At 45.6% G+C, this 144,179-nt stretch overlaps 1 protein-coding gene across 1 annotated transcript; it reads left to right on the top strand.

Annotated features, from left to right (window-relative positions):
- Window positions 1–36,478: 36,478 nt before the first annotated feature.
- LOC311229160 (pyridoxal kinase-like) lies at window positions 36,479–97,553 on the top strand. The gene is made up of 11 exons (XM_084315214.1): window positions 36,479–36,737; window positions 37,483–37,537; window positions 43,526–43,630; window positions 51,171–51,254; window positions 51,869–51,903; window positions 52,128–52,213; window positions 52,684–52,729; window positions 54,987–55,098; window positions 85,730–85,866; window positions 96,016–96,082; window positions 96,166–97,553. The coding sequence occupies exons 1-11, from the start codon at window positions 36,657–36,659 to the stop codon at window positions 96,276–96,278; spliced, it is 921 nt and encodes a 306-aa protein (XP_084171340.1). The 5' UTR covers window positions 36,479–36,656; the 3' UTR covers window positions 96,279–97,553.
- The last annotated feature ends 46,626 nt before the right edge of the window (window positions 97,554–144,179 follow it).

Below are 144,179 nucleotides of genomic sequence, written 5' to 3'. Positions count from 1 at the left end.
TCACACATGTCTGATAGAGGCTTGTGGCTCGAAGCCCATCATACTCTCAAGTTGGACCATTGTCTCTATCAGCCGAAAGACTGGCTTGATGACCCTACCGAACCTGGACGTGTAGTGTTCAGTGGTCTGTGGACCCTGGCTCTGACCAGGCACACTGACACTCATTAGCTCAGGAGTACGCCCTGGTTGTGTGGACACAACACTGTCATCATGCTGGACTACAGCAGGGGGGGAACTCGGTGGAGCAAGCAACAGTGGGGGACTGGCGGCACTTGCCACTGGAAGCTCACTCAGAGCAGGGGACATCCCCTGGGGGGAATACGGACGTAGCCCGTCATCCTCACTCTCCACTGAAGACTGCTCTTGCACCCATGATGCGGTGCGATCCCCATCAGGTCCATCTCCCATGGAAGGCTCTGCTGCCACACTGTCCATGTCTGAGGCGCTAGCTTCAGGCATGACTGAGAGGGAGGCTTCACCAGGCGCACAGGTGTCGCTGTCCGCGGCTAGACCCTCATCATCAAATGACCCGTCCAAGGGGAGGAAGTTGACCTGAAGCAGGAGGTTTCTGTGGACTGTCTTCTCCCGCCCAGTCCGGTCTCTGATCCGATATATGTGGCACTGTGGTCTGGAAGCGATGACGGTGTAGACGTCCGGCTCCCATTTGTCCGCCAGCTTCCGCTTCCCTCTGGCGCCCTTGTTCGCCACCAGGACCCGATCACCCACCGAGAGGGGCAAGCCCTTCATCTTTTTGTTGTACTGGTCAGCCTGATGCCCCTGTTCCACTGAGGTGTGCCTCTGGGCCAACAGCATAGCAGACTGGAGATCGGCCGCCAGGGACTTCACATAGGCATCATAGTCACAGACCACCTCGTCCTGGAGCACATTCTTAAACAGCAGATCAACTGGCAGACGCGGGACCCTCCCGAACATCAGGTAAAAGGGGGCAAAGCCAGTCGTCTCATGCTGTGTACAATTGTAGGCGAAGGTCAGGCTCTGGACCATCTGGGGCCATCTGTGCTTAGACTCCGATGGCAGGGAGCGCAGCATTCCACCCAGGGTCCGATTGAATCTCTCAGTGCCACCATTCCCCATAGGGTGATACGGAGTGGTCCGGGACTGCGTGACCCCTGCTAACTCCAGCAGCTCCGCCATCAACTCACTCTGGAAGTTCGCTCCTTGGTCCGAATGCAGGCGCTGTGGGAAGCCATACACACAGAAATAGTTGTCCCACAGCTTTTTAGCAACCTTCTTCGCGGTTTGGTCTTTGCAGGGGAAGGCGTGGGCCAGCTTTGTAAAGTGGTCAGTTATGACCAGAACATCCACAGACTTGTTGTTCTTATCTTCAGCTGACCAGAAGTCGATGCACACCAGCTCCAGTGGTGCAGAGGTTATTATGCTCTCCAGAGGGGCTCTGGCCGCCGGCTCTGGAGTCTTGCTGAGTACGCATCTGGGACAGTTCCTCACATGGCCCCGCACATCCTTCTCCATGTCATACCAGTAGAAACGCTGACGTACGAGAGACAGCGTTCTAGGTTGACCTTGGTGACCAGCCAAGTCATGCACTCCAGACAGCGCCTCCGACTTCAAGGACTCAGGCAGAACATACTGGAACCTCTTGTGCCTGGTCATGTGGTCCTTCGTAACCCTGTACAATATGCCGTTCTGCATAGCGAGCCTCTCCCACTGCTTCAGCATCCTCAAGGCGGGCTGATCTTCATAGCAGCGCTCGCGTCTGGAGGGTCTGCGGCCCCTTTCAACGTAAAAGATGACTCTGGAGACGGTGGCGTCTTTTCGCTGGCGGGCCTGCAGATCGGCCAACGACAAGGAGGAGGCTGCGTCGTGGTCGGCAGTGACAACAGTGGACAGGTGACCCGCCATAGATACTGCCCTGTGTCTTGGCGCAGAGTCCCAGTCTTCCTGGGAGGAAAGCACCGTGGAGGTCTCATCCGCCGACATGGACACATCAGCAACCGCACATCCAGAAGGGGTCACTAGAGCTTGGGGCTGGCATGTCAGACGGAAGATATCCTGCACCCCCCTGTTCTCCACATCACACACCTGCTCCAGAAGAGCGGAGTAAGGCTCGGTCAAGAGACGCCGGCTGAGCGGCCTCACGAAGGGATCTCTGCTCAGCGCATCGGCCACTGTATTCAGCCTCCCAGGCACATGCTTGATGTCGAAGCAGTAAGGGGCCAGCTTGGACACCCAGCGCTGCTCGCATGCGTCAAGTTTAGGCTTGGTCATGATGTACGTGAGTGGATTATTATCAGTCCACACAGTGAACTTGTGACCCTTGAGCCAGTGACTGAATTTGTCACACACTGACCATTTGAGGGCCAGGAACTCCAGTCTGTGGGCAGGATAGTTCGCTTGACTGCGGCTGAGCGACTTGCTCGCAAAGGCGATTGGTCTGGCCTTCTCCTCCCCGACAGGGACTTGAGAGAGCACTGCTCCAATACCGTCCAACGACGCGTCAGTGGAGAGGATGAACGGCCTCTCAAAGTCCGGGTGAGCCAGCACTACACATTCGACGAGCGCCCTCTTGAGCTCCTCAAACGCCGTCTCACAGGCGGGAGTCCAGTCCTCAGGAGTCAGCTTCCGGAACGTACCGGCTCTCGTACGACCAGCACTGGTCTTCCCTTTTCTCTTCTGGCCAGCTGTCAAGGCAAAGAGGGGCTTGGCTATACTGGAGCAGCCATGTATGAAATTTTGGTAATACAACACCATGCCGAGGAAGGATCTCACTCTCTTCGGAGCGGGAGTGCGGCCATCCGACTCCATCAGATCCTCTCTCTGGAAGCCAGAGATGACGGAGACCTTCTCTTGGTCGACAGAGACTCCACTGGCATCGACCACATGACCCAGGAACCTGACCGACCTCTGTAAGAAGTTACATTTCTTCTGTGCGAGCTTGAGGTTGTTCACTCTGAGTCTGCAGAAGACCACCTCCAATCGCTTCAACGCCTCCTCCTCAGACGGCGCAAACACCAGCAGGTCGTCCAAGTAGCACAAGAGGCTGGAGTAGTTGAGGTCGCCAAAGATGCCGAGCATCATTCGCATGAAAGATGCCGGACTGTTGCACAGGCCTTGCGGGAGTCTGTTGTACTCGTACAAGCCCAGTGGTGTTGTGAAGGCAGTGTACCGCCGGTCAGACACATGGAGAGGGACGTTGTAGAACCCTGAGGTCAGATCCATGGTGCTAAAGAAAGCGTTCCCACCAAGGGCAGCAAGGCAGTCGGACTGATGGGGCAACGGGTGAGCATCTTTGACGGTCTTTGCGTTGAGCCAGCGGAAATCCGTACAGATCCTGAGGTCTCCATTCTTCTTCCACACCATGACCAGAGGTGAGGCATACTCGCTCATCGACTTGGAGATTATCCCCTTCACCTCCATCTCAGTCAACACCTCTCTCAGTTTGTGATAGTCAGCTGGGGGGACACGCCTAAAGGGCAGGCGGAACGGACGGTCGTCCGAGAGGTGGATACGGTGCACAAAGTCTTTGACCTTTCCACAGTCCAGCTTGTCCTTGGAGAAGACATCTTGATACGTCACCAGTAGGTCAGCTAGCCTCTTCTTCCCATCAGGAGACACATCACATGACTTGATGTTCACGTCCTCCAGTCCACAGTCGGCCAACATCTGCTCAGCATCTAACGAAGAGCCAGGAGAGGCGGAGGAGCTGGAGACACCAGACTGCTGCTGACACAGGCCCTGAGTGATGGACAGATCTTCAACAGCAAGACAAGGTGAGACATCAGCCAGTTTGGCATTACGACGGAGTGTGATGGGGCTCTGTGTCGGGTTCAAGACCTTCATGGGGACCCAGCGGTCGCCCCACATGGGAGTCACCACTCTCCCCACTATGATGTTGCGAGGGGCCGACCTCGCTGAGGTGGGCTCCACAATGACTGTACTCCCAGGAGACACATGTGCACTGGCTGGTAGCTTCCCCCACACTAGATACTCCTGCTGAGGGAGGAGGGTAACCGCCTGGCATAGCTTCACTGTGCCTATCACCCCGGGCGGGTCTGGGCCCGACCAGAGGGAGGTGCAGCTTAAGAGCTCAAGGAACTTCTCACACTCAGGGTCTCTGTTTCTGCAGGACACAAGCTCCCAGTACTTTTCAGTCGACTTCAGCCTTTGGAGAACGGACTTGATTACATTAGTGCCAATTATAAACTCGTCTCTCTGACCTGGCACAACCAACGTAGGAACCACAAATTTTGACCCACAAACTTCAATCTCCAAATCATAGACACACTTTGGTCGAGTAGTCAAGCCACCACAACCAACCAGCACCACATTCACAGGTGCCGGCTGGACACGAGGGAGAACACCAGCGGTTTGTAACTTTTGTTCACCTTCCTCACTGAGCGTGCATGACATACTACCAGAATCCAACATCCCCCTCAATGTGTACTTGTCACTGACTAACACTGGAGCATAAAACAGTTCACTAGCTCCGTTCACTCTCTGTGACCCAACAAAGATGGCTGTTTCGTTTTCTGGAAGTAATCTGCAGCTGTTTACATAGATGGCTTCTAAGTCTGGTTCTCTCTCGAGGGTTTCATTCACTTTGCCCATACTATCCCTCTCATTGCATGGGCTGGCTAGTTTAAAGGGGCAGCATTGACAGGATGGGTCTGAGCGGGTCTGTTGGAGGGAGATGCTGATCCAGCTGATGGCTGGGAGATGCCAGGGCATGAGTCCTCATAGTGACCAGGGCGGAAACAGCGGTGGCACAGCCGATAGAGCATACAGTGTTGATAAGTGTTATGCCTGCTGTCTTGACACACTTCGCATGGGTCGTGCTGGTTGTGCGGGTAACTCTGCTGATTCGGTCTGGCCTGGTTGCGCGAATAACCCTGCTGACTTGGTCTGGCCTGGTTGCGCGAGTAACTCTGCTGACTCGGTCTGGCCTGGTTGCGTGAGTGGTACGTCTGCCCATTACTTGGCTGGATGTGGGAGCGAGACGGCTGACCAGGCTGAGCCTGTACTGCTGGGGCCAGCGAGGCCGAACACAGTGAGAGCACACGGTCCAACAAGTCAACCACCTGATGAAGGCCAGGGTCTACAGAGGGGGGACACGCCGGGGCAGGAGTCATTAAGATGGGTGTAGGAGGGCTGAGGGCCTGCGCTGCGACTAAGACCCTGTGGGGCTCACCAAGCTGTTCATGAAAAGAGCCAAAGGAGGGAGGCTGCTGTGACTGCACAACAACAGAAGACTGCTGGGCCCCACCATACAGGACAGGAGGGGATGGGCCACCAGCCATGGGGCTCTGACTGCATGCCGAGATGTTAATCTGCTGTGCCCGTGAACTGGATCTCCTTTGGTCTCTCTGGTAACCATCTAGACGCTCCTGGACCTCAGCTGCAGTCCACTGCTCCACAGGCTTCAGCTGGAAGGACATAGCTAGACTGGGATCTGGGCAGTGCGTGATCAACATCATCACGACCTCGGCGCTCGCATCATCAACACACCGACCCCGGCGACGTAGACACTCATCTGCAACATCGATTGCTTTATTCAGCCGGACCCAGTAATCCATCACTCCCTCACTAGGCCTGGGAACCATGGCATAGAAGTCGGCCATGGGCATACTGGAGTATGTCAGCTCGCTGAAGTTACGCTTTAAAATGTCAAACACAGCTGCAGGGGTCATATTGGCAGACAACTCAGGCCGGCTACGCAGTGACACCTTCACTATGTCTCTAGCTTTACCAGTCAACCTGCCCATCACTAGATCACACAATTCTCTGTCGGTTTTACAACTCACTCTAGACAGATACACTAGCATCATGTCTTCCCACTCATGTATGGAGACTGGCTCAGTGCGATCACCTCTGAAGAACGGAGGTGGTTTAGTCTCCGCCTGCACTATTACTTTCATCCTTGACATGTCTGCACACCCAGAAAAACATTGTGGTTGGGGTGCGGGGACCTTGGGCTCAGGGACGGGGACCTGGGGCTGATAACTGGTCTGGTGCATGGCATGCAGAGTAGATGCAATTTGTTCTCCTATCTGTATGGCAAGGTCTGTGACGAGGCTGCCTAAATCCTCTGACCTAGCGAGTTGCGGGGCTGCATCATTGCCATGCGTGATTGGAGTAGATGTGGCCACTGGCCCCACTGCTTCAAACACTGACTGGCGAACTGTAGACTGACTCAGTTCCACAGGTCTTCCCCTCCCACACATAAGAGCTGACTGACCCCTGCCATATACAGGCATCATACCCACCATCTCCAGATCTGGTGGTCCTGCTTCAGACATGTTCAAGAATAAAAAAATAAAAATGCTTTAGAGGGCTATAAACAAAAGAAAAGTATGTGTGAATGTGTTAAATGGCCGCTTGTTACTGCTCAGACTTTAAACACTAGACTACACACGAATACATGTAGGCTACTGTATGGCTATCCATTCACAATTTAACAGAACAGATGGGGGGGAAATAATATATATATATATATCTCATTACCAGCCAACCATATAAACAAATTAGTTCCCAATTATATTTACAGTGTGCATGTGTTAGATAGCAACACTTGTTACTGCTCAAACTTTGAACATTAGACCATAGGCTATCTATTCACAATACATAACAGATGAAAGAAAAAAAATACAATGGTCTTGTACAACTAGTGTCGTCTCCAATTACTGTGTCATTACAATAATATTTACAATTACAATCAATAGCATATTATTATCAAACAAAAACAACCAATATCACATATGCGCTTATCCTATGCGCACACGTTAACGTTCGACGTTGTACTCAGCACAGCCAGTTGAATGAAGAAGCGGCGTGCAGACAGCGTCCCCGGTGGACAGGCGAGCGTTGTCCGTTGTCCGAGGTCAAACGGCACCACGTGTGACCGGTGTAGTTAGGTGTACTCTCTGACGGCGTTGTGTTAAGGACGACAGACATGGATGACTGTTGACGGACTTTATTTCCCTCCTGTTAGGTTACAAAGGCAACACAATGCACCAGCATTAGGAATAGTCATCTGCACAGCAGCACGTGAGCTCACGGAGTTCCAGGTGGGACTAACACACCACCGGAAAGCAGGCAAGATGCGTGTCCCGGAGGACCAGAAAAGTAAGTGTGTCGATGTCAAAATAAAAGCCTTAACTCCCAAAAGTGCAATAAAACCAAACGAAAGGAATGAAATCAACTTAAATCAATAAAATAAAACGTTTAGGAGTATTAGTGGAATGTATTAAAGTGTATTTTGTGATGGGGTGTAATTATCTATACAAGGCAACAAGGCACTTGTTACAAGCGCACCTTAAGTAAAGTATATTATGTACTATCATTGCTGCTAATAAATACTTAAACCCAGTTTTGTGTGGAACCGAGTCATTGTGGGAAGTGTTCATCATAAGATACCTGTGTACTGTATGGCCAGTAGTAATGTACATAAGACAGTAGTGGTTTAATGATACCATACTTATTAATACAGTCAGGGAATTGTACCCCTCAGTTACAATTGGTCCTTCGAGCCGGATGGTAACTAGCGTAATATTAATATAGTGGTATTAATATTGACATGGCCAATGATGAACACTCCACAAACGGTTCTCCTAAAATAGATCGCCCGCAGCGTAGACGGCAGACGCCTCAGTACTTAGAGGATTACGTTGCCAGTATACTACCTAGCTTTCTACAGACGTCAAACGCGGAAAAAGTAGATAGTAAAATGATGTCCAACCCTACCGACCAGGCTACCCCGCCAGTAGAGACCCTAGTGGGTTCTAACTAGAGGTGGGCATAGATAATTTTTTTTAATCTAGATTAATCTATCTGCAATCCTGGATTTAATCTAGATTAATCTAGATTAAAATGGCTAAAAAAAAATAAAAAAAACCTGCCGAAGGCATTCAAAATATGTGTGTTCTACCCAAATAATGACCAGAAGTAAGTCCTTACTTTTTCTTTCCTCCTTATGTTTCTCAGGCCAGGTGGCCCATTACACCATGAGTCCATCTACCGTTTCCAAAATGCATTACAGACTGTTTGAAAAAGCTGTTTTGCTATGATAATTGGTAATGAAATATCAAAATAATGTTCAATAAGATGTACTTGTGTTTAATAAGTTGTTTTATTCAGAAGTTAACACAAATAAATAATATTACCAGTACAGTACAGTATCTAGCACTCTCAGGAGCAAAACAGAAAGAATAATTTCAAACTTGAACTATGTGACATGGCTTGAATCAACTGCTCCAGTGGAGTTGCTCAGTGGCCAATGGTGTCAACTGTGGTTGTACTAGCAGCTCCCAGGTGTGAATGGAACTGTGTGAATGTGAAGCAGGGCGTTCCTGAAAAAGAGCATCTGTGCTCAGCGAACCTACCCTGGGTAAATAAAGGTAAAAAAAAAAAAAAAAAAAAAAATTTTTTTTTTTTTTTATTAATGCGTTAATTATATTATCGCGCGATACTAGTATAGCGTTAACGCAGCACGTTAACGCCGTTAACGGCCCAGCTCTAGTTCTAACGTAACTGACCAAGCTCACGGTGGGGACCAGGAGGGACCCGACATGACTTTACCCCCCGCCAAGACCGAAGAAGTAGTCCCCGGAGAGCTCCAGGATAAAGAAAGCCCTCCAGGGATGGAACCTGACCCACCACAGAAAGAGACGCGCACCCCGGAGATGGATCTCCTCGATACGCGACAGGAGAACGGATCTCCAAGAGTACTACCAGGAGCAGATCACCTCAACCAGCGTCTTCCCCCAGCGAGGCGGACAAGATGCTGGCGCAGGCCTTTATCGCCAGCCTGGCAGCCTCAACCGAGCGCGATCGACTCCAAGCACAGACGCTTAGCGAGCGCGAACATTCTTCAATGGAAAGAGAACGCCTTCAAGCGCAGCAACGGAGTGACGAAGACCGCATACGCCTAGAGATTAGACGCCTCCAGACGGAAGAGAATATGGGAAGAGACCGCGCCGAAGCCCAGCGCGCCGCCGCCGAAGCCCAGCGCGCCGCTGCCGGTGCCCAAAGAGAAGCAGAGCGCGACCTCGCTCTCACCAAGCGCGAAGCCGAGCGCGACCGATTACAAGCGCAGATAATGGAGCAGCTGATTACCAGGGTGAGAAGCTTCCGCCCGCCCGACAAGAGCGCTTCAGGCGGCAAAGAGACCACTGTGATCCTAACGGTCCTGAGCCATCCCTCCTAGACCTAGCCGACTTCCTGGCGAGAGAAGTCAACAGCCTACGGTTGGATACGTTCGTGCGGAGCACACCAAGCTCCAGAGAGGGACCTAGGAGAGCAAACGATGGCCGCAGACTGGTGACCGTCATGCACCAAGCAGAATCAGTACCGAGCAACAAGAACCACAGTACCCCCTCGATGAAAGAGGAGTGGAAGATGGTGTGCCCGTACTGCGAAAAGGAACATTGGCTGTCACACTGTGACACGTTCAAGAAGATGACCGCCGACGAGGTGAGTCAATGTGAGTCAAGTCCAACCGACGCTGTTACCGATGTCACATGGCAGCCGATTGCCGCTTAAAGAAGAGGTGTAGTCGGTGTGACGGAGCCCACTTGGAAGTCCTACATGACAGTAACAGAAGAAAGCCTGCACCCTCAAGCAGCACAAAGGCAAGTGTTATGTACATTGACCCCGCCAGCAGCGGGGGCGCCCGGGTGCTCTTGAAGGTGGTCCGCGTAACATTGAGTTACGAAGACAAGGTCATGGACACCTACGCCGTCCTTGACGACGGGTCAGAGAAGACCCTTCTCCTCGCGTCCGCTGCGGCCCAGCTGGGGCTGCGGGGGAGCGAAGAAACGATGACGATTCGGACAATAAGAAGAGACCTAAAGACGATAAAGGGCGAGAATGTCTCCTTCACTATCGCAGCAAGCGGGCAGCCAGAGAGACGGTATAGGATCACTAACGCTTTCACCAGCCAAGACATAGGCCTGTCGCAGTACACCTACCCCATCGCCAAGCTGATGGATAAATATGTGCACCTGCGTCAACTACCTATACCGCTCATAGACTAGCTGCCTCCACTCCAGAGTGACAGAAGAAGACACCACCCTCCTACAGCATGTCGAGAGGCTATGGACACTAGAGACAATGCCCTTTAAGAACGAAAAGAAAGACATTCGTTCCAAGGAAGACATTTACGCTATAGCCCTCCTCGAGCGGGGGACAAAGAGAGTCAAAGTCAACGGAGTGATGAGATACGCAACTCCACTCCTGAGGCGAGAGGGTATGCCTACCTTCCACGCCCCAAAAGAAGCGACGGAGCGGTATCTATCGAACACAGAGCGGCTCCTAGCCAGAGACCCCGCTCAAGCTACTGTGTACCGCGCTGAGATTGACAAGCTAATCACAGCGGGACACATAAAGAAAATTGACATTAAAGAGGCCGATCAGACGACCGAATCATGGTACGTGCCGCACCACAAAGTCCACCACAACGGCAAGGATCGTATTGTGTTCAACTGCAGCTACCAGATCGGATCACAAAATCTGAATAAAGAGCTCTTGCCCGGCCCAACACTCTGCCCCTCTCTACTGGGCGTGTTACTACGTTTCCGCCAAGACAAGGTGGCCATCAGCGGCGACATCAAAGGGATGTTCCTGCAGGTGCGACTAGTGGAGGAGGACAAGCCCCTGCTGCGGTTCCTATGGAGAGAGAGGATCGGGGATGAGCAACCAGCCATCTATCAATGGGAAGTCCTCCCTTTCGGAACCACATGCAGCCCATGCTGTGCTACGTTTGCACTGCAAAAACACGTCGCAGAGGACCCAGCAGCTGATGAAGAGGTCCGACAAAGTGTAGGAAATCGTTTCTACGTGGACAACTGTCTGCAAAGCGTCTCGACGCCAGAAGAAGCCGAGGCCCTCCTACTCAAGCTCCGCGCCTCCCTGATCAAAGGCGGCTTTGATCTCCGGCAGTGGGCCAGCAGCGACCCTCAAGTATTGCGCAGCCTCTCCCCCGAGGACAAGGCAGCAAGCAGCGAGACCTGGATGGCGACCATCCCAGGAGAAGCCCAAGAAATGACATTAGGACTAGTCTGGCGCTTCAAAACAGACTCGCTCCATTATAAACACACACCCCTGACCAAGGAGCAGGGAAGGTCGACTGCACTACCGACCACAAGACGGAGTGTATACAGAACACTCGCCAGACAATATGACCCGTTGGGATGTATTCTACCTTACACCACCAGGGCAAAGATGATTGTAAGAGCGTTATGGGACAAGGACCAGGGCTGGGACGACCCCATACCCGAACACCTTGCCTCCACATGGAGAGAGTGGGAGACAGAACTCAGCTCACTCCCAGGTGTCAACATACGCCGCAGCTACTTCCCACCCACAGTGAGGCCGGAGACGTGCCAGATGGACCTGCACGTCTTCAGCGACGCCTCCGAAGTAGCCTACGGTTCGGTGGCCTACTTGCGTGCCCGAGAGGAGGGAGGAGAAATACATACTGCCTTCATCCTGGCTCGCTCAAGAATAGCCCCCCGCAAGCAGCAATCTATCCCGCGTCTAGAGCTCTGCGCAGCCCTAGCAGGAGCGCAACTCGCCACGTTAATCCAACGTGAACTCACCATCCCGGTGCAAAGAACAATCCTGTGGTCAGACTCCATGACCGTACTCACATGGATCCAGTCTGATTCGTGCAGATACAAGGTCTTCGTGGGAGTCAGAATCACAGAGATCCAAGATTTAACAGAAGCAGCAAGCTGGAGGTATGTGGACACAAAACACAACCCAGCTGACGTCATCACCCGGGGAATGTCCCTGGATGACCTCACCCGTCACAATCTATATAGTGACGGGCCCGAGTTCCTCAAGCTCCCGGAAGAAGAGTGGCCTACACCCACCCCACGGGAGGCGAGTGAAGAGGAGGCAGAGAATAAGAAATCTATGTTCTGTGGGTTGACACACACACTCGTCCCCACAGACCCCAACATAGACGACTGCCTCACCCTTGATAGTGCGCAGCTAAAGACATTCCTGTGGCACCACCCAGAGGTTCAGCCCACTACTGACATTACAGCAGCTAACTACGAAGAAGCAGAACTCCTTCTGCTACAACGAGCCCAGAGAGACTCGTTCCCCGACGAGCTAGACTGTCTACAGGGATCAAAGCCAGTCCCGTCAGACAGCAGATTGCTCCACTTAGCCCCTGAGAGCGACGCCCATAATCTCATCAGAGTGGGTGGTCGTCTGAGGAGAGCCCCAGACTTACCGGATGACATCAAGTACCCGACACAAGGTCACAGAGCTTATCATAAAGAAATACGACGAGGACGTGCACCACGCCGGGGCAGAGAGAGTCTTCGCGGAGATCAGACGTCGTTATTGGATACTGCAAGGGAGAGAAGCAGTACGACGTTTCCAGCGGACTTGTCTAGACTGTCGTAAATGGCGAGCACAGCCCAGTATACCCCGGATGGCTGACCTACCCCCCTGTCGCCTCCGACTCAGCGACAAGCCCTTTCACTCCACCGGTATGGACTGTTTCGGCCCGCTGTATGTAAAGAAAGGAAGAGGGACTGAGAAGCTGTGGGGTATTGTATTCAAATGCATGACCACCCGAGCGATACACATAGAACTCCTTCCAACCATGAGCACAGACTCATTCCTTATGGCCTTCCGAAGATTCACATCGCGGAAAGGGAAACCGTCTATATTATTGTCTGATCACGGGACAAACTTCAAAGGCGGAGAAAGAGAGCTGAGAGAGAGCTTCCAAGCTATGGGCCCAGAACTTAAGACCCACCTCGCTCCATACCAGATTGATTTCCAGTTTAATCCCCCGAATGCACCTCACTTCGGTGGAACTTGGGAACGAGAAGTACGTTCAATAAAGACAGCCCTGTACGCCATGCTTGGGGACCAGACCGTGGCGGAGGAAGTCCTAACGACAGTCCTCACGGAGATCGAGGGAGTATTGAACTCAAAGCCCCTCGGTTACGTCTCAAGTGATGTAGCAGATGTCGACCCAGTCACCCCCAACACTCTCTTGATGGGGTGGCTGGACCCCGCGCTACCACAGACAGTGTACAGGCCTGAAGAAGCGAACGGCCGAAGAATGTGGAGGTACAGTCAAGTATTGGCTGACAAGTTTTGGAACAGTTTCCTACTCCACTATCTACCGTCTCTACAGACCCGCCAGAAATGGGTGAAAGAAAGAGACAATTTGACAGAAGGAACAGTCGTCATGATTATCGACCAGTCACTACCCCGAGCTATGTGGCCGGCCGGCCGCGTAAGCAAAGTGATCACTGGTGCCGACGGAAAGGTCAGAGCGGCAGAAGTGCTCGTCCAAGGGCGGATATACACCCGGCCCGTGGCGAGGCTAATAGAGTTGCCAAGGCTCCCCGACACTATTGATGACGACCATGACCCCCTGACTTTGTGAACTGCCCTACCCTCACAATAGACATTGAGTAGTGGACAGTGCGGTTAATCTGTCTCTGCTTATCTAATTAGGTGGGACTAATTAGGAGGCGGCTGTTACGAAGGATCAGATTAAACCGAATATATATATTTATTGATTGATATATATTGCATAATATTTGTATATCGTTTGATATCCCTTGTGTATTCCTTGTACATATACACGGAATATCCCTTTAACCTAGTACAGACCATAATATTTCGTTCTCCTATTGGACAGCGGTCCCTTAGGCGCCATTGCCATACCTCCAAGGTCTGGTTCAAAGTCACCGCCAAAGACATGCCTGGGCATGAACGGCTCTGCGCAAGGATATGAGACAGGAATAAAGCTGGTACTAGTTTGTTCACCTAACGTATAAATACGGCGCAGGTGAATACAGAAGTAGAGTTACCCATTAAGTTGAAGCCTCACCCACGATACAACGTGCGGTGAAGTATGGCCTGTTTGGCCCCAAATAGAGCATTGAGACCGCGTGCGAATTAATAACTGAAGTATCAGAGTTTAACGCTGTACCGTCAAGTTCGACCTATTCTATTAAGTCAGTAATAGTCTATTTATGTATAGTGTATTGTGCGGCTACCGTTCTACAGTGACCAGCATCACCAACGTTTCCTCGTACCAGCTAGTGTGCTTATCCAGGCTGGGCTGCTTACCCTGGCGCTTTCACCCGAGGAGCCCTAGACGAGGACCGTGTGGATCATGTACACTGGATAACCTACCGACGACTGCATAGCCCTTTTCGGCTGGATTATATTTTGCTTTGGTCCTGTAAGTGATGGAGCGGAGAATCGCCTACACCCACAATTGTGTGGGATTTACCCTGTGAGGAGCAACGTCGAGCCCGCCTCTCAGAAGCCTGAGGCCGGCTAGCTTTTCTTCCATGCGGAGCTGCATGCCACGGAGAACAGCTGTATTCGTCTGCGGATCAAGAGATTATTGCACCGTCTCCTGTACTTGGAGTCTCTTTATCATCGTTGACCCAGACTCTACTACCGACAAATCCTCTACCCTTGCTGGCTTACAACCGGATGGGACCCTACCAGTATCTCCCGCTATCTTACTAGAGTACCATAGATATAATTCCTAAGATTCAGGTTGTATTATTATCTCCTGCGTAATATGAGAATGGACATACGTTATTGATTTGCCTACGCCCATTCCTTTGCCTTATAAGCGCACCTTAAGTAAAGTATATTATGTACTATCATTGCTGCTAATAAATACTTAAACCCAGTTTTGTGTGGAACCGAGTCATTGTGGGAAGTGTTCATCATAAGATACCTGTGTACTGTATGGCCAGTAGTAATGTACATAAGACAGTAGTGGTTTAATGATACCATACTATTAATACAGTCAGGGAATTGTACCCCTCAGTTACAACAAGGAATTCATTACACAAATCAAAGAAGCTCTTACGGTATTCCTACGGATGAATGCGAATTCGGTGCAGGACCCCAGAATATTATGGATGTCGGCAAAGGGAATGATCAAGGATTTCACTGATAGCTTTTCCTCCCAAATACGCAAGAATCGATGCTCAAAACTGGCTGAACTGGAAACGCTTTACTTCAATGTTATTTAATTCTTTACAATACAACAACTCGGTTCGACTGGAAAATCAAGTCAATATACTAAAAAAAGAGATTAACGCCATATACAGACAACAATCTGAAATGCAAATACGTAGCACAAGACAAGAGCAGTACTCCCAAGGTTCCAAACCAAGTCACCTATTAGCTATGCGATTAAGAGTCAACGCAAAATTTGCAGATATAACTACCATTAGAGCACAATGGTATTTTTTTTTTTTTTTTTTTTAATCATCTCGCGGCTCTCCCGTGGCTGCTCGCGGCCCACCTTTGGGTCGCGACCCCGACTTTGGGAACCACTGCTCTAAGGTATTAGCCACCAGACTACAAAAGCATATGACGTCTTTAATTCATCCGGACCAAACTGGCTTCATAAGAGGCTGCTTGATCACTGATAACAGAAGACGATTACTACACGTACTAGATGCTAACAAGGAAGACAACACACCTAAGGCGATGCTGTCCCTGGATGCAATGAAAGCTTTTGACAGGTTGGAATGGTCGTATCTATGGGCAGTATTAGAAAGGATGGGGTTAGGAAAAGGATTCATTGATATGATTAAAGTATTATACAAAGACCCATCGGCCATGATTACAACAGGCACAATCACCTCCGAAATCTTTCCGGTATCACGTTCTTCCAGACAGGGTTGCCCTCTTAGTCCCGGACTATTCGATCTTATCATTAGAGCCTTTAGCACAATCCCAATCCATAGAACCAATCGTAATCAAGGGCACACAACACAAAATTTGTTTATATGCGGACGACGTAATACTGTTCATGCAAAACCCCAACACCGCATTGCCAAGTTGATTGAGGACTTTGGAGATTTATCGGGATTTAGGATAAATTGGCCGAAGTCGGCCTTCCTCCCACTTAACGCCCCTGCAAAAAAGAAATATAACCCTCCCAGAAGAGATACCGATGGTAAAACACTTTAGATGTTTGGGAGTTGAAATATTTCCTACCATAAGCCAAACGGTGAAGCACAATTACATAAAAATCCAAAACAAAATCAAATACGACCTTGTCAGGTGGTCAAAACTTAAAAACTCAGTACAGGCACGGATATCAATAGTTAAGATGGACGTCCTACCTAGAATCAACTTCTTCAGCTCAATGCTACCGTTACCCCCTCCAAAGGGTTACTGGAAAGAATTACACTCCTCCACATACAAATTTATTTGGAATAACAAACCACCACGTATAAAAAGATCCACCGCACAGAGAAACAAAGCAGACGGTGGTATGGCATTTCCAGATTTCTACCACTATTTTAAGGCGTACACTTTTTGACCACTGACAACATGGTTTGATCCCCAAGCATCAGTATCCTGGAGAAATTTAGAAGAAAATATAGTAGCTCCATATAGGCTGAAGGACATAGTATACACCAAATTATCAATTAAGCAATGCGAATGGAAATTTGGCCCCATAATCACTCATGCAATCCGGATATGGCGTGAAACACAAAAGAAATATTCTATCCCACATAAATGGCATAATCATACTCCCTTATTCAATAATGCACTCTTGATTGGAAAACAACCCATAAGATTCCCTAGATGGGAAAAGCAAGGCATACACTCAATAGGAGACGTTTTAAACAAACAGGGTTTTTGTAGTTTCGATGAAATACGCAAAATTTTTTATCTCACCAAGTCCACATATTATTTTTACGCACAGTTATTGGCATGTTTGAAGGCTCACGGTGTTCCATTAACGATACCAATTGCACACCACAGATACCACAAATTGTTCTATGAAAGAGAGACATCGAGAGGTTTTGTATCAGATTTTTATCATCAATTACTAACGGCCTCGTATGAAACCCTCCACCTAGACTGGAGGAGGGATATACCAGACCTGGAAATAGATTTTGAGTGGCAAGAAGCCTGGGCAAATGTTCGACTTGCATCAAGGAACCCGGACCATCAACAAATCAATCTTAACTATATCCATAAGACATACTTGACTCCTATAAGACTGAACAGAATGGGTCTTAAACAAGACTCCAAATGCTCCTTATGTACAAATGGGGACGAGGGGACATTTATGCACATGTACTGGGACTGCCCACCAGTTAAAATATTCTGGAAAGAGGTGACCCAGCAATTATCAAATCTCTTAACTCTGAATATACCTGTACACCCCTCTGTATTACTGCTGAATTATATTTTTGAGAATGCAGTACATCCACAGCTAAAGAGATTGGTTTTATCGGGTATCACAGTGGCTAAAAAGCTGATAGCATCACGATGGTTCCAACTGGAAAAAAATTGCCGAAAGGTCTGGATTATTACATATCTCGATGTGATTTATCAAGAAATATCTACAGCAAGAATTTTGGGTCTCAATGAATCAAAAATGAAAATGTGGTTAGAAGTGGTGGAGATAATAAAAGCTAGCATATAATGGTAGTGTCTGGTTAGGAGCGTGGGATAATGGATGGATTATCCAATGGGGGTCCGGGAGGGGGGGGTACGAGCTAGAGCATATGTGTGTAGGGTATTAGCAGGGGTGCAGTCGTGCACACACGCGGTTACACGGCGTGTTATTAGTAGGTCACTCAGGGCAGAAGTGCGCGCAATGATAAGTACCCAGCCGTTGTAGAAAGCTACCCGGCCGGCGGCCGGCACTTCTCACATAGACTTTGCATAATAATAGGAACCTACGAGAAGGTGGGGGGCTGCTTGATCTCCATTGTTATGCATAATAATCATCTGTTCTGTGCGCAACTGAGGGAACATGTATGCGCGTGCGCGTGCGTGGGAGCGAGCGTGCACGTGGTGTGTAACCAGTTCCCGTATTACGACTGCACCACTGGGTATTAGATAGCAGGTATTGGAGTATATCCTGTATTAGACATTTAACTATATGGTGATTTCATTGGATGTGCACTGTTAATAATGCTTGTATATCTTATTGTGTGTTGTCATGTTTGTTTATAAATTTGCATATCAATAGCGCCGGTCGTCAGGTGTGTTAAATACGCTCTCAGATACATTCACACCCAACCTGTTGTGAAGACATGTGTTACATTCCATTCGTAGAGGCAATCAGGCACTGTCTCCAGTCTGCGCTCAAGCGAGGGGACATTAAATGCGCATTCGCGGGAGAGCGCGCACGCGCCGGGAGCGCGCGTGCACGTGGTGCGTGCAACCCCCGATGATTTCAATAACGCACCACTGCCATTTAGTGGGATAATTTTTTCATTATCCTGTTCGGCTGAAAGGACACTGGCCACCGAAGCTCCCCCCTCTGATAGAACAGTCCACATTCATTCGCGCGTCATCTCGCCTCTTCCAGACTCCATGGGCAATCTGCGCATGTGCATGCAGAATAGGTGCTTTAAACTGGGCTTTTTCTCTGCCGATTTAGTTCTGATCGATTAGGAATGGGTCACGCCGTGTTCAGGAGATTGAGGCGCATAAACTTCTATTCGATCATGTCTCTAGCACCCCCACAGCCGTATCGGCAACCACTTACATCACGGCTCTCATCCACATTCATTCATATGCTACGCCCGCAGAAAGTAGAGACGCGAATGAATGTACGTTGAACGTTTTTCACGAGCTCCATGTAACGCGGAAGTAGTCAGGGAAAACGCGGAAGCACTCGGTGTTAAATATATTATTATTATGTGCGCCCTTGCTCATTTGTGTTCTACAGAGGGCGATGTAGTAAATCCAGTATGTGACGTCACTGACGTTTCCTTTCCATTCCTGTTCCGGTCTATTATTTGTCAATGATTGGTGTTGATATATATAGCGGCACTACGACCGCATCTCGCCCCGCCTGAGAAATAAATATGCCAGAGGCTAAAGATGATCAATGAGTCCATTGAGTTCTATTCAATCGCCACCGCAACGCACTCCGTTTAACAGGTTATGGGCCCAGGAATGCCAGTCTAGAGCGACAAGGTGAATAGAATAATATACTAACTAAACCGGAAATGAAGACGGTACCGGGAGATTTCCGTTAACAGTGAAGACACGTCACAGAGTTTCTACAAGCCGCAACCGAACGTTTGGATATAGTAAACTCTGAAGAAACGTGAAAATGGCTGTAGCAGGAACAATACACCAGCAGATTATATTCGATGGAAAAGAAGATAGATATGATCTGTGGGAGACGAGATTCTGAAGTAGTAAAGGCTTCTGTTCTGATAAGATCAGAACCTGTTGGATCGTCCTCTGCGTTGTGAATGGTTCCCCTAAAAACCTTGTACTACCAATAAGACCTGATGGTCTTGTTTCACGACCAGCGGCACAGCAGGAGAAATGGAGGAGAAGGTGTATAACAGCAGCTTGTTTAATCAAAGTTAAGAGTGTATACAAATTACAATTAAAGAAAAGATTCAAGGTACCGGAGCCCTATGCCGCTCGTCCTTACTACGAATACAGATTAAATAATGATAGTTTGATAAGTGGTTGATGGGCTTTGTTCTCTGGCTGATGAACAAAGCAGTCTATTCTCCCTCCAAAATGTTCTTTGTCTCGAGTCTCCTCTGCCGCGTCATCTTGCTGTGTGAAACAGGTGAGATGTTGTCCTTGTGGTTCCGTGTCAGAGTCTCCTTTCACCGTCACAACACCCACCTCTTATATCAAAAGCCTGGAGCCTTCTGCGTGATGTCATCAAAGTGACATCAGCAGCTGTGTTCCTCCAATCACGGCCTCTCTACGTTTGAATTTGAAATAGGGGGTTGTCCGTAGCAAGCCAACCCTCTATTTACTTTGTTTTCCAGTCAAAGAACAACCATCGTCTAACTAACATAATAATTTGGTTATTGATCTCACAATATATATATTCGAATTGCAATTGATTACATAAACACAGAGATATCATAATTGAACACATTCTGTTACCATTAAGCCTAATTTCAACCTAAGTGAAACTAGTCTTGATATGCAGGGGATTAAGTCTGTAACACAGTCTGATGACTTTCATTGAATAGCTACAAACAGTTTATACTTAGCGTTCATTAATAATATGTTCCTCCATGATTTACCAAGATCCAGCCTAACAGTCTCACATTGATGGTAAACATCCTACCTCAGTAAACACCCATTTAAGTTATTTAACTATAATTACTTTTCATACTAATCAGACCAGTTGACTGTACCTGTGTCCCTAGGCCGCGAGGCAGCCGATAACAACTTCATGTGATCTGATCATCTCATTGTGTTAGCTAGGGCTTATCTGAAATCCTTCCTGTCCCCCACCCTGCAGGAACCAGATGGCTCTTTTGTCCTAGCACCCCCGAAGGGCTTATTCAAACAGCTCTTTATCGTTTACAGCCGGCTGTTGAGTGGCCCGACCCTCAACCTTTTGTGAGGGGTCTTGCGTTAGTAAATAACCCTATCTATTTTAGTGAGACAGGGCAAAAGGGCAGAGTAATTTAATCACCAGAAGAATGTATTTGGTTTACTGACTAGTGCAGCTGTTTTCTGATCAAAGCTTAATCTTATGACCTTTTCTATTAGGAATAAAAGATTCAATACAGTTTAGGATTTATGTTCTATCAAATAATACTACAGTCCACACTCGGATAGAGATTAACTATCCTTAATTAGCTAGTATAATATGTCAAACATAGATCCTAACTTCTGCTTACTACTACCTGGATAAGAATTAAAACATTTTTAAATCATACTTGGATAAAATACATACGGTTTCCCACACTCGGATCCTAAAAATCAAAACAACATTCTTTGTCCACATCCCTTTCCTATGTATAATTATAAACTCAAACATCTTTATTTGCAGTCCATTTATTATTGTGTACAGTGTGCAGTCTTTGACACTCTCTTTCGTACCAGGATAAATGTTTTCATTATTTTGCCCCGTGTACAGTCTTTGACACTTTCTTTCGTACCAGGATCAATTTCCACTGGTTTCAAGTGGAGGTTTGTCAAATTCTGACTTGGAGCAGTGAGAAGGGGGGGGGTCAATGTTTTCTGGATTGACCTGGCCCCCCTCCTTATTTCTCAAGAGCTGGTGCAGTTCAAGACTGCTGAATGCTACAACCAACTCTGGGGGGTAGAATCAGAAAGCCAGTTGCCTTTAGATCCCACCCTGTCTTCTGTCGAGACCTCGTGCCTCATGCTGTTACTCGAATAGGGGTATGACCCCCTGCTGTATTGCCAGTTCAGTTGAACCAGGTGCTCTTCCCTCGGGTGTCAGTTGCTAAGGCCTTGCAGCCTGTCTGTTGACAGCCGGAGTTGATGATGAGGCCTAGCAGCCTGTCTCCTCGTAGATTGCCTGTCGTTTGGCCTCTCTCGTTCCCCTCCGAAGCCTCAAGACCCGGTCACTGCGTTGGCCGGAACTCTCAACGCTTGAGAGTTAGGCTTCTCCTGGATCTCTTGGTACCCGCAGTGTTGTGATTCCCCATGGATCTCTGGGTAGACACTAGCCAGTGTCCTGGATCACCAGTACCAATGGAGTCGTTGGTCTTCCTCGTACCACACTCGGATGACTGCTGGTTCCCCAATCTCCCATTCGTATCCTGCAGTGAATATATATCGCTTCGGTGGACAGTGCAGGTTACTTCTACCACAACAATTGATTGAGAATCCATATTTTTCCTCCCTCAGACACTCTTTACTGGTCTGAGTTTTGACAACTTTCTTTTCCAAATCATTTATCTATATATTTCATGGCTTCTAGATCGTTAATTTTCAAAATTCAGAAAAATGCACATGGCTCTCATTATATTATGCTGTCAAAACAGTATAACCCACCACCCTTTGATGTGAAATAAAATTCTGAACATCATACCTTCGTCCTTGGACAGCTGCCTCCGGGCCCGGACAGCCAGTACTGACACGACCTCTCACCCAGTAGTCCTACATGTACGGCAACAAATCACAGTCCGCCTTAACCACACATCTTCCACATGCTCCGCCAGCCTCTACTAAGCCGTCAGAGTCCCCCACAAGCCAATTATCAATTGCACATGTCCACACCCTACACCAAGACTATTTGGCCAATTGCGACCAAAATCTACTGAGCTTATCAATGTACAGAGAATCATGTTTCCCAACACTCTCACCAATCACGACACAACCCCAGATCCTAGATCCGGATTTCTAATGGGCGGAGAATAAAAATCCATGAACCAGCTCATGTCCATTCACTTTGTTCTCAGTCCATCATATAGACATATACTACCCAGTCCTGCTGTGTCGAGATCACTCCCAGCCTGTCTGGTTTCCTAAGAAAAAAGATAGAAAAGAAACAAAAAAAACAAAGAAATACATGCCCAAAACAATAATTGAAAACAATAAACAAACCTTGTGAGCATTTCTCTTTTAACTCACTCTCAGAAACTATTATCTAGGGGCGTATCCACCCCGTATAAACTAAGAAACAAACAAACAGGAATTGCTCGTCTGCCGGCGGCCTCTGCAGACATGACCTTTGTGTTCAATTCGGTCAATGAAATGTCTGCAGAAGTTATCGGCATTACCCCACTACCGGCATTATTTCTTTTCATCGCCTTTCGTAATCTCTTTTTCTGTTTTTTGATTTGGGTACGCAGTCTATACCGGCCTCCTTTCTTATATTTAAATACAAGGTTTTGTAACGGCCTGAATATCTTTGGCCATTGTTTCGTCACTTTTATTGTGACATTCCCAGTCGTTGAAATAGACAGATTGTCTACCCTTTCTATGGTTATTGCATCTAACCCTCCAGTCGCTCCTATCTGTGTATTTGCCATTCTCACCTCTTTCAAACACTCGTAATATCACCGTTGGAAAGCAAGTTTCTCTGTATTTAAACTATTTTAACAAACTTGAGTTAATATCACTCACACTGTCAGAGTTATTGGTGCAGACAGGAATTGAGCTTTGTGTGATACTATACCCCGACTTCCAACAGTCAATTTGATCCCCTGTTTGGAGTTTGGAATTGTCAGCACTGCCTCTGTCCGCCCTGGAGCAGCTGTGAAGAGAGAAAGAAAAAGCACACACTTAATTATCAGTGGCATTTCCCTTTCACAATCCATCATTTATCTTTAAGCATGGAATGTCGGGCATCTTCTATACTAATATCACTTTAGAGAGCGTTTGTGCAATTTTCTTTTGAATTTTTAACGACACGGCCTTAATTGTTTTCTGTTGTCTCCATCGGAAAACTGGATCTCCCAATCCCGTTGTCATGCTCCTCCTTCACACGACTCTGGGGAACCCTATTTCGCATCAGCCCTTTCCTTCTGTTGATCAATCAGAAATTTGTTATTCACAGCCTATCATTTCTAAACATTTGTGCTGGACATGGTAATTTAGGTGAATAAAATCACTTTAACTCTTATTGCTCTGCAAATGACTATGTTTATCTTTAATTCTAACCTTTCCTTCTATGTGTAGCTTTATTTATTTATATTACTAAGAAAGCCTAAAAATGTATTCCGCTCACATCACATTTTACATATCAGTAATACCCATATTTCACACATAATTTTGCACACAATTTCTACACATTCCCCCGCAACACCTAATCTCTAGGTGTTAGACCCACTTCTCACGAGAAAAGAAATTAATTTTCAGTGACTCATGTCACCGAATTCTCGTGACTTGGAACAGTGTCGCACAACCTGTTTATTAAACCCCAGGCGCAGACACCACCCCCATTTTGAAATCCCTGCAGACCAATGACATCTCACTGGTCTGCCGACTTGTAGCCCACGGCGTCCCCCCCCAGTTTGCAACCTGGAACGCGAAACCCCGGGCTTCCTACTCAAGGATATCCAAAGTCCATACAACTCTCAACCACTGCTGCACACACACAGCACCTCTGACTCAAATTAACCACCGCAACCACCTTCACCTAAATATCCACACATAATATAACTCAATGCGCGCAGCGTGGCAGCGAGCTTTGACGAGTGCACGCATAGCGCATCCCCGTTGACTCAATGCGCGCAGCGTGGCAGCGAGCTTTGACGAGTGCACGCATAGCGCATCCCCGTTGACTCAATGCGCGCAGCGTGGCAGCGAGCTCCGACGAGTGCACGCATAGCGCATCCCCGTCAATGCGCGGAGGCAGACAGCGAGCCACGACGATCTGTCTACCACCCACGCCACGACGTCCACAGTCCCCGCACCCCTGTTAAAATGAAAAAAAAAATTACACGTCACGTCCATCTACCAACACCGCCATCGCAGGTGCAGCCGAGCAGAGTGACCCCCCACACGCAGCTCCATCTGCGCGGAGAGTCCCTAACCTGTCCTCAAAGCATGCTCCGACTTACGGCCCACCATCATGAACGCAACATCCAACTCACTGGCACGGAGACCTGGTGAGAGCCAGAGAGTATGGCCCACCGCTGGTTGCTACAACATCATCACCCTGACACCGGCCAATACCACTACCAGCACTAGAAACCCCCAAAAACTAACAATAAACTGCATTTGAAACCTACAGAGAATAACAATAAACAATAAACAAGTCCAAATAGGAGAGAAAGAGAGAGCGAGTTGGGGGGCCATGGGGGGGAAGAGAAAATGGAAGAGAGGTGGAGGAGGGATAACTTTAAGAGAGATTCCTCGTCCATATAACACCTCATTGGCCGAAACTACACCAAATACAATATAGCCTGTGCCACATAAACGGCCACCCCACTCGTCAAATGACCCCACTCTTAAGGCGAGACACCCCAGGTGAATAGTCAAATATACCTTTTTTGTTGATTTTGAGATTTTGTTATATTTTGCTTCCTAAACATGTCTTCTATGAAACTAGTGACAATAAAACGTCAATAACACACATTTAGTTGTTTATTTTACTTCATTTTGCCTTATTGCATCCATAAATGTGCACATATTTAATGGGGAAGTGCCTCATTTGCATATATAAACATACATTTCAGAAAACTTGCAATATATTTTTTCTTAGTTTATATGTACATAACAAATTGGGAAAGTTTCATAGTGATATCTATTCAAATATTTTTTGCATATTAGGGGGTACTACACTGTACTACACTGTTTGTAGCCTGTGTGTAGTTCTGTTCAGTTCAATAACATCATTATTATTATTATTCAGTTATCAGGCATGTGTTTAGGTTGTCTATTACTAATGGTTTGATTAGGTATTGTGTTTGTAAATATCTGTTTAAAAAAAAAAAGTATGGCATTTTACAATACAGAACTTTGAAGGCGTTTTCCCAAAAATGTGTTTTAAGAGTTTTTCCTCATACTCTGAGCCAGAAATCTCCACTTCAGTAGCACTCACATACACCAAACCTTCCAGTTCTATTCATATCTATGTTTTGAAGGTATTTACAGAAGGGTTTGTTGATATCGCATTCATACCCTGATTTATATCACATTTTATTCCTAAAAACATGGCGAAATATGGAATTTTACCATAAAAATTTACTGAATGGAGTATTTTCTGATTTATGGAGTGATAAAAATAGATATCCAAAATCCCCTCTGTAATAACCCTTGGCTCTAATATGTCAACAAAATGAAACTATAATTTTGAAAATGGCTTTATCCAATGTTCAGATTTCTGTCCTGGAATTATATGCAAATTAGTGCATATTTAAGTAGATCATGCCTCATTTGCATATTTAAACATACAATTTCAGAAAACTTGTAATACAAAAAAGTCTTGTCTTAATATAAGTAATCAACTGGGGAAGTTTCATTGTGATATCTATTAGTTCATTTTTTTACCCTATTCACCTGCAGTGTCTCCCCTTAAAAGAATGACCTCCCAACCAGGACGGGAGCATCAAACTGTCCCACAGAGAGAAAAAGAGAGTGGGAGAGAGATTGAGGGGGGGGGGGAGAGAGAAATAGGGAGAGATGTGGGGAGTGAGGGGGAGGGAGAGAGAGAGGAAGAGAGAGTGACAGGTGGGGAGCGAGGGGAAGGGAGGGCGGAGGGGAGAGAGGGAGAGGGTGAGGGAGGGAAAGACAGGTGGGGTGCGAGGGGAAGGGAGGGCGGAGGGGAGAGAGGGAGAGGGGGAGGGAGGGAGAGAGAGACAGAGGAGGGGGGGAAGAGAGAGGGGGGGGTTGAGGGGGGGAGAGGGAGAGGAGGAGGGGGGTAGGGAGAGAGAGAGAGACGTGGGGAGTGAGGGGGAGGGAGAGAGAGAGGAAGGGAGAGAAAGAGAGAGTGAGCTCATACCATCTTAAACTCGCACACCTGACCCAGCCTACCCCAGCTTCACACACACCCCGTATGGGTCACCAGGCCCACCTAACCATAAAGGTGGTACCCTCACACGCTCTAACCCACAAGCCCCAGCAAATACACACTCATATAGCGAGAGAGAGTGGTGGGGGGGCGAGGGGGGGAAGAGAGAATGGAAGAGCGGTGGAGGAGGGCAGGGAGAGAGAGAGAAAAGAGAGAGAGAGAGGGGGGGTGTGGAGAGGGAGAGAGAGGGAGGGAGAGAGGGAGAGAGAGAAAGGGAGAGAGAGGGGGGGTGTGGAGAGGGAGAGAGAGGGAGGGAGAGAGGGAGAGAGAGGGGGGGTGTGGAGAGGGAGAGAGAGGGAGGGAGTGGGAGAGCGAGAGAGAGAGGGGGGGGGGGTTTAAAAGAGGGACATATTTTCAACCATTCTTTCAATGTAACACAGCCACGCACGACATAAACTGCAGCTGCTAAACGCTTCCTGTATCTGCTTAGGACGGGAGTCTAAATATGCCTCTACCGCCCCCTAGCGCAGTCCCAACCACATCGCTTTGAAAATAATAATCCCTTATAATCATCACCCCTCGCCCCGTCTAAAATGGCTACCACGGCGCTCCACCTAAACTGGCCGCGCATCGCGAGACTTCCCAAGAGTCTCGTCATGCTATGTTGTTAGCACAGGTAGCTTAGCATATTAGCTTCGTTAGCTTTAGCACAGCGCAGGTAGCCAGCCCGTCCTCTGCTCCACGCACCCTTATGACGTCACAACCGGCGACCGCTTAGCCGTTAGCGCGGCTAGTTAGCATTAGCTTAGCTTCACCCACGACACCATAATAACGTTCCCCAACGGCCCATTGTCCCGTTTCGCCGCGCGGGCCGACACCTCGCAATGTTAACGCAACACCACTTTCCCTACAACAGAACTCTAATCCTTTCATAACGCCAGTGTACAGATTTAATCAAACAATAAAAACATTATATCACACAGGCCCTCTCAAAACACTAGCTTGACCCCACCGCCTTCGTTTCCGCATTGCCCAGGACGACTTCCGGGTCAAACTTTCACTCCATTCCGATCCCTTAATACATTAAACAACTACTTTATCCGCGTCGAATTTGAAAATTTTAAAGTGCCTTACACATCCCTGTAGTCCCATGATACTACCGATCGACTTTATACACTCGAAACTACGCCGCTTCGTCACTAGTATTCCCCGGTCGCCCCCTAGGCTAATGTAGCAGCTAACTGCTGCTGTGTTCCAACGGCCCTCGAAAAAACCAGCATTCAATATTACATTTCCCCACGGCTGTTGGTCATTACAATTTCATAATAATACAACAATAAGCTCTTACGTTTCATCAATCATTCCTAACCATAGCAGCCATTCAAACATACTTATTATTGCCACACCTAACCACAAATAAAAACACAAACATCCATTCAGATTTACATACTATTGCCATTAGAACGTCCGCGCGGCCATTTTAAAAAAATCACATTTCGTCTTACTTTATTCAATAACTTCCGCGCGACTATTAAAAACGAGATCAAGTGCAAACGTTCACTTTAACTATACTGAATGTTTAAGATTACAACCAGTCTTTCAACCGAATTGCTACCAAGTACTATATCAGTCTTTCAACTGAATTGCTACCAAGTACCATTGTTCACCGATTATCACGGCAGACGTGCCTCGTAATATGTACCGGAATATCACGCACTGAAAAAGTATCTCCCTAGACTTTGGGATTTGTGTAATCTACAAACTCAATTTGCAGACAACCCCTTCGTCGTCTTGATCTATTTGAAATACACCCTAAAGCGGGCATAATCTTCATTCAGTTCGGTCGATATTAAATGCAGAGAGCACGATTCGTCGAATTGAAACAGAAACGGCGGTCTCAGCTTTAACACGTTACAACCTACGTACATCTCCAGCCAGGACCTAACCTATCATATTACGCCATGGCCGTTTACTCCCCGTGATCCATAACCAGCCCCCTGTATCCACATCGATCGCCTCCGCACTCACATCTTCTGATTTACATGATCCAAACAATGTTGAATTAGTGTATTTAACGACCCTATGTCCCGCCGATGGATCAGTCCCCCGCCGTTTGCCGTTTGAGTTACGGTTCTAGGCCGGACTCCGTTCCATCTCGCCAGCATAGACACACAACTCACCCATTGTCCCGACCCGTAAAAAAATTACCAACTTCGCTGCGTCCGGTTCTGAGTTAAATGATTTAGGTCTCATTCCCCAGAATACGCCCTGTCAAATCTTGCCAACAACAGTCTACCGGGTCTACGATTCAATAGACCTTCCAACTCGATGTAATCTGACGCCTCGACCCGCACTATGAATACAGTAGTTATGCCTCCCCAACGCCTCACATATCTAATACTATATGAGGCAATATTCTCTGCCAACCCCTGGTTTGAACTGAGCGACCCCCTGTTCCTCCATTACACTCACCTATTTTTCCAGTGTTGTTGTCGGATTGAAGATCGCCGCTGGTTCCCGGATGGTCGACGGCACCAAATTGAAGTAGTAAAGGCTTCTGTTCTGATAAGATCAGAACCTGTTGGATCGTCCTCTGCGTTGTGAATGGTTCCCCTAAAAACCTTGTACTACCAATAAGACCTGATGGTCTTGTTTCACGACCAGCGGCACAGCAGGAGAAATGGAGGAGAAGGTGTATAACAGCAGCTTGTTTAATCAAAGTTAAGAGTGTATACAAATTACAATTAAAGAAAAGATTCAAGGTACCGGAGCCCTATGCCGCTCGTCCTTACTAAGAATACAGATTAAATAATGATAGTTTGATAAGTGGTTGATGGGCTTTGTTCTCTGGCTGATGAACAAAGCAGTCTATTCTCCCTCCAAAATGTTCTTTGTCTCGAGTCTCCTCTGCCGCGTCGTCTTGCTGTGTGAAACAGGTGAGATGTTGTCCTTGTGGTTCCGTGTCAGAGTCTCCTTTCACCGTCACAACACCCACCTCTTATATCAAAAGCCTGGAGCCTTCTGCGTGATGTCATCAAAGTGACATCAGCAGCTGTGTTCCTCCAATCACGGCCTCTCTACGTTTGAATTTGAAATAGGGGGTTGTCCGTAGCAAGCCAACCCTCTATTTACTTTGTTTTCCAGTCAAAGAACAACCATCGTCTAACTAACATAATAATTTGGTTATTGATCTCACAATATATATATTCGAATTGCAATTGATTACATAAACACAGAGATAGCATAATTGAACACATTCTGTTACCATTAAGCCTAATTTCAACCTAAGTGAAACTAGTCTTGATATGCAGGGGATTAAGTCTGTAACACAGTCTGATGACTTTCATTGAATAGCTACAAACAGTTTATACTTAGCGTTCATTAATAATATGTTCCTCCATGATTTACCAAGATCCAGCCTAACAGTCTCACATTGATGGTAAACATCCTACCTCAGTAAACACCCATTTAAGTTATTTAACTATAATTACTTTTCATACTAATCAGACCAGTTGACTGTACCTGTTTCCCTAGGCCGCGAGGCAGCCGATAACAACTTCATGTGATCTGATCATCTCATTGTGTTAGCTAGGGCTTATCTGAAATCCTTCCTGTCCCCCACCCTGCAGGAACCAGATGGCTCTTTTGTCCTAGCACCCCCGAAGGGCTTATTCAAACAGCTCTTTATCGTTTACAGCCAGCTGTTGAGTGGCCCGACCCTCAACCTTTTGTGAGGGGTCTTGCGTTAGTAAATAACCCTATCTATTTTAGTGAGAGGGCAGAGTAATTTAATCACCAGAAGAATGTATTTGGTTTACTGACTAGTGCAGCTGTTTTCTGATCAAAGCTTAATCTTATGACCTTTTCTATTAGGAATAAAAGATTCAATACAGTTTAGGATTTATGTTCTATCAAATAATACTACAATTCCTTAGCCGTTTACACATTCTGAAGCTAAAAGACACGATTTTGCGAGCGCCCATTGGTGAAGATGCATTAGCTGCAGACGCAGCGAGGAATGCAGACTGTTACGCCCAATTAGTGAATGCGCTAGACGATAAGAGCCTTTCATTGATAAGACATGATGCGGCCGATGATGGGAGGAAAGCCCTGCAATTATTGAGGGAGCATTATTCGGGAAAAAGCAAGCCCAGGATTCTAAACCTGTACACATCATTGACCACCATACAAATGGAAGACAATGAGACTGTGACTGATTACATGATAAGGGCTGAGAATATAATTTCAGCTCTTCGTGATGCAGGAGAGAACATGAGTGATGGGCTGCTTGTAGCCACTATTCTGAATGGATTACCAGACTCATTTAGGCCACTAGCTGTCCATGTAACACAGAATGAGGACAATGTTACATTCAAAGACTTCAAGAGAAGACTGAGAGTCTATGAAGAGTCTGAGAAAATGAGGACAACTGGCACTGCATATACGGACAGTGTGATGAAGACTAGCACAAGGCAAAGCAAACAAGGCACCAAGACATATAGGAAGGATGGGGAAGCCACTCTGACATGTTACAGGTGTGGAGAAAGAGGACACCCCCGAAACAGGTGCACCCGAAAAGTGTGGTGCAGTCACTGCAAGAGCAACACACACACAGAGTCCCTGTGCAGGAAAAAGGGAAAAGAAGGAGCAAGAAAAGTCGCAGAGGTGGACACCGACGACGACGATCAATGCTTCATGGCCAAGCATGCAAACAACGAGAGGCCATCAGCCAACGTGAAGAAAAAGGGGATCATGGTGGACGCCAGAGCGACATCCCACATCGTGAATGATATTGCCAAGTTCAAGAGCTTTGACAACACATTCCAGCCTGACACCCACTCAATGGAGCTGGCAGATGGGACCAAGTGCAGCGGGTTGGCACAACGCAGAGGAACGGCGCTGATCTACCTACTAGACAACGAGGGACGGCAACAAAGAGCACAGCTACAGGATGCACTGTATATGCCGACGTATCCAAATGACATCTTCTCAGTGGCAAGAGCAACCAATGCAGGAGCAACGGTGACTTTCAAAAAGGGGGACAGCCACATGATCGCCAAGAAGGGCAACAGGTTTGACCTCCATGAAAGTGGTAATCTGTTTTATTTGCCAACTGTTCAGAAAAAATTTGATACATGCAATATATGTCATGACATGCAAACTTGGCATGAAATATTGGGTCATTGCAATTATGAGGATGTACAAAAGTTACTGGGTGTGGTAAAAGGTATGGAGATAAGAGGCAGTGCAGTCAGGCCAGCACAGCTGTGTGAAATATGTACAAAAGGTAAATTCACCCAGACACGGAATAGGGAGCCGGACAGAAAGGCTACAGAACCTTTACAGATGGTCCACACTGATTTAGCCGGTCCCATGAGAACCCCAAGCTTAGAAGGTCATAAGTATGCACAGTCTTTTACAGACGACTACTCAGGTGCCATGACTGTGTATTTTCTCAAATCCAAAAGTGATGCAGTACACGCCACAGAGAGGTACTTGGCAGACTCAGCCCCTTATGGAAAAGTTAAATGTTTACGATCTGATAATGGAGGTGAATTTACAAGCAAGGAATTCAAAGCACTGTTAACCAAAAATAGGATTAAGCATGAGACATCTGCGCCCTATTCACCTCACCAAAATGGCACAGCAGAGAGAGGTTGGCGAACCCTCTATGAAATGGGCAGGTGTATGCTGTTAGACAGTAAGTTGCCAGACAAGCTGTGGAGTTATGCTGTACAGACGGCAGCCTATGTGAGAAACAGGTGCTACGGTAGACGCACAAAGAAGACACCATATGAGATGCTCACAGGCAAGAAACCAAACATGTCCAAACTTCAGAAATTCGGATCTGTATGTTTTGCCTACACACAAGAGAAAGGGAAGTTAGATCCCAGATGTGAGCAGGGTCTTTTTATTGGCTATGACAAAAACAGCCCAGCTTATCTTGTGTACTATCCAGACACAGAGAAGGTCAGAAAACACAGGTTAGTGAAGTTCACAAATGAGACAGCCAAAGAAAAAGAAACACAGACACATGGATCACACATTGAATATCAGGACAGAGATGCACAGTTACACCCCAGGATCCTTGAAAATGAGGGAAATGATGCTGAAGAAATGGAAAATGCATCAGGTCAAAGTGTTCAAAGTGATGTTTCTGTGGCTAAATGTGAACAGCCTAGCACTGAGTGTCAGGGTAGAAGGTACCCACCTAGAGTTAGGAGCAAGCCAGTGTACCTTCAGGATTATGTGACTGAGGATACAGCAGACAGACTGGTAACATGTGTAGACTCTTGTTATAGAGCAGTTTGTGACATACCACAAAATTACCAGGATGCCATAAGCTCAACCAAGTCACATCTGTGGGTATGAATGAATGAATGAAAACTTTATTAACAGATTGCAGAATGTGTACAGTACAGTACAGCTCAATACATACAATTGTTAAGGGGATGCAGACCAGAGAAAGACTTTCGTCTTGTTTACATCAGGGTCCCCCATTTTCAATTCATCGTAAAAGAGGTAGACGCAATGAATGATGAAATACAGTCACTGAAAGAGAATGACACATTCAAGATCACCCAGTTGCCACCAGGCAAAAAGGCAGTGGGGACGAGGTGGGTCTATGCTCTCAAGAGTGATACTGATGGATCAGACAAATGTAAAGCAAGATTTGTGGCAAAAGGTTACAGCCAAAAGCAATGTATTGACTACGAGGAAACATTCTCACCTACAGTTGACATGACAACGGTTAGAGTGGTCATGCAAAAGGCAGTGCAGGAAGATTTATTTTTACATCAATTGGATGTCAAAACTGCATACCTGCATGCACCAATTGATCGTGAGGTCTATGTGGAACAACCTGAAGGTTATGAGATAGAGTCAGAAACAGGAGAAAAGCTAGTATGCAAATTACAGAAATCCCTATACGGTCTAAAGCAGTCAGGCAGAAACTGGAATGCTCTGTTACATGCATATCTCACTGAGAATGGTTTTGAACAAAATCCTGCTGATAACTGCCAATACACAAGGGAAAAACAAAATGAAAAAGTGATTCTAATTGTATTTGTTGATGATTTAATCATTGCTGGTAACAATGAGGAGGTTGTGAAAGGTGTCAAAATGATGCTTGCTGAGAGGTTTAAAATGAAGGATCTGGGAAAATTAAAACATTTTCTAGGGATAGATTTTAACCAGTCAGAGGGTCAAGTCACAATGTCACAACAGAGGTATGTGAACAAAATCCTCTCCAGATTTGGAATGCAAGAGTGTAGGTCCAGAGAGACCCCATGTGAATCAAAACTTGAATACACAGAAAATGCAGAAAATTTTGGAGACCCGAGGATGTATAGAGAGGCAGTGGGAAGTTTGATCTATTTGGCTACATGCACTAGACCAGATTTAAGTTTTGTAGTCGGTACACTTTCCCAGCATCTTTCTGAACCAAGTGAAGAGCATTGGAACACTGTAAAACATGTGTTCAGGTATCTTAAGGGTACAACAGACCGTGGCTTATGTTTTAAAAAGAATGATACAGGTGAACTAGGCCTAATAGTCCACAGTGATGCTGACTGGGCATCAGATGTTGTAGACAGACGTAGTACCACAGGGTACTGTGCCAGTCTAAGTGAGAGAAGCTCTCTCATTTCATGGAAGAGTAGAAGACAACCAACAGTTGCACTTTCTACCTGCGAGGCAGAATACATGGCCTTAGCATCAGCCATACAGGAGTGTATGTATTTGCAACAGCTACTCAAGGGTATTGATGGATGTCAGTATGCACAAACCAAGGTCTATGATGATAACCAAGGAGCTATTGCACTAGCCAGGAATCCTGTAAACAGGCAAAGATGTAAACATATTGATATAAAATATCACTTCATAAGAGAAACTGTGAATAGTGGGAGGATATGTTTGGAATATTGTCCTACTGACAACATGATTGCTGATGTGATGACAAAACCAGCCACTAAGCTACAACTGAAGAAGTTTGCTCAGTATTTGTTTGGCACTTAGTTAGACTTAGAGTGAAAGAAAAGCATGGATGTGCCAATATGTTTTTTTTTGTTGTTGTTTATTTTGTATTGAAGGGTAGGGCGTAGGGCGTTCCACATTGATGTGGCATAATTGTGAAACGTGTTTAGTCCCTAGTTTGAGCCGAATCTGGGTTTAACATGATTTGTGGAGCTCCCTCTGGTGTTGTGGTCGTGGTATTCACTGACCTTTGGGAAGTATTTTGACATGTACATGGGTTCAAGTTCAAGTTCAAGTTCTTTAATAGTTGTCATACAGAAGTACAGAATACTTTCATACAAAATGCTTTTTACTGTTACGCTCCAGAGACTGTGCTAGACAAGATAGTATCAAAGAGCAGAAATCCCTATACGGTCTAAAGCAGTCAGGCAGAAACTGGAATGCTCTGTTACATGCATATCTCACTGAGAATGGTTTTGAACAAAATCCTGCTGATAACTGCCAATACACAAGGGAAAAACAAAATGAAAAAGTGATTCTAATTGTATTTGTTGATGATTTAATCATTGCAAAGAGGGAGAATATATATATATATTTTTTTGTTTTGTACCACAATAAGCTAAGTTCGAGTGGGGGTGTTAAATATATTATTATTATGTGCGCCCTTGCTCATTTGTGTTCTACAGAGGGCGATGTAGTAAATCCAGTATGTGACGTCACTGACGTTTCCTGGCTCGCTGATAACAAACTATCATTACACATGGGCAAAACAGAGTCCATTCTCTTCGGTTCAAATAACAAACTCAGCAAGACCGACGGCTTCTCAGTTACAGTGGGTGACAATATTGTCACAAGGAAAGATGAAATTACCTACCTGGGTTCCATCCTAGAGGCTAATCTCTCCTGTGACAAAATGGCATCCAATGTAATAAAAAAAGTCAACCAACGAACTCGATTCTTGTACCGGATCTCCTCTCTGGTAAACAAGAATACCCTGAAGACTCTGGCAGGAGCACTCATTCAGGGGTACTACGACTATGCTTGCACCTCATGGTACCAAAGCACCTCAAAGGCGCTAAAAACAAAATTACAAACATCTCAAAACAAACTGGTCAGACTACTGCTTGACCTTACTCCTAGAACCCACCTCACCCCTGCCCACTTTGACAACCTAGGATGGCTTAGAGTAGATGACAGAGTACAGCAACTTGCAATGGGCCTGGTCTACAAGATACACTACACGACCAAGGTACCCATGTACATGGCAAAATACTTCCCAAAGGTCAGTGAATACCACGATCACAACACCAGAGGGAGCTCCACAAATCATGTTAAACCCAGATTCGGCTCAAATAAGGGACTAAACACGTTTCGCAATTATGCCACATCAATGTGGAACGCCCTACCCAAAGCTGTAAAGGAATGTGGATCACTACCCACTTTCAAAACCTCTCTCAAGAGACACCTACGGGAGACTGCAATGCAACACTGGCCCCTGTAAATATCCTAACCCAACCCCCTCCAATGTACAGTCATTTACCTAGTATGGTCTTGTCAATAGTCCAATGTACAATTTTGTTTGTTTGTACAGAGTCCCCCCCCCCCCCCCCCCTCAATGTACAGTTTTGCTTGTTTATACAATGTGCCCCCCCCCCCCCCCCCCCCCCACCCACCTCCAATGTAAATTACCCAGTATGGTTGTCAATATCCCAGTGTACCCAACCCCCCCCACCCAACCTCCTCCAATGTACAGTTTCTACGTCAAATGTATATACTCCCTTTTCTTGACTCCTTCTGTATCACAAACAGTACTGTATTTGCAAATCTGGTATGTCATAAATGTATAGATGTAGCAGTACTGACTATCTGTATGTCATGTATGTCATATATGTCCTGATGAATTGAAAATGGGGGACCCTGGTGTAAACAAGACGAAAGTCTTTCTCTGGTCTGCATCCCCTTAACAATTGTGTGTATTGAGCTGTACTGTATTGTACCCATTCTGCAATCTGTTAATAAAGTTTTCAATCAATCAATCAATCCTTTCCATTCCTGTTCCGGTCTATTATTTGTCAATGATTGGTGTTACTGTTGATATATATAGCGGCACTACGACCGCATCTCGCCCCGCCTGAGAAATAAATATGCCAGAGGCTAAAGATGATCAATGAGTCCATTGAGTTCTATTCAATCGCCACCGCAACGCACTCCGTTTAACACTCGGCAGCACTCTTCGGCTGGGATTAAAGAATAGGCTGCCCGCGTAGCTGCCTGTCGTTTTTCCACTCTGAGGTGTCCGTGTAGCTGCCTGATATTTTTAAGAGCCAGCTAGTCTTCTGCAAGTGACAGCGCCGCTCGCTTCTGTCCTTCAATGCTCGAGTTCTTCTTAACCTCACGCGAAGTTTCCGCGTGCGAGAGAGCTCGTGCATTGCGACTCTTTGCACGGCGTTAAGCGTCATCAATATTGGTCATATTTGTACTGTACTGTTATTTTTTAGTTTAATTTCTCGACATGGAGTGTCGTGTGTTGTCCATCCAGAGTCATGTTGTCAGGGGATACGTCGGGAACAAGTCGGCAACATTCCCATTGCAGGTAAGAAGAATCGTATGATCTATGCATATTATCACGGACTACATTATTACTTGGTTACACGATGAAATGGTTTATGATGAGAGGATTATTATGTGAGATTTGGGAACAGTGTATTTCCGGAATTGTCATAACATGTGCGGCTTCTTCTTGACTATAACAAGACCGAATTACATGCATGCGTTTGTGTCCTCGAGAAACCTCGTGTCTTCAATTATGCAATGATGACATTGCCCCTCCTACTGACCTTCCTGACGGCGACCCAGTAAACACACATTGTGAACTAGTGAACATGGATGGGCGTCCGTGTTTATTTCTTTTGGGGACTTTTCGGAAGGTCGACACTGCAAACATGCTTTTCTCAAAAGTAGAGCCACAACTAAGTAACAAGTCAACCAAAACACTATACTATGTACTATATACCTGTATGTCATGTATGTCCCTATGCCATAAATGTCATGATGGCATATGTTGTGTATGTCATAAATGTCACTATGAATTGAAAATGGGCAACCCTGATGTAAACAAGACAAACGTCTTTCTCTGGTCTGCACTCCTTAACATTTGTGATTGTGTGTATTGAGCTGTACTGTATTGTACCCATTCTGCAATCTGTTAAATAAAATGTTCATGCATTCATTCATTCATTCAACAAAACCTCTGCTACAGTAGACCGTATTGGTCTGTTTCAGCTGTTTTAGACATAGGTCAGTGGTTTGAACAGTTTCATAATTGCTTCTTTTCCCAGGTGCTGGGGTTTGAAGTGGACTCAATCAACTCGGTACAATTCTCCAATCACACAGGTTTGTAGAACAAATGTATGCAAGTCCCTTGTTATACAGTTGCTTATTACTATAGGCTATGAGAGCTGACTACTGCTGTCCAGTAGTATCTCACTTTATAAACCACTCAACCCTAGGTTTATTATTATTACTATCATTGCATTATACAGATATAACAAAATAACTTGAACTCGCTGACCCCTACGAAAGAATCTGCTGCGTATAATATGTAGCTAGCAGTGAGTTATGGAGTTAGAAGCTTGTGTTGTGTGACTTCACTCTCCCTCCTCTTGCTTATACCTTTCTCAAACTGGGGGAAACTCTTTGACCTAAGGGGGTAGTTAGTTGCCCATCCATCGTGAAACTAGCCACTGTCCCACTGTCCCAGAAGAATCGCTCCTTTGTACCTACTCTATTGAATCAGAACTATATGCAGACATTTGTTCAGAGCTGTTTCTTCAACTCTCAAACCATGTTGTACATTTTAATGGTCTTGATTATGTAAATAAATTATGTGTAATTTGAACCGGTAAAAACCACCTCATTCTTAACAGAAGATGCTCTTTCATGCAACACTGTATTAACAAACAAACTGTTTGTATCTGTAACAGTTTTGATAGTTTTAACAATACAACCTTTTGTAGTACTTTGATGTACATTTGTTTTTAGATTATCTTTAACCTCTGTCTCACAACTCCAAGTGAGCGGCCCTCAAGCCCCTGTTTCCCGTCATTAGTGTGGTGATGTGTGTGTGTGTACTGTATTATTTGTAATGCCATGCCATCTAATGCACTTTGATGTGTGTGTTGAGGAGTGACACATACATTATAATGTATCTTATCTATTTGCATACTTGCTCTAATGACAGCCCCTCTCTCTCTCACACACACACACACACACACACACACACACACACACACACACACACACACACACACACACACACATCCATGTTTCGGATGACCTCTAGAAACATGGATAACTTTCAAATTGAAGTAGCCAAAGCAAAGTATGGAGTTGAATTTGAATGTTACATGACATTGTGCTTAAACTTTTTGACATAATGCAAAGTAGAGCCAGGCTAGCCAAAATGCAGTGCTCTTTGGACTTTGCCTAGCTACCATTGATGATTGCAGATGGGGGTGTATGCATGCTATGCCAATGGAATGTCAAAGCTAATGTTCTTTGTAAAGAATATCTTTAGTAAGGATCCCTCATATTTGGTTACGGATGGAGGGAAAGAATCTGCAGAATCAGGAGTAAAGTATTACCGGTATCTCTTTTCTCTCTTTGCACACAACCGACCCTCTCTCTACATGCAGAGGCTCACAGCACTGTTAATTGATTTTTAAACAGAGCCATTCATTCTGCAGATTAGAATAAGCAACGGTTGCCATTTCAATCTTTAGCTTAACTAGATTAATGAACTCCCAACAGTTCAATCAGACAGCAACACGCTGGGTACCGTATTTCAATTTGAGGTGGATTAGGCCTGAAGCGTTTATTTAAATTTTTTATACTTAAACTTAAAATCAAACAATTTAAAGGAATACAAAGTGCTCTTCGTGTCGAGCAACACTAGTATTTCATTCTTCTTCATTAGACAACCCTTCATAGTGACATCAAAGCAAAAGTGTTTTGAATATGTATACACCCCTTCCAAATCCCCAATTCCCCCTCTGCTCTTGGGCTTAGGGCCTTCGGCCAAGAAAGGCTCCCATAAACTATGTGGGATGCCTGTGACCGGTTGTAAATTCCCCCCCTTCTCCACTACTCATTATTCAAACTAGAATGAGCTATTCAGGCTCTGTTAGCCACAGAGAACTGAATACAGAATGGAATGGTCACACACAACCAGTGATGGGAATAACGGCACTATAAGTAACTTCGTTACTAACGGCGTTCGTTTTTTCAGTAACAAGTAATCTAACGGATTACTCTTCCAATCTTAATAACGTCGTTACCGTTACTACAAAAAAATGCGGCGCGTTACTATGAATGAACCTGTTTCTTTCATCAGACATATCTCTGCGCCGAGAGGCAATAATAATGTTCTTCCTTGTTTAGTGGACAGTGCGCGAGCCAAGCATACATGCTGACGATTGGCTGAGGTTGAATACAATGTCATGGTAAGCCAATCAGAGGTGGAGGTGGGCGGGTGTCTAAAGCATCCAGAGTCTGACACACAGCGCGACAAGACAAGCGATCAGTCAGAGTGAGTCTGACACACAGCGCGACAAGACAAGCGATCAGTGATCAGTCAGCATGAGACCGCGGTCCGTGTAGTGTACGTTTTGAGCTCAAAAACGAATCCAACGAACAACACAATGTCAACATGAGACCGCGGGTCCATGAGCGTTTTGTGTTCACTCTTTGCAGCGCAGCCCAGGGCACTGAGTGGCTCTACTGCAGTGCTGACAGCCTTATCAACAGTGCTGCACTTCCTGGTTTAATAGCACAGGCTTCAGCTGCTCAGAGATATATCTCTGTATGTCATGCATGTCTTAAATGTCATGATTAGATTAGTTTAGATGATTCGATTCGATTCTTATATCTGTATGTTGTGTATGTCATTGATTGATTGATTGAAAAGTTTATTAACAGATTGCAGAATGGGTACAGTACAGTACAGCTCAATACATACAATTGTTAAGGGGATGCAGACCAGAGAAAGACTTTCGTCATAAATGTCATGAATTGAAAATGGGGGACCCTGATGTAAACAAGACGAAACTCTTTCTCTGGTCTGCATCCCCTTAACAATTGTGTGTATTGAGCCGTACTGTATTGTACCCATTCTGAAATCTGTTAATTAAAATGTTCAATCAATCAGTATATATTTGTTATTTATTTTTGGTATAGTGCTTAACAAGCATAATTTAATGTTGCCCAGTTGTGGCCTGTTGAGGGGCAATACATATCAAAAGTTCCAAAACATCTATTCTGTTTGTATTTGTATGATCCACTATATAAACATAGTAATTATAATATCTACATAGCCTACATGGCATTTGATTGGAGGCTAGTCTCACTTTGTCCCACAGCAACATTAAAATAGTTTAGATTTGTGTATGTTGTTTATGTAAAAAAAAATCTTGAAAGTAACGCAATAGTTACTTTCTGAAGTAACTAGTTACTTTTATAATTTGTAACTGAGTAAGTAATTTAGTTACTTTTTGGAAGAAGTAACTAGTAACTGTAACTAGTTACTTTTTTAAAGTAACTTGCCCAACACTGCACACAACACACACGCACACACATATTCCTCATATTCATACTCTGGGCTCCTGCTGAACCTAAACCTGAGCCGGTACTAGTGAGCTAACCTCCTGCAGTGAACCCTTAACTCATTCCCAGCCAACAACGTTTATATACGTGATTGGCCGACAACCGTTGAACGCCAACCACGTATATATATGTTATTTGGTCCGTTTTCCTTTTTTTCGATTTTAATCTATTCAATGTCACGGACCTGTATGTTGCCGTTAAAACTGGCATACTGGGATCCTGAGGGTGCAGTACCGGCCAGATCCTGCCAGGTGGCAGTATCGAGAGTGCAGTAAACCCTGTTCCAGACCCTGTGTTACACTCAAATGTCTCCGGGCGCTATATTTAGACGGAGCCGAGTGAATCGCTTCATCCGACCACTTCGAAACGCATCTGGCACACTCGATCCATAAATTGTGCCAAATTATGTCCGGGACCAGATGTACACCAATACTGGAAATCGCGATCAGACAATTAAAATATTCTTTTTGGAATACCCCCGACCAGAGGTAAGGACTATCTGACGTAAATTTCAACTTGATCCAACATTGTTTTCATATTGATCCAGCTGATCGGCTTCTGTAGTGTTCTCAACACGAATGCCGTTACTGGCCATCAAAGCATAAAAAAATTACCCCCCCCCCTTTCATGCATTCATGATGAAACATAATACCTATTATATACATTTGATTTGAAAATAGTAGCGTGTCCAGGCAAGAAACGCCAATGCTTATAGTAGAATACATGTAGCGCCCTATAACTCAGAGTTTCATGAATTATCCCGGATTATAGTCACCACAGGATAACGCGCGAACGTATGCATGAAAAAATTTATCTCTTTTTTGCATGTTCAACGGAAGAAAGTCGGTGTCAAATTACTATAGTATTGTCTCCATAGCTATAATATAGAATATAGATAGCTCTACAAACAAGGTGACGCACTCCTATCTTTAAAGCGTGGCATAGCTACAACGGGACCCGGCTAATCCCTGGCTCTGAATGAGTTAACAGAGGACACTGGTGGGAAAGTGAAGGGAGGAGTTGTGATTGGAGCTGAAAGCATATATTTTCTTATGTCTTCTCTCAAGGCCGAATAACACCAGCACATTTCTGACAGTAGATGAGTAGATTATTAGAGTATTGTTTAACACAAGTTGACTAACCTTCTTACTGTCTTCTACTATCATGCTCTCTTCCGAATGTACTATAATACTACTATGCACTCAACACTGCAGCACTCAAGTTTCAACACTCACAATTCTTTCAGCATTGTTACTCAGCTGAAAGAATTGTACCCTTCCCTGCTGTAGTCACTTTGGATAAAAGCATCAGAGTCCCACTGTTCAGCCTTCCCACAATATAGGCTAGGCTATATTATGGTAAATGGACTGCATTTATATAGCACTTTTATCCAAAGCGCTTTACAGCTTATGCCTCACATTCACCCATTCACTCACACATTCACACACCGACGGCGAAGGCGACCATGCAAGATGCCGACCTGCTCCTCGGGAGCAGTTAGGAGTTGAGTGTCTTGCTCAAGGACACTTTGACACGCTGCTGGGAGGAGCCGGAATCTAACCGGGGACCTTCTGATTACCAGATGACCCCCTGAGCCACTGTCGCCGCACATTATACTGTATATCAGGCCAGCTGTACCATTAGGAAGTCGATGCGTTAGCAGTCATGTTACATATGCTCTTGATTTAGATTTTTTTCTCAACCACAAATGTGCTCAACCCATGTGGCGAAAAACACATTCTTCAAATATTTTGGCACTTGAACCAAAGATTATATTCCTTTCCACTCTGCAGGTGGTTGGTCAAATACATCTAGAAAATAAGTCCCACTGTTATTCAAGCGTGTAGTAAGTTTTGTTATGTTTTCTTTTTCTTTTTTCAGTTCTAGGCGTATTTAGGTCACAGATCATACAGCGTTTTAACACAGAGTCCCACATGCATATCTCTTTGCTTGAATTCACAAACTCATCAAATCCTTACTCTAAATCAGGCTACTTTTAAAAAAACCGAGAATAAACACTGAACTAGGAAGAACAGCTTTTTCAAGCTTCGCACCTTGGGCATGGAATGGGCTACAGGACCACATCCACTTAGATACCCTGGTCTCTCTCTGCGAATTTAAATCTGTATTACATAACTTCCTACAAGAAGAATGTCGCTGCTTTCTGTAGTCGGGTCCCAACTGCAAAATTACTGTATTACCCTGTATTTGACTGTCGTACACTTTTACTATTATGTAGACTATTCTGTTTTGTGTTTTTGTGTTTACATGTGATGTATTGTATATTGTATACATGCACTTTTATTATGTTCTTGTGTGATGTATCGCACATTTGATTGCTGTCTGATATATTGCAAATGTTATTGCTGTCATCTTGGCCAGGTCTCCCTTGCAAAAGAGATCTTGTATCTCAATGGGACTTCCTGGTTATATAAAGGTTAAAAAAAAATAAAAAATAAAAAAAAAAGGTAAGTTTAGTTATGTTTTATTTTCTTTTTCTTTTTTCAGTTCTAGGCGTATTTAGGTCACAGATCATACAGCGTTTTAACACTGAGTCCCACATGCATATCTCTTTGCTTGAATTCACAAACTCATCAAATCCTTACTCTAAATCATGCTTAGGACCATTCGTGTCACTTTACATCATCCAACATTAATGTACTGTATTGTCCTTGTCTCAATCTGTTTCGACCTCTTACCTCTGACCTCTTGTATCTCCAGGTTATGCCCACTGGAAGGGGCAGGTGCTCACCGCAGAGGAGCTGAATGATCTCTACGAGGGCATCAAACTCAATAATGTCAACCACTATGACTACGTTCTCACAGGTGAGAGTGACACAGGTGTGCTCACGTAACCGGCCTACAATAGTGGATGTCAGGCATTGTTCACATACTTGCCTGCGTATTTTGCGTTTACCTGGAGGGTTGAAAACCGACCGACGCATAGAATTATATAGAAGAAGATTACGTAATTGAATCACAAACCAAAACTGAATGCTATAAGCAACTAAACGTACTTACTTACTTAGGCCCATCGCTCCCAATGGAGCATAGGCAGGCATTAAAGCGTTCAGTCTTGGGACGGATATCCGTCCATTTGATTTGGAGATTCCGTCATTTGATTCGGAGTCGTGACGGATTTTAACCTGAGCCAATCAGAGGCGTCAAATATAATTTTTTCCCCTACCGCGGCCGCACCAAACAGTCATTTGGCTCTGCGGCTCTGCAGATACCCCCTACTCCTTTCACCCGCCTCCGCTGTGCTCAGCACCAATGGGAAGCGGCCATTTTTCGTTTTGAGTTTCTGAAACTCCGCCATTGCTCTCTAGCTCTACTCGAGAGTAAACTTGACTCATCAACATGCGGCAACTTTTCCGAGACAGTAAGTTCATTTGACTTATTCTAGTCTAAAGAAACATATATATTACTATTGCTATTGATAAATCTAGGTAACGTGAATGCCACAAAACGAATGCCTTTTGTTAATCGGAACGTTATTTACGCGACAAGTTCAACCAGTGTGTTGTTGGTGTTGCGTGTGTGAGCTTGCGCCTCCGTGTATGATAAATGTGAATGTTGATAAATCTAGGTAACGTTAATGCCACAAAACGAATGCCTTTGTTAATCAGAACGTTATTTGCGTTATCAATTGTTTTTAAGCTCAATAAACGTCTTTCTACCATTTGTCCGGGAGATCTCTGGGTAACAGTACTGTATATTTGCATATCATATATGTCACAAATGTAACATTACTATCTATATACCTGTAGTATGTCATGTATGTCACTATGAATTGAAAATGGGGGACCCTGATGTAAACAAGACGAACGTCTTTCTCTGGTTTGCATCCCCTTAATAATTGTGTGTATTGAGCCGTACTGTACTGTACCCATTCTGCTATCTGTTAAATATTGATTGATTGTTATTAACAGATTGCAGAATGGGTACAATACAGTACAGCTCAATACACACAATTGTTAAGGGGATGCAGACCAGAGAGAGACTTTCGTCTTGTTTACATCAGGGTCCCCCATTTTCAATTCATCATAACATATGACACACATGACATACAGATAGACAATACTGCTACATCTATACATTTATGACATACCAGATTTACAAATACAGTAGCCTATTGTTTGTGATACAAAAATAGTCTAAAAAGAGTATATACATTTGACTAAGAAACTGTACATTGGAGGTGGGATGGGGGGGTTGTAACTGTACATTGGATTATTGACAACCTTACTTGGTCCCAAGAAGAGGGTCTCGTGTATTAAATAAAGTTTTCATTCATTCATTCACTCTGGATCTTGTAAATCCAGTAGCAATACACACAATTGTTAAGGGGATGCAGGCCAGAGAAAGGCGTTTGTCTTGTTTACATCATCAGGGTCCCCCATTTTCAATTCATAGTGACACTTATGACATACACAACATACATGACATCATGACATTTATGACATGCATGCCTTACAGGTATATAGTAATAGTACTGTTACATTTGTCACATATACGATATGCAAATATACAGTACTGTTACCCAGAGATCCTAACAGTAAATATATACATATGATGAGGAGGAGACTGTACATTAGGAGGGGGTGGGGGGTGGGTGGTAAAAAAGATATACAAACGGTGGGGAGGAGACTGTCCATTGTTGTTGTACCATAATTGCGAAACGTGTTTAGTCCCTTGTTTGTATGATAACAAGCCGTTTAGTTCATGGTTCAAAGTAATGGGAAAAGGGTGCTAGCTCGCCATCAATCAGAAGCTAGCCACAAGACTTGCATTCACGCTCTCCAGCACACAGCCTCCCTGCCTGGCACAACAACCACAACAGTAGGGTCTATAGTCACAGTCAGGACAGTAGGCTCTACAAGTAGGCTCCCTTAAAACGCTAACGCTATTTAAAAAAAAAAAAAAAAAAAAAAAAAAAAAAAAAAAAAAACAGTGGAGGTTAAAATAAGAATATGACTTGGCCAGAAAAAAAGTTCAGTCAGGAGAATTTTTTTTGCTTTAATCCCTGAGCATAGGCCATCTACGGCTTTTCTCCATCCAAGACGGCTTTGGGCTGTCCTTTCTGCCTCCCCCCAGCTAGTTCCTTGTCTCTTGAGCTCCGCCTCAGTGTCCCGCCTCCAGGTGTTCTTAGGCCGCCCTCTCTTCCGCTTCCCCTGGGGATTACAAGTCAGGGCCTGGCGTGTAGTACTGATAGCCAGTTTCCTCAAAGTGTGGCCTATCCATCCCCACTTTCGTCTCAGGATCTGCTTCTCCACTGGTTCCTGTCTTCCTTTCAGCCATAGTTCCTCATTCTTGATTTTGTTTGGCTACCGGATCCCAAAGATGTGTTTCAGACAGCTGTTTATAAATGTCTGTATCTTCTGCAATGTTCTTTTCGTCATTCTCCAAGTCTCTGAACCGTAGAGAAGGACGGATTTTACATTTGAATTGAAGAGCTGCACTTTGGTTGTCATGGCGATGTCCTTGGAGGACCAGATGTTCTTCAGAATGATGAAAGCTGCTCTGGCTTTGCCTACTCTGGCTGTGACGTTGCCGTCTGCAACTAAACAGAGACATCAAATTGGCAAATTACCTTGAACTTTAAAATAAATAAAAACACTTGTATATAAATATAGAGTTTGTGATCGTAGATTAGAAATAGAGAAAGGGAGACACTCTAAATCCTGGAAGCCAAGAGAACAAAGATTGTAATCATTGTGATCTGCAGGAGGTAGAGACAGAGGCACATTTCCTGCTATCCTCCAAAATATCACACAATTAGAACAGAATATTTGCCCAAATGTTATGAAATAATCACTACATTTAGCTTGATCGCTCAAGAACAAAAGCTATGAACAATCCTTAACCAAAGTTTGTGCTAGAATGCCACAATCTCGGAGAGAATAACTAATAATTAATTCATATTTCTGCCTTAATTATATTGTATGGATTAATTTATTTTATTCTTTGATTGTTGTTTTATTGTGTTCATTATATTTCTTATATTGTAGGTATTTTTTTCCTGTCATGCCAATAAAGCAACTTTGACTTTTATTATGTTGAGATCACGGCAGAAAAAGGTCTCTGATATACTTTAGCAGCTTTTATTATTATTATTATTATTATTATTTTTTTTTAAACATTGATCTTAACTGATCACTATGACTTTATTGCTTTTATCGTTATATATGCCTATAATTGTGTACAGCACTTTGAGCTACATGACATGTATGAAAGGTGCTTTATAAATACTTACTTACTTACTTACTTACTTTCCATGTGGAGTTTTGCGTTTATCCTGTCACATCCACACTGTTGACGCGCTTCATTGCATCTTGTATTTTATTTTTTGTAAATAAAACACACGATAAGATATACAAGCATTAATTGTCAGGGCACATCCAATGAGATCACCTTTTAGTTAGTTGTCTTATATAAGATATACCCATAATACCTGTTATCTAAAAAAAAAAACTACACACATATGCTCAGCTCGAACCCCCCCCTCCCGGACCCCACCTTGAGAAGTACCTCCACTATCCCTCGCACCTAACCAGACACTACCATTATAAGCTAGCTTTTATTCTCTCCACCACTTCTAACCACATTGACATTTTGGATTCATTGAGACCCAGAATTCTTGCTGTAGATATTTCATGGTAAATTACATCGAGATATGTAAGAAACCAAACTTTACGGCACATTTTTTCCGGTTGAAACCAGCGTGATGCGATCAGCTTTTTGGCTACTGTGATACCCGATAAAACCAATCTCTTTAGCTGTGGATTCACTGCAAACTCAAAAACATCATTCAACAGCAATACCGAGGGGTGTACAGGTATATTCCAAGATACGAGTTTTGATATTTGTTGGGTCACATCTTTCCAGAATGCCTTAACTGGTGAGCAGTCCCAATACATGTGCATAAATGTCCCTTCGTCCCCATTTGTACATTGGGTGCATTTGGAATCTTGTTTGAGCCCCATTCGGCACAGTCTTATAGGAGTCAAGTATGTCCTGTGAATATAGTTAAGATTGATTTGTTGATGATCCGGGTTCCTTGATGTAAGTCGGACATTTGCCCAGGCTCCTTGCCAATCAAAGTCATTTTCCAGGTCTGGTATATCCCTCCTCCAGACAGAGTCAAGTTGGAGGGTTTCATACGAGGACGTTAGTAATTGATGATAAAATTCTGAAACAAAACCTCTCGATGTCTCTCTTGAGTAGAAGAATTTGTGGTATCTGTGGTGTTCAATTGGTCTGTCTAATGGAACACCGTGAGACTTCAAACATAGCTCTAACTGTTTGTGAAAAAGCCATGTGGACTTGGTGAGATTAAATTCTTTGCGTATTTCTTTATCACTACAAAAACCCTGTTTGTTAAAAACATCCCCTAATGAGTGTATGCCTTGCTCTTCCCATATAGGGAATCTTATAGGTCGTTTTCCAATTAAGAGAGCATTGTTATTGAATAAGGGAGTATGATTGTGCCATTCTTGTGGGTTAGGATTTTTTTTTTGTGATTCACGCCATATCCGGATCGCATGAGTAATTATGGGGCCAAATTTTCGTTCACAGTGCTTGATTGGTAGTTTAGTGTATGCTATGTCCTTCAGTCTATGTGGGGCTACTATGTTTTCTTCTATTTTTCTCCAAGATGCTAATGCTTGGGAGTCAAACCATGTTGTCAATGGACTTAATGAGTATGCCTTAAAATATAGGAAAAAATCTGGAAATGCCATGCCACCATCTGCTTTATTTCTCTGTGCGGTGGATCTTTTTATACGTGGTGGTCTGTTATTCCAAATAAATTTGTATGTGGAGGAGTGTAATCTTTTCCAGTAACCCTCTGGAGGGGGTAACGGTAGCATTGAACAGAAGAAGTTGATTTTAGGTAGTACATCCATCTTAACTATTGATATCCGTGCTTGTACTGTGTTTTTAAGTTTTGCCCATCTATCAAGGTCGTCTTTGATTTTGTTTTGGATTTTTGTGTAGTTGTGCTTCACCGTTTGTCTTATGGTAGGGAATATTTCCACTCCCAAGCATCTGAAATGTTTTACCATCGGTATCTGTCCTGGGAGGGTTGTATCTTTTTTTGCAGGGGTGTTAAGTGGAAGGAAAGCCGACTTCGGCCAATTTATCTTAAATCCCGATAAATCACCAAAGTCCTCAATCAACTTGAGCAGATGAGGCAATGTGGTGTTGGGGTTGCTTCATTGCATCTTGTGGATGCGTAACGTTAATTTCTGAGGATGTGCACAAAGTATGCTCGAAAGGAACGCAGGATACTGTGCCCTCTTGCGAGCGTGTATTTTAAAAGCAAGTACAGGTATACATACAGGGTTCGCACAAGGTCCTTGAAGTGCTTAAAGTGCAAAAAAAGTCAAAGCCTGAAATTCCTTGAAAACAGAATTTTTTTTTATTCAAATCAACCATTTGCATTGAATGTTTTGTTCATCCATGATCAAATTGTTCTGAATCAAGAAATATTTTTTTTGTTCTGTCTCGCTGTCCTGTCTCGCTGCTCGCTTGCTCTAAGCTGGCAAGCAGGCCAAGACGATGCTTAAAAAAACAGCATTTTAAAAGTGAATTGTATCCTTCGAGTGACATCCTTGAAAATGAAAAATAGTGCTTGGAAAAGTACTTAAAAGTAGGGATGTCCGATATTATCGGCCTACCGATATTATCGGCCGATATCGGCATTCAAATGTGATATCGGTTGATATCGGGAATTAAGAGTTGGACAATATCGGTATATCGGTATCGGTAAAAAAGCCAATATCGAGCATCCCTACTTAAAAGTCCTTGAATTTCATTTGGCAATGTCTGTGGGAACCCTACTACAGTGTGCATCAGCAGTGTGCATCAGTCCACAACATGTGTGTTTGTGGAGCCTCACAAACGTGTGAAAAAAGCATACTGGTATTCTGTATAACAGCGCACAACATGAAAAAAATGCCCGAGATGCATATCATGTTTAGTTTAAAGAAATGTCTGCTGTCAGCCCAATACAATGGAGCTCCATGGGTCTTCTTTTGTGGCGAAAATAATTTCCAATTAAACTGTTTAGAACCGTTTGGGGGTCTGTGGGTTATGTTGAGTAACCGCATCATGATTTCTGAAAAGAGATGTTGCTGTTGAGGTTTTCAAATGTAATTTCTTGGCGCTTCGAGCACCACAAAAGAAGGCCCATTGAACTCCATTGTATTGGGCCGAAGGCAGACATCTCCACGGCGGGTAGGACTGACTCCTAATTACTATGTATACCATGTATACTATTAATCAATAGAATATACTGCCATTCTACTAGTATTATTATTCTACTCTATTATTATTACTATTATTATCTTTTTTTCCTGCCTGTATCCCCCTTGTCATGCTGCTATGACACCTGAATTTCCACAAGGGGATTAATATAGTCAAGTTAGACCGCGCTCACAAGTTCTCACACTGGGTGCTGCAATCCCATAAAGTTCAGTATATCAAAAAGCAGGGTAGCCGGACCAGCACTCACAGGTTCAATGTTTTTTAATGGCAGCCTGAATAAATAGCAGACATGTTTCGGACAATGTCCTTCTTCAGTGATATGGCTAGCTAATTAATTAAGGAACACTTGACTTGACATTTGATATCTCCAAACCATGGCAAATCACACAAACGATCTAGATGTATAGATAACACTCCAGGTAAGGGAAAGATATGTTGTTGTTGTTTTTGCCAATTATGTAAATTCCCTTCATGGTCATTGCACTGCCCCAGTGATGGTCTGGGGAGGCGCTTGTTTTCACCTGACGGCTATTGTTAGTGTGTCCCTGTCTTGTAACATTGTTAGTGTGTCCCTGTCTTATAACATTGTTAGTGTGTCCCTGTCTTGTAACATTGTCAGTGTGTCCCTGTCTTGTAACATTGTTAGTGTGGCCCTGTCTTGTAACATTGTTAGTGTGTCCCTGTCTTGTAACATTGTCAGTGTGTCCCTGTCTTGTAACATTGTTAGTGTGGCCCTGTCTTGTAACATTGTTAGTGTGGCCCTGTCTTGTAACATTGTTAGTGTGGCCCTGTCTTGTAACATTGTTAGTGTGGCCCTGTCTTGTAACATTGTTAGGGAAGACTGTCTAGACATGCAGGACAGAATGTGCTGACTCTAGTCTCCACTTACAGGAGAGAAAGGACGGGGTTAATCAGTGATGAAATGTAATGTTTGCTTCTAACTCCTTATTTTCACATTTTAAGTGCCCTTGTAGTTAGTAGAGGAGGAAACGTGTTTTGGTATCTTCAAGGGCTGTTTTCCCGAAGTGGAGAAAGTGGTCCAGAGGAGCAGAGGTTTTGTCTTCCGTTCCGTCTCATAAATATTCTCTTCCCCAAGGGTACAGCCGGGACACGTCCTTCCTGGAGATGGTGGTGGATATGGTTCAGGAGCTGAAGGCGGCCAATCCCAGCTTGGTGTATGGTGAGTCTGAGAGCTGCACCGGCTTCCCATTCCCACTTCAAGGTTCCTGACCTGGCATACCGTGCAGCGACGGGAATGACTCCCTCCTACCTCCGGTCAATGGTCTCTACTCTAATTACACACCCTCAAGACCCCTGCACTCTGCATCTTCTGGCCGCTTGAGACCAACTCCTATTGGGCTCCTGGGGGGGGGGGGGTCATCAAAGCGAAGCAAAGCAGGCTCTGTCCTCGCTCCACAATGGTGGAACGAACTTCCCACCAGTCAGGACAGCTGAACCCTGCCTCTTCAATCAATATCTGAAATTGAACTATTTTACTATTATGTACAGTACCTTTTTATCCTTCTATACTACTACCTATCATGCTAATATGTCTATGCACTCAGAGATATAACACTCAAGTTCGACACTATTTGACGAACAATGCTACTTACCCTTAGCTGCCAGATATGTACACCTCCTGTTGACTTTCTGTTCACAATTTGTAAGTCTCTTTTTTATTTTGTTTGCTAAATGTAAACGTAAGTAGAAACATTGCAGTTTCATGGGGTGGGTCAATGCAGAGGTTAATTTTGAGCATCCGTCTGTCAACTGTCAATCTTTTTTCCCCCTCAGTTTGTGATCCAGTTATGGGAGATCATGGTGCTATGGTGAGTGTCTTCTTTCTAACCCTTTCAGGTGTCTGTTTTTTGGAATTCTTTTTCTACCAGTCTATAGATTTCTTTGGTCTTTGGTTGTGACATCATCATATTCCTGTTGTGACATCATTAGAATATTCAGTTTCCAGAACTCTTAATCTCATAATTACCCACTATTTTTCCAAACAATGTTTGCTCATGAATGTACAACATGTGTTCCCCCCCCCCTAACACAGTATGTCCCAGAGACCCTGTTACCAGTGTACAGGGACAAGGTGGTACCGGTTGCTGACATCCTCACTCCCAACCAGTTTGAAGCAGAGTGAGTACCTCAGGCCCACACTCCTGCACAATCCATGGACAAAGAACTTTGTTTCAGATAGACCAGATACGGTTCTAAAACTACAAACCTAGTACAATTAAAGGGTAATTCTGGTATTTTTAAATCTGTACCCTATTTTCCCATCATTTGGGGTCTAAATGATTATTATTATATATATTTTTTGTGATAGTTAAATGAGAAAATAATCAGAAGATTACATTTGGGCCCAGTGACGTGTAATCCTACTATAATTCTTTATTGTGTCAATGCAAACCTTTTTGTCTCATTTCAAATGACTGCAAACACATTTATTTCACTTTATTTGTCGACATACAATTTTTTCCATTTGTGTCATACTGTGTCAATGTTGACTGTGAGGGAGGATGTGTATTTCCCTGTATATCACTCCATGGGTACACCAACTCTCTGTATTAGTGTGTGTAACTAACGTCTGTTCATATTTCTCACAGGTTGTTAACCGGGAGGAAGATGTGCACAGAGGAAGATGCTGTTGAGGTGCGTATCTGTGGAGTCAATGTGGGTTTGGTTTGAAAATGGAGGAAGCAACATTATCTGGTAAACAAGCCCACAACTGTAATTTCTTAGTCTTACCTTTTTAGAAACAGTTTTCATGATGGTCCCTTGAACGTTAAAGGTAGAATCTGTGATACTGTCAAACGGTGACCTCTAGGAAAAGGTGCCCCTCTTGGTATTGCACCTTGTTTAAATTTGGTCTGATGTGCTGGTTGGGGTTGAGCTGCAATGTTGATTATTTATTGACCACTAGCGAGCAGCATGGAGCCACTAGAAACAAACCCTTAATTTAACCCAAAACGAAAGCCTTGTCTTGTTGCTTGTTGCATTTTAAATACATAATCTTGTATTTTAGAGATTCGCTGAAAATGTTTTTAGTTTTTGACCATGGATTACAAAATTTCAACTACAATAAATACAACTTTCTCTTGGGCATTTCCTGGTTGTTAAACAAGGTGGGTAAATACTTCACCTACAAAAATAATACTGTTCTGACAGCACAGTATTTATATAATTAAGAGATTAACTGGGGGGGGGGGGGGGGTTGAATGCATAGGTTTATCAAATAAGTGGAGCTAAAGCACAAGCTGCCAACAAAGAAAATAAATGATGGAATAACAACAGACTTGCTGCTGGTAGCGCAGGTTGATCAAGTAGGACACCATGACTTGACAAGACCTTCTGATGGCAGGTGGTCATAAGACGTTGAAATATTAAAAAGTACTGTTAGAAAATATGATTAATATTATTGCAGCTTTAAGTGGTAATTTATAAAATTGTTATGCCTTTCCTGCTTACAAAGGGGGCGACAGTAGCTCAGGAGGTAGAGCAGTCGTCTGGTAATCCGGAGGTTCCCGGTTCGATTCCCGCTCCTGGGCAGCATGTCGAAGTGTCCTTGAGCAAGACACTTAACCCCTAATTGCTCCCAATGTGCAGGTTGGCACCTTGCATGGTTGCCTCCGCCATCGGTGTGTGAATCTGTGAGTGAATGGGTCAAAATGTGAGGAACGAATTGTAAAGCACTTTGGATGAAAGCGCTATATAAATGCAGCCGTTTACCATTTACAAAGTAGAGACCAATGTCCCTCATTATATTTGAATGGGATTTTTGGTGTACAGTGGACTCTATCAGTTGACTTGTGAGTATTATTATATATGAATCATCACCCTCCTCTCACTTTAAAGTACAGATGGGTGCAATTTCTTGACAAGTGTAGGTACACTTGAGTATTTTAATAGCTTTTTACAGTGGCCGCATTTCTTTACATCACATCCTGAAGAGGAGCTGGGTATCCAGTATGGATTGTGCTGCGAAAGGCTCTACCCTTCTACAACATCACCAATGAGTAGGAAATAGGGCTAGAGGTCCAAAATTAGGAACTTGCCCTTTAAAGTGTAAAGACCCCACCCTTTCGGTCTGGCTTCGCCAACTATAGTATTTAGAAAAATGTACACAGTGGGACAAGTGGGTTTCATTTATATCTTTAGCAAAAAGGCAAACTTATTCAAAAGAATCAACATATTAATTCAAGAGGCTATATCATGATTTCATTCTGGGAAATAAGCCCAGACCGGTTTGTAAAGTAATGTGTTATGAATAACGTGGCAGGTTTTCATAACCGAACGGCGACAGACGGCCAGAGGAAGACAAATAAAGAAAATCCCATGTGTGTGATTAGTAAAGCGCTCCAGCGAAACACAATTACTGCAGACTTGCATGTTGGTTGTCCCTGTAACAAGAAACTTGACAGATATATAATGAAGAAATCCTGTGCAGGCTCTGTCACACATCTGTCTCATACACGTTTGAAATGAGGAGCGAAACAACAGTCGGCAGCACACCGTCCTTCCATGAGTCCATCCACCAATTGCTCGCTGGGGGAGGCAACTATTTTCTCTACTTGAGGCTGCAGTCTCTGGCCCCACTCTGATCATGATGTTACAGTACCTCCAAAAAGGTACTCCCATCATGTCACATTTGGGGTGCGGACAGAGTTTGCAGCAGGGTGCAAATTTTAAAACGCTAGATGGCAGCACAAGGATGCTTCTGCCTGCATTTTCAGCTGTGTGATGTCCCAGAAATGTTGAAACAATGACAAGGATTAATAGGTTTCGCTATACAGAAGGCATATAATAATAAAAGAAATTCAGCTCAAAAACACAATCTAGTGTTTAATGAGACTCTTTATTGCGATGTATGTGATGATTAGGAAGACGATGACCGTGTTCTGTTCTCCAGGTGATGGACCTGCTTCATCAGATGGGACCAGAGACGGTGGTCCTCACCAGCACAGACCTCCCTTCTAAACGTGGAGACCAGTTCCTGGTGGCCCTCGGGAGTCAGAAGATAGGTAGGCTATGGGAGTGCAGGAGGTCTATTGGCCGGAGCCGCCGGACTATGTCTTCAGGACATGGTAGTGATAATGCATGTACAGTAGGCAGAGCCATTATCCAACAGGGATACCACCATACAGTTTAAACCGACATTCTGAAACCTGTTTCACGTTGGGCGGGCGTGGGTGCGTTCCAACCTTCACTACAGCCGCACTGGGGACTCTCACTCGTATAATTTGAAGCAAGTCCTTCTTGAAATTTACTCATTGCTACAATATTTCTGATTATTACTTGTGCTAAACTTAGTGGTAGTACCATAGACTTTACTACATGAATACACAATGTGGGTTTTAGGGGGGTGAGGTTGTAGTGTCAGCGCAGACAATGGGATGGGTTTTGCGGTCTCAAAGTTATGGGGGGTACTTTTATCACACCTTACTTAATTCACAACACTATTGTAACATGGTTAAATAGGGGTAATAAGATATTCCTTTATTGGGAATTACGGGCATCATAGCAGCATGGGGCAGGGGAGGGGAGGTACAGGTATGGGCAGGGTAATAGTAGACATAAATATAGGCAAATTAATTTGATCTGAATACAATAATGAGAATAAACCAGTGTAAACAATATAATTAACTGAATATAAAAATAAATAAAAAATAAACAGTATAAACAAAGGTGTAGGTGAGGGTCTGTATGCCCTATCGGTTATATTTAGGGATGTCCGATATTATCGGCCTACCGATATTGGCACAAAAATGTGATATCGGAAAATATCTATCGGTTTAAATAATTTTTTTTACATTTATTTAACCTTTATTTACCCAGGCAAGCAAGTAAGAACAAATTATTATTTTATATATTGTCAAAGTATGCATAATGTTGTGTTAATTACACGACAAGAGATATGTAATGTTAATTACCTGAAATTATTCCCTTTTTGGGGGGGGGAAACCCTGCATATATCGGTATCGGTTGATATCGGTATCGGAAATTAAGAGTTGGACTATATTGGTATCGGTAAAAAAAGCCAATATCGAGCATCCCTAGTTATATTATATGTTACAATAAATATAGGCAATAAAGAATTATCTGAATATATACTATGAGTACAATTAAAAGTAAACAGTATAGGGAGGTGTAGTGGTTACGTCATTTTAGTTTTTCCGTGTTCCACCCAACGCAATGTATTTCCCCATTGCCCATTTCTAAATCGTCTCGTTTAAAACAAATAAAGCATGGACATTTGTAGGGCCGAGCTTCGATTTTAATTAGAAGCGTTGGATTTTCTTTTAATTTCTTTCCACTTTGACTGCTGGAAAACGCTTAAAAGCGTCATTCCCGGCCATGCTCAAGTTGCCGAGGACGCTTTACAGCGTCTTTAATATCAATATTTCAAAGATCTGGGATCGGATTCATATTTCCCCTCCGCTGGCCTGAGATCCACCAGGAGGACCCACTGAGCTCTCTGGCGGTTCAGGAGCGCCATCTGGTGGCCGATCGGCGCAATCGCTTAACAGGAAGTGCCGTAGAGGTTGTGCTGGTCTGCCATATTACTTCCGGGCACTCGCTATAGGTCCCGGGACTCGATCTCGACACACTACATAGCGATCGATTGCCAATAACTCGATAAACAACATGATTTGGACGTATATACCATTATACAAGCTGGAGATGGACCGGGTAAATCGACATCCCATAATGGTAAAATTTCTACTCTACGATGATCGCCCAACGGCGCGCGGAGACTGGGGTGAGTTTTAGCGTGTAAAATTACCGTCTTCGATACTAACTGCTATTATCAACATTTGACCCACATTAGATGATTGGTATAACGCTGCCCACGGAATTATAAACGCCCCCTAGCCCATCCGGTCAACATCAGATGACGTGTAGTAACTTCTAGAAGTACGTCTAGTTGGAATTTTTTATATCGCGCTGATTGCCATAAAACTGTATTGCATCATCAATATAATGTATTTGGGGCTATAGATCACGTTCTGGAGAAAGCTGCAGAAAGAGATGAAAACATACTTATACATTAGACCATACTTTACTATGAATATGTGAATGAAAAAGTTTAACGTTGCTACACAATGAACAATACATATAGGACTTTGAATGGGCCCTAATAATGGCAATGTAGCAATAGAATTTAAAAAGTTATAGCCCTGCAAAGAAGGGGACTTTCTCTATAGACAAATAGAGCCGGCAACCTACGGTTGATAATGAATTTAACCCATGGCACCCAAAGTGTTAATATACGGTATATATATATATATATATTTTTTTTTTTATCTTATGTTGTGGGACTTGTACAGCACTTTGGTAAACTTTGTTTTTAAATGTGCTCTATAAATAAAGTGGATTGGATTCATTAAGTAGCCCTTTTTGTGACTGTGACGCAGCCAACAAGAGGCGTGTTCGAGATTGATTTCGGCTCGCCTCGAAAGTAGACGAGTGCAGCCGGGGGAGGAGTCAGAACGTCGGACACTTCAGATTTGACAACAGCCTCTCGTCTAGTCTCGCATGGCAGATATGCGCTCACGTCACCACCACACACATTACACACCTGTCCAGCTCATTATAATGCGATGGCTATATGCAAAATTAGATTAGATTCAAATGTACAGCACACCATATACTGCTATAGTGGAATATACTATTCATATACCATAATGTATACCATCTTGTTGCGAGCTCCTGGCCACCGCAGCACGCACGCAGACACAACACACACAGACTGCTGAATAATTCTGTTTTGCATCAATATACTGTATATTGAGACAAAACAGAATTATATATACAGTATTGAGGCAAAACAGACGACGCGTGTGTGTGTGCGGGATACAGTATCAGATCAGCTGCTGCATCGTTAATGAATTATTATATGGAATTCGTTAATCTATCTAGCGATTGGGTTAACTGAGAGCAGACGGCTTATACTGTACATAGAGCGGTAATGCTCAGATTGCTCATTGAGTCATGACTATAAATGCAAAACGTAATTGTCGTATTTATTATCATTATAATTATTTAATTCCGATGATAGAAACAGTCCGTCTGTAGAATTGACTTGAAGAAGCAATCACCATTTGTTCAGGGGGGTTGATATATTGTTATTTTGATATAAACTCCGACAGCATTCATTACTCTGATAAAAATAATTTGGTGTCTGAGCTTGAAGTTCATCATGATGATATGATGATAACTTTATTTGAGGAAGCTCTTGGTACCCAAACTCCTGTATCCAATAATAATAATAATAATAATAAATATATCTGATAGACGGGACCCGTACTGTATTGTACCCATTCTGCAATCGGTTAATAAAGTTTTCAATCAATCAATCAATCAAACGTCTCATAACTTCCTCTTGTGGGCGTGGCTGGTGGTGACAATCTTTCTGAGCCAATAGGCGCTTTGCGCAACGACAGCAAGTCGTTCCCCATCATGGATTTGCGTGGAGCAGCCGGGTGAGAGGTACTGTGGAGCCTTGCTCTGAAGGCTGTGCGTGGCTCGCTCCCGCGAGAGTTCCGCGCCTCGCCTCGTGAGATTTTCAGAGCAAGTCGGACAACATTCTAACCGTCATGCAATGCGCTTGCCGAGGCCGTAGTAAAACCTGCGCAGATCTGCGTCCGCCTCGCCAATCACGAACACGCATATTGTTTCACTCGGCTGCGCTGCCTGGGTGCAGTGGGGCTGCTCTCACAGCCAACGACATGACATTACATAATTATGTTGCAACCTTCGTCTATCAAGCAAACAATTATATAAATATTTATATGTAGTTGATAGAGACAAAGGCAGAATTCGACTTAATTAAGCACGTTTTATTAAGACATATTTTTATATGGGTCGGGACACTTTAAAAAAGCAGCACAATAAACACAAATCTGTCCGACATAGTCTTAAATAACAAACGGCATTGCTTCGCTTCTTCGTCGACATGTCTGCTGCACATGTCCTTGTTGTTTTCAACACAGATAATCTCCACATGCTTGTTGTAGAGAGGTGGAGTCGAGGCGCTGCTTACTTTCGCAAGATTTGAGGATTTTTTTTTATTTTTTTTTACTTTGATTTTTTTTTATGTTCGAAGCTTGTGCCATCGAACGAAGCTTCGAAGTATTTAAGACAGCCCTAGACATTTGCATGGTGTACCTTTCTGTGCGTATTCATCCACAATCTATAGCTCAACATGAAAATATTCGCAATTAATCGTAAAGGTAGCAAAATAACCGTTTATGTTTTCGTTCACTGGGAAACTACACTGCCATTTGGCGCTGCTGACTGACGTCACCACAGCGTAGACTCCTGGCTTTAGTCACAACCACGTTATCATATTTGTATTTAATTATATTTTAAATCGTATAACGTTATTTCGCTGCATATTAAATCGTTAGTTAGCTAGCGTGGTATCAGCTGGCCGTGACGTGTAGCTAGCTAGCTTGCTAGCTGGCATGATGCGTGCAGTGCTTTGCCCCAGAGTGTAACCACAGGTCTGAGAAGAGGACCTGCACATTTGACTCGTTCCCGAAACTCCTCTACATGCCCCTATTTAAAATGGTTCACGACAGTAGACATTGCTAACGTCTAGTACGTTAACGTTAGCTAGCTTGGTATCAGCTGGCCGTGACGTGTATTAGGCGACAACACTGAACAATAGGCATTCTCCTGCCATACTGGTAAATGTAGTTATTTTTTAACGACAAATTAAAAACCTTATAACTACCTTATTTCAACCAAAAATGCTTAAACAACACTGTTAGTGGTAGAAGGGAACTCATTTTGTGCAAAAATTGAAGCTTTTCAATTTCCATGCGGCAGAATTGTTACAATAGCCGATAATCCATTTTCCCAATGATGAAACCCCATATACGGGTGGATAACTGGCATGATATATGTCATACGTTGTAGTCTGTGCAGGTTTTGGTGGTTAAGAGTCAGACACACTTTTAGTGGTCAGACATTCCTAATAGTTCTCGAGTTCTTCAGCTGTTAGTTCTCCAGCTGCTGGCAACAGTCCATGCCCACAGTTGTGGAGCCTGATGGGCGCTGGCATAAATGACTGACCGAGGGCGTCTGTGTGGCGTGTTCCGTTGGTAGCGATCAAAACACGGAGGGGCGCCCCCCCTCCCCCTCCCCCCTTTCATGCATCCATGATGAAACATAATACCGGGCATAATAATAATATAATAAACATAATAATTTGATTGAGAACAGTACCCAGATAGCAAAAAATCGTTGAATCAACATTGTGTTTTTGTCAGGCTGATGATTGGAATCAACATTGATATCAGACATAGAAAATGGCATTGAAAGTGCTCGCTATGATCAACATGGAAAGAACATTGGATTTTCAACCAAAATTTAGAAATTTCAATTTGAAAGCCGACAATGAATCAACGTTGATTCAACTATGATATGAGCAACATTGAAATAATGTAGCATTGCATCAACATTGATTCAACTATATATATATATTGCATTATACATTGAAATAATGATATTATTGAATGACCATTTCAGCACTTTTTCAACCTTCCTCTGTATGCTTTTAATATGCCTCATTAATAAAGAAAAATAATCACTTTACATCTAAATTATATTATTAGTTGTAGTTCCACCGGGAGCATGCTAAAAGGTGTCTACTAGTGACATTACTGCCATATGCCTGAATGGCAGTGATGTCACTGATAGACAGGCTTGGAGCAACCCCTGCAGAACTTTAAAACACCAAATAGAGCAAAGTGATTATTTTTGGCTTAAATGAGACATATTAAAAACATACAGAGGAAGGTTGAAACATGCTGAAATGGTCCATATGCTTTACTGCAGTGGTTCTCAACCTTTTTATACAAAGACCTCACAGGAAAAATATTTGGGGACTCCAAACTTGATTATAATTATGCCATTCTAGGTGAATATTCGAAAATATGTTGCAAGCTTGTAGATCGGCTATTTCGAATTTTTTTCTTCTTCAAGAAACCAAGGTTGAGAACAGCTGCTTTACGACATGCTCTATGAACAAAGAAACAGACAATTTATTGCTTTAACCATTTATTAAAGCCAATTAATTCGCATACATATTCTTTGAAATGCCTCTCTTTCTATTAGACTTCGATGCCAACTATGCACGTGGCTCCAGATCAGCTGACATTCAGCTGACTCTCCCATATAAAAATGACCGAATAATAACAGTTATTGAAAATATTCATACAGAACTCTGAACCTTCGCACATACATATTCTCTTTGAAATGCCTGAGTTCAATTTGGATTTAGTATCACCAGGCGTGCATGAGAACAGATAATGAAATCTACTGTAATGTACAGTAGCTTTTTTATTTTATCAGGGTGGCACCATTGAAACTATTTAATGATGCGTGTCCCTTCTCTTTCTATTAGACTTCGATGCCAACTACGCACGTGGCTCCAGATCAGCTGACATTCAGCTGACTCTCCCATACAAAAATGACAGAATAATAACAGTTATTGAAAATATTCATACAGAACTCTGAACCTTGAACCCCTATAGAATCTTCCAGGAAGTGTTGTTTTCCAAAATTCCAACGCAGAATCAAATCTAAAAGTTAAATCTATCTAAAAACACTTTTACCTATTGCTAAACTAAGTATAATACTTCAGAGTATTATAGAGACACATTAGAGATGTACATCTATATAATATATTCACATCCACACTATAAATAGCATCCATTAATCCATCATTAATCATCACTCCATTCAGACTACCGACTACTGACAACCTTCTGAACTTGAATAAGCATGCAAAACCAACAATTAGCATTTCAGGTGGCAGACTGCCTCTCCCGGGCGCACGTCAGCCCTGTGCACCCGGGCATCGACTATGCTGCCATGGCTGCTGACCAGCTCACCGACTCAGACCTTCAGGCGTTCAGGACGGCTGTGACAGGACTTCGACTTGAGGATGTGGTGTTTCACGACAGCGGCGCCACGCTCCTCTGTGACGTCTCCACTGGCCAGCCCCGCCCCATGGTTCCAACTGACTGGCGCCGCCGGGTATTTGACACCATTCATGCCCTTTCACACCCTGGGGTAAAGTCGTCGGTCAAGTTGGTAGGGGCCAAGTTCGTCTGGCCGGGCCTTAGGAAGGACGTCAAAGTATGGGCGGCCTCCTGTGTGGCGTGCCAGCGTGCCAAGGTACATCGTCACACTAAGGTCTGGAGGGGGGCTGAGTCTAAACTAGGGGGTGGTCCTGAGGGGGGCTGAGTCTAAACTAGGGGGTGGTCCTGAGGGGGGCTGAGTCTCAACTAGGGGTGGTCTGGAGGGGGGCTGAGTCTAAACTAGGGGGTGGTCCTGAGGGGGGCTGAGTCTAAACTAGGGGGTGGTCCTGAGGGGGGCTGAGTCTCAACTAGGGGTGGTCTGGAGGGGGGCTGAGTCTCAACTAGGGGTGGTCTGGAGGGGGGCTGAGTCTAAACTAGGGGGTGGTCCTGAGGGGGGCTGAGTCTAAACTAGGGGGTAGTCCTGAGGGGGGCTGAGTCTAAACTAGGGGGTGGTCCTGAGGGGGGCTGAGTCTCAACTAGGGGTGGTCTGGAGGGGGGCTGAGTCTAAACTAGGGGGCCTCAGGCTCTCTGAGCGCCGACTCGACTTGACTCCTCTCGGGGGTAAATCCAACACTCACAGGCGTCGGCGATTATCCGCTCCACAAATCACAGTACCAAAGCAAATATATATTCCAGCCGCACAGGGCTATGCAGTCGTCGGGTAGGTAATCCAGTGTACATGTCCATTCGGTCCTCGCCTAGATCTCCTCGGATGAAAGCGCCATGTGGTCGGCCCAGCCTGGATAAGACTCTAGATAACACGAGGAAGCGTTGGAGATGCTGGTCACTTTAGAACTCTAACCGCACGATGCACCATACACAATAGACTATTATTAACTTAAACTAGGGGGTGGTCCTGAGGGGGGCTGAGTCTCAACTAGGGGTGGTCTGGAGGGGGGCTGAGTCTAAACTAGGGGTGGTCTGGAGGGGGGCTGAGTCTAAACTAGGGGGTGGTCCTGAGGGGGGCTGAGTCTCAACTAGGGGTGGTCTGGAGGGGGGCTGAGTCTCAACTAGGGGGTGGTCCTGAGGGGGGCTGAGTCTAAACTAGGGGGTGGTCCTGAGGGGGGCTGAGTCTAAACTAGGGGGTGGTCCTGAGGGAGGCTGAGTCTAAACTAGGGGTGGTCTGGAGGGGGGCTGAGTCTAAACTAGGGGGTGGTCCTGAGGGGGGCTGAGTCTAAACTAGGGGTGGTCCTGAGGGGGGCTGAGTCTAAACTAGGGGGTGGTCCTGAGGGGGGCTGAGTCTAAACTAGGGGGTGGTCCTGAGGGGGGCTGAGTCTAAACTAGGGGGTGGTCCTGAGGGGGGCTGAGTCTAAACTAGGGGGTGGTCCTGAGGGGGGCTGAGTCTCAACTAGGGGTGGTCTGGAGGGGGGCTGAGTCTAAACTAGGGGGTGGTCCTGAGGGGGGCTGAGTCTAAACTAGGGGGTGGTCCTGAGGGGGGCTGAGTCTCAACTAGGGGGTGGTCCTGAGGGGGGCTGAGTCTCAACTAGGGGTGGTCTGGAGGGGGGCTGAGTCTAAACTAGGGGGTGGTCCTGAGGGGGGCTGAGTCTCAACTAGGGGGTGGTCTGGAGGGGGGCTGAGTCTAAACTAGGGGGTGGTCCTGAGGGGGGCTGAGTCTCAACTAGGGGTGGTCTGGAGGGGGGCTGAGTCTAAACTAGGGGGTGGTCCTGAGGGGGGCTGAGTCTAAACTAGGGGGTGGTCCTGAGGGGGGCTGAGTCTCAACTAGGGGGTTGTCCTGGAGGCTAAATTAGGGGGTGGTCCTGGAGGCTAAACTAGGGGCTAAACATATGCACGCACGCATGCACGCGACAGCTGCAACCAGAGATGCTGGAGATAAATGTTGCCCCTGGATCAGCTTCCAATGATCCAACTCCCATGAAACCCACTGTCCTCCAAACCATTTGTCCTTTTAAGTCTTTGTCTTTCTTCGTATCCCGCCATTCCTCTCAGGTGCATAACGCAGCCACTTCTGCAGTGCATCTCTGTATATCAAGTCAGTCAACTTGCGGTCAAATTGACGAGCAGCCGCTGGGAAAAAAGAAAAAAAGAATACTTAAAGATAAACAAGAAAGCTGCAGTGGGCACGTTCCATTCCAAAGTGAACAGTGTCCTTTTTAGTGTACTAGATTTTCAGGTGGCCTTAGGTGCATTTTCAACCCCATAGTCATATAATTGATCCACATTAATGCTCGTAAAAAATCTTATTGTGAGCATTACAGAGGACCACTTATATGACGTTAAGGTTGGAAATGGGTGAGGTGTTTCTTTAAGAGTGGTTGCATGTTCCATCAGGCTCATTCCATGGTGATAAAAATGCATCCATTCGTATTTACTTGAGATAAAAGTGAAAATACTTAATTAAATGAAATATCCATCATCAAAATAGCTAAATCCACTGTAGTAAACCTAGTATTTTGAGGTGCAGATTGACTCACCAAACATGCAGTCCTGCATCAGTGTGTCCTTGAAGGCCCTCTTCGGTCCCTTTCCCGCCCAGTTGAAGATGCATGCTAGACAGTTTGTCATGGTAGCGGATAGCATTCGCCGGATCATATTTTCTGAGTTGGTCCCTCCGATTAATGCCAGGCGGGTTGTCTTAACAGATTGGAGAGGAAAAAAAGTGAGTGTGCTAAAGTGTACATTGTACTATGTCAAATGGACAGAATATGATGTTTTAAGTACACATTTTAAGACTTTTTTTTATTAACTCTAAAGAAAGACCATTACTGTGTCAAAACTCAACAAACAATACCATCAAACAAATTAGCTAAATGAATTGTCAAATATTGACTAAGAAATAAATATCATCCCGCATATCATTGCAAGGCTATTTTCACAATATTTCTATGCCAAGCACACATCCAAGCAAAAAACTAAATAAATGCCTCCACTCCTACAATTCAGACATTATAAACACTTAGATTTCAAACAATAAATTTTTAACAAAATACAAAAATGTTCACCATCTTTCGACGGACTGTTTCGTCCTTCAGTGCAGCTTCAGCCTCATCAAACTGCTCCTCATTGGTGAGTGGCAGCACGATGGGGAAGTTCTCTTCTCTCTGTGATTCAGGTCCAGCTCCGTGATCGTTAAAGGTGGATTTAGCCATTTCAGTCTTCAGAAACTGAACGTCATGTGAAATTTGCTTCACCTCCACGAGTAGCTCTGCAAGCATCCTGGTGTTTTTGTTGGCAGCAAGGTCTTGAAGAAAAACAATTGGTTTTACATTAAATTTCAAGGATAGATTCACCATTTCAATCATTTAGAATGACACTAAGCAATAAGGGCCTTCAGCACATTCAAATCACGTCTAATTAAAGGGATCATCACATGACAACAACGTTACTATTTACATTTAAATGTGACGCTTAAGTCTTTGCACCCCTAACTTATTGTAACCATTAAGTGCTTAAATATTAAGCCTATAAACACCATGACAAATTACATGAAAAAAAAAAAGTGACAAAGACTGTAAAGTCACAAGGGACATATGTTTCTCAATGCATCAGAAAATGATACTTGCCTTGTAACATTTGACTGGGCTCTCCATGGAATCTTCCCCGCGGCGTTTCAGGAGCTGAAGCTGAAGAAATCAACATGGCATCAGCATTGCACATTAGGTAATTGTGTATGGGGGAGGCGGGGGGTAAAGTGGAATATAGGCATCTTTACCCAGGCGATGTGAGTTGAAGTCAGCTGATCTGGAGCCACGGCTATAGTTGGCATTGAAGTCTAATAGAAAGAGAATAAAGGACACACATCATTGTTTACATTGAACACGAATTATGGAATTTTACCCAAAAAAACAACATTTAAGATGAGAAATGCATACCATTCCTTGCTCGCTCTGATGGCACAGTGTGGTAGGGGCTGGAGTTATACATTGGCTTTCCTAGAGAAAGAGCGACAGAATTAACAAAATAAGGTAAGCACCATCAAAGTATCAATGAGCACCATATACAGTAGCAAGCAAAATACATACCATTCCTTACTTGTCCAGTGTGGTTCCCTCCTGAAATGGATTAAAATAACCGTAATTAGTCACTGTAAAATACAAGTTCTCATATAATATCATGCCAACATTAACAGCTCATTGCAAAATAGTGAGACACTGAATAAGCTACTCATATATGCACTCAACTTTACATTTCCACCCATTTAACTAACATTTCCAGTCAGTAAGGTATCCAGTAAGGCAGGACTAGTAATCCAACCGCCACCTATTGAAACAGACTGGAGACACAAGAGTGGCTGAGAGAATCACATAGCTATATCTAGTTTATTAATCTACTTACCATCATTGCAGTGGTCCATTGACTCCAACTGTGCCAAGAAGCTTCCACCAAAGCCTAAAATGAGAGAACACAACAAAACATGAACAATGAATGCTATCAAAAGCACATTTACAATCTGTCCACCGGCTCCACCCTGACTTAGTAGTGTGAAGTGATTCACTTACCATTATTAGGCTGGTTATTCTCCGAGCAGCTTCCCCCAGAGACCGAGCAGCTTCCTCCAGAGACTAAAAGAAGGGAACACAAGACATGAATAGTGGACACTGTAACTTTTGAACACATAACCTGACTGATATGTTTGGATGTATTGACAGAGGAACTAAATGCTTGTAAAGCTCTCATGCAACTACATTTTGTTCTGCTATGTTAGTAAATAATGACATACCACTGCTTGCATTTGATGTTGGCACCGAGGGGTACTGGCTGGATTCTGGCTGCACTGTATTAATAAATAAATGGAATTATACATGGCAATACTTAAAGTAGGTGTAGCAGTTAGTGTCATAACTGACAAGTGTCACCACTATACCTGGGAAATGAACATCAGGTGGCTTGGCATATCGTCGCGTCACCCTGCTGTCTGGCTCTTCATCTGACTCCACTGCGTGCATATGATTTGTCCTAAAAAAAAAAACATTTAACATTCCCAGGCTCCCAGGATAATTCAATTAATTGAGCAATCCTTGAGACACTGTTCAGGAGCCAGCCCATGGCCCATTTCTGTTTAACCAAAAACTATCACGAGGAATTCAACTGTACCTTGCTCTTCTTTTCCGACGTACATCTGCTTCCTCTTCAGATTCCAAATCAGTGGTTAGACATCCAGTAGTCACGTACTTGTCTTCATGTTGCTTGGCCTTTAGAAATGAGTCTGTAAAAGAACAAGCAGAAAATACAGCATGACATTAATAAGAAGTATGAGGAACAATTCACATCAGACAATAGCAGTGACTATACTTACCACAAGTAATTAAGAGCCGAATTTTGTCATATGTGGTCCATCCTTCACAGGGCATCATGTTTTCTTTAAGGGCCTTTGAATAATTTGTGTTTTTGGGGGGCCATAATAATGTACCTTCCGTTGGATTGAACCAGCTGGAAAGAACTGTTGCAGTTCCGCCATTTGGAAACAGTACAACGCCCCAGATCACCACCTCACTTTCCATTCTGTGTACAATAAATTAAATTAGAATATTAATGATAAAAAAATTATAATGACAAAAACATGAATCATAAGATGTCTACTGCAGATGAGCTATTGGAATAGCTATGAGGCTATTTCCCTCTGGATACAGAACACATTTACGTTTAATAAAGCTAATTTTACCAACCCCGATCTCATCACACAACTCTCTAACCTTGTATGTACCTATGAGGGAGGACTCGCAGGGATAAGTGTAATATAATTCTTGGTGTCTGAACTTTCTGTAGATCACATAGACCTCACCTTCTTCCTGGACTATATTCTGCACTACTGCAATTGTATCTCCCACCTGAATACAATTATCCCCCTGCTTTGTAGACAAGGTAAAACGACAACTGGAGACCTTTGTGTACTGTAGAGCAACACTGAAATGTTGAGGAAGTGGACCATCAGTATGAATGTGCTTTAAAACTGGTTGATCTGTTGCTAATGGAACCTCAACATGTGGCATTTCTGACAGCCTTTTGACTACCTGTTGTAGAGGTTGGTGTGGCTTGCGTAAAAGATGCTTTATTTGGCCAAGATAATTCTCAAAAGGGAACCCTGAAACATTATCTAAAGGTCCAAATTGTTTGTATTCATCTGCTAAATGTATAAGCTGGTGGACACTGAACACAATCTCACCCGTACCATACAACTGTCCAAAGTGGCCCACAAAGGATATCATTAATCTATGTGCAAATTCAACCATTTGGCCAGAAGTTCCAGGAGACAAAAACAAATACATGGCCACTGAAAACAACATGAAGTTGTCATAAAACTCACTGGGAAGGCAATCCTTCAGAACTACAGGACCCCAGTATAACATGAAGGATCGGAGCTCAGTAGCTTTCCAACGATCAAGCTCATTCAAACCTCTTGGCTTGCGATTGAATTCAACAGGGGTGTGGGAATGTAACACCAGCAGTTTGCTTGATATACTGTTAACTGTTTGTGAAGGAAGCCTAGTGGCTAGATTGCCCTTTAACCACATATGCAACAGTTTTCTCATCAACCCAAGACAACAGAGGTGCATATAATCTATTGGGAATGAAGAAACCATCTTTACTATCCCTGTTAAAGGACTGAGTTTCTGTTTCAAGTGGTGTTCCTCATCAATCATATCACAATAACTCGAATCCGTCCTGAGCCTGACATTTGTTTCTGGATACGTCATTTTGTTCCTCCACACACCCTCTTGGTCACACTTGTCACACCCTGAATAACCATTATGTGACTTAATATTCTTAACGTAGGCCCTAGCAGGAGCATCACACACAAATGAGGAAACCTGTACATTCAATTTCTTACCATTATGAACAATGCCATTAGCCAGCACATTTTTAAGGTCGCTAACAAATTTCTGCAGATACTCAACAACACACTTTGGCTTGCTTAAACCACTAAATATACCGACAATAAATGGGGACTTAGTGTAATCACAATTCAGGATTGCAAGTATAGGCCAGAATTGAAGTCTTGAACTCCTAAAGAGGGGGAGACCATCTATATTGAACTGTAAAGTAAGAGTTGTGAGGTTCACTGGTAAACTCTAACATTTTAATCGTGAAAGTATTCCTCGCACCAATCCAAAATGATAGTACTCGCCACCTTGCATTCGAGTGGTTGCAACATGAGATTGTGTTCCAAGCAGAGTCCTTCCATCTTTAGGGAGCTTAGGGTGAAATAGCTTTAAGATGGACAGCAGAGCAGACAAAGCAACAAGACTAATGGAGTAGGATGTTGCCCAATATCTTAGGCTCCTTATAAGCAGATCCTGACTAGGCGGCTGCTCCTCATCGCTCTCATAGTGAGAATCTGATTCATCTTCATCATTGCCAGCTTCATCGTCTATATCATCATTTTCCATTTGCACATGATCAACTTCATTTCGAGCTACTGCACTACCATCAGAATGATCATTTTTCATTTGCACATCGGACTCAACTTCATCATTGCCAGCTACACTGCCATCTATATGACCATTTTCTATGTCTACATGTGAAGCTGGTAGTGCATCTAGTTGGGAAAAGTGTGAGCTTGTGAAGGCAGGTTCCCTATTCACACAGGGGTAAATATTTTCTCTTTGATTATGCAGAGATTCCTCATATTCCTTAAGGATATCTTTCTCTATGCCCCTTACAGTTCGAATGACTCTATGTCTTTTAGCCCAATACGATTCATAAGAAGCCATCTTAACCCATTAACTCCCGGATTGAAAGGTATATAATAACGTATAGGTTACAACAGGTCTAAATAGAAAAGAGGTGGTGCTGATTATAATTTTTTTGTTATTACTTGGCCTTTTTTTTGCAGTGAACCCTCCAGTCCTCTTCTCTTGTAGCACAACCCTGAAAATAGAGGGGAAAAAATTATTAAAATAATATATGCATAAAACAAATATATATACAAATATATATATCAGCCAAATTATTAATTTATCAGGTCCTTCCAACATATTTTAAAATATTTAACCTCTTCCACCCGGAGCCTATTTTCTGAAAATCCGCCTAAAATATATACCTAGGTAAATGGAATATTGCTCCACTTCTACAAGGGCCATTTGCATATTCTTGTATAGCGTCATCTATCTATCTAATGTATATTCACAGTGTCAGAAATATTGTGTCTATTACTAGGCTTGCTTAAATTGTGATGAAACAAAGGAGAATATTAATTATGATTTTTCTTTGCATCTTTGACAGTGACAGGTCCCCGGCTGGTGCCAACTAGCTAGCCATCGCTCCCGAGAGCTAACGCCGGTCCCCGGCTGGTGCCAACTAGCTAGCGATCGCTCCCGAGAGCTAACGCCGGTCCCCGGCTGGTGCCAACTAGCTAGCGATCGCTCCCGAGAGCTAACGCCGGTCCCCGGCTGGTGCCAACTAGCTAGCCATCGCTCCCGAGAGCTAACGCCGGTCTGTCTGTCGAAGACCGAGGGAACCGCATCAGGCTTCAGCTGATTAGTGGTCTTCTGGACAAACCTTCCACCCCCAACAACATAATCCGAGGCAATGAAGTGTTCTCTGGGGATCTTCATTCCCTGTCCAACAGGCTGATCACGCCGCCTGAGTGCAGCCCGCCTGAGCCAACATGCCAACAACACTGTTTTTTTCACTGGTAGTTTGTGGAAATTAACCAACTTTCCTCTCTCTCACATGGTAAAATTAGTTTGAACAGCCAGGAGCAATACAAACAGAACCACCGCGGTCCCGTTGTTTTGTAGGCAACATTTTATTTACTTACTGACCCATTCACTATAGGCAGCTAACCAGCAGTGTACACCAAACAACCCCCATGACGTCAGCAACAAAATGGCCGCGCCCATAATGATAAATGCTTCAGAAATGCACACAACAAATCGTTTTTTCTTAGAAACTGCTTATTTTTATAACGTGATTTCTTCTGTGGCTTATCTAAATACTAATGTGATGCTATGAATATGTATTTATCGCACTGCTTCATTTCCACTTTAAGGTGTGGCTGGACCCTGCATCTACCTAAGAAACAGGGCAGCAGTTAATTAAAGCACAACCATTGTGTTCCCAGGTCTAAATAAGTGTATGCTATCCTTTGACCCCATCATAACGATAGGTTATGTAGATAACCTAGTTATATTAGTATTGGCTGAGCGTCCCGCTCTGAGCCTTATGAGATATCCCTATCTCCTATGATACCTATTGTATCTCCCACGAACAAAAAACTACATGCACCCCACCTGTATGGGGCTCCGCCCCCATGGTGGCACCGCCCATATAGCAGTGACTGGTCACCACACATCCTTCCTCGCCAAAAAACCCGTCCCAGGAAAAGATTCCTCAAGAGGGAACTCAGGGCCGCGCAGAGCGGGACGCTCAGCCAATACTAATATAACTAGGTTATCTACATAACCTATCGTTATATGCCGTATTTGCTATCGCGTCCCGCTCTGAGCCTTATGAGATATGGGGAAGAGCGGACGCGAAGCCTGACAAATGTACCCCCTGAGGACCCGTAAGCCCACATCAAGGGGTGCGGGGAGCCCTGTCACCCCATCCTCCCTAACGAAGGGGGGGCGCAGTCAACTCCACCTGAAATGCGAACAAGAGGGAAACTAGAACCCCTTGAACACACCGTACAGGCGGAACCACGTGTGACTCAACACACTGTGGCCCATACCCATACACCCCTGCTACCCAACCAAAGGACGGGAAGCAGGAAAGGCCACAGACCCCAGAACCGCCTGGGAGACAGAACCCCCGGTCATGTCCATGAGGTAAAACCTTACAAAGGGGCCCGGGGAGGACCATGAAGCTGCAGCACAGATGTCCTCCACCGAGGCCCCACCCAGGAGAGCGGCAGAAGCAGCCACCCCACGAGTGGAGTGCGCCCTGACGCCCCCAGGGGGATCCTGCCCAGCCAACGTGTAGCAGAGGGTAATGCCCTCGCACAACCAATGGGACAGGCGCTGCTCCGACAGTGCCTTACCAGCACGAGCCCCACCGTAACAGACAAAGCTGGTCGGTAACCCTGAAGTCCTGAGTACGGCTGAGGTAAATCCCCAAGCACGGACTGGACATGACAGGTGAAGGCCCGCATCTAACTCACTAGTGTGAGGAGGAGGACGAAACGCCTGAACCACAATATCCCGGGAGCGGAAGGAACTCCGGATATTCTTAGGCATGAAAGCAGGATTAGGTCGCAGTGACACCGCAATCGGTCCGAAAAGACAGGCACTCTGGACGTACCGAGAGAGCACAGAGCTCACCTACGCGTTTAGCGGAAGTGACAGCCCGTAGGAACGCGGTCTTGAAGGACAGCTGTCCCAACGGCGCCTGCTCGAGCGGCTCAAACGGGGCCAAGGACAACCGACCGAGGACCAATTGAAGATCCCAAGTCGGAGCCAAGGAGCGTTGCACCGGCTTAACGCGTCGAGCGCCAAGCAGGAAACGCTTCACAAGAGGGTGGCTGAACAAGACATCCCCTCAAACCCCTCATGATAGGAGGATATAGCCGCCGCATATACCCTCACCGTCGAAGCCGACAGTCTATCAAGGAGAGACTGGAGGTAACTAAGGACAGCATCCAGGGGGCAGGAGACTGAGTCCCGGCCCCCCGCCTTACACCACACTTGGAACATACGTCATCTGCCCGCGTAAGCGCGACAGTGGAGGGAGCATGCGCATTCCAGATGGTAACACCATCAGGATCAAGAACCTGCGCCCCTCAACGTACCCGTCCCAACAACTGACCTAACGGATGTATGGGGAAGAATCCCTGGCGGCACGGCATCGGTCCCAGACCTGCCTGGCCATGTCCAGACGTAATCCTCACCCGTCAGGATGAGGACCGCCCCGCGACAGTACACCTGCACCCACATTCTCCCTGCCGGGGATGTGGGGAGCCCTCAGGCCGCGCAGATGGAGGACGCCCATAGCCAGCCGCCCGCCGCCTGGTGCAAACAGGGGGAGCGTACTCCTCCCTGTCTGTCGATACACGACACTGACGTCGTATCGTTCGTCCTGATCAACACCATTTGTGGACCAGAAGGACCGCTTTCAACACCAACACATTGAACGTAGCGCAGACCGGGCAGCATGGTTTGCCAACTGCCCCCTATTGCGTTGGCCCGACGCGTCACCAGCGAGGGAGGCGTCGGTGAAAACGCGACGTGAGACAGCGCCGTAACCGTCCTAGGACGGAACCTCCCGAGCGTGTTGACAACACGCTCTGAGATGGATGCCCATAGCCCTCCAACCGTTGACTGGGAAGAGGAGTACTCTACATCCAGTCTACAGCAACCCCAGGCTGGTAGAGACCTGCCTGGTACGAGACCTGACGATCCACCTTGACCGCAAAGGACCAGAACGTCATCAGGGCAGAACACGTAACCCCGGACGACGCAGAGGCCCCAGTGCGGCCTCCACGCACTTGGTGAAGATGCGGGGAGCCAGAGAAAACCGAACGGCAGCCTCTGGTACTCATACGCTAACCCTGCAAAGGAAGCGTAGGTAAGCCCTAGGATGGAAGATCGGGGATGCGCATACGCATCCTACAGGTCTATGGAGGAGAACCAGACCCCCACCTGACAGTGTTCAACAGGTAGGAGACGATCCAAAAAATGCTGAACCTTCCCATGGGACAGGTCCAGCCTGGGTCTTACACCCCTCCCTCCCAACTTCTCGGGCAGAGAACACCGGGAGGAGAACGCCACGACGATGGCTTGCTTCGTCCACAGAGATTGGATCTCGTTGACCAGAGCTGTCACAGCTGGAGACCCTGACAATAGGGTCTGTACCAAACCTGAAAACGGGTGGGGTTGTGCAAACACAAGTCCCCGCCACAGCGTTCTCTCCATCCACCTCGACATATGGTACTGCCGTAGTCATATGTGATGACACTCCCAACGCACCCGCCGTCACGTGGCGCAGGTCCGCCAGGAACTGTAGATAGTTGGCCCGGTCCCCCCGCTGTGCGTAGCCAAAACCTGGAAACCGTGCGAGGAGCGCGTTCCGTGTCGGAACACCTGACCCTGACACCACCCACGAGGCAATCGCACCCAAGGGGGAACCCCGACAGAAAGGGCCGGTCTGATACGGGGGGCTTCCGATGAAAAAAGCCCCCCCACTGAACACCTCCAGAACATGCTGAAGGAGTTGTTCTGCAGCCGGACATGCAAGGTGTAAGGCCCCCATGGGTTCCTACACACCGTAGCCCTGCAGTGATATTACTACCACCCCAAATCATGTGAGCTGCGACCACTTGCCAATATTTCAGGAGTGGGAGGCACCAACATGATACCTGGCCTGGCGAAGGCGAGGCCGGGGAAGCCCGCACTGTGTGCCTCCAAAGGTTTCGAGCCCCCCTGCTGACAACACTTAAGTTGACAGACGTAACACCAGGCTCAACCAACACAGTTCAAGGTGTGGGAGCCGCTTGACAGCACAACATTCTCACGGACAGACCCAGGCTCAGCCATCAACTGGGTGTCAGCCCCTGTCCCCATGAGAAGCGAAAAGGGGGGCCGCCCGCGCATCAACGAAGGCACGCGGCCCGCAGCCAAAAGGAAACAATCAGAGCCCACTTCTTCCGCTGGTGTTGGGGAAGGGAGTGATGGGAGAGCGGGCTGCTCGCGGCAGGACGGTGACGGCTTGTTTGTTCAAGCCGAACCCATCCTACATGGCCGATCCCTCGGCCGCCAAGGCTGTCGGCCTTGTGGACACCTGTCGAATCAACGCCCAGGATACCTCCGGCGGGGAAAAACATGGCCACCTGTCGAGGGCCTCGTCATCGCCGCTGACGAGGCCGTGCTCTCTCTTCTTCTGGCTGCGCGGTGTGAGGCGGTGTAGGGCCTAGGACAATACCGCCCGCGCTCCAGCAGAAGACCAAAAATCCCCTGCGGAGAGGGGAACCCTGAGCGGTTATAGCTTGCGGCTGGGTCAAAGCTAATAACGTCAACAACCTCGCACGATGTGTCGACGTCGGCTGGCCCTCAAGGCCCCTCCACCAGACACCATTTTTTTAATAGAAAAAAACTGCAATTCGAACACAGTTCTAATCGTTGCCAATTCCATACCGTGGCGGTACAAGCCTTAACAGCCCACCAGCCACTCGCCAGGCCGACCCACCCATGGCGTCGGCCGGGCGGGGCATTGTTTCAATATGTCAAAAACAAAGGACTGATGTTAACACGGAGCACCAGTGGTGATTGCAAACAGCAACCTCCACTGTGGTGTGCACCATGAAAAGGTTAAATGAATAAAAGAACTAAACCACAAAATACTGTAGAATGAGCAAACCCATGTGAAGGGGAGACGGACCAGAGCGAACTAGTCCCGCCTTCATTCAAAATATTCACAACAGGACACCAGCCCTAGTTTAGCCCATTTACCAAAAAAGGTAAACAAAGCCCCCCCCTGCACTACTCCCCCAGTATACCGATTGACCGTCAGTATGAATGGTTGAGAGGAGAGAAAACTGTAGCAGGACAGACCTTCTCATAGCAGAGTGACAAAACGAAACAATAGCCCACTACACGGGGTGGGGGGCCTCGCGTCTAAAAACGCACAGGGCCTCACATTTCTCCCAGGCGGCCCTCCCCTTATACTACTGCAGCTTAGCGCGAGGCGATGTGGGACCCAAAACAACAATTGCCTGCGCACAGACACGCAACATGTTTACCATGTCGGCTGGACCCATAGCCCCACTACCCGACGCCAACCCAGATGGGAACACCGTTCAACAAACCCCGCCGGAACACAAGGTAACATACCTGGCTAGGAAACCTAGCCACGGCCTACCCTGTTGTCAACCCATTTACCCGAAAAAGGTAAATAGGACTCAGCAAAAAACCCCACAACAGCTACCGACTGACCTTCATTGATGAACCGGGCAAGAGGAGGGAGAGTGACAACATCTCACGGCGGAGACATTAGAACAGCGTAGCAATTAGCAGTAGTAATAGCATGCAGCATTAGCGATAGCATGTAGCATAGCATTAGATGTTTTAGCAGCACGCCCAAGACAGCTTGGAAACCGTTCCCTGCAGAGAACGTTCACCAAACCATCCTGCCCCCGGCGCCAACACACAACATGGTTGTGTAACAAAACAAACCAGCATTACTAACACTAATACCCATGCCTGAAGACACAGGGCCTACCTGAGTACAAGCTGGCCCGACAGCCAGTCTTGTACAGCTGAACCTCGATGTGCTGTCATCAAACGAGGAACATCAACACAGGCCCGTCGTGTCGCCGAAAACATGCGTCGAAGATGCCAGGGGCCAGCAACCTCCGGTAAGCTTTCAACATTATGACTCTGATCTTTTCATCCTACTAGTTATCGTATGGTGCACGCATCCAAGTACGCTGGGACGAAAATAGAGGAAGGATGTGTGGTGACCAGAGTCACTGCTATATGGGCGGTGCCACCATGGGGGCGGAGCCCCATACAGGTGGGGTGCATGTAGTTTTTTGTTCGTGGGAGATACAATAGGTATCATAGGAGATAGGGATATCTCATAAGGCTCAGAGCGGGACGCGATAGCAAATACGGCATATAACCAATATTTTTCTTCACACTATTCAATGATTATTATTTACTTTATTGACACCATTCACTCAATATAACAGTATATAAAGAATTGATCACAAAAAAGGACGTCCTGATTCACTAAGATAAGATATTCCTTTATTGATCCCCTTGGGGAAAATCAGCTGTCATAGCAGCACAGGGGAGGGTGGAGGGGAGTGTTCAAGTTATGACCGATATAATAAACACTCTTGACGACCTGCTTTAACTCCATAGGTTGTTGTGTTTATTTGGCTTCTCGTAGACACACACACACAGCGTTGTTTCGGTAGCATACATGGAATTCCTTACTTCCGGCGCATGAGCGCCTAATATGGTCTGGTCTTAGAGACACACACATTCATTCACATGACATCTCCCCTTATTTGAGTCAGAGACAGTGTATACTGTTGAATACAAAATTAGTGCAGTGTCCTCTCAAACGAGCAAATAATCTGAGCTCTTAGAAATGCAAGGTAATACTGTAACCACAATATCAACCTGTTCTTTTTTTTTAAATAGCAAAGTGCCATTAATCAAAGTTCTATAATAATAAATAGAAAAGTGCCATTTAACCAAAGTGTCATAATAACAATACTTCCTTTCCCCTTTTTTTCCTCTTTTTTTTTTCTTTCTTTTTTTAACAGAGAAAGTCACAATAGAACATAAACCAACATTGTGTGTTACTTTTTTTTTTTTTACTGAGGGTATGGGGTAGACAACCCAGTCACCTCTGTAGCTGCCGGAGGTTATTCTGCTCCATTGAGGCAAGCTACATGTTTAATAACACACAAAGTCTTTAAACCTCTCAGGTGGACAGATGACTCTGCCCCTGGAAGTCACCCGAGCTGGTTCTGGAAGACGATTCGCAGGCCCCGCCGGCGCCGGGACAGTCTCACGAACAGGGGAAACAGGCTCCCTAGCAGGTGACACGGCCCCTCCAAGAGCCGAAACCTTGACGATGATCTCGTCGTCTACGTCGTCGTCGTTGATCACCATGGCTTTCCTCCGCTCCAGATAGGACGGGGTGCAGAGCGGCGTGACATCACTCAGAGGTGTAAGCTGGGGTGGTGATGGTTGCTCGCTCGCCTGCATGTCCTCTGCCTCTCCAGGAAGGAATGTAGGTCGTAGGTGGCGCCTGTTCCTCCGCAAGGTCCCGTGGTCTGTCTGGATCAGATAGGACCTCGGAGCTGAGTGTGGCTGCTGAACCGTTGCTGCTGTCGTCCAGCCAGACTCACCGTCGAGTTTCACTGCCACGATCTGCCCTGGCCTGAGAGGCGGAAGTGCCCTGGCACCGTAGCGTCGGTTGTAAGCATGCCTGTAGCTCCTTTTCGCCCTGGTGTCAGCTTCACGCACCTTAGCGAAGTCGGGCCACACAGGCAACAGCACTTTATCGACTGTAGGCACCGTCGTCTTGATCTGGCGGCCCATCATCAGCTGTGCAGGACTGGCACCCGTGGCTTGTATTGGTGTAGCTCTGTAACTCATGAGAGCCAGAAACGGGTCATCCTGCCGTAGGATCCTCTTCGCCGTCTGCACTGCTCTCTCAGCCCCACCGTTGGCCTGAGGATAGTGAGGACTAGAGGTGATGAGCTTAAAGTCATATGTTACAGTGAAACTCTCAAACATTTTGCTCATGAACTGTTTAGCATTATCAGTGTGAAGCTCATCTGGACAACCCCACCTGGCGAAGATATTCTTCAGACGAGCAATTATGGTCTCACTCTTCATGTTTGGTAGATGAGCTATTTCTATGTAGCGAGAATAATAGTCAACAACTACCAAGTAGTTTTCTTTCTCGTACTCCCAGATGTCCGCCCCGATCGCCTGCCAGGGCCTCTGTGGTAGTGGTGTTGTAATCCTGTCGTACTCCTTCCTCTGTGTAGGTCTGACCTGCATGCACTCGGGACATTTTGTCACCAGTTCCTGGACCTCTCTCTCCAGCCCGGGCCACCACACACTCATGCGTGCCCGTTCCCTGCACTTGGTGATGCCCTGGTGCCCGTCATGCAACCGGTTGAGTATCTCTTTCCTCATACTGTGAGGAATCACGATGCGGTCTCCGTACAGCACAAGACCCTTTGATAATGACAGGCTGTTACTGCAGTGGTGATAGGCTTTGCCTTGTGCTGGTACACTGCTCACGTGCTTCGGCCATCCATCTGTGATCAGTCTGCTCACCACCAGAAGGTCGTAGTCCACGCTCGTCTCCTGCTTGATCCGGTCCAGTTTGGATGGCGACACTGGCCACGCTGCATGAGCTGCGTCCTCGAACGCTGAAACATCAGAGGTTAGTTCTGACACTTCACTCGGAATTACAGACAATGGCTGCCTGGAAAGTGTGTCAGCTACTGTCAGTGTTTTCCCAGGCACGTACTCTGCAATGGGGTTGTACTTCATCAGACGCATCAGCAATCGTTGGCAGCGCAGGGGAACTCTATCGAGGTCCTTGTTGTTGATCAGAGGGACCAGCGGTTTGTGGTCTGTATGGACTATGAAGCTGTCTAGGCCATAGAGGTCAGTGGAAAATCTTTCACAGGCCCAAACAGCAGCTAGACACTCCTTCTCTATTTGCGCGTAGCGCTTCTCAGCATCAGTTAGTGTCCTTGAACAGAATGCTACGGGTTTCAGTCCATCTGAGTGTCTCTGTAGCAGTACACTGCCCAGCCCGTAGCTGCTTGCATCTGAACTCACTATGGTAGGTTTGTTTACATCATAGAATGCCAGTGTAGGTGCGGTGGAGAAGAGTTGCTTTACCTTGTGGAATGCGTTGTCTTGCGCTGCGTCCCACATCCACACAGCCTCGCACTTCAGCAGGTCGTTGAGTGGCTTTATCACTTCCGATAAGTTAGGCAAGAAGCGCCCGAGATAATGGACCATGCCTAGGAACCTTCTTAAGCCTGGCACGTCACTTGGTGGCTGTAGCTATGTGATGGCGCTTACTTTTGAGGGGTCAGGCTGGATGCCCTCACTGTCAATTCGATGCCCCAAGTAGCTCAGCTGCCTTTGGCGCAGAACGCACTTCTTGTCGTTGAGCTTTAGACCCGCACTCTCCAGGATATGCAGAACATTCTGGAGTCTCTCCTCGTGCTCCTTATCATCTGCACCATGGACAAGGATGTCGTCCATGTACACCTCCACTCCCTCTTGGCCTCTGAACAGCCGAGACATTTCTCTCTGAAAGATCTCCGGTGCACTGGAGATCCCGAAAGGAAGCCGCTTAAAAAAGAATCTACCCACAGGGGTGATGAATGTGGTCAGTTTAGCTGTTTCTCTCTCTAGTGGAATTTGCCAGAAACCACTTTCCGCGTCGAGCAGGGAGAACACTCGAGACTCCGCCAGCTTTGGTAATATGTCATCTATGGTGGGCAGAACATATCTCTCCCTCTTCACAGCCGTGTTCAGTCGTTTTCGATCAACACAGATCCTCACATCATCAGTTTTCTTGGGGACTGGAACCATGGGAGCACACCACTCTGTTGGCTCACTGATCTCCTCTATGACGCCGCACTTGAGCATCCTCTCCAGCTCCTTCTTGACTTTGGGAAGCAGAGGAGCAGACACTCTCCTCGCTGTGTTAATGCTGTATGGGACAGCATCGTCCCGCAGGCATTCTCACAGGTTTTATTTTCAAGAGGCCCAGATCCGCCCCGAATGTGCTCTGTACCTCCTCCACTCTCTTCACCAGTCCCATTGCCACCGCAACATCACGGCCTAACAGGTTGCTGCCATTTGCTGTCTTAATCACATGGATGTTGAACTTATATTGCCGGCCCTTGTACTTAGATGTGGTAGTGAACAGTCCTAGACATTCAAGTCTACCTCCGGGGCTTTCGAAAGCTGTGAAGTCACTGGATAACTGGGGCAGGTGTTTGAGCTGATGGTAGGTGTCATCTGAAATCACACTGGCGTCTGCACCAGTGTCAATTTTGAAGGTGAGAGGAGTGTCACAGACGTTCAGTTTAACAGTCCATGGCCTATTGGAATCTGTCACGTAGAGGTATTTTGTTTTTATCTCACCAAGGAAGTGTCCTTCACTGTAACTGTCATCCTGCTGCTCCATTGTTGTCAGCTCATTCACTCTTGCAGAGCGGCACACGACGGCAAAGTGTTCAATCTTCTGGCAGTGTCTCCATTTTGCCTGCCTGGCTGGACACTGCACGTTGTTCGGGTGGTCCCTTCCACACCTAAAACACTTCGTTCCTGTAGCACCACCATCGCGATGCCCTGCTGCTTGGAAGCCGTCACTGCCCCGTGCTCTTCCCCGCCCTCTGTTTTGTTGGAAAGGCGCAGCGCGCGCATTGTGTCTGACCTCACTCAGGAATGTAGCATCTCCGCAGTTACAACTGCTGTGTGTGACCTCACTGAGGAATGCTGCATCTCACGAGCCCGCTCTAGCCTGTTGGCTAACTTGCCCCTTTATCTGCTCAGACTGTCTCACCATCTCAACGGCTTTCTCCAGCGTCAGATCTGCCATTAATTGTAGCTTTTCTGACATCTCTTTATCCAGGATTCCTATCACCAGTTTATCCCGAATATTTTCTATCTTCACCAGACCAAACTGACAGGTCTCGGCCAGCTCGTAGAGCGTCCGGATGTATTCCTCCGCAGACTCGCCCCTCTTTTGCGAGCGGAGGTCAAAACGAGCACGTTCGTGGATAATGTTTACTTTCGGAATTAAATAACGATTCAACTTGTCCAACACAACCTCATAGTTGTCATTGTCATCAACGTCCTCCCCCTCCTCGAAATGCAACGTGTTAAAAACGTGCTCAGCCTCCTTGCCGAGCGCATATAGCAACGTGCTAACCTGCACAGGTCCATCCTCCCTGTCTAGCTTTGTGGCTAGCCGGTAGCGCTGGAACCGTTGTCTCCACTCCGGCCACAGTTCTGGGCGAGTGAAATCAAAGTTGTCGGGAGGGTTAAACTTGGCCATCGTCACTGGTTTACTTCTGACACCATGTTCAAGTTATGACCGATATAATAAACACTCTTGACGACCTGCTTTAACTCCATAGGTTGTTGTGTTTATTTGGCTTCTCGTAGACGCACACACAGCGTTGTTTCGGTAGCATACATGGAATTCCTTACTTCTGGCCCATGAGCGCCTAATATGGTCTGGTCTTAGAGACACACACATTCATTCACATGACAGGGAGGTACAGGTATGGGCAGGGTAATACGAAGATAATATTTAGTCAATAAAAAATTTAATATGAATATAAAATGTGAATACAAGTAAACGGTATACATTAAGGTGCAGATGAGGGTCATATTATACACTGCGCTAGAGTCAGGGTTTAGTGGTTAAGTCAGATATTTCTAATCGTTCAAGTTCTGCTGCCATTTGGTGATTTCTCCAACTGCTGGCACTACGGTCATTAAAGAACCAGTGTATCTATAGCAATGAGGAAGGGCTTCGCAGACATTTCCTGGACAAATTCCCAATCTTTAATTAGCCGATATAAATCCCTGTCCCGAGCCTTTCAGTCACCGTGTGTGAGCTAGTGTATGTCAGGCCTGTCCGATGCTTCACCCAAAGCTGTGTGCTATACATTGGGGGCAGACGAGGCAGGTTACCCTCTACGTCAGGGGTCGGCAATTAGGTTTGGCCACGGGCCAGATTTTCCCCAAGCCATTGCTTGGCGGGCCAGGATAAAAAACAATGGCTAATTTAATATAGTGAAAAAAGACAAACGTTTTTCTCTGGTCTGCAGCCCCTTAACAATTGTGTGTATTGCGCCGTACTGTATTGTACCCATTCTGCAATCTGTTAAATAAAGTTTTCATTCATTCATGAACAGCAGATCAGCTGTTGCAGATCACCGCGGCGCGTGATCAAATAAAATTTATTTATAGGGCCCGACAACACACGTTAATGTCCCCATGGGCCGTACAGATCTTCTTTAAACAAGTCAAGAAGAAAACATAACAATAAGTCAAGAACAGAACAAGAACACCATAAGGTCCAAACATTTTTAGATGAATACAAATAAATGAAAGAATGCAAGCACTCCCAGACATGCCCCACGCGAAGGTAAGGAAAAACTCACTAAAACCTAACAATAGGGAAAAAAGCTCCACAGGCAGTGTGGAGGAGAGAAACCTTAGAAGGGCCATTCAAGGGGGGATCTCCCTTCTTAGATGTTGGTGATAGTAGTGTTGCAGACGGACAATTGGTAAGCATGCACTCATGTGTGTAGTGAAACACAGATGAGTGCATGCAATAGCAACTGTACATTTTGAAAAATTAAAGATAGAGCTAATAGCGATAGCAACTGAACATTTTGAAAGATTAAAGATAGAGCTGATAGCGAATCTATTTGAGGCACAGGGGCGGCGCAAAGAGGGTCACGTCCTCCCCGTCTTAGTCAAGGGACATTTAACACTCCGGTCGTTGCTCAGGGACAGCCGGAGACAGGGAGATAGGGGCGGCGCAGAGAGGGTCGCGAACTCCCCGACATCATCGCGGGACATCCGGCACTCCGGTCACCACTACGAGACCTCCGGAGACAGGGGGGCACGCAGAGGGGGTCGCAACCTCCCGGCCTTCGTCACGGGACGTCCAACACTCCGGTCAACACTCCAGGACAGCAAGTCATAGGGAGACAGGGAGACAGGACAGGCGTTAGACAGCTCAAGAGATTGTAGTAGGCGGACATAGCAATAGATACAAGTGGTAGGCATATATGTGAATGGAGTAGATATATGAAGTAGGCGTATTATGTGAATAGAATAGAAGTACTTAACCCAGCAATGAAACCGCGTTGACTGTTAATCTGTTAACAGTCTGTTAATACTGTTAATCAGTTGACAGGACCACGAACAGACAGCGGTGAATAACTGATCCAAGGCCTCGGAGGTGCATGTAGAGCAGTCACTACAATCTTGGCCAAGACCCCGAGGCATCCATCACCTTAGTCAGCGCCAGGAGACGGGCACTCAGAGAGAAGGGGGAGGGGGGGGGGGGAAGAGTTAGAGAGTTCCCATGTTTGTGGTGCTGCAAAGGAGCAGACATGTAGTACCCTGTAGTGCCATGTAGTACCCCGTAGTGCCATGTAGTACCCTATAGTACCCTGTAGTGCCATGTAGTACCCTGTAGTACCCTGTAGTGTCATGTAGTACCCTGTAGTGCCCTGTGGTACCCTGTAGTGCCATGTAATGCCACGTAGAGCCACGTAGAGCCATGTAGTACCCTGTAGTGCCATGTAGTACCATGTAGTACCCTGTACCCTAACTAAACTACCCTGTAGTAAACTACCCAGTGGTACCATGTAGTACCCTGTACCATAACTAAACTACACAGATTAATCTAAAGGTCAGTCCCCGACCAGGTGAGATCAGGGTAGGTTGAAGGAGAGAGAGAAAAGATTAGTCTTAAGCAGGGATTTAAAAGCTTCGACAGAGCAGGCGCCCCTGATGACGGCAGGTAATTTGTTCCACAGGTAGGGAGCGCGGTAGACAAAGGCTCTGTGGCCGGCGGATTTCTTTTTAACCCTAGGGGTCGATAGAAGCCCCGCATTTTGTGAGCGCAGAGCACGAGCGGGCGAGTATCGGGAGATGAGATCGGATAGATAGAGCGGTGCAAGCCCATTTAAAATGTTGTAGGTGAGGAGTAGCGCTTTAAAGTCAGAACGGGCTTGGATAGGAAGCCAGTGTAGGGCGGACAAAACTGGTGTGATGTGATCAAATTTTCTAGTTCTAGTTAGTATCCGTGCAGCCGCATTTTGCACGAGTTGAAGATTTTTGATGCTTGAATTAGGTAGGCCTGAAAAAAGTGCATTACAGTAGTCCAGACGTGATGAGACAAAAGCATGAATCAGGGTTTCAGCATCAGTGAAACAGATCAGAAGACAGAATGCATGAAAACACGACTCACCATACCTTGTTTGTTGTTAAGTCCTCCAAAATCCCTGCTAATGTTTGAAACATGTCACATATCCACTCGCCGCCCTCCAATTCCAGATTGGCGTTGAATGCAGCTACTTTATATGCCAACTTGAACACAGTTGTCATCATTGCCTCGCTGCTGTTGTTGTTGTCGCCACATATTATGCAGAGAGGACGTCGGCTCGGCACGCAAGAATCACCGACCTGTTGCGATAAACCCGTATTTTAAGTATGGCTCCTGTTTATTAAAAGAAGCGTTATATTTCCCCGTTGCAAAAGATGTTTGTTTTGTTTTTTAACACATTTTGTTACTCGCTCCATCTCGAACGCGGAAGTGAAAGTACATTAGGAAAATATACATGCGGCCCGGTGGGACTATTCCATTGGTTCTCCCAGTCCACGTGACCATTTCTAGCATTTCAATTGGCTATAGTGACAGACATGCTTTTGATGACTACCGGTAGATAGATACAGCTTCACAATAAAAGACACCCTGGCATCCCGAGTGAATATTTCCCGCTCGTAAAATAATCATATCATATTCTCAAAATAATCTGACGGGCCAGAAATTATTGCTGGCGGGCCAATGTCGGCCCGCGGGCCGCCTATTGCCGATCCCTGCTCTACGTTGTAAAAAGTACTAGAAAAGTGCTATACTGTATATAAATGCAGTCATTCCTTCATGAATACACTATTGGTAATTGGACTGCATTTATATAGCGCTTTTATCCAAAACGTATGCCACACACATTCACTCACACACTCGCTCACTGACGGCGGCAACCATGCAAGGTGCCCGACCTGCTCATTGGAGAGCAGTTAGGGGTTAGGGGTTAAGTGTCTTGCTCAAGGACACTTCAACACACTGCCAGGAGGAGCCGGAATCGAACCTCCTGAGCCACTGTCACCCCCACTAGCCAACCTCAACATGGTCACGCGGCTCTGGAAGACCTATTATCTGCACATGAATGTTAACTGGCCATAACCTCAGTTTGTAACCACGTTGCCACATTAGTATTATTAGCAGTGGCATCCATCCCCAGGAGATGATTGTATGTGAAAGTTTAACTTGCTGCACCTGCTAAAAAAAACGAAACAAAATATTTATTGTGACAATATACTGTGGTGTTTTCCAACCTTATCCGTAGTGAGACCAGATGGGACCAAAAGTAGCCAGAAGATCCGTCTTGAGATCCCCAAAGTAGACGCAGTGTTTGTGGGGACGGGGGACCTGTTTGCAGCCATGCTTCTAGCCTGGACTCACCACCACCCCAAAGACCTGAAGGTCAGTCATATTTGTCTGTCAACAGCAACGATGTTTGTGTTTTACTCGTGTGTAGCTCGAGGTGAATGGTGATTTCATATGAGACGCGTGTTCTTTTGTAGCCTACTATTCCACTGACATTTGTTAATTTTTTAAGGCCCTTATTGGTAAGCTACCTCCTTATACTACATCATTATTGGAATGGAATTTTGGAACCTATGGGACCGGTTCTAGTGACTGGCTGGTCCTTAAGGTCGCTGGAGTTTGCTTGGAACAGGGTAAATCTGCATTTTACTATGATGCTCCTAGCTCATGGAATTAACTCCAAGTCAAAGTCAACTTTATTGTCAGTTTTCCATTTGTGCAAGATATAACATTTTAATTGCGTTCTCCCATTCCCACTGTGTGTGTATATATATATATATATATATATATATATATATATATATATATATATATATTAGAGGTGGGCATAGATACATTTTTTTAATCTAGATTAATCTATCTGCAATCCTGGATTTAATCTAGATTAATCTAGATTAAAATGGCAAAAAATAATAAAAAATGCCGAAGGCATTCAAAATATCGCTGCTGTCGGGACAAAACCTCATAACTCCAAAAACCCAACTTTTCAGCAGATGAAAAAAACGAACACAGATTTGAGGGTGAATAGAGTTAGGAGGTTTAGACAGATGATCGGTTTAATGCTTTCCCATTGTTTAAACTTTGTAAAACCCACACACACATATGGAGGATGATCTACGGAGTTGATTTATATAATAAATTTTTTTTTCAAAAAATGGAGTTATGAGGTTTTGTCCCGACAGCAGCGATATGTGTGTTCTACCCAAATAATGACCAGAAGTAAGTCCTTACTTTTTCTTTCCTCCTTATGTTTCTCAGGCCAGGTGGCCCATTACACCATGAGCCCATCTCCCGTTTCCAAAATGCATTACAGACTGTTTGAAAAAGCTGTTTTGCTATGATAATTGATAATGAAATATCAAAATAATGTTCAATAATGTTCTGAATAAGTTGTTTTATTCAGAAGTTAACACAAATAAATAATATTACCAGTACAGTACAGTATCTAGCACACTCTCAGGAGCAAAACAGAAAGAGTCATTTCAAACTTGAACTATGTGACATGGCTTGAATCAACTGCTCCAGTGGAGTTGCTCAGTGGCCAATGGTGTCAACTGTGGTTGTACTGGGCAGCTCCCAGGTGTGAATGGAACGATAGGTTATGTAGATAACCTAGTTATATTAGTATTGGCTGAGCGTCCCGCTCTGAGCCTTATGAGTTACCCCTTATCTCCTATGATACCTAATGTATCTCCCACGAAACAACTACATGCACCCCACCTGTATGGGGCCCCGCCCCTATGGTGGCATAGCCCATATAACCGTGACTCTGGTCACCAAACACCCTTCCTCGCCAAATCCCGTCCCAGGAAAAGATCCCTCAAGAGGGAACTCAGGGCCGCGCAGAGCGGGACGCTCAGCCAATACTAATATAACTAGGTTATCTACATAACCTATCGTTATATATCGTATTTGCTTTCGCGTCCCGCTCTGAGCCTTATGAGATATGGGGAAGAGCGGACGCGAGACCCGACAAATGTACCCCCTGAGGACCCGTAAGCCCACATCAAGGGGTGCGGGGAGCCCTGTCACCCCATCCTTCCTAACGAAGGGGGGGCGCAGTCAACTCCACCTGAATGCGAACAAGAGGGAACTAGAACCCCTTGAACACACCGTACAGGTGGAACCACGTGTGACTCAACACACTGTGGCCCATACCCATACACTCCTGCTACCCGACCAAAGGACGGGAAGCAGGAAAGGCCACAGACCCCAGAACCGCCTGGGAGACAGAACCCCCGGTCATGTCCATGAGGTAAAAAAGGGGCCCGAGGAGGACCATGAAGCCGCAGCACAGATGTCCTCCACCGAGGCCCCACCCAGGAGAGCGGCAGAGGCAGCCACCCCACGAGTGGAGTGCGCCCTGATGCCCCCAGGGGGATCCTGCCCAGCCAACGTGTAGCAGAGGGTAATACCCTCGCACAACCAATGGGACAGGCGATGCTTCGACAGTGCCTTACCAGCACGAGCCCCACCGTAACAGACAAAAAGCTGGTCGGTAACCCTGAAGTCCTGAGTACGGCTGAGGTAAATCCCCAAAGCACGGACTGAACATGACAGGTGAAGGCCCGCATCTAACTCACTAGTGTGAGGAGGAGGAGGAGGACGAAAAGCCTGAACCACAATATCCCGGGAGCGGAAGGAACTCCGGATATTCTTAGGCACGAAAGCAGGATTAGGTCGCAGAGTGGCACCGCAATCGGTCCGAAAAGACAGGCACTCTGGACGTACCGAGAGAGCACAGAGCTCACCTACGCGTTTAGCGGAAGTGACAGCCAGTAGGAACGCGGTCTTGAAGGACAGCTGTCCCAACGGCGCCTGCTCGAGCTGCTCAAACGGGGCCAAGGACAACCGACCGAGGACCAACTGAAGATCCCAAGTCGGAGCCAAGGAGCGTTGCACCGGCTTAACGCGTCGAGTGCCAAGCAGGAAACGCTTCACAAGAGGGTGGCTGAACAAAACAGTCCCCTCAAAACCCTCATGATAGGAGGATATAGCTGCCGCATATACCCTCACCGTCGAAGCCGACAGCCTACCAAGAAGAGACTGGAGATAACTCAGAACAGCATCCAGGGGGCAGGAGACTGGGTCCCAGCCCCCCCCCTTACACCACTCTTGGAACGCACGCCACCTGCCCGCGTAAACCGCGACAGTGGAGGGAGCATGCGCACACTGGATGGTATCAACCACCGAGGGATCCATCCTCTCCAGACTCACCCTCCCACCAGCCACACCACCAGGCGTTGACCCAACACCGGAGGCTGGAAAAACACTCGGTTGTGCTGTGAGAGGGCCGTCGCTGACCACGGAATGACCCAAGGAGGAGCGACCAGAAGCTGGATTAAGACCGGGAACCACACTGACGTGCCCCGGTCCGGCGCGACCAGGATCACCGTCCTGCGCTCCCTCCGTATCCGCTCCAACAGCTGACTCAACAGCTGTACAGGAGGGAAGGCGTACAGAAGACCGGGCGGCCACGGAAAGGTCGAGAAGGCATCCACCCCCAAGGGGGGATGATCTGCTCGACTGAGCGAGAACCACAAGGGGCACTTGTGAGAACGTCGGCACGCAAACAGATCTACCGAGGCCTCCCCGAACCGATCCCAGATCTGTCTGACTATGTCGGGGCGGAGTTCCCACTCGTCGCGACGAAGACCGCCCCGAGACATTATATCCGCCCCCACATTCTCCGTACCAGGAACGTGGAGCCCCCTCAGACTGCGCAGCCTGCGGGATGCCCATAGCAACAGCTTGTGCGCCGCCCGGAGCAGGCGGGCGGAACGAGTCCGACCCTGCCTGTTGATATACGCCGCCGTCACATTGTCCGTCCTGACCAAAACGTGCCTGCCTACCACCAGGCGGTCGAACCGTTTGAGGACCAGAAGAACCGCCTTCAACTCCAACACATTGATATGCAGGGTAGCCGGGCCAGCATGACCTGTCCAGCTGCCCCCCACTGCATGGGTCCGACAACATCCCTCCCCAACCTGTGAGAGGCGTCGGTGAAGACTGTGACGTGTGAGCCCCTGCTGCCCATGGGGACCCCAATGGAGAGGATACCCAGCCTCTTCCAATGGGCGAGATCTCCCCATATCGAAAAAGGAACCGTCAACCATTTCCTTTTGTCCCTCACCGGATCTATTCTCAAAGAGATAAACCACCTCTGTATCCTCCTCATAAAGAGGAGGCCAAGAGGAACCACCGTGTGAGCAGCTGACATAAGGCCCAGCAGACGCATCACCTGCAGCGCCGTAACCGTCCCTCCCAGACGGAGACCCTCGAGCGCGCAACGGAGATCCCCCCCGACGCTGCTCCGAGAGGGTCGAAATCATGGGCTTCGACCTCAATGTCAAGCCCAAGTACTCCACCTGTTGACTGGGAAGAGGGGTACTCTTCTTCCAATTCACAGCAAAACCCAGGCTGGTGAGGAATTCCACCACTAGCCGAGTATGAGACCTGGCAACCTCCTCTGAACGGCTGAGGAGTAGAATGTCGTCGAGATAGAATAGGACTCGTATCCCCCGACGACGTAAAGGCCCCAGAGCAGCCGCCACGCACTTGGTGAATGTGCGGGGAGCCAGAGAATAACCGAACGGCATTCTGTGGTACTCGTACGCTACGCCCTGAAACAGGAACCGTAGGAACTTTATGTGAGGAGGGAAAATAGGAACGTGAAAATACGCATCCTTCAGGTCTATGGAGGTGAACCAGTCCCCCCTCCTGACAGCAAGCAGAAGCAGTTGGACGGTCAACATCCTGAATGGTCTCGCTACAATCAACCGATTGAACGCGGACAGATCCAGTATAGGTCTGACCCCCCCTGTTTTCTTGGGCACCAGAAAATAACGGGAGTAGACGCCTGACATTGCGTCCTCGCTCGGGACCACAACGACGGCCTGCTTCGCCAACAGAGATTGGATCTCGTCAGCCAGGGCTGTCACTGCGTCTGACCCTAATAATAGGGTCGGCATCAAACCTGAGAACGGAGGATGGGGCTGTGCGAACTGCAAAACCAGCCCCGCCTCTAACGTTCTCCGCATCCACCGATAGACCCTCGAGCGCGCAACGGAGATCCCCCCCGACGCTGCTCCGAGAGGGTCGAAATCATGGGCTTCGACCTCAATGTCAAGCCCAAGTACTCCACCTGTTGACTGGGAAGAGGGGTACTCTTCTTCCAATTCACAGCAAAACCCAGGCTGGTGAGGAATTCCACCACTAGCCGAGTATGAGACCTGGCAACCTCCTCTGAACGGCTGAGGAGTAGAATGTCGTCGAGATAGAATAGGACTCGTATCCCCCGACGACGTAAAGGCCCCAGAGCAGCCGCCACGCACTTGGTGAATGTGCGGGGAGCCAGAGAATAACCGAACGGCATTCTGTGGTACTCGTACGCTACGCCCTGAAACAGGAACCGTAGGAACTTTATGTGAGGAGGGAAAATAGGAACGTGAAAATACGCATCCTTCAGGTCTATGGAGGTGAACCAGTCCCCCCTCCTGACAGCAAGCAGAAGCAGTTGGACGGTCAACATCCTGAATGGTCTCGCTACAATCAACCGATTGAACGCGGACAGATCCAGTATAGGTCTGACCCCCCCTGTTTTCTTGGGCACCAGAAAATAACGGGAGTAGACGCCTGACATTGCGTCCTCGCTCGGGACCACAACGACGGCCTGCTTCGCCAACAGAGATTGGATCTCGTCAGCCAGGGCTGTCACTGCGTCTGACCCTAATAATAGGGTCGGCATCAAACCTGAGAACGGAGGATGGGGCTGTGCGAACTGCAAAACCAGCCCCGCCTCTAACGTTCTCCGCATCCACCGATTCAAAGGGCATTCCCGTCGCCATATGTGAATATAATCCCACAGCGCCCCCGCAGTCAACTGACGCTGGGCCGCAAGGAACAGTAGATGGTTGGCCCGGTCCCCCCCGTCGTGCAAAGCACCCAAGGGAGGACCCCGACAGAAAAGGCCGGTTTGATACGGGAGGAGCTGTCATCAAACTTGTGGACACACACTCGCCCCTGAACACCCCTCCAGCGCATGCTGAGGAGTTGTTCCGCAGCTAGACACGCAAGGCATGAGGACCCCATGGGCTCCTACACGCCGAAGCCCTGCAGTGATATTGCTACCACTCAAATCACGCTCGCCTCTCCTTTGCAGACCACTGCCGGTTTGACGGGAGTGGGAGGCAACAGCGCGATACCCCGCCTGGCGAGGGCAAAGCCGGGGTAACCCCTGCTGAGCATTCAACAGAAGAGGCACAGAGTCCCCCTGCTGACCACTGGAGCTAGTGGCAGCTGTAACACCAGGTTCCACCCACCCACAACCTGCGGTGTAGGAACCACGCGACGACGGAACATTCTCACGGACAGACCCAGGCTCAGCCATCAACTGGGTGTCAGCCCCTGCCCCCATGAGAAGCGAAGAATGGGGCCGCATACGCTTCAATGAAGGTTCGCGGCCCGCAGCCAAAGGAGAACGCTCAGAGCCCCGCTTCTGGGGGTAACAGAGGATTGAACGGGGAGCGGGCTGCTCGCGGCAAAATGACGACTGGTTGGTTTACCAAACCCGAAATCACCCAAAATGGCCGATCCCTCGGCCGCCAAGGCTGTCGGCCTCGCGATACCCTGTTGACTCTCCAACCAGGGCACCACTGGCGGGGGAAACATGGCCGCCTGTCGAGGATCTCGCCACAGTCGTTGACGAGACCGTGCTCCCACCTCTGGCTGCACAGCGTGAGGCGGTGTAGGACCCAGATCAATAACCGCCTGCGCCTCCACAGAACGCCAAAAAGACTATCTGTGGAAAAAGGAGTCATGAGGAGAGAAAACCTATCCTCTTCCCCAAGAGGAGACTGCTCCAACCAAACATGCCTAACAACCAAAGTCGATAGCATCCGAATCCTCCCCGCAGTTATAGCTTGCGACTGAGTCAAGATCTCTATAACACCACAAACATGAATCACGTTTACAATGTCGGCTGGACCCAAAGACCTACAACCCGACGCCATCTTGGATAGGAAAGTAGCCAGCTGAGCCATAACACTGGCCGCCGCTAAATGCCATCCTGCAGCAGTATACCACTCATTCGTCCATACTGCCACCCTCCGAGCCGATATGCTATCAAGCATCGGCCGGGCGGAACGTTGTTCATCCCCGCCTGGGCACAGAAAAGAAGCTACCTGGCTGCTTAGCCAAGGTACCCCCGGCCTGCACCCCGTTGTCAGCCCCTTCACCCGTAAAAAAGGTAAATAGAGCTCAGCAAACCCCCCCACATCCACCACCGACTGACCTTCATTAATGAAGCTGGCAAGAGGAGGGAAAAGCGGAATCCCGCGGCGGGGATTATTAGACATTCCAGCGTCGACATCAGTGTCAGCAGAAAAAGCAGTAGTAGCATTAGCTTCAACAGCATGTTCCAGGATCGCCAGGACATCGCCCACTACAGTGGAACGATCGCCAAGCCGCCCCGGCCCTGGTGCCGAAACATACTCCACAGCACGACCAACACCGACATTGATGCCTACTGACACAGACCTCACCTTTGTACAAGCCGACCCGTTAGTCAAACCTTGTACGCTGCCCCTCGGTCCGTCGCCGTCAGCCGAGGAACCACCAGCACAGGTCTCATGTGTCGCCGAAACAAGCTCCGGAGAATCCAGGGAAAAACAATCCTCCGGTAAGCCCTCAACATTACGAATCTTCCTTAATCTTTTCATCCTACTAGTTAACGTATGGTGCACGCAGCCAGTACGCTGGGACGAAAATAGAGGAAGGGTGTTTGGTGACCAGAGTCACGGTTATATGGGCTATGTCACCATAGGGGCGGGGCCCCATACAGGTGGGGTGCATGTAGTTGTTTCGTGGGAGATACATTAGGTATCATAGGAGATAAGGGGTATCTCATAAGGCTCAGAGCGGGATGCGAAAGCAAATACGATGTATAACTGTGTGAATGTGAAGCAGGGCGTTCCTGAAAAAGAGCATCTGTGCTCAGCGAACCTACCCTGGGTAAATAAAGGTAAAAAAAATAAAAATTTAGATTAATGCGTTAATTATATTATCGCGCGATACTAGTATAGCGTTAACGCAGCACGTTAACGCCGTTAACGGCCCAGCTCTAATATATATATATAATATATATATAAAAAAAAAGATCTAGACAATATAAACACAAAAGTAACATAAGACACAATATACAACACATTTACATTTAGTCATTTAGCTGACGCTTTTATCCAAAGCGACTTACAAGTTCTGTACGACAAGCCATCAGGAAGGGCACAACTCTATCAGCTGAGCAACAATGTTCATCAAAGTGTTGAGTGCTACAGTGTAGGTTAGTTTATTAGGACAAGTGCATGACAGTACGGTTAGTTAGGGTTAGATTTTTTTTTTTTATTGTTTTTTTTTTTTAATTCAGATAATCGTTGAAGAAGTGCGTCTTTAGTCGACGGCGAAAGATTGGACGTGATTCGGCTGTCCTAACTGGGGTGGGTAGTTCATTCCACCATTGTGGGGCAAGGACTGAGAATAGGCGACTTCTCTTTGATGACCCTCCCGGAGCTTGGATAGGAGTAGGTCTGAGGCGGCCAGAAGATGCAGAGCGTAGGGGTCTTGAGGGTGTGTAGTTAGAGACCATTGACCGGAGGTAGGCGGGAGCGGTTCCCTTTGCCGCACGGTATGCTAGGTCGAGGGCCTTGAAGCGGATTCGTGCAGAAATGGGGAGCCAGTGCAGGTCCCTAAGAAGTGGGGTGACATGGGCCGACTTCGGTAGGTTTGAGATCAGGCGGGCCGCTGCGTTCTGAATGAGTTGAAGAGGCTTAGTGGCAGTGGCCGGGAGGCCAGCGAGCAGTGCATTGCAGTAGTCGAGGCGGGAGATGACTGTTGTTTGGACGAGGAGTTGGGTGGCTTCTTTTGTCAGGAAGGGGCGGATCCTTCTGACGTTGCTCAGGAGGAATCGGCAGGTTCTGGTCGTCGCTGCGATGTGAGCAGAGAAGTTCAACTGGTCGTCGAGGACAACACCAAGGTTCTTGGCGGTCGGGGACGCAGTCACAGCTGCATTCTCGACTGTGATTGAAAGGTCGGTTAGGGGGGAGGATTTGGCCGGCAGGTGGAGCAATTCTGTTTTGCTTAGGTTCAGTTTGAGGTGGTTGGACGTCATCCAGGCTGAGATGTCGGACAGACAGGCCGAGATCCGCTCAGAGACGTGGATATCTGAGGGAGGGAAGGAGAGGAAGAGTTGAGTATCGTCGGCATAACAATGGTAGGAGAAGCCATGAGACGTGATAATGTTACCCAGTGATTTAGTGTAGAGGGAGAAGAGAAGGGGTCCTAAAACCGAGCCCTGGGGGACACCCGTCCGCAGGGGGCGGGTGGCCGACAGGGTCCCTCTCCATGACACTTGGTAGGAGCGGTCATTGAGGTATGATGACAGCCATGTCAGCGCAGAGCCAGCCACTCCCATTCCTGCGAGGGCCGCAAGGAGGATCTGGTGGTTGACTGTGTCGAAGGCTGCAGATAGATCTAGGAGAATCAGGACAGAGGAGAGGCCTTTCGCTTTTGCTAAGTGAAGTGCCTCTGTGACCGCAATGAGGGCTGTCTCTGTGGAGTGACACACAATATACAGGACTGCGAGATATGTACAATATAAACAGTAGCTAAAATGATATGAATGAACTAAAGAGCTCCAACAGTTCTTAAAGCTTGAGATTCTCCCCTCTGTTGCAGAATTTAAAACCTTGATCTCCAACCATTGTCAATCAAGTTGTATGTGTTTTAATTTATTTGTTATCCTTACTTTTTGCTTCGACTTGTTATATGCTGTGTGATTCTATGCCTTTTTTTGTTTTGCTTATTTCTGTAGGTACACTCTGTAAATGACTGTAAATGAGGGAGACCTCAACAGCAACTAGGACAGAGAGACTTCAGCTCAGCTTCTTCCCCCAGGCCATCAGAGTCTTGAACACTGAACTCTCCACACACAAGCACACATGAGCACACACACACAACACACACACTGACACGCTCACACACTAACAGTCACTTTAGCATGAACACACACACACACATGCTGCACACGCCCACACTCAACGGTCACCTTACACAATGAAAAGGTCACTTTAAAAAATAAGAACTGGAGTGGTTCTTGTATAGTAAACAGAGGAATATAGCAAGCTAGCATAAGGACACATGGTATAACTGCAGATTGTATAGTATAGCATTGTATAGTAGTGTACATAAGACCCAGTGCCTCATCCGTAGCTAACTGTGTATTGCACTATCGCAGGACCGTAGCATGTCTTACCATGCTCTTGTAAACTTTATGTACATATATACCTGTTATTATTATTACTTGCATTATTGCATTGTATTATTGCACAAATGTCCTATTCTCATTCCTGTCTTATTACTTGTGTTATTGCACATCGCTGCGGGCATTACCCCCCGCATTTCACTGTATGCTTGTATGCCGTGACAAATAAAACTCTTGGCTTGACTTGATTCCCTCTCTATTTCTCTCAGACTGCCTGTGAAAAGACTGTCTCCGTCATGCATCACGTCATTAAGAGGACCATTACCTATGCCAATGGTATGACACAGTTCAGTATGTAGTTATTCTCCGTGTCAGCCCAGTGTTGGTCTTCCTAAGTCTTCCCCTCCTTTCTCTTTCAGAACTCGCAGGCCCGGGGAAGAGGCCCAGCCCGGCTCAGCTGGAGCTGAGGATGGTTCAGAGCAAAGGCGACATCGAGGAGCCCGCCATTGTAGTGGAGGCATCAATCATATAAAAAGCTGTCTCACACCAAGGACAGTTCTCACCATTACATATTGGCATCGTGATTAGTGTGAAATGGCGTTGACACTGGGCGGTCAGCCAGACTCAAACATGTAGTATTTTTTAACATCATGGACTGTTGTGCGTCTTTGCCTTATAGGATCTCTTAGCATATATCTTAGAGAGCACCACTACTATGTTTTCATGACGGAGGTCAGCGGGATTTACTGTGTGTATGTCCTCACTCAAATCACTGCCATATCCGTGTCTGTAATATGACCCGTGTTGACATCATTTGCCCTCAGTAAATAGATGGTCAGAAAAGCCTAATAAGGCAACTATGTTTAGGCTAGTGTACTGTAGGTGTGTATGTATTGTGTACTTGAAATCCCTTTCACAAGGTGAAAGTTAATTATGTTAAACAGATCTTGATAAAGAACACGGATTCAGAAGGAAAATAAACTGTGCATGATAAGGCCTCAGTCTGGTTTGGGAATGATTATAAATCATGGACATTGCTAATTACATACCATAGGCTTTTTACATTCAGATAGAATATAGTGATGCATTAGAAATGATCAAATGCATCAGGATGAGCTTGATGATTTTCAACACATTATGCACTATTAATTTGTGCATTGTGTGCATTTTTTTTTTTTTTTTTTTTTTTTACTAATTTTTTTTTAACATAATGTGATAGTTATAATTCGCTTACTCTTAAAGTGCTGTTTATCCATCCTTTTTAATGTATACAATTTATTTCCCTCCTTTTATCAATATGCAATGATTTCTTACATTGTCTGTTATTCTTTACTTAGATAATTTAACGTCTTAAGCATCTCAAATTGAGGTATACATATTTGCACAGATAATCTTTAAATAGATTTACTAATGACGATCACTGATTGTTTTAATTTTACACCGTTGGCATATCGCAACAACATAGTGTAGCTGTCGGTATGAACGATTATACTGTATAATGGCCTTAACAGGGTTTGCAAGAACAGTGGCTCTGAATGTTTTTGTATTGCCAATGTAATAAAGTCAATCCTGACACATTGTTAGAAGGTTAAGTGCCACACCTGAAGCTGCTGCTCTGGTATAGAGCAATATAAGAAGAGTAATAATAAACGATTAATCTTTTCATTAGACAACCTTGTGGTTTTTGTTTCCAGGTCATTGAGAAGAGAAGGAATATGCCTCAAACTACTGTGTCTCCCGAGGGTAGTATGTCTCTTGTTAATGAGACCTGCCCTCTCTCGTCTAATAAGCCTGGGCAATGGAGTGCGGCGACCATCAGAATTAGGGTATTTCATGATGTTTACATTAGAGCAGTGGTTCTCAAACTGTGGTACGCGTACCACTAGTGGTACTTGAAAACATTTACAAAAAAAAATAAAAATAAATCCAGTCAGGCCACTGAACTTAGAAGCAGGCCAGGCCAGTGTTTCTGGTTGCAGCGGCGCGATAGTTAGATAACCTAAGTGGGGAACAACCAGGAGATCACTGTGACAGAGTAGTGCAGTCTAAACAGTCATAAATCTTTAATTCAACTTCAGCCCCGATCATAACTATTTATCTTTTTAGATTTTTTGTAATGTCAGATAAAAAAATGAAATACTCCCACTTTTCTGAAAAGAGTTGGTGTTAAATCTTTTACAAAAAATCCATCAAAATCTGTGTTGCTGCTAATCATTGACACATGCCTAGCCTGTAATAATCCCCCCCAGAAAGATTTACGTTGCATTTGATATATTGAAAATACTTTACTTTTTGTGGTTTTTTTAACAATAATTTGTGATGCCATCACCCAAACTGGCATTTAAAGGGTAAAATTTCAAAAATGCCTGCACCAGAATGCAGGAAATTAAGTTTTTGTAACAAAATAATTGTGTGTGTGTGTGTGTGTGAGAGAGAGAGAATGACGGACAATTGCTTGCTGTGAGAGAGAGAGAGAGAATTAAGTACATTTGTTGAAATACAGTTGTTCTTAATTTTCTCACTTGCTATGTGAGAATGTTAGTTATGTTCTCAATGCCCCTTGCATTGTATGAGTTGTGTGGAAGCGTTTGCTAGTTCTAGTGCTATCCCTTTGTACATTGTGGCTGTGTCTGACAAAAGTTAACAATAAATAATGGTATTAGGAATACGTTTGCCTCCTGCGTGAACTGCATAGTTGAATAGACTGTATTTTAACGCCGGTCATATGGTGGTACTTGGAGAGCCAGCTACGTTCTCAGGTGGTACTTGGTGTAAAAAGTTTGAGAACCACTGCATTAGAGGACTAATTGATCCATCTCAAAATAGATTTGTCCCTTGTTCTTTTTAGAGTTAACATTTCAATCTGATTTAAAAAAGAATATCTTTGACAAAAAGGACCAATCTACTTCAAGTTTCTTTAATAGTTGTCATAGTAAAATACAGAATACTTTTCCATGAAATGCTTTTTTCTGTATGAGCTGAGTGCTACAGTAGATAAAAAAGTATAAAATAGAAAGTCAAAAGTACGTAAACAAAAAGTGTTCAGTCAATCAATATACATATACAATACAGAGCAAAAACATCAAATGTCTAGACATTTACATAGCTGACGCTTTTATCCAAAGCGATTTACAAGTTCTGTACGACAAGTCAGCAGGAAGGGTACAACTCTTTCAGTTGAGTAACAATGTTCATCAAACAGTGCTGAAACTTGGGTGCTGCAGGGTTGAGTGCATAGTAGTAAAGACATATTAGTATATCTTAAAGAAAGTATAATATTATGGGAACAGCTGTTCATGCTATGAACATTATCGCACAATTCAGAATTTATTAACTCAAATAGTGATTAAATATATACATAGCAGAAATGCTCTTTAGATGTAGTTATCCCCCTGGCGGGTGACTAGTATATACTGTATTGTGTGAGTAGGGACAGGTTACACAGCTTCAGTTCACTAACCCACAGCATGGATAACGATAGGTTATGTATATAACCTAGTTATATTAGTATTGGCTGAGCGTCCCGCTCTGAGCCTTATGAGATACCCCTTATCTCCTATGGTACCTATTGTACCCCAACGAACAACTAAATGCACCCACACCTGAAGGAGCCCCCGCCCCTATGGAGGCGTAGCCTATATAACCATGACTCTGGTCACCAAACACTCTTCCTCGCCAAATCTCGTTCCAGGAAAAGATCCATCAAGAGGGAACTCAGGGCCGCGCAGAGCGGGACGCTCAGCCAATACTAATATAACTAGGTTATATGCATAACCTATCGTTATATATCGTATTTGCATATCGCGTCCCGCTCTGAGCCTTATGAGATATGGGTTAGAGCGGACGCGAGACCCGACAGATGTACCCCCTGAGGACCCGTAAGCCCACATCAAGGGGTGCAGGGAGCCCTGTCACCCCATCCTTCCTAGTGAAGGGGGGGCGCAGTCAACTCCACCTGAATGCGAACAAGAGGGAACTAGAACCCCTTGAACACACCGCACAGGCGGAACCACGTGTGACTCAACACACTGTGGCCCATACCCACACACTCCTGCTACCCTACCAAAGGACGGGAAGCAGGAAGGCCACAGACCCCAGAACCGCCTGGGAGACAGAACCCCCGGTCATGTCCATGAGGTAAAACCTTACAAAGGGGCCCGGGGAGGACCATGAAGCTGCAGCACAGATGTCCTCCACCGAGGCCCCACCCAGGAGAGCGGCAGAGGCAGCCACCCCACGATTGGAGTGCGCCCTGACGCCCCCAGGGGGATCCTGCCCAGCCAACGTGTAGCAGAGGGCAATGCCCTCGCACAACCAATGGGACAGGCGCTGTTCGATAGTGCCTTACCGGCAGTGATGCCACTAACGCGTTACTAAGTAACGCGTTACAGTAATCTGATTACTTTTCCCCGAAAATAGTAATCTAACGAGTTAATCTTTAAAAGCCAGTAATCGGATTGCAGTTACTTGTCCAAGTGGCTGTGCGTTACTATTTCGTTACTATCTCATCATAAATTCATAATGCAGGCGGAATGCAGTATTTTATTTCGTTTTAGACAGTCAAAAATACGCTTGGAGCTGTATTTCCTTGTATTGGGGGAGTGACGTCACAGCACGCAACCTCAAGTTGTTCCATGCTGGTGGGCGCGGCTGTTATTGTTGTGACAGATGGGTCTCCGTGAACGCGAACACTGCTGTTGAGCGAAAGTCATTGCTCTTTGCTACGAGGGACCGGAGCTCATCCATTTTATTGCAGAGAGAGTTCACGTTTGAGAGGAATATACCCGGGAGAGGAGGACGAGATCCTCTCCGGCGGAGGCGAGCCAGGGAGCCAGCCCTTTTGCCGCGCTGCCGCCTGACCCACTTCACAGCCTGGATGAAGACCGCGGTTCCCCTCACAAGCACATCCAACAGATCCGTGGAGCGGGTGAGTAGTTGAGGGAAAATGTCAAGTGGGATTGATTTCCCAATGTTCAGCAGTTCTTCTTTAGAGTAAGAAGTAACACAGGACGCTGGGACTAAACAAAACAAACAGAACACAATGCATCACTAGGAACATTAGAACCATATCTGAATAGGGCAGGCCTCAAAGGTAGGCTACATATCAGCCTACATGTGGTGAATGAATGAATGAATGAAAACTTTATTTAACAGATTGCAGAATGGGTACAATACAGTATGGCTCAATACATACAATTGTTAAGGGGATGCAGACCTGAGAAAGACGTTTGTCTTGTTTCCATCAGGGTCCCCCATTTTCAATTCATATAGACATTTATGACATACACAACATACATGACATTTATGGCATAGGGACATATAGGTATTTAGTACTGATACATTTGTGACATAAACGGTATTCAAATATACAGTACTGTTACCCCTAGATCCTGACAGAGTATATACATATGATGGGGAGGGGACTGTACATTAGGAGGGGGGAGAGAAATATACATACGGCGGGGAGGGAATATATACATGCGGTGGGGAGGAGACTGTCTATTAGGAGGTGGTGGGGGTTTTGGGCATTTACGGTGGCCAGTTTCGAATTGCAGCCTCCCGTAGGTGCTCTTTAAGAGCGGTTTTGAATGTGGGTAGTGATTTACATTCCTTTACAGCTTTGGGTAGGGCGTTCCACATTGTTGTGGCATAATTGCGAAACGTGTTTAGTCCCTTGTTTGAGCCGAATCTGGGTTTTACATGATTTGTTGAGCTTCCTCTGGTGTAGTGGTTGTGGTATTCACTGACCTTTGGGAAGTATTTTGACATGTACATGGGTACCCCGGTCGTATAGTGTATCTTGTAGACCAGGCCCATTGCAAGTTGCTGTACTCTGTCGTCTACTCTAAGCCATCCTAGGTTGTCAAAGTGGGCATGGGTGAGGTGGGTTCTGGGGTTCAGGTCAAGTAGTAGTCTGACCAGTTTGTTTTGTGATGTTTGTAATTTAGTTTTAAGCGCCTTTGAGGTGCTTTGGTACCATGAGGTGCACGCATAGTCGTAGTACCCTTGAATGAGTGCTCCTGCCAGAGTCTTCAGGGTATTCTTGTTTACCAGAGAGGAGATCCGGTACAAGAATCTAGTTCGTTGGTTGGTGTTATTGACCATTTATCTTTTGTGAAATCTATAGATCTATAGATAGGCCTACCTGCCCTATTAGTACCTTTTACTCAAACTGAGTACATTTTACTAATTTTTTTTTGTCATTCTTATGTTGTGGCAGCAGCAGGGACGACGACTTCGTAACCTAGTTACTTTCAAAGTAACTAAGTTACTCTGATAATCAAGTAATCAGTAAAGTAACTAAGATTACTTTTTAAAGGAGTAATCAGTAATCAGTAATCAGATTACTTTTACAAGTAATCTGTGGCATCACTGCTTACCGGCATGAGAACCACCGTGACAGACAAAAAGCTGAACGGTGACCCCGAGGTCCTGAGTACGGCTGAGGCAATTCCCAAAGCACGGACCGGACATGACAGGTGAAGGCCCGCATCTAACTCACCACCGTGAGGAGGCGGATGAAACGCCTGAACCACAATATCCCTGGAGCGGAAGAACTCCGGATATTTACAGGCACGAAGGCAGGATTAGGCCACAGAGTGGCACCGCAATCGGAACGAAAGACAGGCACTCTGGGCGTACCGAGAGAGCACAAAGCACACCCACGCGTCAGCGGAGGTGACGGCCAGCAAGAACGCGGTCTTGAACGACAGCTGTTCCAACGGCGCCTGCTCGAGCGGCTCAAACGGGGCCAAGGACAACTGACCGAGGACCAGTTGAAGATCCCAAGTCGGAGCCCAGGAGCGTTGCACCGGCTTAACGCGTCGAGCGCCAAGCAGGAAACGCTTCACAAGAGGGTGGCTGAACAAGACATCCCCTCAAACCCCTCATGATAGGAGGATATAGCTGCTGCATATACCCTCACCGTCGAAGCCGACAGTCTATCAAGGAGAGACTGGAGGTAACTAAGGACAGCATCCAGGGGGCAGGAGACTGAGTCCCGGCCCCCCGCCTTACACCACACTTGGAACATACGTCATCTGCCCGCGTAAGCGCGACAGTGGAGGGAGCATGCGCATTCCGGATGGTAACACCATCAGGATCAAGAACCTGCGCCCCTCAACGTACCCGTCCCAACAACTGACCTAACAGATGTATGGGGAAGAATCCCTGGCGGCACGGCATCGGTCCCAGACCTGCCTGGCTATGTCCAGACGTAATCCTCACCCGTCAGGATGAGGACCGCCCCGCGACAGTACACCTGCACCCACATTCTCCCTGCCGGGGATGTGGGGAGCCCTCAGGCCACGCAGATGAAGGACGCCCATAGCCAGCCGCCCGCCGCCGCCTGGTGCAGACAGGGGGAGCGTACTCCTCCCTGTCTGTCGATACACGACACTGACGTCGTATCGTCCGTCCTGATCAACACCATTTGTGGACCAGAAGGACCGCTTTCAACACCAACACATTGAACGTAGCGCAGACCGGGCAGCATGGTTTGCCAGCTGCCCCCTACTGCGTTGGCCCGACGCGTCACCAGCGAGGGAGGCGTCGGTGAAAACGCGACGTGAGACAGCGCCGTAACCGTCCTAGGACAGAACCTCCCGAGCGTGTTGACAACACGCTCTGAGAGGGATGCCCAAAGCCCTCCAACCGTTGACTGGGAAGAGGAGTACTCTACATCCAGTCTACAGCAACCCCAGGCTGGTAGAGACCTGCCTGGTACGAGACCTGACGATCCACCTTGACTGCGAAGGACCAGAACGTCATCAGGGCAGAACACTCCGTAACCCCTGACGACGCAGAGGCCCCAGTGTGGCCTCCACGCACTTGGTGAAGATGCGGGGAGCCAGAGAAAACCGAACGGCAGCCTCTGGTACTCATACGCTAACCCTTCAAAGGAAGCGTAGGTAAGCCCTAGGATGGAAGATCGGAGATGCGCATACGCATCCTACAGGTCTATGGAGGAGAACCAGACCCCCACCTGACAGTGTTCAACAGGTAGGAGACAATCCAAAAAATGCTGAACCTTCTCCATCCACCTCGACATATGGTACTGCCGTAGTCATATGTGATGACACTCCCAACGCACCCGCCGTCACGTGGCGCAGGTCCGCCAGGAACTGTAGATAGTTGGCCCGGTCCCCCCGCTGTGCACTACTAAAGCTACCTAGCATGTCCTATATGCTCTGTAAATACTATGTACAGATACCGAGATGTCACACCATGTTACCTGTTTATTGCACTGTTGTTTTTTATTGGATTCTATTATATGTTGTACCACTGTATTTTTATTGGATTCTATTATATGTTGTACCACTGTATTGCACATCGTCGCGGGCAAGACCACCCGCATTTCATTGTATACTTGTATGCCGTGACAATTAAAACTCTTGACTTGACTTGACTTGTGCGTAGCCAACCCTGGAACCGTGTGAGCAGCGTGTTCCATGTCGGGACATCTGACCCTGACACCACCCACGAGGCAATCGCACCCAAGGGGGGACCCCGACAGAAAGGGCCGGTCTGATATGGGGGGCTTCCGATGAAAAAAGCCCCCCCACTGAACACCCCTCCAGAACATGCTGAGGAGTTGTTCTGCAGCCGGACATGCAAGGTGTAAGGACCCCATGGGTTCCTACACACCGTAGCCCTGCAGTGATATTACTACCACCCCAAATCACGCGTGCCTGCGACCACTGCCAATATTTCAGGAGTGGGAGGCACCAACATGATACCTGGCCTGGCGAAGGCGAGGCCGGGGAAGCCCGCACTGTGTGCCTCAAAAGGTTTCGAGCCCCCCTGCTGACAACACTTAAGTTGACAGACGTAACACCAGGATCAACCAACACAGCTTATGGTGTGGGAGCCGCTTGACAGCACAACATTCTCACGGACAGACCCAGGCTCAGCCATCAACTGGGTGTCAGCCCCTGTCCCCATGAGAAGTGAAAGGGGGGCCGCCCGCGCTTCAACGAAGGCACGCGGCCCGCAGCCAAAGGAAACAATCAGAGCCCACTTTTTCCGCTGGTGTTGGGGAAGGGAGTGATCGGAGAGCGGGCTGCTCGCGGCAGGACGGTGACGGCTTGTTTGTTCAAGCCGAACCCATCCTACATGGCCGATCCCTCGGCCGCCAAGGCTGTCGGCCTTGTGGACACCTGTCGAATCAACGCCCAGGATACCTCCGGCGGGGGAAAACATGGCCGCCTGTCGAGGGCCTCGTCATCGCCGCTGACGAGGCCGTGCTCTCTCTTCTTCTGGCTGCGCGGTGTGAGGCGGTGTAGGGCCTAGGACAATACCGCCTGCGCTCCAGCAGAAGACCAAAAACCCCTGCGGAGAGGGGAACCCTGATCGGTTATAGCTTGCGGCTGGGTCAAAGCTAATAACGTCAACAACCTTGCGCGATGTGTCGACGTCGGCTGGCCCTCAAGGCCCCGCCATCAGACACCATTTTTTTTAATAGAAAAAAACAGCAATTCGAACACAGTTCTAATCGCTGCCAATTCCATACCGTGGCGGTACAGGCTTTAACGGCCCACCAGCCACTCGCCAGGCCGACCCACCCATGGCGTCGGCCGGGCGGGGCACTGTTTCAATATGTCAAAAACAAAGGACTGATGTTAACACGGAGCACCAGTGGTGGTTGCAAACAGCAACCTCTACTGTGGTGTGCACCATGAAAGGGTTAAATGAATAAAAGAACTAAACCACAAAATACTGTAGAATGAGCAAACCCATATACACAACGTTAAGGGGAGGCGGACCAGAGCGAACTAGTCCCGCCTTCATTCAAAATATTCACAACAGCACACCAGCCCTAGCTTAGCCCATTTACCAAAAAAGGTAAACAAAGCCCCCCCCCGCACTACTCCCCCAGTATACCGATTGACCGTCAGTATGAATGGTTGAGAGGAGAGAAAGCTGTAGCAAGACAGACCTTCTCATAGCAGAGTGACAGAACGAAACAATAGCCCACTACACAGGGCCGCCTCAGGGGGTGGGGGGCCTCACGTTTAAATTCGCACAGGGCCTCACATTTATCCCAGGCGGCCCTGCCCCTATACTACTACAGCCTAGCGTGAGGCGATGTGGAACCCAGATCAACAACCGCCTGCGCACAGACACGCAACATGTTTACCATGTCGGCTGGACCCATAGCCCCACTACCCGACGCCAATGTGGATAGGAACTAGCCAGCTGAGCCATAACCCGCCGTTAAGTCCCATCCTGCAGTAATATAGCTCTACTGCTACACCGCCGAGCTCACGCATCGGCCCCAGATGGGGACACCGTTCCATAGATCCCGCCGGAACACAAGGTAACATACCTGGCTAGGCTACCTAGCCACGGCCTACCCTGTTGTCAACCCATTTACCCGAAAAAAGGTAAATAGGACTCAGCAAACACCCCCACAACAGCCACCGACTGACCTTCATTGATGAACCGGGCAAGAGGAGGGAGAAGTGACAACATCTCACGGCGGAGACATTAGAACAGCGTAGCAGTTACAGATCCAGCCAGAATTAGTCATGGAACAGCTGTTTGCCGGCCGTTTTGACGCCGCTTTGCGTGGTTAATGTTAACAATGACCAGCGGGGGCGCTCTCATACAGCTGGTGACAACGTGCTGGACGAGCTCCGCCCTCGGCAAAATGAGAGAGAGGCAGAGAGAGAGTGCCGTGGACTAGGAAGTAAATATTGCGTCTCGTCTGTCGGCAGTGGATTTAGCTCTCAATCGGTAAGCTCTTAATTTATTGAACTATTGAAATGCATTTTTACTTAACTTTACAGCATTATTCAAACGTGATAGGAAGTTATGAGTCATCAGCCGTTTATATGCAGTCCGTTTTGCCTACAGATTATACATGGCAAATGCCGCAAATGGTGTAGCCAGCCAGCTCACATACAGTAGACTAACGTTACGTAACTTTCTCAGATAGCAATCTAACAACTCTAACCCAATACTAATAAGTTGTTTCACATTCTTGTTGGGTGTTACACTATGAATGACACTCCGATCAGCGTATGTGGCTACTGAGGCTAACGCGGTTATTGGTAATCAATAGGGATGTCCCGAGAGAGAATGAGAGCGAATGGACTAAATGCACTGTGTTCTGACCACATGTTTTGGCTAAAATATATAGTATTGTATTGTATGTATAGTATTGTATCATGCCTCGTTTTATAAAATGTCCTTTGGGCGCAAGCGTGTTTTTTTTCTTTTTTTTTAAGTCGCCGTTTTTATTATGAAATTCGTGGCTCTGTGCCTCACTTGTGTTCAACTTGACCGACCACTGCCCGTGTCTGAGACCATACCATTTGCATCGATTCCCTGGCCGTGCAGACGAGCAAGATATTCGCCAGAAGTGGATTAAGAATACCAACCGAAAGGACTTTGTTCCCACTAAAAACAGCACAGTAGGTTTTGTCAGTCGACAATCTCACAATGGCAAATGTTAGCATACAGCTGCCTAGCCTAGCCAGAGCGTCTAGCCTTAACATGGTGAAAACACGTCTTTAAGCTATTGTATTGTACCCATTCTGCAATCTGTTAATAACGTTTTCAATCGATCAATCACTAGCTAGCTACCCAGATAGCAAAAGGTGTTAATTCAATGTTGATTTATGGTCACAATGCTTGATTTTTGGTTAAGGTCGACGATTGATGGTGAATCACCCATTAACCGCTGAAGCAATTGACTAATGTTGAAAACATATCATTGAATCAATATTGTTTTGTGGTTGCATTTTAATGATTGAAATGCCAATATCTAATAAATGTTGAATCAACGCATGCTGTGCTGTTTGTCGTCATTACGTTGGACCGATCCGAATTCCCCCCCCCAATTTAAACAGACGTACGTCCCAGCATGCAGCTGAGCACTCTCTCAATGTGAACTGCATTGCAACAGAACAGCACGTCTGGTTCCCCCGGATTTGATTCTACTGAGTGCTTTACAGTACGTTTTGGCTATATTACTTTTATCTTAACTGTGTTCTGTGAAAAATAACGTTATTGTGAGTGTGACCAGTGGATCTTGACGGCGTTGTGCATGTGCTTATGCTGCAGTTTGGTAGGTAAATATATATATACGTCAACTAAGATAAATATTCATGAATATTCGTTAGCGTGTGCTTAATATAACTCTGGAGAGTGTGCAAGTGGAATCGTACGGTTGTTTAAGTTATTTCAATGTAAATATTCTAGCGCCAAACGAATAGCAATTGCGTGGTCCAATTGCGTGCGTTGGTACTGAATGACGTTGTGCGACTCAGCCAATCAAAAGCATGCTTATTGGGTGAACAGGAAGTAGTCAAGGAAGCACGCGCTAGCTGGCTAGCTAGTAAACACGTGGATCCGTAAATGCAACGTTGCCTACCAGACAACGGGACCGCGTGTTTCTTTTTGTATGGCTGTTCAAACTAATTTTACAGTTCTGCTAGCTACATGCAGTATTTAGCGAGCTGGGTTAGCCGGTTAGTTGGCTTTGAATCCCGGCTGCGGCTAGGTAGCCAGCTAGCTAAATGCACCGCGACGGTGATGTCACCAAACAAAATGGCGGCGCCCATGTTGATAAAGCGCTTCACATAACAAATCGTTTTTTCTTAGAAACTGCTTATTTTTATAACGTGATTTTTTTCTGTGGCTTATCTAAATACTAATTTGATGCTATGACTATGTTTATATCGCTATATGCTTCATCTACCCTTGCACTCTTTCTAAGTTGGTTAAGGTTAGAGTTTGTCTTAGAGCATGGCGATAGAACGCCAGGTAGTTTGCAGGCTGTTTGGCGTGCCACTGGTCCTGCTAATGTTGAATGAATCAATGAAAACTTTATTTAACAGATTGCAGAAGGGGTACAATACAATATGGCTCAATACACACAATTGTTAAGGGGATGCAGACCAGAGAAAGACGTTTTTGTCTCGTTTACATCAGGGTCCCCCATTTTCAATTCATAGTGACATTTATGACATACACATGATGACATTTATGGCATAGGGAGGGACATGCATGACATACAGATAGTATATAGTTAGACGTTTGGTTATATGCACGGTATTTTCGAATGAACAATATAACAATAATATAATAATGGACTCTCTTGATATTGATCAAAATGTAGAATTATGCAAGCGTTTCACCCTGCACATTGCAATGCAGCACATTAATGTCGACCCTCCCCCCTTTTTTCTTTCTTTTTCCAGAATCACGTACCAGTTTCAAGAAGCCGCACGTTGCAGCAATTGAAGCAAAGACTTAATTGTTCTAGCCAAGTAAATACCACAATTTATGTACCATTACATTGACTATATAGTTAGACGTTTGGTTATATACATGGTATTTTCTAATGAACAATATAACAATAATATAATAATGGACTCTCTTGATATTGATCAAAATGTAGAATTATGCAAGCGTTTCACCCTGCACATTGCAATGCAGCACATTAATGTCGACCCTCCCCCCTTTTTTCTTTCTTTTTCCAGAATCACGTACCAGTTTCAAGAAGCCGCACGTTGCAGCAATTGAAGCAAAGACCTGTTCTAGCCAAGTAAATTACACAATGTATGTACCATTACATTGACTACAGCACCTCATCACTATGTCATCTTATTCTCGGGCTAAAAGACGTAGAGTCAACAAATTAGTGAGAGAGACAGAGCAGGCTATCCTCACTGATTATAAGTTAATTGTTGCTGCTAATTCAAGGACAAACCATCACTCTTTAGAGAACACAGATCCTGTCACAGCCTATACTGAGTGCCTGCTCGATTTACCAAAGACAGACTTGCCACTAGATTTAACAACTAGATCAGACTTGCCACTAGATTTATCAACTTCAGACTTGCCACTAAACAGACCACTAACTATCAGTGATCAAAGTGAAAATATTGACTCACCAGGTGAGTCAAATGCATCATCTTTGCTGTCCTTTTTGAAGATGTTTCACCCCAACCTTCCTAAAGATGGAAGAACATTGCTAGGAACACAAAAACATGTGCCTACCACTAAGATTGAAGGGGGAGAATACTATCATTTTGGTTTAGTCAAAGGGGTGCTTTCACGGTTGGCATGTTTGATTTTACCGGCAACTCTGACAACTCTTAATTTACAGTTTAATATAGATGGTTTACCTTTATTCAAAAGTTCTAAACTTCAGTTTTGGCCCATACTTGGAAGTCTCAAATGTGACTACACAAAGTCCCCATTTGTTGTTGGCATTTTTTGTGGTCTAAGCAAGCCAAAGAGTGTTTTTGAGTACCTAGAGCAGTTTGTCAAAGATCTTCAGAATGTACTGTCTAATGGCATTATTTATAATGACAAGCAATTTGATGTACAGATTTCTTCTTTCATTTGTGATGCCCCGGCTAGAGCTTATATTAAGCAGACCAAGGCATTTAATGGCTATTCTGGTTGTGACAAGTGTTTTCAGGAGGGTGTATGGAGAAATAAAATGACATATCCTGAAACAAAAGTCAGACTTAGGACAGACTCCAGTTTCTCAGACATGGTTGATGAGGCACATCACAATGGGACGAGCCCTTTAACAGGTTTAGTTAAGATGGTTTCTATGTTTCCAACTGATTACATGCATCTCTGTTGTCTCGGAGTTACAAGGAAACTGCTTAATATATGGTTAAAGGGGAAGAATTTGGCAACAAGGGTCCCTTCCAAAACTGTACAAGCCATTTCAGGTAAACTGCTAAAGCTACGTCCCTACATGCCTTGTGAATTTAACCGTAAACCAAGGGAACTGTCAGAGTTAGATCGCTGGAAAGCTACTGAGTTGCGATCCTTCATGTTGTATTGGGGTCCTGTTGTTTTGAAGGATTCCCTCCCCAGTGAGCTGTATGACAACTTCATGTTGTTTTCTGTTGGAATGTACTTGTTGCTGTCCCCTAGTATTTCTGAGGAAATGTTGGCCTTTGCGCACAAGTTGATGGTTTCTTTTGTTGAACACTTTGGGACAGTGTATGGAAGAGGTGAAATTGTGTACAATGTACACCAGCTTATTCATTTGGCTGAGGAATACAGGAAGTTTGGCACTCTAGATAATATCTCAGGATTCCCTTTTGAGAACTATCTTGGACAAATTAAGCATCTTCTACGCAAGCCACATCAGCCTCTACAACAGGTAGTGAAAAGGTTGTCTGAAATTCCACATGTTGGATCCCCATGTCCCACAGATGATCCAATTTTGCGTAATATTCACACTGATGGGCCTGTCCCCCCACAGTTTACTTCTTCACAACAGTACAGGAAGGTCTCCACTCATCGGTTTACTTTGTCCACAAAGAAAGGAGACAATTGTATTGAGGTTGGAGATGGATTTGCATTAGTAGAGAATATTCTTAAATCAGAGGAAGAGGTATATATAATTTACAGAAAGTACAGACACAAACAGCCATACTACATGTATCCCTGTGAATCATCATACATTGGTACATACAAGGTCAGTGGCTTGCAAGAAGATATAGGGATAGGTAAACTTCGCTAAATCAAGCGCAAATGTCTTCTCTCTCCAGACGGAGATGGTGCCATTGCAATACCACTACTTCATTTAACAGCATAACCATACTGCCCTACAAAGCTAAAGTGCAGTAACTATATTGACACACTGACTCTAACGTCGGATTTCGGGGCATAACTTACCTCATTAATAAATACACAATTAGTACAATATTACATGTACACAGATAACATGTTTGGCTGGCCAATTGAAACGCTTAAAGGAAAACTCCAACATTTTGTGAAATTAGCTTATTTAACATCTTCCCTGGAGTTGGACAAGAAGATGCATACCTTTTTCGTCTCTCTGCATGCTTTGGGCTTAGGGAACGCCTGGACCGTTAGCCTAGCTTAACTTCATCACTGGAAGTGGGGCAGACATCTAGCCTAGTTCACTACAGTCAGGAAATATACTCCAAATACAACTCCCAAACGTTCCTGTAAACATGTTGTGACCTGTGTGTTTACCCCGTCTCCCAGTCACACAAGTCACACGAGTCTCCCAGTCACATGAGTCTTGTGTGACTGGGAGACTTGTGTGACTTGGAGACTTGTGTGACTTGTGTGACTTGGAGACTTGTGTGACTTGTGTGACTTGTGTGACTTGGACTTGTGTGACTTGTGTGACTTGTGTGACTTGGAGACTTGTGTGACTTGGAGACTTGTGTGACTTGTGTGACTTGGAGACTTGTGTGACTTGTGTGACTTGGACTTGTGTGACTTGTGTGACTTGTGTGACTTGTGTGACTTGGAGACTTGTGTGACTTGGAGACTTGTGTGACTCATGTGACTTGGAGACTTGGACTTGTGTGACTTGTGTGACTTGGAGACTTGTGTGACTTGGAGACTTGTGTGACTCATGTGACTTGGAGACTTGTGTGACTGGGAGACTTGTGTGACTTGGAGACTTGTGTGACTCGTGTGACTGGGAGACGTGGACTTGTGTGACTTGTGTGACTTGGAGACTTGTGTGACTTGGAGACTTGTGTGACTCGTGTGACTTGGAGACTTGGGCTTGTGTGACTGGGAGACTTGTGTGACTTGGAGACTTGTGTGACTCGTGTGACTCGTGTGACTTGGACTTGTGTGACTTGTGTGACTTGGAGACTTGTGTGACTCGTGTGACTTGGAGACTTGGACTTGTGTGACTTGTGTGACTTGGAGACTTGTGTGACTTGGAGACTTGTGTGACTCGTGTGACTTGGAGACTTGGACTTGTGTGACTTGTGTGACTTGGAGACTTGTGTGACTTGGAGACTTGTGTGACTCATGTGACTTGGAGACTTGTGTGACTGGGAGACTTGTGTGACTTGGAGACTTGTGTGACTCGTGTGACTTGGAGACTTGGACTTGTGTGACTTGTGTGACTTGGAGACTTGTGTGACTTGGAGACTTGTGTGACTCGTGTGACTTGGAGACTTGGACTTGTGTGACTTGTGTGACTTGGAGACTTGTGTGACTTGGAGACTTGTGTGACTCATGTGACTTGGAGACTTGTGTGACTGGGAGACTTGTGTGACTTGGAGACTTGTGTGACTCGTGTGACTGGGAGACGTGGTAAATACACAGGTCACAACATGTTTACGGGAACGTTTGGGAGTTGTATTTTGATTGTATTTGGAGTATATTTCCTGACTGTAGTGAACTAGGTTAGATGTCTGCCCCACTTCCAGTGATGAAGTTAAGCTAGGCTAACTGTCCAGGCGTTCCCTAAGCCCAATGCATGCAGAGAGACGAAAAAGGTATGTATCTTCTTATAACTCCAGGGAAGATGTCAAATAAGCTAATTTCACAAAATGTTGGAGTTTTCCTTTAAATGCTTCAAAAATGCAATGTGTGCGGACTAATTAGGAGGCGGCTGTTACAAAGGGTCAGATTAAACCGAATATATATATTTATTACTTGAGATATATTGTATAGTATTTGTATATCGTCTGATATCCCTTGTATATTCTTTGTACATATACACGGAATATCCCTTTACCTAGTACAGGCCAGACCATAATATTCGTTCTCCTATTGGACAGCGACCCCCCTAGGCGCCACGGCCATACCCCCAATGTCTAGTTCAAAGTCACCGCTAAGACGTATAAATACGTTGCAGGTGGATACAGCAGTTAGTTACCCCAATAAGTTGAAGCCTTCACCACGATACAACGTGCTGTGAAGTGTGCCCGTTTTGCCCCAAAATAGAGCCTTGAGACCGCGTGCAAATTGATAGCTGAAGTGTCAGAGTTTAAAGCTGTATCGTCGAGTTCGACCTATTCTATTATTAAGTATTAGTCTATTATGTATAGTGTATCGTGCGGCTACCGTTCTACAGTGACCAGCATTACCAACGTTTCCTCGTACCAGCTAGTGTGCTTATCCAGGCTGGGCTGCTTACCCTGGCGCTTTCACCCGAGGAGCCCTAGACGAGAACCGTGTGGATATGTACACTGGATAACCTACACCGACGACTACAGACAGAAATAAGGCTGGTACTATAGATTATTCACCTTACGTATAAATACGTTGCAGGTGGATACAGCAGTTAGTTACCCCAATAAGTTGAAGCCTTCACCACGATACAACGTGCTGTGAAGTGTGCCCGTTTTGCCCCAAAATAGAGCCTTGAGACCGCGTGCAAATTGATAGCTGAAGTGTCAGAGTTTAAAGCTGTATCGTCGAGTTCGACCTATTCTATTATTAAGTATTAGTCTATTATGTATAGTGTATCGTGCGGCTACCGTTCTACAGTGACCAGCATTACCAACGTTTCCTCGTACCAGCTAGTGTGCTTATCCAGGCTGGGCTGCTTACCCTGGCGCTTTCACCCGAGGAGCCCTAGACGAGAACCGTGTGGATATGTACACTGGATAACCTACACCGACGACTACAGACAGAAATAAGGCTGGTACTATAGATTATTCACCTTACGTATAAATACGTTGCAGGTAGATACAGCAGTTAGTTACCCCAATAAGTTGAAGCCTTCACCACGATACAACGTGCTGTGAAGTGTGCCCGTTTTGCCCCAAAATAGAGCCTTGAGACCGCGTGCAAATTGATAGCTGAAGTGTCAGAGTTTAAAGCTGTATCGTCGAGTTCGACCTATTCTATTATTAAGTATTAGTCTATTATGTATAGTGTATCATGCGGCTACCGTTCTACAGTGACCAGCATTACCAACGTTTCCTCGTACCAGCTAGTGTGCTTATCCAGGCTGGGCTGCTTACCCTGGCGCTTTCACCCGAGGAGCCCTAGACGAGAACCGTGTGGATATGTACACTGGATAACCTACACCGACGACTACAGACAGAAATAAGGCCGGTACTATAGATTATTCACCTTACGTATAAATACGTTGCAGGTGGATACAGCAGTTAGTTACCCCAATAAGTTGAAGCCTTCACCACGATACAACGTGCTGTGAAGTGTGCCCGTTTTGCCCCAAAATAGAGCCTTGAGACCGCGTGCAAATTGATAGCTGAAGTGTCAGAGTTTAAAGCTGTATCGTCGAGTTCGACCTATTCTATTATTAAGTATTAGTCTATTATGTATAGTGTATCGTGCGGCTACCGTTCTACAGTGACCAGCATTACCAACGTTTCCTCGTACCAGCTAGTGTGCTTATCCAGGCTGGGCTGCTTACCCTGGCGCTTTCACCCGAGGAGCCCTAGACGAGAACCGTGTGGATATGTACACTGGATAACCTACACCGACGACTACAGACAGAAATAAGGCTGGTACTATAGATTATTCACCTTACGTATAAATACGTTGCAGGTGGATACAGCAGTTAGTTACCCCAATAAGTTGAAGCCTTCACCACGATACAACGTGCTGTGAAGTGTGCCCGTTTTGCCCCAAAATAGAGCCTTGAGACCGCGTGCAAATTGATAGCTGAAGTGTCAGAGTTTAAAGCTGTATCGTCGAGTTCGACCTATTCTATTATTAAGTATTAGTCTATTATGTATAGTGTATCGTGCGGCTACCGTTCTACAGTGACCAGCATTACCAACGTTTCCTCGTACCAGCTAGTGTGCTTATCCAGGCTGGGCTGCTTACCCTGGCGCTTTCACCCGAGGAGCCCTAGACGAGAACCGTGTGGATATGTACACTGGATAACCTACACCGACGACTACAGACAGAAATAAGGCTGGTACTATAGATTATTCACCTTACGTATAAATACGTTGCAGGTGGATACAGCAGTTAGTTACCCCAATAAGTTGAAGCCTTCACCACGATACAACGTGCTGTGAAGTGTGCCCGTTTTGCCCCAAAATAGAGCCTTGAGACCGCGTGCAAATTGATAGCTGAAGTGTCAGAGTTTAAAGCTGTATCGTCGAGTTCGACCTATTCTATTATTAAGTATTAGTCTATTATGTATAGTGTATCGTGCGGCTACCGTTCTACAGTGACCAGCATTACCAACGTTTCCTCGTACCAGCTAGTGTGCTTATCCAGGCTGGGCTGCTTACATTTACATTTACATTTACATTTAGTCATTTAGCTGACGCTTTTATCCAAAGCGACTTACAAGTTCTGTGCGACAAGACAGCAAGAAGGGTATAACTCTATCAGCTGAGTAACAATGTTCATCAAAGTGTTGCGTGTTACAGTGTAGGTTAGTTTATTAGGACAAGTGCATGACATTAAGGTTAGTCGGGGTTAGATTATTTTTTTTTTTTTTTTTTATATATCATTTCAGATAATGGTTGAAGAAGTGAGTCTTTAGTCGACGGCGAAAGATTGGACGGGATTCGGCTGTCCTAACTGGGATGGGTAGTTCATTCCACCATTGTGGGGCAAGGACTGAGAATAGGCGGCTTCTCTTTGATGACCCTCCGGGAGCTTGGATAGGAGTAGATCTGAGGCGGCCAGAAGACGCAGAGCGTAGGGGTCTTGAGGGTGTGTAGTTAGAGACCATTGACCGGAGGTTTACCCTGGCGCTTTCACCCGAGGAGCCCTAGACGAGAACCGTGTGGATATGTACACTGGATAACCTACACCGACGACTACAGACAGAAATAAGGCTGGATTATATTAGTTTAGGACGGTATGGGAATGGCTTGTAAGGAGAGATCATTATGAGTACCGTAAATTCTCATTTCAGCCCTTCGAAGATGAATGGTGAGGTGGTGCTGTGGTCAGTTGTACAGTTCCCAAATGGTGGGACAGCAGTAGTTCTAGAGAGCTGGTTTAATGCTAAAGACCAGACTGTGTTATGGCCCCCTAAACACATAAAGCTCACAAAAGCCCTTCGAGATGGACTGCAACCAGATGATAAATGGATCACCTATAAGGATGTACGTGAGCTTACTACGTGTGGTGAGTATTTCGTGCAACACATACACAAAAAGTGAGGACGCAAATTGTGACGATGCACATATGATAAGAGGTACATATATTTTTTCGTTAAACACTGGACTGCAGATATGTTAATTGTCATTTTCTCTCTGCTCTTTCCAGAGACCCATAATGAGGCCAAAAAACGAGAGACCAAGTACACCTCAACTATGTGTCCAACCTCTGAAATTGAATCTGAGGACGAAGGAGATCTCCGCCAGAAAAGAAGATCCAGGTACAGTGTTCACTTTGTTAAAGGGACAACTCTCCCTAGGGTGTTGTAAATAATGGCACTGCTGTTGTAGTTGCAAGTAGTGCTAAAAGGATAACACACAGTGGCCTGAGGGCCTATGTATTCAGACTTTAGCCTTGACTAATAAACGTAGTATCATAACTACATTTATTTATATGTGTGTATATATATACTTTTTTTTAGGCCAAATCAGCAGTATGTGCACTCGGACTCTGACTCGAGTCAGACGTTTTGCCAAAGCACCTGATGTGGGTTTCCCAGGTATTGATGCAATGCATTTATTTTATATAGGCACTTTGGAAATGATCACTGCTACAGTTAATAATAATAATAATAATAATAATAATAATAATAATAATAATAATAATAATAATAATAATAATAATAATAATAATAATAATAATAATAATAATAATAATAATAATAATAATAATAATAAACAGTTAAACAAATTAGTCTGACCATGTACCGACAAATTGAGCATTTTAATTTGATTGGACTTCTGCATTTCTTGCAGTTATTCTATAGTTGGCCCAAAATATATACATTGTGAATAACATGCCAACTAAAATATGTTGTAGGACAGACTCCAAAATCGAGCCGGTCTCGTAAGGCGCTAAGATCCGGCAACCCTCCAGTTGTTGGCCAAGAGCCTACAATGAATGGTATGTTGCTATGAATGTTAAAATGCCAACTAGATGACTGTTTAAACATGATTTGTAGCATCTTCAATTCTCACCCTGGCTTACCTTTTTTAGATTCTTTGGATGGTGGCATGATCTACAGCTATTTAGATTCGTTGCAGACTCCTGATCCAAATAACAGTAAGTGAACCCATATCTGTGTTCTTGTGAGGAGCTTGCTGGCAGGTCGCTGGCATCATGCATGCAACAGAATACATGTTTACAATGTGCATGCCAGCCCACTACAAAAATTCAAAGCCTTCACAACTTGCAAGCAATGTCACAATAAAAATGTGTAGTTGTACATAATGCTTTTATATTGAGCACAATTTCCACCATGTTTGAGTCGCAACTTATTTTACATTTCCCCTTTGTAGATCTGGTTACTAGCAACTACCGGCAATCGCTAACTCAACATAATGGTGAGTTATCAAGCAATCTCATAACATAATATTCTGGCATGTTTAAAATATCTGTATTGTCTCGCATTGTCTTTGATATTTTTATTAAAGTAGTATTTGGCAGTGCACGTGAAATCAGCTGAATGGAAATCAAACATTTTCTCAGATGGGGGATTACAATAGCGTCATTTGCTAATAACTTTGTGTATTTCCTACTGTGTTTCAGCCGAGATGCCAGGATTTGATATTGTACAGTATCACCAGCAGCAGCAGGCCTCACATGTCCAGCAGCTGCAAGATCGACAAAGTGCAAGTAGTGGTATGATACTGTACTCTTTCAGTAACAGTGTTTTGAGAGACGGGGATACAACTCCTTACACCCCTTCCTGACATAGAGCGACGCGAGCGAGCGAGAAAAAGTGATTAAAATGTATTCGTTTCAATCAGACTATCCTGACCTGCCGCGAGCGACAGTGAACTGAGCAGCGATGTCGTTCACCCCTCAAATATTCGCTCGCTGTGTCTCTAGTTGAGCGATTACGCGGCCGAGTCCCGCCCCTAAACACTTTTTATTGGTCGAGAATCCAGGTAACACACACTCGGACACGCGCTGCGTCATATCAGGACAGTGTCGTGTGCGATTTCGTCTCCAGTTCGCTCGCTTGCTGCCTGTCAGGAACCGGTGTTAGTGATTATGACATGTATGTTAATTTGACTGACAAGTCAGATTTTGTATTTTTAAATATAATGATTTGTTTCTACGGGGATGTCGGGATGCAGCTCGGGGCAATACTACAGTCCCCCTGGTCTCTCACAAAATGGTATGCCATTTTAGAGGGAACTACCACCAGTTTGATCCAATGCAGTCAAACTATAGTGAAATATATAACTATGATTTTGTTTCTACAGCGATGTCAGGACACAGCTCAGGGCAATCTGGTGTTTCACAGCGTAGACAGATGGCCGGCGATGACGGGCAGCTTATGAAAGGCAAGTCTATTGGACATGGTGTAATTCCTCGTGTGATTTGCTGCTTATTTTTATTTCTCGCTTAATGATTTTAACTCTTCTTCTGAAGACCTTACCATCCAGAAGAATAATTCAATGCTTGCTGAATTACTTGTCGTGGTGAAGGATCTATCGAGAGATGTGCAGTTCATCAAGACCGAGTTGGCTGAGGGCAACATATCTGGTGGGACCAGGGGACACGGGGTGGCCACCACAACCACTATGCTCCCCTTCCAGCTGCCAATCGCCAGTGAACAAGACTTCAATGAGGCAGAATCATTACTGATGGAGCAATCCGTCAAAAGATGGTAATTTATTGAACTGCATTCATTTATCAAATGTAGATCGTTTCAGTGTGGTCTTGTTCAGGGGAAAAATGTGTTTAGCACTTTCTAGTTCAAAACGTGCTAGAGCTTGTATATCTGCTATTTATGAAACGTTTTGAAATTGTTCAAATATACCGTTTACATATGGACAGGAGGGTTAATGTGGTTAAACCTAATGACTGGCATGGGCTGGAATATCAGTGCATGCATAAAGTGTGTGTATAAACAAGTTGGTTGCTCTGTGTTCATAAAATAAACGTGATGCTGTTTCTAACGCAGGGCCTTCATTTTCTTCTCTCTGATTTAGATTTCTCGCCTGGCTTTGGTAGGAGGCACCAATTCAGAGAACCTGATCAGACTGATGTTGAAAACTGCTATGACCAACGCCCTGGCCAGTGGGTTCAACTGGGCTGGAAAGAAAGACAAGCGTTGTTCAGAAAGCAAGAAGCCATTCAAGCACACCACACTACAAGCCTGCATGTTTGGTGAGCTTCCTCCCCTGCAAACTACTTCATAGGTTAAGTTTAGGTAGTGAGGTGGTGATGCTGGTGATGCTGGTGATTCAGAATATAATTATGCTGTTGCAAAAACTTAAAAAAAAAGTGTTATGTTGGAATAAAGTGATGAAAGTGCAACCTATAAGAAATCGACAACGTAATTGGTGAGCTTTAGAGGTGCATGGATACACATTGTATTGCCTAGATGGTGTCAGGCTAGGCGATTGCTTAATTCTCTTTCCTGTCCAGTCTAACTGGATGCTGACTGTAGCTTGTTACTGTAGACCTACAGAGTGAGTAATTGAGTGATTAAAAAAAATCGCACTTGTGTGAAGTGAGGGGTGCTCTTATCATCAGCTGCTGCTCGACAGTTTGACCCCAAGCTGACCGACCAGGACTACAGCGAAACTGTCAAGAAGTGGCTTCGTTATGCGCCAGACCGGGAGGGAGGCATCTCAAGGAACCGAAGTGACCCAAACTTAAGTCAAGCGAACCAGAGTCAAACTTAGGGTACCCCAGCACAGCACACACTGTTTCCCTGGTTCATACAGTACAAGGAATTACCCTCATGGACACTGTTCTTCCATGGACGGCATCTACTTGAATGACTTATGCTGCTTCAGCCTGTTCTTGGAACCGAAGTGACCCAAACTTAATTGTCAAGCGAACCAGAGTCAAACTTGGGGTACCCCAGCACACTGTTTCCCTGGTTCATACAGTACAAGGAATTACCCTCATGGACACTGTTCTTCCATGGACGGCATCTACTTGAATGACTTATGCTGCTTCAGTCTGTTCTTGCAGTGTTTATTTTAACCTTTATAGGGTATAGAGACGTTAGGGACTGCAACGTTCTCTGCTTCACCGAAACGTGGCTCACGCCGGAGGTTCCAGACCACGCAATCCAACCAGCCGATCACTTCTTTATCCATCGCAAGGATCGGACAGCAGAGTCCGGTAAACAACGTGGAGGAGGTATTGCCTTCATGTTTAACAAAAATTGGAGCGATCCAACTAACGTGAAGGAATTATCCAACCACTGCTGCCCAGACCTGGAGTATATAACCATCAAGTGCCGTCCTTTCTTCCTCCCGAGGGAGTTAACGGCGATCATCCTTGTAGGAGTGTATATTCCACCGCAAGCCAGCAACAACGCCGCGCTCTCCAGACTCCACGACGAGGTAAATAGAATACAAGCGACGAACGTTAACGCCGCCATTTTGGTGCTGGGCGATTTCAACAGCGCCAATCTGAGAAAGGTATTACCTGACTTCTATCAGCATGTGACTTGCAACACCAGAGGCGGTAACATCCTAGATCACTGTTACACGCAATTTAAAGGTGGCTACAAGGCTCATTCTGATAGTGGCTTTGGTAAATCAGATCACGCGTCAATCTTTCTTTCACCAAAGTACAAACAGAGAATCAAAAGTACTCCTGTAGTCTCGCGAGAGGTGCAGAAATGGGATTTGACGTCAGAGGAGACGCTCCGGTCTGTGTTTCACTGCACAGACTGGAATGTGTTCCGCGACACAGATAACATTAATGTCTACACGGAAACAGTGCTGGACTATGTTTGTACTATGGTGGAAGAAACAATCCCCACTACCAAAATGAGAGTTTACCCAAATCAAAAACCCTGGGTAGACAAATCCGTCCGTGAAGCTCTGAGAGAGCGCACCAAAGCATACAACGACGGCCTAGTGGCAGGCAACATGAATGACCACAAGGTGGCGCGATACAACGTAAGGAGGACAGTGTCAGAGGCCAAACGGCGCTACAGGGATAAAATTGAACTCCAGTTTGAACAAGCTGACTCTAGAGCTATGTGGCAGGGGCTCAAAACGATGACAGACTACAAAGGCGCCTCCCTCAAACTGAACAGTGACATCTCCTTAGCAAATGACCTCAATACCTTCTATGCGAGGTTTGATGCTGGTAATAACAACACCAGCTCACAAGCCACGGCAATGGGGGGGGGGGGGGGTCGGCTGCTGATGGAGGCGCAGTGTTCAGGGTAACAGAGCATGAGGTGAGGCGGACCTTTAAAAAAGTGAATATCAGGAAGGCAGCAGGTCCGGACGGCATCCCCGGCCGCGTCCTAAAAGTCTGTGCCGACCAACTGGCCCCAGTATTCACTGACATATTTAACCTGTCCTTAGAACAGGCTGTCATCCCCACCTGCCTGAAGAAGTCCACTATTATCCCTGTACCCAAAAAATCCAAGCCTGCTTGCCTCAACGACTACCGCCCTGTAGCTCTCACCTCCATAGCCATGAAGTGCTTTGAGAAGCTAGTAAAGGGCTACATCTGCTCCTCCCTCCCCATCAACATGGACCCCCTGCAATTTGCATACCGCCCCAACAGGTCCACGGAGGACGCCATAGCCCATGTGCTGCACACAGCAGCATCACACCTGGACAAGAGGCAGGGGAACTATGTGAGAATGCTATTCATCGACTACAGCTCGGCATTCAATACCATAGTCCCCTCCATACTCATAGCCAAGCTCAGGGACCTGGGCTTGAACTATGACCTCTGCCAGTGGGTCTTGGACTTCCTGACTGGCAGACCCCAGGTGGTGAGAGCAGGCAACTGCACCTCCTCATCCATCACCCTCAACATAGGGGCCCCCCAGGGCTGTGTTCTGAGTCCCCTCCTCTACTCCCTGTACACACACGACTGTGTGGCTCAGCGGAGTAGCAATACAATCATCAAATTTGCTGACGACACAGTGGTGGTGGGCCTGATCTCTGCCAACGACGAGAGGGCCTACCTGGAAGAGGTCAAGGTCCTGGCGGGATGGTGCCAGGAAAACAGCCTCTCCCTGAACGTCAGCAAAACAAAGGAGATGATTGTGGACTTCAGGAGGTCGGGGGTCAAGGACTACAGCCCCCTCAGCATCGACGGGGCACCGGTTGAGAGAGTCAACAGCTTTAAGTACCTCGGAGCCTACATATCCGAGGACTTGACATGGACCACACACATTGACAGTGTTGTGAAGAAGGCACGACAACGCCTCTACTTCCTCAGGCGCCTAAGGAAGTTCCAAGTCAGTCAGAAGATCCTTAAGAACTTCTACTCATGTACAATAGAGAGCATCTTGACCGGCAACATCACCTCCTGGTTTGGGAATAGCACTGCACAAGACCGAAGCAGACTACAAAGAGTGACACGTTCAGCCGAACGCACAATTGTAGGGGGGCTCCCCACCCTCCAGAACATTTACAACAAGCGTTGCAAGGGCAAGGCTAAGAGAATCATTAAAGACTCCAGTCACCCGAACAACTGCCTCTTTGAACTGCTGCGGTCAGGCAAGCGATACCGGAGTCTCAAGGCGAGCACAGAAAGACTCAGAAGAAGCTTCTATCCCCAGGCCATCAGGCTGCTAAACGAACAATGAATGAACACTACACAACAACAACCACCAAACGCACATAGCACACACATCCACACGCACACACTCACTTTAAACAAACACACTGTAGCACCCACTCCACACACTTTATAGCACACACCCACTTTAAACAAACACACTGTAGCACCCACTCCCCACACTTTATATTTATTGATGAAGGATTGCACTACAACTCGTACACCTTACTGTAAATTGTACCTAAATTGTACCTCATCCCATTTCTGCTTTGCACTAGATAGTACTGTACATTAGTACACTGCATAGTATTGTATATTATATGGTAACTCAGAACATTGTACATATGTCTATACCGAACACTGTGACCTCATTTTCTTCTTCTAAATTACATGCTATATTATGTTATTTGATACTATCTTGTCTAGCACAGTCTCTGGAGCATAACAGTAAGAAGCATTTTGTATGAAAGTATTCTGTACTTCTGTATGACAACTATTAAAGAACTTGAACTTGAACTTGAACTAGGTTCGCTGAGCACGGATGCTCTTTTTCAGCTACGCCCTGCTTCACATTCACAGAGTTCCATTCACACCTGGGAGCTGCCCAGGCCTAACAAAATTAATAATTGGTTTCAGGTTGCCGACCGACCCTGCCGATTTAGGTGCGACCCAATATATTTTATGAGTTTTTAGATTTTTTTTTTTATAAAGTTTCATAGAAATCTTAGTCAAACATTTAGTATTATGGATATTAAACATGCTGGCAGAGTACATGCATCCATGTTGTTGTGAACATTTTAATTAAATAAAGAAATTCCCTATCCATAGTTGCCGTGGGAAAGAATAAAATAAAAAAATAAAATAAAATAAATTCCCTACCTACCCATGGCCAAACTGACAACCAACCTGAAACCAACTATTAATTTTGTTAGGCCCCAGTACAACCACAGTCTGACACTGTTGGCCACTGAGCAACTCCACTGGAGCAGTTGGGGGTTTAGTGCCTTGCTCAAGGGCACTTCAGCGGTTGGTGTTAAGGGTATGGGAGAGAGTTATATGGGAGAGAGTTATAGAAACATTAGGGGTGTAACGGTACACAAAATCCACGGTTCGGTACGTACCTCGGTTTTGAAGACACGGTTCGGTATTATTTTCGGTACAGTGGGGGGGGGGGGGGGGGGGGGGATCCAAAAAAAATTGCTTTTCATTTATCTATTTATTTAACTGTATTAAACAATATAAAACGAATTGGCCATAATTGACTGAGCAAACTAATGCTTACTGCTGTAACCTACTAATAACACTTAAGTAAATCTGAAGATTATTATATAGCAGATGCCTTGGAGGATAAGTCGTGGACAACTGTAGATCATCTAAGCTCCACTGTGTTTAAATTCAAATCCTATGCCATTGTTATTTAACCCTTGTGTCTGAAAACTAAAGTATTATACTCTTATTAGGGGACTAAATTGAAAAACTCCATAAAAAGATTATGTTGAAATAATTTCCCACTTTCTTTTCCATAAATATTTTATTCAACTTCAGCCCTGATCATAACCATTTTTTATATTATTTTTGCAATGAAATACTCCCACTTTTCTGAAAAGAGTTGTTAAATATGACAAAAAAAATAATATGTGGTGGTTATGATCGGGCTGAAGTGGAATAAACAATTTATGAAGAGTAAAAAAAAAAATACAAGATAATTAAAAGATTATGCCACATATTATGTTGGCTACAAACATAATCACTGCAAAGTTATCAAACAAATACGAATCTGATCAGACACAAGGGTTAAGTTGTTGTTCCCTTTCTAATTTCCTCAAACATCTAGTCTAGTTAATGTGATCAATATTATTTGACAATTGATCCTTTTTGTTGGACATTTCAGTCAGTAGTGAGCTCATACTTTGAGCTCATAAATTTATAGTTAAAATGATTGAGACAACGCAATCTTGTCTTCGTTGTGCATGAATGCGTGTGCTCACCACACACAATATGTGTGTCACTATTCTGGCAGTGGCTATATATGTATTGTTAATGAAAGCCTGTTATAAGGTCTGTTATTTTTTTTTGTGTAAAAGGTATGGTCACTGGAAGTATGATACCCTAGAAAAAAAAAAAATCATATTAAAGCCATGTTGTCATTTTTGTTCACACATTTTTGGAAATATGGTCATATAAGAATTTTATTATTATTTATTTAACAATAGTGTGTTTAACAGCAGGAAAAAAACATGTAATGTTATGATGTATACATATCAGCAGCAATATTTTAATGTAAAATGTACATTAATCAGTATTGATTCCTTAACTTTACAAGTTACAAGTAGATGTACAAGTTACAAATGTACAAGTAGAGTACCATTTAGATTATGGTTGAATAAACATTGATGTCTAACATTGATTCAATATAAAATCAACTAAAATGTGCATGTAGATTACCATTTAGATTATGGTTGAATAAACATTGATGTCTAACATTGATTCAATATAAAATCAACTAAAATGTGCATGTAGATTACCATTTAGATGATGGTTGAATCAACATTGATATAGTATCAGCTATGGTTGACACCTAACGTTGATTCAACGTGTAAGTCATAGACAACGATCTATATAATTTAGATGTCAGGCTTCAACATAGATTCAATATTTCTGCTGAACCCTATTTCAACGTTGATTCACTCATTTTTTGCTATCTGGGTATAGCTAACGTTACTCAACGATATATTGATTGATTGAAAACTTTAACAGATTGCAGAATGGGTACAATACAGACCAGAGAAAGACTTTCGTCTTGTTTACATCAGGGTGCCCCATTTTAAATTCATTGATTGATTGATTGATTGATTGATTGATTGATTGATTGATTAATTGATTGATTGATTGATTGATTGATTGATTGATTGAAAAGTGTATTAACAGATTGCAGAATGGGTACAGTACAGTACAGCTCAATACATACAATTGTTAAGGGGATGCAGACCAGAGAAAGACTTTCGTCTTGTTTACATCAGGGTCCCCAGACATTTATGACATACACAACATACAGATATACTGTACACTACTGTTACATCCAGACATTTATGACATACAGGATATACAGACAACTCTGTCTATATATATAGACTATACTTCCATAGTAAATCTTCCATGTTCTGTGTGTGTTCTGTCCTACTTCAGTAGTAAATCTTCCATGTTCTGTGTGTTCTGTCCTACTTCCATAGTAAATCTTCCATGTTCTGTGTGTGTTCTGTCCTACTTCAGTAGTAAATCTTCCATGTTCTGTGTGTGTTCTGTCCTACTTCAATAGTAAATATTCCATGTTCTGTGTGTGTTCTGTCCCACTTCAGGAGTAAATATTCCATGTTCTGTGTGTGTTCTGTCCCACTTCCATAGTAAATATTCCATGTTCTGTGTGTGTTCTGTCCCACTTCCATAGTAAATATTCCATGTTCTGTGTGTGTTCTGTCCACTTCAGTAGTAAATCTTCCATGTTCTGTGTGTGTTCTGTCCTACTTCCATAGTAAATCTTCCATGTTCTGTGTGTGTTCTGTCCTACTTCCGTAGTAAATCTTCCATGTTCTGTGTGTGTTCTGTCCCACTTCAGTAGTAAATCTTCCATGTTCTGTGTGTGTTCTGTCCTACTTCCATAGTAAATCTTCCATGTTCTGTGTGTGTTCTGTCCTACTTCAGTAGTAAATCTTCCATGTTCTGTGTGTGTTCTGTCCCACTTCAGTAGTAAATCTTCCATGTTCTGTGTGTGTTCTGTCCCACTTCAATAGTAAATATTCCATGTTCTGTGTGTGTTCTGTCCCACTTCAATAGTAAATCTTCCATGTTCTGTGTGTGTTCTGTCCCACTTCAATAGTACATCTTCCATGTTCTGTGTGTGTTCTGTCCTACTTCAATAGTAAATCTTCCATGTTCTGTGTGTGTTCTGTCCCACTTCAGGAGTAAATATTTCATGTTCTGTGTGTGTTCTGTCCCACTTCAGGAGTAAATATTCCATGTTCTATGTATGTTCTGTCCCACTTCAATAGTAAATCTTCCATGTTCTGTGTGTGTTCTGTCCTACTTCCATAGTAAATCTTCCATGTTCTGTGTGTGTTCTGTCCTACTGCCGTAGTAAATCTTCCATGTTCTGTGTGTATTCTGTCCCACTTCAGGAGCAAGTCCTTCATGTTCTGCGGCCTGTATGCCGCCATCATATTCGGCGGGCAGTACTTCATGAGGGAGAGGCCCAAGCTGAATAGTTGGGTCAAGAACCAACATTCTGTGACCATTCTCTGGCTAAGATGTTTTGATGATTGATTTGACTTCTATGGACCTTTTATAAAATATTTAGCCCCTGTGTCCCTCCGAAAAATCCCGGCATTTTTTGTCAGATGGCCAAATCGAAAATATCTGCTGACGCCATCTTGAAAAATTTACTTTTGATCCAGAGCACCTAGAATCATGTATGAATACACTTTTTTGTGTAAGTCAACCATGACGATTCCAATTCTGACATTAGTTTGACTCTATGACATCAATTTAACCCAGAAATCCAAGATGGCCACCATCCAGTAGAGCAAAAATGTAGAAAGAGACAGCAGAGCGAAAATGTAACTTTTGAATGGGAAAGTAAGATTTGGTGTTTGGGCAGGGCTTCAGACTAACAACTTTCCCAATAGCTAGCTAGCTAGCTAACAACAACAACTAGTTAGCTAATATAGTCATTGTAGCCCTGTGTTTGGGGTTTGTTAACCCTTGTGTTGTGTTCGAAAGCTGTTTCTTTCAGGAGTTATTTTGATGATGTTCTGAGCTTGTGCTCAGCCTTCTGTTTCAAAAGGTATCTTTGACCACGCCATCTCGCCATTCCTTGACATGAAGAACTCCTGTTGACCTCGCTCATCCAGGCCTTCTTCTTCAATAGACTGCGAGTGTGTGTACGTGTGTGTGTGTGTGTGTGTGTGTGTGTGTGTGTGTGTGTGTGTGTGCGCGCATACGTGCGTGTGCACATGTGTGTGTGCGTACGTGCGTGCATGCGTGCACTATCCCTTCATACAATGGGTTTCACGCTGGCTTGAATTTGGAGCAGAGGAAGAGCAAGGCTTATTTTCATACATCTTACAATAAACCGCCCAACAAGTCAGTTGTGAATGACATCATGGAGAAGCTGTCTACCATCATCGCAACTAAGCACATGCCCTTCGCCTTCTTAGTGGGAGATCATCCTGTGTACGTCCTCATCACTCTGCTCAAGGCCGAGAACCCAAACAAGTACCATGACATTGTACCCTTTCTTGGTCCCTTCCATACACAGTGTGTGATGATGAGCGCTATCTACAAGCGCTACAAGGGGAGTGAGCTAGGAGATGTACTTGTGGCAGGAGGAGTTATTGCATAGGGCTCCGTCGACCGTGCACTGAAAGGCAAGCATTACAAGAGGGGGCTGCGTTGCTTGAGGCTCATCTATGAGGCACTCATGAGTCAGCTGGTAAAGGGGAGGCTCATGCCCAACCTGGCTGATGAGACAAGGGAGAACCTTGAGATTCTGAGAGATATGAGTCTCTCCCAAGAACCTCGTGCAGCTGCACATGCGGCACTGGAGGATGATACTGACCTCGAGAGCCTCATCACCAATTTATTCACCCAGTGACATGGCGGACTACTGGAGGGACTTCCTGTCTATGACGGATACACTCATGCAGAATGTGCATGCAGTACATATCTGCAACTTGGATGAGTATGTCAGCTCTCTGCGTGCCATGCTGCCATGGATGGTAGTGTACGACAACAATAGGTATGGAAGGTGGCTGCCTGACTTCTGGGCAATGCTGACAGCTCTCCCTGCTGATCAGGTCGCCTTCCTTCGTACTGACTTCACTCAGTCCATCACAGGCAACCCCTACTCTAACATGGCCTGGGACATGTGGATCGAGTGTACAATGAACAAGGGCAGCAAAATGAAGTCTGGCTGGCTCTCCATCCTCCAGAATGAGAAGCAGCTGCTGGTGCACTCCAGAAATGTGAACAATTTGGCCAAGATCCGGGTGGCTCACAATGCCCTGGCCACACACAAAAAAGCCAAGAGGAAGCACATAGAATGTGGTCCGAAAAGGATGAGAGAAGATGAGCAGCGTGTGCAGGACCTGGTCGCATGCATGCATGAGTTTGATTCCTTCCCATTTGATCCAGCCTCACCCACCCTCCGCACCCTACAGTCAGCCATGCCTGCCTCTGATGAACTCATCGCGGACTTCAACTCAGCCTATGCTGTGGGAGAGGAGAAGTTGACCAGCTTCTTGCAAGACCGAGTGTTCAGTAAGAAAACCTCCCTCCATGCACCTGTCCCTCTGAGCAAACGCTTGACGTTTGCCAAGCAGCCCTGCATGGAGAAGCCCGGGGAGGAACTCAAAGCAAGAGCTGCTGAGATGGAGCGGAGTGCTCTCAACTTGTGAATCTCTCAGAGTTGCTGGAACATCGTGTTGTCGAGGAATGTGTGGCCTTATTCAACTCCAATGGCACATATAGGAAGACACAGAAGAGCAAGCTCATTCAGAAGCTCTCTCTCCAATCTGTAGATCTGCAAGAACCCTACACCGCTCTTGTCGACATGGGCATGATCTGGAGGATGGCAACCCGATCAGCAGAAGATCGGCAGACACAAGATGGCACCCCATACAAGTGGTTGGACTATGTCCACAAGGTATCATCCATCATCCTTGCCCACCATGGTGATGCTGACCGTATTTTCTGTGTAAATGACCCGTACGACGTAGCATACTCAACTAAAGATGATGAGTGAGATCTGCGGGTACAAGGTAAGGTACATGTCCCCAACACCTACATGAAGCTGGGCGACCCCTTCCCCTCTGCCAGAGAGTTCAAAACACTACTGTGTAGCGTCAGCAACAAGGAGCGGCTACAAAAAGTAATATGCAGCTATCTGACTGACCTTGTTGCACAGGGTGTAGATACAGAGATTGTCTACTCTGTTGGCTCCCACTGCACCAACTTGTCAACCCAGCAACCAATGCAGAACTACAGCTTTGACCAGTCTGAGGCTGACACCATCCTCTTCTCTGCTTACACAGTTCTACGTGAGTCAGGCTACAGTGGCCCTGTGGTCATTGATGCAGCTGACACCGATGCCTATGTCATGGCAGCGGTCATCTCTCAACAGCTGCCCGGTATGCTCTGCATCAAGAGAAAGCAGAACACGGTCTTCTGCCGTGGCCTGGTTACTGAGGAGATGGCAGATTGTATTGTGCAGCTACACTGCATTACAGGCTGTGATGCCAATTCAGGCTTCTATGACAAGGGTAAGTCGTTGGTGTATGACAAGGTGGCAAAGAGACCTATGACACGACGGCTGCTCTCGCGGTGTGGAGATAGCCTTGACCTTGAGGAGGAGGTGCTAGAGGAGCTGTTCAAGTTCACACGACATGTTATTCATGGCGACAAGAAGAGTAGCACCATGGCTGAGGCCCGTGCCACAAAGTGGAAGAGAATGAAGAACAAATCATTCATCCATCTCCCTCCAGATGCAGATAGCCTACGCCAACACTGCCTCCGTGCCAACTACTTGGCATATCTAGTGCGCCACCCCTCCCTGAAGCGACACCCTTCGCCACTCGGACATGGCTGGGAGCTGGTGGGTGGTCGCTGCTAATGCTGCATTCCATTCGAACTCGGAGGTCGGAAATAACAACTTCCTACTAGGAAAACTCAAATAAAACGTCAATCGCAAACTTGGGTATGATTTCTCCCCCACTGGTGGAGTGTTGAATCAAATGCAAACGTGGACTAATTTCATCTGAGCATGAGTCATAACCCCAAACCTTCACAGGATATGATGCAATATGGCGGCTGTACAGTGGCGGTTGGAATGCCCCACGGGCCCTGAGGCGAGATTGACAGCTCGGGCCATCCCCCCCCCCCCCCACCGATATTTATTGTATTGTTAAAAAAAAAAAAAAAAAAAAAAAAATCTTTTTCAACATGAAACAAAACATATCACAATACAATAATAATACGTCAAATGTATATACTCTCTTTTCTGGACTCTTTTCGTATCACAAACAGTAGCCTACTGTATTTGCAAATCTGGTATGTCATGTATAGATGTAAAAAAGAAGCAGTGAAGCTAGACCAGCACTCTCAGGTTCAAGTATTTAATGGCAGCCTGAAACAAACATGTTTCGGAATGACATATTCCTTCGTCAGTGTTATAGCTTGCCATGTATAGATGTAGCACTACTGTCTATCTGTATGTCATGTATGTCATTATGTTATGATGCATTGAAAATGGGGGACCCTGATGTAAACAAGACAAGTCTTTCTCTGGTCTGCATCCCCTTAACAATTGTGTGTATTGAGCTGTACTGTATTGTACCCATTCTGCAATCTGTTAAATAAAGTTTTCATTCATTCACCATGACATTACGTGAAAGATTGCACTGCTTACTAACTAACGTTGATAAACCCATGTTTACCACACAGTTAAAACACAGCTACTTACATTTGAGGATAAACTTGCATAAGAAGTTTCACTCAAGTTTCACTGTAGATGCCAAGGCTCCCTTGGCTCACCAAGTTGCCTGCATCAAATTCCAACATCCAATATACCATATAGGATGCCAAGAGCATGCTCTACAACATGGGATCATCCATTTCTATCTACAGTAAAAGCTGTTCACATGTAAAGGGTTTTTATAAACTCATGTTAATTCTGTGCTCAATAGTTAAATTGTATTACACCCTGACCTTCTTAGAGAAGAGAGAGGAGTAAGAGGGGAGGAGAGAGGGGTGATGGATAAGGGGAGAGGGATGAGGGGGAGAGAAAGAAATGAGACAAATTATTTCTAATCTATTTCTATTTTCTTTCGCTGCAGCTCCCACTGTTGCAGCGACCACAGACCAACCCAACAACATCCCTGCCTGTATCCTCTCACTGTACCAAGACCATCCCCATGCCCCTCTCTCCAGACATAGGCATACCAACACCACAGCACATCCAGAGCTTTGATCTTGAGGAAGCAAGACAACTACAACTGCAAATGACGGGACAGGCTGCATGTCCACTGTGGCACAAGGAGCGAGAGGGCAGGCTGACTGCATCAGAATTTGGCAAGATACTAAAGAGAGAGAATTTCAGATGCCTTCATACAGTCCACATATTACCCCAAGCCCTTCACTGCTACAGGCTCAGCTGAAGGAGAAGGAGGAGGAGAACAGACAGGCAGCCCGAGACCCAGTCTTGCAGGAGCAATTGGGGGTTAAGCGTCTTGCTCAAGTACACACCATTGAAATGCTAATTGTCCACCACCTAGTATTTATCGTTGCCATTTGAGAGTTCACACTCTACCATAGCAGTCATAAAAAAGGATCATGGATCATCTTTAGACAAATAAATTGATACTAATAATAGATTACTTTGAACCTTGCACCTTATTAAACCTTGTCTAAAGATTAGATTAGATTAAAATGTATTGTCATTATACAGCACAAGTAGGTCCATGCAGGAGCAGCAGCAGGCCACCACCCAACTCTTCCTGCAGATGATGGGGACTTTTGCAAGAGCCATATTGCCTCAATCTCAGACCCCGCCGGCACCACAGTGGATGCCCACAGCTCAAATGATGCCCCCACGTGCCTGGCCCAAGACATTGCCTCCAACTAACCATGCCACATCAGTTTGTAGAGGCTTTTGGCAATCGTGTTGCGGTTATTCTGGACTGCTTTGAAATTGGCACTGAGACCATCAAATCTGAAAGCGCAGGCACAGACATATTCCCACTACAAGCAAAAGCACACTGTTAAGTACCTGATTGGCATTACACCACAGGGGTCTATCTCTTTCATTTCCAAAGGGTGGGGAGGGCGTGTAAGTGACAAGCATCTGACCGAGAACAGTGGTCTCCTCAATAAACTGTTGCCTGGAGACTTGGTTTTAGCAGACCGTGGATTTGACATTGGGGACCATGTTTCATTAATGTGTGCATCGGTGAAAATCCCTGGATTCACAAGCGGACGTGCCCAGATGGATCCAAAATCTGTAGAAGAGACACAGCAAATAGCTCACCTCAGGGTCCATGTTGAAAGAGTGATCGGTTTGGTACGCAATAAGTATCGCATGCTACATAATACCATACCAGTCCAACTGCTGGTTCCATTTGAAGGCGAGGACTTTTCTTTCATTGACAAGATTGTGACTGTGTGCTGTGCCTTAACGAATATGTGCCACAGTGTTGTTATGAAACCACCAGACCATGCGTTACCAGATAGTGAGGGAGAGACGGAGTTATCTGTTATCTGTTATGCTAAAGCTAAAATGGAAAATCAAGGCCTCTTAGTTTTACTGATGTGGATTATTTAAATTCAGTTTGTCATGTTTTCAACGTTATTTGAACAATGTTATGTCCTGTAAATACTAGGGCTGTCAAAAGTGAATGCTTTAACTGTATTTCACAGGAGAGAAACTGTATTCATTGAAAGCTATTAAAATTGCCTTTGAATCTAAATATACTTTCTGTGTTTTACATTAATTCCATGATTTCTAAAAAAAAATATTTCAAACCATTCCAATTATTAACACCTTTACTGCTGTAGCATACGATTGGTAAAACAGTAACATATGGTAAACATTGGTACAACATTGCTAGAACAGATGTAATATAGCATTGTATATTAGTATACTGCATAGTATATTGACAAAAATAAATAATTAAGACTCGCACAGGTTTGTTTTTCTTCTATCTATCTATCTATCTATCTATCTATCTATCTATCTATCTATCTATCTATCTATCTATGAGCCGTACTGTATTGTACCCATTCTGCAATCTGTTAAATAAAGTTTTAGCTCTAATTAAGAATGACAGTGACCTAGCTGACTATTATTTGGAAATCCAGAGGTTTTAAAAACTGGTGCGACAATAACTGTCTTCATATAAATATCTTGGGATTTTTGTCGATAACACACTAACCTGGAACACCCATGTAGATAGGATTTTATAGTATGTCTGCACTTTATGTGCTCATTTCATCATTCATCAGTTTTGTGTCAGTCTTGTTTATCTGATCTTATTTCTGAAGATGCATTTCCATTGGCTAATGGTCGAGATATAAGTCACTTGTTACTTGATATTACTGTAAATCATTTGACATCTATTGCTGACTGTTCATACATTTGTTACAATAAAGATGCAAATAATTGTTATCTCTTGTCCAATCAGAATAATTTTTTTTATTACAAAACATTGAGATATCAAACAGAAGAATTGTCTTGTTTACATCAGGTTCACAGTACGGGGAGATTGATTGATTGATTGAACATTTTATTAACAGATTGCAGAATGGGTACAGTACAGTACAGCTCAATACATACAATTGTTAAGGTGATGCAGACCAGAGAAAGACTTTCGTCTTGTTTACATCAGGGTCCCCCATTTTCAATTCATCATAACATATATGACATACATGACATACAGATAGACAGTACTGCTACATCTATGACATACCAGATTTGCAAATACAGTACTGTTTGTGATACGAAAAGAGTCCAGAAAAGAGAGTATTGTAGTGATTGTTAATTGTACATAATTCACCCACGGAACTATTGTTAGGAACAAGAGTTCCGCCCGAACATTATATGAGGTGGCACTTCCTGCCACCACAAGGCAGTCGACTGCAAGCAACGTAGCAGTAGCATGTTGTGTTTGTCTCACAAATAAATGCTGTTCGCTCTACCTCGAGCTACCGTCTCCGACTCCCATCTCTCGGCACTACACTGGTGACCCCGACATTGGTCTCGCTGAAGTATCAGAGACCGAACCGAACATGGCAAACGATGCCGTTATTCTTCGATTGCCGGAGTTTTGGGAGCATTCTGCTGCGGCGTGGTTCGCTCAAACAGAGGCGCAGTTCGCCCTACGAGGGGTTGACGACGACGCCGCGAGATATTACCACGTCGTCTCGAGCCTCGGGAGCACTACAGCGGCGAGGACGGTAGGCTTCATAACAGCTCCGCCTGCCCGGAATAAATATGAGGTGTTTAGGACGCACCTACTCAGGATATTCGAGTTGTCACAGTCGGAGCGGGCCCGACGCTTGCTGGCTATACGAGGCTTGGGGGACAGCAAACCTTCGGAGCACATGGAGATGATGTTAAACCTGCTGGGTGCAGAACGGCCTGATTTCCTGTTTATCGAACTGTTTCTCAGGCACATGCCGCCACACGTGCAGACGGCACTTGCCAATACAGCGACTACTGATCCCCGTGCTTTGGCAGAAGAGGCAGACCGCTTCTACCTGGCCACTCGACACTTTGCCCCAGGGCTAATAGCCTCGACTCGTGGTTACACGCCGCAGGGGGGAGGGGCGAGGAAGAACAGGAGCAGCGCTGCCGCAGGCCGGTGTTTTTACCACGCGAGTTTCGGCGCGAGGGCGACAAGATGCCGTTCCCCTTGCACTTTCGTCATAACGCATAAACGCAGACACCTGCGCCCAGTAGCAGCGGTGAGCGCAGGTATGTCGAACCGGCTGCTTTTCATTAGAGACACACTCTCCGGTTGCAAATTCCTCTGCGACACCGGAGCTCAGAGGAGCGTCCTGCCAGCTACAAAAGAGGACACCGCCGGCGATGATAGAGGTCCACGCCTGACGACCGCCAACGATACCCCTATCCGCACCTACGGTACAAGGACCGTGGAACTGTGTTTTGGGGGCCAGCGGTTCACGTGGGACTGCATCACGGCCGACATTTCGTTCCCACTACTCGGGGCAGATTTCCTGGGTGCACACAGGCTCCTCGTGGACATTAGACATGGCCGCCTAATAAACGCGCAGACACAGGCTTCGTTGGCATGTGTCCGCGATGAGGCGACATACAGCGGCCTTCTTACAGCTTTCACCGACCACAAACCCCTCACGTTTTCTGAGTCAAGGGTAGCGGGGCCATGGTCGGCACGACAACAGCTCACGTACGATTCCGAGTGCGCCGCGAGACACGTCGCCGAGAAGCCCAACGTCGTCATCGGAGCTGTACAGCCGGACCTCGACTACGTCAACAGGGGCTCGGAACAGGCCTCCGACCACGACATCCAGGCCCTCGGGACTGCAGATTCCAGTCTACGCCTGGAGGACGTCACGATTGGTCACTCGGGTCCGACGCTGCTGAATGACCTATCCACCGGACACCCTAGCCCACAGGCCCCTGAGGACTGGCGAAGGCTCGCCTTTGAGGTGGGGTACAACCACCACAAGATTGAACCCGCCCACGTAGACATTTCCCAGCCCTTAGAGCTGGCCCTCTCCCCCCGCCGAGGCCGTCCGCCGCTACCCCGGGACCCGCCAACGACGGAGCCGCCGTTGGCCTCGTCGACGTCTGTGCCCCCGGGTGTCGGGGAGGACGCGGGCGCTGGCGCCGCCCCTACCTCCCCGCCCCTGGCTTTCCGCACTCACCGTGGCCGGTTCATGCCCCCGGGCGCCGTGGAGGGCGCAATCGCTTGCTCCGCGCCCCCGGTTGTCCGCTCACGCCGCGGCCGGGTCGTTGTCTCTCCCCGCCGTGGAGATTTTGACCATGGATGAATTCTGGGGGGGCTTGTGTAGTGATTGTTAATTGTACATAATTCACCCACGGAACTATTGTTAGGAACAAGAGTTCCGCCCGAACATTATATGAGGTGGCACTTCCTGCCACCACAAGGCAGTCGACTGCAAGCAACGTAGCAGTAGCATGTTGTGTTTGTCTCACAAATAAATGCTGTTCGCTCTACCTCGAGCTACCGTCTCCGACTCCCATCTCTCGGCACTACAGTATATACATTTGAAATAGAAACTGTACATTGGAGGATGTTGGGGGGGAGGTTGGGTAGGAAGAGTGGGTGGGGGACACTGTACAACTGAAAAAGCAAAACTGTACATTGGAATATTGACTCCCTCCCAGCAGAACTCCGCACCGCCCCAACTCTGGACTAATTTAAAAAACTGCTCAAAACCCACCTCTTCAACTTGGCCTTCAACCCCTAACTTTCTCACTTTATATGTATATGTTGTGTCTGTCCACTATGTTTGTTAATTTGTCATCTCCCCCCCCCCCCTATGTAAAGCGACCTTGGGTCCTCTGAAAGGCGCTATATAAAACGAAGTTATTATTATTATTATTATTATTATACTTGGTCATTTACTGTACATTGGGGGGGGGTTGTGTTAGGACATTTACAGGGGCCAGTTTAGAATTGCAGTCTCCCGTAGGTGTTTTTTGAGAGTGTTTTTGAAAGTGGGAAGTACTTTGACATGTACATGGGTACTTTGGTCGTGTAGTGTATCTTGTAGACCAGGCCCATTGCAAGTTGTGTCTACTCTAAGCCATCCTAGGTTGTCAAAGTGGGCAGGGGTGAGGTGGGTTCTAGGAGTAAGGTCAAGCAGTAGTCTGACCAGATTGTTTTGAGATGTTTGTAATTTTGTTTTTGTTTCTGACACAGGTTCCCCTCAACTACAGTATAGACTGTTAATAGATGACGGGACCTAAGATGGGTTTACACACTGTACCAGGAGAACTGTAGACCAGGAGTTGTGTTACAAGAGAAGTGATTCAAAACTAAAACTTTGTTTGTAATGACAGCTTCAAGGATGCTTTCTGTATGATCACCCGTATGATCACCCCCCCCCCCCACCACCTCCAATGTACAGCCCTCACCCAACCCACCCAACCCCACCCCACCCAACCCCACCCCACCCACCCAACCTCCTCCAATGTACAGTTTCTACGCCAAATGTATATACACTCTTTTTCTGGACACTTTTGTATCACAAACAGTACTGTATTTGCAAATCTGATATGTCATAAATGTATAGATGTAGCAGTACTGTCTATCTGTATGTCATGTATGTCATATATGTTATGATGAATTGAAAATGGGGGACCCTGATGTAAACAAGACGAAAGTCTTTCTCTGGTCTGCATCCCCTTAACAATTGTATGTATTGAGCTGTACTGTACTGTACCCATTCTGCAATCTGTTAATAAACTTTTCAATCAATCAATCAAGTATTGATTATTTTTTTTATATCACGTTAACAATCAAATGGCTAGCAAACTTTTATGAAAACAATACACAAGTTGGAACAGTTTGAACGTTTTATTTTTACTTTCGTCTTGTTTACATCAGGGTCCCCCATTTTCAATTCATAATGACATACATGACATACAGGTAGACAGTACTGCTAGTGTACATCTATACATTTATGACATATCAGTTTTGCAAATACAGTACTGTTTGTGATACAAAGTAGTAGTAGATAGTAGACATAGCAGCATAGTGTAGGTAGTAGTAAATAAAACGATATGCAAAGGAACGTGACGCGTCGCTACTGTAACTCCGCCATCACAACCATTGAACTATTATAACTCTGTTACACCTATACACGGCTGGCCCATAGTAGGTAGTAATAGATAGTAATACATACTGTACTGTAGTCAGAAATAAAACGTTACCAAAATAATAACGTTTAGGCAAATCACAGACGCGGATACTACAACGTCTCTCTGTTGTGCCACGCAATAGGTTGAATCGTAGTGAGATAAGTTGAAGACAATGGTCGAGGTGTTTCCTGTTTCATAATACGAATTTCATAATATATTATAGCTTACTTGAATGAACAATCTCCCTCCCCACTTTACCAGCATATTTTAAATTCACAATAAAGTCTCTCTGTCTCGCGCCGTCCCAACGTTGACAGTGGCTCGTGTTATTGACACAAAGGCACAGTGTTGAATGAGGAAGTCAATAATCAATAGACCGCCGCCGCGCCGGGCGACTTTGCGCCTCCTGGCGGCATAAAACAGAACAGCAGCCTGGGTTCCCAATTAATTAAAACGACGTGATATAACCGTGCGCGCGTCGCGGCAAAGCGCCCAGGAATACTAAAAGCTTCATCTGTAGTATGTAGCAGTAGTGGTAGCATGTGGCATTAGCGATAGCATGTAGCATAGCATTAGATGTTTAGCAGCACGCCCAAGACAGTTTGGAAACCGTTCACTGCAGTGAACGTTCACCAAACCATTCTGCCCCCGGCCCCATCACACAACATGGTTGTGTAACAAAACAAACCAGCATTACTAACACTAATACCCATGCCTGAAGACACAGGGCCTACCTGGGTACAAGCTGGCCCGACAGCCAATCTTGTACAGCTGAACCTTGATCTGCTGTCATCAGACGAGGAACATCAACATAGGCCCGTTGTGTCGCCGAAAACATGCTTCGAAGATGCCAGGGGCCAGCAACCTCCGGTAAGCTTTCAACATTATGACTCTGATCTTTTTCATCCTGCTAGTTACGTATGGTGCACGCAGCCGATACGATGGAATGAAAATAGAGGAAGAGTGTTTGGTGACCAGAGTCATGGTTATATAGGCTACGCCTCCATAGGGGCGGGGGCTCCTTCAGGTGTGGGTGCATTTAGTTGTTCGTTGGGGTACAATAGGTACCATAGGAGATAAGGGGTATCTCATAAGGCTCAGAGCGGGACGCGATAAGCAAATACGATATATAACCTGTATTAACCCAGATAACCAGACAGGAACCCCGTGGCAATAAGTAACAGTAGGTGAGACATGCTTGTGTGACACTGTGCCCAGGCAACCTTTGTGAGAAATGTCCTTTCTGTATTGCTATACAGAATAAGCATGCATGCCCCTCATATAATTCACTGGACGCAATGCAGATGAAAGAAAAATACAATGTTATGAATTATCGATTGGATGCCGTGGTTTGTTGGATGGCCAAAGGTCAACAGGTTTCTAGTCCCTGGGCCCCTTGAATGCCTCAAACTGAAAACTAGCTACTAAAACTCACCAGCAGAGGGCTAACAAGGGCAATGGGTTTAACAGGGAGATTGGAGGGATGACAGCAGATGGCATTCTCGTTCATAAAAACGCCCCCCTCCTGTTAGATTTTAACCGTGGGTGTAAATAAAAAATTTAAATAAAAGCTTTTTGGACAACTAAATAAGATGTGCCAGTGAGAACAGTGCCATTAACAGCCCCACCATGTATAAACATGCATGTCTTTGAAAGTCCCATTATACCAGTAGCGGCTGCTGGATGCTTCGCCACTAGGGGCGCTATACCAAACATTTTGCAAACATGTACAAGGCACGCATTGGTGAATATTATCACCATTGCCATCGATCAATATATGATCACAGTCAGTCAAATGCAACCACGTTTCCAATAGCCCAACACAAACACGCACAGCTCTCTCTCTCTCTCGCTCTCTCTCTCTCTCCCTCTCTCTCTCCCTCTCTCTCCCTCTCTCTCTCTCTCTCAGATCGATTCAATAAGAAACACATATGTATATATTGACATTTTAAACAAGTTACCATTCATTGTCTGAGTGGTTATGCTCTACCCGCGGCGAAATTAGAGAGAGAGAGAGAGAGAGAGAGAGAGAGAGAGAGAGAGAGAGAGCGAGAGAGAGAGAGAGGGGGAGAGAGAGAGAGAGAGAGAGAGAGAGAGAGAGAGAGCGAGAGAGAGAGAGAGAGAGAGAGAGAGAGAGCGAGCGTGCGTTAGTTAAGCATTAGCTGAGTGGCTAACAGCAGCTAAAGTTAGCTGAGTTGGCTAAGAGAGAGAGAGAGAGAGAATTAACTCACTTTGTTTAATTGAAGCGTGGTCCAGCCGGAGGGCTTAATAAAGTGTATGTCCACTGACTGTCCCCCAGACTATTGTCGATGTATATCCATTCCATTCACTGCCCACTGTCCAGACTCCAGACTGAATCACAAGTTCACAACACACAGCCTCGAACATGTTGCAAACTGTGGCTAAGGAAAAAACTGGCATCGCCGCGTCGGCCAATCAGAGAGCGTCTCCGCGAAATGCGGCTAAGGAAAAAAATGCTGCTACGGAAAAAAATAATAGACGCTGCTGCTTAGACCGCTTCAAATCGCGCCCGGCTTCCATCATAAACATCATATTTCAACGCACAACGCGTTACGCACTGATTGGCTGAGACGGATACAGCGATCACACAGTGACGCGCACTCAGAGCGCTATCGCGTCTAGCCCGGGCCGAAAAAAAAAAAAAAAAAAAAAAGTGAGTTTTCCTGTTCAGGAAAACGAGTATTTTTTATTTTATATAGTAACGTTATATTGTGCATTGGAAACACAAACATACTTAAAATGAGTAAATATTATTCATTTTAAACATGTTTATATTATTTATAGGGCTATAAAACAAAAAACTAAAAAATTATTGTTCTTGTTCTTCTCTCATATAACCAGGGCAGGGCCTGAGGGGGGGCGGCGCCCTAGCGCCCCCCAGTGGCGGCCGCCACTGCATTATACTCCTTTATTTTTTCTCCTGTTTTTCTGTGTTTTTCTCCCATCCCAATTTGAGTAGTTATGCCAATTCCCCCCTCCCCTTCCTGGTCATTGCTCGCATGTGCCCCACACTGGTCGGTCTAGGGAGCCCTGAAGTCTATCAGATGCTTCCTCCGAGCCATAGGAGACAGCCAGCAGCATCTTTTCACCTGCCAGCGCGGACTCTCATTGGTGAGGTGTAACGTGTGGGAGCTCACACTACCCTCACCATCTCCCTCCCTCGCTGTGCAGGCGCCCTGACCGACCTGTAGGAGTCGCTGTTTTACAATGACCAGAATACCACCCCACCGGCTTCCTCCCGCTGACTCTGCCAGTATGACGGCCGGCAAAGCCGGAGGCAACGCTGACAGCCGGATACCAGTGTCTCTCGCATTGGTGATGAACGCTTAGTCCGCTGCGTCCTCTTTTTCAACAAGTTAATGTAAGCCTCAGAGTTCCCCAAAATATGTCTTTGCATGTTTTTGCTGAAAACACCACTCAGATTATGCATCCTAGCATGTCTCTATACCTCTCTTTCAGTCCTGTTCTGAATGGGCTGTTTCTTTGTCTTGCTTTAAATGCAAATGAGCTGCTGCAGGTGCGCACATGGCTCACGAGATTCAAATCAAACTGTCAAAACTGACAACTCGTGACTTGTCACCTAGATCCCTGATTCGTACATCCCCAGGTGGGGTATCATTGGAAAGCCACACTCATTGGCTACAACCCTGTCCAATAATTTTCGAGATCGCCAAATGATTGACGGAACTAGAGCCCCACTTCGCGCAAGCCTCACATATTGGCATGTAACTCAAGAACCGCTGAATGGATTTTTGTCACCTGAAAGGGCTATCGACAGGCAACAAATTGGGCTTTAATTCAATCTATAAGTATTAGAAAATATGCACACCCGAGCCACTAGAGGTCGCCAAAGTGCCGGTGGGCAAATCGTCCTCAATGTGGGCCCCCGCTTGTTAAGAGGTTTTAAAGGGCAGCTACAGATGTTCTTCACACACCTGCATAATGGAAAAAGGTTTTACATTAAACAATTTCATTAACTGCAACACCACCTCTGTGGTGTACAAACTGACCAAACTGTCCTATGGAAAAGCTTATGTGGCCCAGACAAAAACGGCATCTGAAGCAAAGTGTGTCTGAACACAAAACAAGCTATACGCAAAGGAAACATGGAATATGCAAGCTCCAAACATTATCATGAAACCAACCCTGGCTCTACGGTGTCTTTACATTTGGACTAGAACATGTCCACTTCAGTCAGAGGCGGTAATACCGCAAAGCTACTCTCTGAGACAAATGTTTTGGATTTACACACTAAATACAATGGCTTCAGATGGTTTAGATTATGACTATAGTTTGAAATGTTTCCTCTAAATTGACTGAAAAATTGATTGAAAAAAATATATATATATATTGCCATATGTAGGCTCAGCAGTGGTGGTTGCGATTTGGCACTATATTGTACAGGACCGGTATGTGTTTTTAGATTGGTTGCTTGCCCTCCTAGAGTTGCTGCTGGCCACTATGTGCTGTTAAAATCAGTAGCCCTACTGTTTTGTTTTTCATTCTTTCAATGTTGTTTGTTCTTTATTCTATACAACATTTATTCAATGTTGTTGTTTATATATATTTTTTTTTAATGTAATTTATTTAAAAGTTGTATTAGTGTTAATATGAACAAATATAACCATCTGACCTTTGTGTTGGTCTGGCTGTCATTTTGCTGATCTGTACCATGTGACCTTTACCATCCACTTGAGGAGTTAGTTATATTTATGCATTGAGGGACTGCCCCTCCCAGTCACATGTGATTCAACCACTATGAAGACCTATATACAGTAGATCACACAACACTACATTCATGCTCTGATGAAGGCTGACTGGGCCGAAACCTTAGCATGTTTTGTTTGATGACCAAAATGTATTTGTGGATGTTAGCAGTTGTACTTAGTTCGTTTTCACTCCCGTCCCACCCTGCGCTCGCAGGAATCCTCCCATCTTGTCCCAATCCCGGCCAAAGTTACAAAAATGACTCCTGTCCCATCCTGTTCCTGTTTTTTTTTTCAAGGGGGTAGGCTACTTGTTACGCAATGCAACGATTTTGAATTGGAAACAACAGAGTATGGCCAGGATTTCATTCAGAATCAAGAAAACATTGCATATTCATAGCAATATATATATGGAAAGAAATCCCGTCCTGATCACAGGATTTCTCCAACAGCAGCCATCTACAGTTTTGCAGACTGGCCTAAAGTGTGATCGGGGCCCTGTGGTGTAATTATAGTGGATGACATTCAAATGAAATATATTGTCTAAAAAACAGTATTACTTTTATTAAAACTCACCAGAGCCTGAATGTTGTCCTCAAGTCTTCATTGCTTTATTCTCCGTTACATGATGCCGTCTTCAGTCATATCAATGTTGTTTAGCTTAGTTTCTCTCCAGTTTCATCTATGGTTACATGTACAAGGAATGTATCCTCTGCACTTAACCCTTTCACTGACACACTACCAAATGGTTAACCCTTTCACTGCGACGATACAGAAGGTTAACCCTTTCACTGCCACACGACAAATGGTTAACCCTTTCACAACCACACTACAGAAGGTGTGGTAGTGAAAGGGTTAACCTTCTGTAGTGTGGTAGTGAAAGGGTTAACCACTTAGG

Source organism: Notolepis coatsorum (genome assembly GCF_963971535.1).
Source record: "Notolepis coatsorum genome assembly, chromosome: 5".
NCBI lineage: Eukaryota > Metazoa > Chordata > Actinopteri > Aulopiformes > Paralepididae > Notolepis > Notolepis coatsorum.
This window is presented reverse-complemented; position numbering and strand designations above follow the sequence as displayed.

Excerpts from the sequence above, each read along its gene's own strand:
- LOC311229160 (XM_084315214.1), top strand. The coding sequence starts at position 36,657 with ATGGAGTGTCGTGTGTTGTCCATCCAGAGTCATGTTGTCAGGGGATAC. Across the intron at positions 37,538-43,525 it reads ACAATTCTCCAATCACACAG|GTTATGCCCACTGGAAGGGG; the intron begins GTTTGTAGAACA and ends TTGTATCTCCAG. Across the intron at positions 52,214-52,683 it reads CCCAACCAGTTTGAAGCAGA|GTTGTTAACCGGGAGGAAGA; the intron begins GTGAGTACCTCA and ends TATTTCTCACAG.